At 34.9% G+C, this 144,179-nt stretch overlaps 6 protein-coding genes and 1 long non-coding RNA gene across 8 annotated transcripts in view; 2 read left to right on the top strand and 5 right to left on the bottom strand.

The window, feature by feature from the left end:
• The window catches only part of LOC128997798 (uncharacterized), a 5,429-nt gene extending 4,343 nt beyond the window's left edge, over positions 1 to 1,086 (bottom strand). For both annotated transcript variants that reach the window (XR_008491151.1, XR_008491150.1), the window contains exons 1-2: positions 1,036 to 1,086; positions 186 to 281 (exon numbers count right to left, since the gene is read on the bottom strand). This is a non-coding gene — a long non-coding RNA (uncharacterized LOC128997798). The remainder of the gene's footprint in view (positions 1 to 185; positions 282 to 1,035) is intronic.
• Positions 1,087 to 21,481: 20,395 nt separating this feature from the next.
• On the bottom strand, positions 21,482 to 22,732 carry LOC128998919 (uncharacterized). The gene has a single exon (XM_054425276.1). It carries the CDS (start codon positions 22,730 to 22,732, stop codon positions 21,482 to 21,484), a length of 1,251 nt encoding a protein of 416 aa, XP_054281251.1.
• A 9,323-nt stretch (positions 22,733 to 32,055) lies between these two features.
• Positions 32,056 to 36,295, bottom strand: LOC128998918 (uncharacterized). Its single transcript, XM_054425275.1, has 2 exons — positions 36,242 to 36,295; positions 32,056 to 35,826 (listed from the first exon to the last, which is right to left on the bottom strand). Exon 2 carries the CDS (start codon positions 35,824 to 35,826, stop codon positions 32,056 to 32,058), a length of 3,771 nt encoding a protein of 1,256 aa, XP_054281250.1. The 5' UTR covers positions 36,242 to 36,295.
• A 14,621-nt stretch (positions 36,296 to 50,916) lies between these two features.
• Positions 50,917 to 91,946, top strand: LOC128998365 (putative mediator of RNA polymerase II transcription subunit 26). The gene is made up of 2 exons (XM_054424470.1): positions 50,917 to 50,948; positions 89,349 to 91,946. The coding sequence occupies exons 1-2, from the start codon at positions 50,934 to 50,936 to the stop codon at positions 91,392 to 91,394; spliced, it is 2,061 nt and encodes a 686-aa protein (XP_054280445.1). The 5' UTR covers positions 50,917 to 50,933; the 3' UTR covers positions 91,395 to 91,946.
• Positions 91,947 to 112,422: 20,476 nt separating this feature from the next.
• On the bottom strand, positions 112,423 to 116,370 carry LOC128998917 (uncharacterized protein K02A2.6-like). Its single transcript, XM_054425274.1, has 2 exons — positions 114,316 to 116,370; positions 112,423 to 113,811 (listed from the first exon to the last, which is right to left on the bottom strand). Exons 1-2 carry the CDS (start codon positions 116,368 to 116,370, stop codon positions 112,423 to 112,425), a joined length of 3,444 nt encoding a protein of 1,147 aa, XP_054281249.1.
• An 18,081-nt stretch (positions 116,371 to 134,451) lies between these two features.
• LOC128998916 (uncharacterized) lies at positions 134,452 to 136,323 on the top strand. Its single transcript, XM_054425272.1, has one exon. It carries the CDS (start codon positions 134,452 to 134,454, stop codon positions 136,321 to 136,323), a length of 1,872 nt encoding a protein of 623 aa, XP_054281247.1.
• Positions 136,324 to 136,933: 610 nt separating this feature from the next.
• On the bottom strand, positions 136,934 to 138,581 carry LOC128998915 (uncharacterized protein K02A2.6-like). Its single transcript, XM_054425271.1, has 2 exons — positions 137,897 to 138,581; positions 136,934 to 137,028 (listed from the first exon to the last, which is right to left on the bottom strand). The coding sequence occupies exons 1-2, from the start codon at positions 138,579 to 138,581 to the stop codon at positions 136,934 to 136,936; spliced, it is 780 nt and encodes a 259-aa protein (XP_054281246.1).
• Between the last annotated feature and the right edge of the window lie 5,598 nt (positions 138,582 to 144,179).

Raw genomic sequence — 144,179 nt, 5'->3', positions numbered from 1 at the left:
TATAACACAATATATGAGTTAAATAAAAAAAAATATGTGTTAAAATCCAATACCCATATAATTTTAATGACATTATAGATTTGATATTAAAACAATATAAGTGTTAAAATGTGTGTGATAAAAAACAGAAACATAATGGAATAGAAGTTTACGTAAAAGTAATTACTTAATCATTACAAACTTACTTAAAGTTTTACGGTATAGAGCGTATGGACGTAGTGAGCTAGAGCTGAGCAACAAGATGGTGTAGGATATGTACTGGGCTGGAGCTAAGCAGCAAACTGGAATCAACCAATATTATTAGACCACCATTTACTTTACATTTAAAAATATCAGTTTATTACTAACTAAGAAAATAAAGAAGCTAATCATGTTTCACAGATTTAAACTCTGTGTATACTAAGTTACAAAAATAATGAAACAAATGTTATTCCATAGAAAATCATCAATTAGCATTTTAGAAATATTAATTTGATAATTTAAAAGAATTTACTGTACAACTAGCCTACACTAAAACGTTTAGTAAACAACTTAGCTAACCTAACAAGTCAATATTGTACTCTTTTAATATCTAATATTTAAACTCTGTGTTTACTAAGTTACAAAAATAATCAAACAAATGTTATTTCATAGTAAAAACATCTATTAGCATTTTAGAAATATTCATTTAATAATTTAAAAGAATTTACTGTACAACTAGCCTACACTAAACCTTTAATACACCACTTAGCTAACCTAACAAGTCAATATTGCACTCTTGCAAAGTTAGTTTAACAAATATTCTTCAATAAGCAATCAAACAAGTATAATATTAATATCAAGTATGGTGTTTATATTGTACAGCTAGCATACGCTTAGAAATTTGTGTTATTCTTACACAATAAATATAAAACAATTAATTGAAAAATATAAGTTTTTAACTAATTTTCCATCTGTTATTTTGAGTTTAAGTTTTAAAATGGTTAAACAACCATTGGAATTTTAAGTCAAAATATTTCAAGTATTTTAATTTAACAATAAGTCTTATAAACTTACATGCTTGAAGCTTAGAGATGTAGTGAGAGATGATGAACTGGAGCAATTGAGTGTTCAAGCTGAATGTTCCATCTTTTTAGCCACTATTTATACTAACACTCGTGCGTCACTAGATGATTGCTTTTGTGATCAGAGTGCAAATTACATCAGCAAAAGGCTGATGTGAGCAGAGTACAAGTTGCATCAGAGAAGCTGATGTGAGCAGAGTACAAGTTCACTGAAGTAAAATTATTAAATAAACAGAAAATAAGCAAAAATATGTTGGAAAAGTGAGAAACGCTTGAAACAAAAATCCACAAAAATTAAGTAATTTTCCAAAAAAAATATTAAACAAAATATTTAGAAAATTCTGAAACAGTTATTACTAAACAAAATATTCAGACAATTCTGAAACAGTAATTACTAAACAAAATATTCAGAAAATTTCTGAAACAGTTATCCGGCTGGCAGAATGTAGTAGGAATATAGTTACAACAATATCGAACTGTATAAATCGATTTTCGAAATTAATATCGATATATCGAATCGAACTAAATGCCGATATATCGAAGTTAACAGATGTTTTTACTGTTTTGGGTATCAGGGCAACAGAATGTTGTAGCAATCTTTAGCTATCAGCGGCGCGCTGACCCTCGGGTCACCATGTTTGATTACCAATCACTCATTAGCGCATTTGCCAACTTCTGTACTTCTGTGGAAAATTTTGTTGCACAGTGGACTGTTAACACCACGTGCGTCCTTTACAACATGCTCGTGATTATCACTCATTTGCGTCAGCCAAAATTATGATAGATTGGGTATATTACTTGATGTCTCTGTTCAATCAAGTTGTGGTTTTGTGCTAGCTTCAGTGAGCATCTCCTTCCACTAACTTGGTGAGTAAAACACAATTTAAGAATTAGAATCATTTTGAAACTTAAATATTTTTTAAACCTTAACTTTTTGAAATTTATACTTAAAATTAATTTTGTTTCTCCCAATAAATTCTTTAATCGCTTGTATCTTGGAAACGGTAAGAGATAGAGCAAAAATAAGAAAATTTTTAAGAAATTCCACAAAGAAGGTTTATATATATGGGCTATATAATGATATAACTTTTATTCCTCTGGGACGTGTTTGGGCTGGACTTAACTATTGACCTTTGCCCGATGTTAAATATTTCCGTTATTATTTAAGCTATCAAGTTGAAACTTGGTATGTAGGACGGGGGTAGTCTCTAGTTTGTGGTAATGCAAACAAAATTCAGAATGATTGATAAACTTGCACACTGCACACGGTCATGTGAATTTTTAAAAGTTGCCTGGCGTTTGCTTATTTACTAACCAATTTATATGAAATTTTGTACATACGTTATGGACATAAAACACAGTTGATCCACATGTAGGGATTTTTAAAATAATTATAAGTGTAAGGTTTTGGGCTTAACTATTCACTTCCACCCAATAATTAATATCTTCATTATTATTTAAACTATCAAGTTGAAATTCGATATATAGGACGCATTTTAAGGTTTAGAATCATTTTTAAAACTTGAATATTTTTAAAACATAAATTTTAGAACTTATACTTAAAATTAATTTTGTTTCTCCCAATAAATTCTTTAATCGCTTGTATCTTGGAAATGGTAAGAGATAGAGCAAAAATAAGAAAATTTTTAAGAAATTCCATAAATAAGGTTTATATATATGGGCTATATAATGATATAACTTTTATTCCTCTGGGACGTGTTTGGGCTGGACTTAACTATTGACCTTTGCCCGATGTTAAATATTTCCGTTATTATTTAAGCTATCAAGTTGAAACTTGGTATGTAGGACGGGGGTAGTCTCTAGTTTGTGGTAATGCAAACAAAATTCAGAATGATTGATAAACTTGCACACTGCACACGATCATGTGAATTTTTAAAAGTCGCCTGGCGTTTGGTTATTTACCAACCGATTCATATCCAATTTTGTACATATGTTTAGGACATAAAATACAGTTTACTCGCATGCCAAAATTTAAAAAAAATCATAAATGTACAACTTGGGCTTAACTATTTACCTTCACTGGATACCTAATAACTCAATAACTGTTTGAGCTATAGAGTTGAAATTTGGTATGTAGGATGGAAACAGTCTCTAGTTTGTGTTAATATGAAAAATTAGGACCAACTGCAATGCAACACTGCTTAAACCTCACCAGAGAGGCTGAACGTTGGTTCCATGATAGTCAGTGTTTTTGCTTAGAATTTCGTGTTCCAGAACACGAAATTTTAAACACTAATGCATAATATGTTCAATTATTATTTTTGCTATTGAGTTGCAATTTGGTATGTAGGTTGATGGCAGTCTCTATTTCATTTTAATGTAAAAACAATCTGATTCATGGATAGACCTGCGTGTGTTGCATGCAATTGTATAATTTTTTTAAATTTGCTTCACATGTTGCTATTTACCGACGGATTCATATATTATAGGTTAGGAATAAAATGCAGTAGATCCAAGTGTAAATATATTTAAAAGATCATTCGCCCAATTCTTAATAATTCAGTTATTATTTGAACTATCAAGTTGAAATATTTGGTATGTAAGACAGCATCAGTCTCTAGTTCATGTTGATGAAAAAATAGATTGTTTCATATACCTGCGATCGATGGTTTAAATTTTGAAAGTGGTCTCTCATTTGATTTTTCACTTATGAAATTGGGAAAATATAATTGGATTTACTCCATTATTTATCGAAATAGAAATGAAGAGGCTACTAGACACCAGCTGACCGCGACGCTACACTACTCAAGCCTTGTTAGCGGAAATGCACTCGCCTTTTGAAACAAAAAGCTCGGTTCCAGAAGAGACAGTGTTTTTCCAAAAAGTAAGTTCCAGAACAGACATTTACTCTCTACTCATTCATAATCCGAAAACGAAATGTAACACAGTTCAGGCCATTTGAGTAATTAGGTTTGCTACTACAGGGAAGGTAATAAAGTGTGTTTTTAGTAAAATGTCAATAGATTAGTATGTAATGAAACATTGCCAAAATTTATCAAATATATCCATTTACAAGCAAAATACAACAGTTGACTTATTTTCCTTAAGAATAACATGGAAATTTTAAATTTAAGTTTTATGAACTTTTCTCCGTAACAATTTAGTGTACAACACATCTTTCACACATTAATATATTTGTTTTTAAGCTTTACAAAGTATTTTGGAACGAAATTGCATAGTTTTATGTTTTGAGGATTGAAAATGAGAACCCCCTATTTACACCCCATAAAACCACGTTCCTATAGTCTGATCATGCTGGTTCACGAACTCGTTCAAACAATCGTAGGTTTACACTTTTTCACCAAATCGAAATCGGACCATTATCACTCGAGCTATCGTGCTAACTGACACATATTATATAAATGCGTTATATATACAGATTTTGGTAGCCAGTATCAACAATTTTAAAGCATTAATATGCACGCAAATTGAAATAAAAACTCGCAGTTCGGACAGTAATGGCTCACTCCTCCTTTTAAAAACAGCAAAATTTCTGGCCATTGTCTATTAAAATATAATTTTTCATATTTTAGCCAACACAATGATATTTTCAATGGCTCTTTTAGAATCTGCATAAAATATTCTAGCATAAAAAGTATAGTTAGTTACAGTAGAAACCTTGTAAATAAAACCTTGTAAATTCGACTTGAATAAACAAATTATAAAATCAATAAAAAAACGCCACGATTTTCTTAAGAAATGTTTTTATATGTCCTGTCAAATAGTATAAAAAACGTTCCCACATTTTAAGCTCTCAAATGATATACAGCATGTGACATTTATGTCCGCCTAAGGGGAGGAATATTACCGCGTAAGAGGCAGTTTATATAAACATATATCGAGTTTATATCTAGTTCCATTTAGTGTGTCTGTATGTGTTTTTTACATAAACTTTCATAACTCATTGACGCTTTGAACTACCTACAGCGTACAGATTCTGCATAAATAATGTCCACCTCAGGCTACTATCTTTGTGAGAAATATCAATAAAAACTCATTTACCTTTTAAAAATGCTGGCTTCTTCTTTTAATATTCTATGCCAAATTCCGCGGGAAATGTAAATTTTAGCCTACTAATAAATTTAAACGTGTAAAATTTAGTAAATTTTACGCACATATCAATGATATTCTGCTTACCTTAGCTTAGACAAAGAATAACGGAGATTTTCTTTCAATTGCTACTCCTAAAGTTTTATCCATTAAAACAATATTAAAACTTAGTTTTAAATGAAGAAAACTGTAGGTATAGCAGGAAAGGAATTGATTAGAAAACTATTATTTAACAAGCTAAGTGGGATATCGTTAAAATTTGCATACAATTATAATTTTAATAATTTCAGTTAATTAATTAGCAATTATTTTCAACAAGTTAAAACAAGTTTCAACAAGTTAGAGGTTAACTGTAAGAAAGGACCATGAGGTCCTAAGTTCGCCTCAATAAAGAAGGATTTTCATTTCATTTCATTTCATTTCAGGTAAATTTTAGGTAAAATCAATGGTTTCACGGAATTTGGCCCCACCAATTTAAAATAGTCACCATTTTGAAAAGGTTTGAGGGGTTTTATTTATATTTAGCACAGCGGCCTATAAGGTGAACATTTTTATAGAATTTAAACGTTGTAGCTAAAAGGGGTAAGTAGTTATGAATCTTTTTTGTAAAACACACAGACAGGTGCTAAACGGAACGAGATGTATAATAGATAGATAATATGTTTGTATACCACTTTTTGCTTAATTTCGATCAAAATTTTGATTTTAATACGCAATTTATGTCTCAAAATGTTTTGAACGTTACATTGGCCTACGGGTCCATTTGGAATTTCCAACTCTACACAATCTTTAGAATGACAATACAGCTTAATAGATATGTGTCTGCCTATAATTATTCTTGGGTTCGCCCTGTATATACAAAGTTGGACAAATAAATGTACAACCTCTATTAACTTGTTAATGGGCTGCAGCAGGAAACAAAACTCAGCCAACACACCTCTATATGGCATAAAAGTACACATTTTCTTTGGTATCCCAATTTTGCCTGAGGGAGGACAGCTCTAACATTTGAAATGTAAAGCCCCATCAAGTGAAATCTTATTTTAAAGGCCATACGTTAAAAATAATACAGGGTGAATAAAAGTCAAGACCCCCCCCCCCTTAATATTTTTCCCATTAAATATATAGAGATATCCTTTTGGTGGTCGTGCAATCTTAGAGGCCCGTCCAAACCGAAGCGGGAAAGCGGCGGGAGCGGTGCGGTAGCGGGAAGGGGGTGAGTGACCGGCGGGACCCAGCGGCAGCGTACGTGGCGGGAAAGAGGTAGCCCACACCGAAGCTGCAAGCAGCGGGAACGGGACGACTCCTCCCTCAGTTCATTTTCATCTTAGCTACAGAGTGGTTGTGTTAAGTGAATGTTTGTGGTTTATGCGTTCATTTCATGAATCGTAATTTAAAAGAAGAAGCTTTGCTCTTGCTAGCAACAGCTGAGGATGAAGATGAAGCTGCAATACGGCGATCTGTTTGGGTTCATGAAATTAATTTAAATAGACATTTATTTGGCGAAATACCACCATACCCTTATGCCGAATCTAAGGAAAGACAAAAGGTGGGTTCAAAGGGGGTTATCTACTACCCAAAAACTACTTAAAATTTCAATAATTTTATGGTGAGGTGGCTAAAAAATAACAACTCTTTAACATCATGAGCCATGTACCCATGTGTTCCCGCGGCGGTACGAGCGGGAAAATCCAACATGTTTCAAACCGGCGGGACGATCGAACAACGCTGCGGGACGGCGGGAGCGGTACCGCTCTAGTGTGGGTGCTCACATCTAACACCATGTGCTTTAAAATCCCGCGCCTTCCCCCGCGGGAATTCGTCCCGCCACCTTCCCGCTCCCGCCGCTTTCCCGCTTCGGTTTGGACGAGCCTTTTTAGCAGGAAGTTTCATTTTATGATATTGAAACTTTTGAGTGTCCCCCAAATGGGGGGATTAGGGGGTAACTCAAATATTTTAAATGTAAACCCCCTTCAAGTGACACCTCATTTTGAAGTGTTTACAAAAACTTAAGGAATGGTGAAAACTAGAGGTCGCTATCTCTTCTCTATCCAAAATGGTAGCCCGTCAAATGTTGTAGAAAATCAATGGTAAAATTGGTTCGTAATGGTAATATTGGCTACCATTTTGCTTAGAGAAGATATAGCGACCTCTAGTTTTCACCATTCTTTAAGTTTTTGTAAACACTTCAAAATGAGGTGTCACTTGATGGGGGTTTACATTGAAAAATCTTTAGTTGCCCCCCAAATCCCCCCTTTTGAGGGGACACTCAAAAATTTTAAAAGCAAACCCCCATTTTTTGATACTTTGTTTTGAAGTGTTTACAAAAACTTAAAGAATGGTGAAAACTAGAGGTCGCTATATCTTCTCTAACCAAAATGGTAGCCAATATTACCATTACGAACCAATTTTACCATCGATTTTCTACAACATTTGACGGGCTACCATTTTAGATAGAGAAGAGATAGCGACCTCTAGTTTTCACCATTCTTTAAGTTTTTGTAAACACTTCAAAATGAGGTGTCACTTGAAGGGGGTTTACTTTTAAAATATTTGAGTTACCCCCCAAATCCCCCCTTTTGGGGGGACACTCAAAAATTTTAAAATCATAAAATGAAACTTCCTGCTAAGATTGCACGACTACCAAAAGGATATTTCTGTATATTTACTTGGAAAAATATTAGAGGGTATTGACTTTTTATTCACCCTGTATAATCGTTAACTAGAGGTCTCTATCTCAATCCAGTACAAAATAGCGGAATATCTTGGTTTTCACCGAACTTAGAAACCCCATTTAAAATTATACATTCGCCTATTAACATTTATCTGGTTGAACCAAGAAATCTAATTCCCAATCATCTTCATAAGAAAATACTTTAATCAAGCCAGCGAACCCAAAATGGGCATTTTGGGGCAGCTAAATTTTTTTAAATGTAATACCTGTAATGGGTTGAGATACAGACCTCCAGTTTTCACCGATATTGTTTTTAACTGATGACCTTTAAAATGAGGTGTCTCTTGAAGGGATTTTATATCCAAGCATTTTAAGCTGGCCCTTAATACTCCATTTTGGGGTTTCGGGCAAAAGTGTCATACTGACCAAAAATATACGTTTTATTTTCTCGTCAAGGTAATATTGAGTTTCGTTTTCCCTGGTACAACTCATTAAACTGTTAATTGGGGATATTGTTGCCTTTATTTAATGTGGTCTCTCAGGCTGATGAAAAAAAAATTGCCGTCGTTCTGTATTGAATAAAGATAGAGACAAATTATTCCTAACCTAAACTTATTTACGACGTAGGATTGTAAAAACTAAGGGTTTAGGTTAGGTTAGTTTATAATCATTAGGTGCGGTCGGTATATTACTTAAGTACAATTATTTTTACATTTAACTGACGCCCTAAAACAAATGTCCCTTAATGGGCTTTACGTAAAAAGTGTTGAGCTGGCCCCGAAATACCCTGTTTCAGGGTCCCGGACAAAATTGGTATGTCAACAAAAAAGTATACTTCCATGCCATATAGAGGTGCGCAGAGTTTGGTTTTCCTGGTGTAATGATAAAACCCCATTAAAATGTTTATAGGGGGTGTTCATACTTTTGCCCAACCCTGTCACTTATGAATTTGAACGGATGGTATTTTGGCCTCTGTGGACCTCAAAACGAAAAAGTAATTGGCCCAGGCCCAGGTCTTACCATGAGACCTATGTGTGAGGAAATAGCTTATTCCCTGTATGGGAAATTCACTAAATCATGATTTCAGTCTACTGAAGCATTACAGTGCACTTGACGGTTACGGAGAAAATACAAAAAAACCTTTAAACTTCAAAGTAAACTATCATTCTTTGGGAGTAAACTGTTTTAGTTTGCTTGTTTATGGATATATTTTGGTCAAATTTATATATTTCATACTAAGTTATTAGCATTTTACAAAAAAAAAAAAAAACATACTTTATTACCTTCCCTGTAGCAGCAAACCTACGTACTACTCGTTGATCCTAATGTTATCTAAATAGGTAATAAAACTGACAATTTTAAGGATAACTTTTAGCGATTGCCCAATTAGGAAAACTAAAATTTGCATAGTTTGCAGGTTTGCTGCACTGTAGGTATTTTGATATAACATCAGAATATTATTATCATTAAATAATCAACCAAACTGTAAAATGGGTTATTTGTCAGCCTAATAGATATTATTTTTGACATTTTTATTTAAGTCAAATCAAACAATCGATTCATGAAACTTATAAATTGTTGTCACGAAATTTTGTGGCTATTGGATGTTTACGATGGAACTCTACTGAAGTCTTCAATCTCTGCTATTATGACCCAGAATTGCATGGTGAAACTTAAATATACTATGACTCTTTTGTATTAACAAAAAATATTTAGCCAAAAGCTAACTACATTTAAAACTCATCAATGACTACTCTTTTTTCGATAATTATATCACAGAAAGCCAGTAAATTGTTATTACCTGTAAACAGTGTAAAGGTAGGTATTTCTAACTTTTTAAATTTTACCTATACTTATTAATGCGTTTACCGTAACATGTAGGGCTACCAGTTTATTTATAGTTCTCCTTAGTGACTGGCCAAAAAGTAAATACCGATAGTAACAATAGTCCATAACTTGTCATATAATGTAGGTTATTTTGTTAAATGCGATATAAGGAAAGTAAAATAACAAGTTTAAGAAAGCTCTTCTATAATATGTACTAAATCATCTAGAAGTCCCTAGTAAATAAATTAAACTAAAATTAGTAAAATACATCCGTATATTCTACATGCTCAGAAGCGTATGTTATATACAGCTTCTTAGATCAATTTATTTCGCATTCATAAATTCAAAAATTGAATATGGCATAGAAATCTGCGGTGGGACATATTTTACCACATTAAAACCAATAATCACACTACAAAAAGCCTTCGTCAGAATAATACTAAACGAAACAAAAACCAAACCTTCTCTACCTCTTTTCCAAAGTTTAAACATTTTGCCCTTTAGAAACTTATTCGTTTTTAAGGTTTTAAGAATTTTTTTTAATAGATGTGATACAAACAGAATGAACCAGGGCAATATCACATTAAGGAACGTGGGTAAAATGTATGTTCCGCGACCCAATTTATCCCATTTCAAAAAATATTTTTTGTACTTAGCACCAAAGTTTTATAATCTACTTCCAAACAACGATGTAAATAACTACTGAGTTGTTTATATCGTTGCTTCCAAACTATATTAAAGAGTGTAAACACAAGAACCAATTCAATAAAATTATACGCAACTACTTACTTAACCATAATGACATTAATCAATTTTTTACTACTCTAATATAAAGACATAGTGTTTTCCTTTGATAGTTATAGTCTTAGTTATAGTTTGTTAAGCAATGCCTAATACTTTAATAAGACGTAAGAATTAAAGAAGTTAATATTGTTTCATGTGAAGAAGCCACGTTTATGTTATTTTAAATATTGTGTAGTATAACTGTGGTACTGATCCGGCCAGGCACTCTCTACCCTACTATACTGAGTTTGTGTAAGATTCATATATAGATCCCGCACAGGTTTATAACCTCTTGGCTTTATTGCTCTATGATTCTCTTTATTATATCCCATGTTTATAAACAGTTAAGGTTTAAAAAAAATTTGTGTAAGTTCATAGGCATATTTGTATAAATACTATAACCAGAATTGTGTTCAATACTATTGTGATTGTTTACAATAACTGTATATTATGTACATTGAGCAATAAAGAGTTTTTATATTCTATTCTATTCTAAAAAAAATTGATGTTTTATTACCTTTTCAAATCACAGTATTTCCTCCACAATCACTAGACATATCTGCGGATTTTGGTAACACCCAATTTTGGTACCGTAACTAAACTTTGATAACAATTACTGTATTTTATGTGGATTATGAGTCACTTTAACTGAAACAAGCTGTAACTATTGCAAACATGACCACGAAAGGTAGCAAGAAACTTATAACTCACTCACACTTCTAGAGACGACTGAGTTTCTTATCACGCCCCTCGGCTCATTCTGCGAGCGTTAACAAAACGGAAACTAGTACCAACCCCACAGTTGTACAAATTCAATTTCCAAAGGCTTGCGAATATGTTTATACAACTTCATGTATGTAACATTTTCTCTCATAATACTTGCTTCAGCGAATGGTTAAATTTTATTTTGTCTGTTTTATAAATCATTGGATGTGGCGTTGGTTATACAGTGAGATGTATAATTGTAGAGGCTATTTATATAAGCTATATGAACAAACTTATCTGACACACTGAACGAGTTTCTGCAATATAGTTTAATTTAATTTAATTTAATTTTAATTTATGATGCTTGGTGGTTTAGTGTGAAAAATTTTGAAGATGACAATATTGTGTTCAAAAATTGGTGAATCAGAGAAAAATTTTTAGTTAATCATAAAACTGTAACAGTACTTGAAACGAACATCGACCTGTATCTTTGTATATGGATTGTACAAGTTGACTTCACATCCTATTGCAAAATATTAAGCCTATAATTAATTGTACTTGTTTCATGTTGGTAACGTTTAGAGCACGCCTCTGTTGACCAAATAACTTATCTCTTATTTTAAGGTTAATTTTACGATTTGTCCTTTACTTTTTGGTTTTAATACCAGAAGAATGTAATTGTCTTCTAAGACTAATAATGAGTAATTGTCAAATGGCCAAGAAACAAGTAGTAAACAATAAAACAACCTAACGTAAAATGGACGGATCTAACATTAATATTCTCTTCAGTGAGTATATTTGTATATGTTCAACTCGCCTTTGGCTTGCTGGGGCTCCGCCCCCAGGCCCCCTTTTTTTGAGGCACCAAGGGAAAGTGCCTCGGGGGAAGGATGTTTACCGGGAATGTTTTCTGCGTTAAAAACTAATGATAGCTGCAGAGTATTACATATAGGATTATTTATTTTTTGGGGCATCAAACAGGTCTTGACAGACTCCCGATGTGAATGTGATGCTCTAATACTTAAATTCTCTAAGACATGTAAAATAGTTTTTAGTTCGACTAATATAGCAATAATGATACAATCTCAGGGGTTAGGGGGATAACAATATTTATTTTATAGTCTAAGGCCCCCTTCGTGGTTTGGGGGGGGGGGGGGGTAAATATCGTTGGTACGAAGAAGAATGGGCCTCCTTTAGGGACTGAACTCCCTGCAACAACATTTTTTAATATCTTGAACGTCTATGAACATTTTAACATAAATTTTCTAAAGTGGAAGGGGGGGGGGTGAAGAGGGGGAATTAGGATAGGATTGGTTACTATATATTTATTTGTTGTATTGATTTATACCCATGACGACTCACTTTATTACCTCCTCTGTAACAGCTGATCCAAGTACAGTACTTATAAAATTAAATAATATTTAAATTGGGAATAAATCTTGCAATATTTCGGACAAGAACAATTTAAAAAAAATAGAACGTCTAGAAACACTTAAACACATTTTTTTTTAAATGGGAGGGGTCTAAGGTTAAGATGACGTCTAACTTTTTTCTGTTGATTAACGGCCATAACCAATCCTTTCTCATAAAATTGTATCAAGTCTCTAGTCTGCTTGTCACTGTATGCTTATTCTCCATAAGAAATAAGTTTAAAAACCACCAAAAAGCGTTAAAACTACCTTTTTGTTTGGAAATTCTCAATTAAAACTTTTTTGTGGGTTACACTTTTAAAATGTCACTTTTCTCTTAAATTTTGGAGCATTAAAAGTATAAATATATGTCCGAAAAGACGTTTTTAAAATTAAAACACGTAAGAAATCCAAGAAAGTTAACAATTTTGGAAAGTAATGCATTTTTGGAAGGTGAAGGAGTGCGATTTTCTAAAAACGCTCAAGAATGTCTTGTAGAATATTTAATTCCTGACTAACGATATTCTTTCAGATAATTTCTAGCTCTTACCGTTTTTGAGCTACAGCCGTTTTACCAAATTTATGTAAAAAACGGAAATCTAAGGGATTTGTTTAGGGGAGTTTAAATTTGAAAATGTAACTTCTTTGAATTTTCTGGGTAGTTTGGGACCAATTAAATATTCTACGGACCTCCACAAAAATTTTCAGATCCCTACCTATTCTAGAAGTGGGTAAATATTTGCATATCTGATCAGTGACCGAATTAGATACGTGTCTGCTTGAATCCAATAAAATATATTAGCTCAACTTACATGACATTGGAATAATACTTTCAGATTAGAAGTGCTATTGATCTTTTTCCAACAATCAAGGGGGCAATCTTGGATGTAAAACCAATGAGTAAGGGTAACTGTACAGTAGTGAATTGTCATTTTTATCAAAGATTTTGTTAGACATCTACTGGTTGTGTTTAAAGCTCGGGTATCCAGGTTTCGGATTTTGTGCACTGCAGAGCCAACTCAACGAAATGTGAGGGCTGCCCATAAACTCAAGTCTTCATTGAACTTTAAGCAAGCTAATTTAAATCTGTGACCAACGTCGTGCTCCTTACTTTAAACATTACTATTCTAGTTGTTTCCTATCCCTGTGGATCGAGCTATGGGCATAGCCTCACACAGTAATCCAGTTACTAGGAGTTCACGAATTGTGGATATTTATAGGCATGCACGGACGGATAAACGACGGCCTCCTGCAGGCAAATAACCGTTTGCCGTGTTCTTGAGTTGAAATACTTGATATTGCAGGCTCTGATTATTTAAATAGACCTTGTGAACCAAGCTTTGGCCCCAAAACCATTTAAAAGGTAGGTGACCTAAGAAAATGGATAAGAGTTTCGTCCTATGGTAGACCCGATCTGCCCAAGTTGGCCACACGACACAATCCCCTTCAAAAAAGCCCCTTCAGCCAAACGGGAAGCTGTTTAACTTCCATCGGCACATATTCCTGTTGAAAGCAGCTCTAAATATGCCACTGCAGTACCATCAAATGTTGATTACTAGGAGAAGAAGCTCACCAGTAGAGAAAAGAGGAAGGAGGCTGCCTCAAACAAAGCTTCAGCAGCAAAAGCCCGAAAGGTAGCTTTCCCTACATCGGTCGATCGGATAGGAATATTTGTGGGGAAGTCCTTTCGAGACAACGAAACCCAGCCGAGAAAGACCAGGACTAAGTATCCTAATCATACCCTTAGGAGAGCGATCATTTACTAAGGTCTTGGGTGAGCTCAAGACTACGGCCAAACTGTAGGAGACGAAGACTATCGTCAAGTGGATCAGACCTACCTATAACAGAGAAATATTCCATGAACTTGGAAAATTTGACGCAGCGAAAGTCAAAGTGGTTCTAGGGGGCAAGTGCACCATTCCGGGACTCGAGCTTAGGATTTCAGTGGTGATCCGGGACTTTGACGGATTCCCGATTGAGGCTGAAAATTTGGGAGCTGACACCTTGAAAGTACGGCTCACAAGCCAAACGGGCAATGACTGATGGTCACTGATGCAAGACCAAGATGCCAGCAAGTTGTTGAATCTCAAACATCTCAAATTTGGATGGGTCAGTTGCTCACACAGCCGTAGGGTGGTCGTCCCGTCATGCTTCCGCTGCATCGGGCTCGGTCGCTCCTACCGAAACTGCAAGGGACCCGACCAATCCAAGAGTTGATTTTAGTGAGGCTGTTTTTACCGCAATTGGTTGAATGCGCATCAGCAGTGTGCTGCTTCCTTTGCGCAGAGTTAGGAAAAAATAAAGACTCATTAGATTCAGTTCCTTTGACTGGGGCATGCGGTACTTTCAAGGCTGCACTCGACCTTTAAATGGCCAGGTTTTGGGAGTGAGGATGATCCAGGGTAACCTTGATACGTCCAGGACTGCTGACTCCCTTTTAGATAGTTGACCCAGGAAATTGGCGAAATCATGCTTTTAATCAGAGAGCGTCATACCGATCATGGCTATTGGACGAGTAGACCCTTCCTTATCCGTAGCCATTTTAGGATTTCAGAGTTTCCAAAATATCTTGGCTATTTCACCGTTCCCCCCAAAACTGACTTCCTAATTAAAAATATTTGATATTCCATAAAAACAAGCAAGCAGAAAGAGGTATTTTTGGGCAAAACTGGCTCATTCCAAAAACAATAAAAACACCACCAACTAAACCAACAAGTAACAACCCAATAAAAAAACCAAGGTGCCCTTTTACCCTTAAACGTTTCATAAAGCACAAAATAAAATATACAAATTCATATTTCTAAAAGTATTTACGGGACATGAGTTTGCAAAAATACAACTTGTTGAAAAAAATATTCCCCACAAGGCTATCACTCGTCTCTATGTGGGGAAGAGGTTGTTAAGAACCTCTGTTACTGTTCATTACTGTACTACTTTCAATTTATAGTACAATAATAGAATAGACCTAGCCTAAAGGAAACATGTGTCTTCAGCTAAAAATCACACAACAACAAAATACCAAACACAAAACCAATATTAGATTGGATAAAACATAAATAAAATGAAATCCATAGTATTTTACTTTACAAGAACTAGCATTTCCGAAGAAATTCATCAGTATTGTAGGTTTACTTATTAATTATTGATACTTATTATTTGAATATACTCGTGAATGGGTCTTGTCACATTTTAAAACAAAAAAATAAATAAAAAAATAAAGCCATAGGTAACATTGGGTATGATTAATTCATTTAGGGAACGCGACAAACTACATAAGATGGTAAAAAAACTACCTTATAACTTACGTCTACGTAATCGATATTTTATTTACAGTGTTACCGTTTATCTCTTATAAGACGCGTCAAATACGAATATTACAGAGACCAAATTGAACAGGCTTTCGGTGATGCAACACACTATTGGAGAATAGTGAATGAGGCAGCTTGTCGCTAAATAAAAACCAGCCCTTCCCTGTGCAAGAGATAGCCAATACAGAATACGCTGTCACTTCCAAAAATGTCAAATTAATTTCTTGCGTCAGTTTGGCCGGAGTTTTCTCCAGCTTTGCAACCAAACGGTCTTCCTCCAGTGTTAGTGGAGGCCGACCCCAGCCAGGAGTCTGTCCTCCGATTCCAGCCGTTATTGACCCACTTCTTTTTATCATCAATCGTAGTTTAAGAACGAGTGAGTTTCTAAATCCCTTCAAAATAGCTAAAGTAATGCTTTTGTATAAATCTGGGCCCAAGTGCAACAAATATAACTATAGACCCATATCCCTTTTTACAGTTTTTGCAAAATATTTGAGTAGGCTAATGTGTAAAAATCCAGTTGTAAAACAATCTGAGTAAAAAAAAAATAGTTTACAGCCCATAGTATGGTTTACGCAAGGACACTTTCGATGCTCTTTTCGATCTGAAAAAAATTTTCTTTGAAACATTATAAGAAAAAAAAAACACTTTTAGTTATATCTCACCAAATCATTTGATTTTATTGGTAGAAATAATCCAATATATAAATTAAATATATCCTTAAATATATACAAAATCTTGATATTAAAGGACACACCCACAGTGTTTTGTCAATTATTTCCAATCCCGTAAACAAATCGTTTCGATGAATGGAATAGTAAGTGGCGTTACAATTGTAGAATGTGGTGTGGTTTATGGCAGTAGTATTGGGACTTGATTATTTTATATCTACAAAAACAACATATCTCATGTAAAACGAAAGAGATGAGTGATATTGTCCACTGATAACACGGTGGTTTTAGCCACCGGCTGTACGTGGGATGAGGTGTACGATTATGCGTCATCAGATCTCGACAAATTAAAATCTTGGTTTGATTTAACACCCCAACAGTAAACTTTAAAAACACTAAATGTCTACCAATTTTTTACAAAAATAACATTGGACCGGGAGCGAGGTCTTTGAAGTTGCACTGCTGCGGCGATGCACTCCCGACTGCCTGCACATATGAAGTAATTGAACGTGTAGAGCAGTATAAGTATTCAGTGGCTGTAATTTAATGTAAATCGACTTGGGCTCCCGTGTTTAATACGTTAAAAAGAGCTTCGCATTCACGCATCTTCGGGAGATGCTGTCGAAGGATCAGTCAACGACCGTGTGCTTAAGCTACGTGTGTCGGTGTTGCAGTAGAGAAATCCTGGAAACGATCCGTCACTAAGACTATTTCAAACTAAAATAAAAAATTCTCTTCGAGCCAACTTTGTTATCGATTTCCAGTATTGAATATTCGCCTATGGTATTTCTTTTCCTAGACTCTCATCTTCAGTCCTACAAACTGTGCCCTTTTACCTTTGTCATACAATATAGTATAGGAATTAACCTCTTAATATACGGCTTGCTGAGAATGGCAATGTTGTAGTGTACAAGTGTATGGTCAACAACTTACTTTTAAACCTTGGGCAGGAGCAATCATAATAACTACTCCAATCCTCGTACACATAGCTTCGTTATTTCATTATTTCTTTTATTTTGTATATATCCTTTGAACTATTACGGTGCCAATCCTCACTCCACACAATTGGTTTTGTTAAGATTCATACAAATTATTAGATGTTTTGATGTGATTATTGTAAAACTCATTTATTATTGATGTGTTATATTGATACATTCTATTTACATCTCTAACAATTTAATTTTACTGCTCTAGAATAAGTCAGTGTTTGTGTGATCCTGCAATAGTGTACATAGCCTGATTGTTACGGCACATTCTCAAAACACAGACGTGGAATCTTTTTGAAACTATTTTCCACTGTAAGATTTCGTGCACCTTTTGTAACTATGTGTCTTTCAGAAATAAAGTGATTTTGATTTTATTTTGGTGGTAAACAAACTGATGGTTTTGAAATAGTAGCTTACGCAAAAGGCTCGTACTATAAATTTTATACTCGTGTAGTTAACACTATCTACGCAAGTTGCGTACTACTTTACCTACGACCGTTTTTTAATTACTAACAATCACTACTCATAACTAAGAGAGGTTATGTTTTCGTTTATAACCTCTCATTGTCACTCACAGTGATGCAACGACTCATTGTACCAACCACTAATTGCACACCTCATTAAAAATTAAATTGGTCTAAACAGCTGATTAGTTGAAATTCGAATCATTATAATTTTACTTCTTTTCTCTCAATCCTTGAACCTCAGTGGTCCGTTACTCGTGTTGTTAATTAAAACAATGCTGTTAAGTAAGTAAACAATGGTGTTAAGTGAATCTTTTCTATTCCAAGAACTGAACTGAAAAACTAGTTAAAAAAAAAGGTCGTAAGTAAATAAAATAACATGTTAATTATGCTTACACTTTATCAAAATAATTACGTAGGTTATGAAATTTTCGTTTATTGGAAAGAACATTACGTACACTATAACTCCCCCACATCTACACGCGTTTAATTCTTTTTTTAATTCCCCATTTCTCGCGTTCCTTGGATATTGATAATTTTATTTGCAGTTCTTAAAATAAACGTATGTGAATAAAAAACTTGCATCCTTCCACCAGCTCCATAGCAGTAATAGTTGCAAGTACTGTAGTAAGATCTGGAGACCGTGCGGTATGACCAAAACACGTACTGAACAGTGAACAGTCTTTATAACAGATACATCTACCGTTAGCACCATCAAGCCCATTGACACATTTTTATACCAAGGAAGTTGATGGTTATAGGATTCTATCTTGAAAATGTTTAGTGCCAAGACGTATATAACTCAAAATGAGCTGTATCAGACATTAGATTTTGCTAAAACATAATCAATGTGGTGAAGTAATCTTTAAATAAAAATAAGATGTTATTTAGGATCGTAAGCTCATACGAGGATTGAGCTTTTGCTAATTTTATAGGGATTAAAATTTGAATGTAAAATTTTTCGCAGACTTGTCTTTATAACCTAAATCAGCAAACTGCTTACAAGTCGACCGATTTCGGCTTGCAGAACAGTCTTATGTACAATCTAAACATTGTCTGGTCTACATACAGATCACTTTTAGATGAAACACTATTTATGGCACTGTTAATCCATTTCATACAAGGACATCACCATGGTGAGGAACATTGAAATTGTTACGAAACATATTTGGCATAGCACTGACTCACTATGTTTCACTGACCCTAAAGTGTTACTAACAAAAGCACGATAATAAAATTTTCATTGCTACATCATTACGAATATCGCATCAGCTGGGTTTCAAGTTTTGTAACAAGTCTAAACATAATGAAAGCAGTCTAACTGCAGTATAAACAGTGACAGGTCTTTGGACCACCATATAAAACAAAATTAAAACTAAAACCAAACGATATTTTAGGTCATACCAAAATGTTTAATCGAATTCCCCATGTAAGGAAGCTATTACTGAAGGTATCATGGTAAGATTTCGGTCCAAGCTGATTTAATTTTTTCGAAAAAAAAACCATCTGTTTTTATATATAACTCGAGTAAAAATAATCCAATTTTGATGACACTTGGTAAAAATATGTGAACTTACGATTATTCAAACGAGTTTGCGAACTATCATAATCGGACTTTGGAAATTGGGCTATATGGCTACATGGGGTAAAAATTACTCTCAAAAAATAAAATTTGGAAATTTATTTCTGGTAAAAAAAGAATATTAAAGCGTTGTTGTGCACCTTATAATGGTAGAGAAGAAAAAAAAACTATAAAATAAAAATTCCTTCGTCAATCTTATGGGGAATAAGTTAACTGTTGTAGGTAGTTTGCATGAAATGGCAAATTTATTTATTCAATCTTAAGCTATTAATATTTCACTAAACACGCATTATAACACTAGTAGATAGGGTTGCCTGATTTTTTCTCCGGCGAATAAAAGTGACTGCGATGTTGGGAATGAGTATACGAGTGTGGGCAGGGGACGATTTGTCCTCGAGCGAGCGACGACGACTTGTGCAGGTTAAAACTGTATGTTAGTTCCAGCAGAGTGCTTGCTGGTAAAGACTTATGGTGTATGAAAGCTAGGATATGAAATTATGAGTCTTTGTTAAATTAAGTAGTAAGTTTATTTAATTTTATAAAACAATTGGAGTGATCACTAAACTGGCATGTGTTAATGTGTAATACTTTGGATAAAAGTGAGTCTTGCAAAATTGTTCCAACCTGAAGAATTTTTAGTTTAAACCGTTCTTTGTCGATGGAGCCGGTACAGCGCCTGTCTTCATTATCAGCAAAGTAAAAAGTTGTCTTCATGGGATTAGAAAAGGTAACTACCTTTTCACATTTGTAAAACTGAGACATGAGCAACTTGTTATGACTTAAGTCAATAAGAGTAGCTGTGTATCTGGATGATAATGAAAGATGGTAAGTTTATATATAGGTTAAGCTTAGTAAAAAACAACATTGGTAAATAATAAAGATTTGTTTATTCAAAATATGAAGTTGAATACATTTCAAGCCTTACACATATTTAGAAGATCATCATGAGTGACTTCCAGAGACAATGTATATCTCCCAGTGACATCCTGGCCCAATGTATCTGATCCGTCCTCGCAGTAGACTATATTCTTGGTGCTGGCCTTGTCTGTTGTCTGTTCCTTGAAACGAAGATAGGAGCAAAACGGTGAGTTGTAGCGATGATCTTCTATTGCGTCATCACCTTCTTCCCACTTGAAAAGATTAACTCCACAATAAACGCATTTAGTGGTGTCCTTCATAGCAGCCATTTTGACAAAGCCTTCATCGGCAAGCTGCTTAGCAGAAGGAGTTTTAAGTTTCCATTCGTCAAAGGTCTTTACTCTCACTTCTGGGTTGTTCATGTCTAGCATAGCTGGGTTTTTCAAACACCAATCAGCCAGTTTGTGTACATTGGTTTGTGAACAATAAAATCCTGGAGCATGTAAATGATGAAACAAACACTGATTCTTTTGTTTGGATAGTTCTTCAACGGGAGGAAGTAGTAGAAAATCGCTCGATAGAGGGGGGCCTCCAAGTAGCTCAAGACTGAACACAACTCTTCTGTTCTCTAGCAACTTTTCCAAAACCTTTGCCTTTTCAGTTGAAGCAGCATACAATAGGTTTACATTGCAGCAAATGTCTCTCAGAGATGACGTGAGAGAGCTATATTCAACGTTTCCTGTTCCGAATCCGAGGCCGTGATAGTGTTTACTCAACCACCTGTTATGATTGTCAAACTGTGAACTGTGCCACCCTCCGCAATCATGTTGTGTGCTTGGAAAAGTAGATCTGGATCCATCCTTAGGTGGTGAGAAAATCCAATGTTGTACACATCTTGAATCCAAGTCCAATATGCTCAATTCCTTGATAACCACTGTCTTATCCTCTCCGATAAAAGCACTAAAATCTATGATGGCCTGTTTAATCATGACTGAAAGTTCTAACTCCAACGAAATTCAAGTTGAGACTGAGAAACCAAACCGACAAGAGCGGGCTTTATAGCCTATCCCCACCCCAAATTCCAACACTTTCTGCATGAATCACATTATCCGATGAACCAGGTTAGTGGCTGGCTCATAGCTGAATGACTTGTCGTGAATTATCAAACAATAAGCAGCAGTCCCTGGAGGGAAAGCTTCGCTGGCCTCAAATTCTAAACGAATATCAACAGGGGCTGACCTAAGGGATTCGTTTTGCTTAGAACAGTCAATTATGATTAGTGGTGCATAAGAAATGAAATTTTTAACGTCCAAAAGTGGTTGTGATGGAACATTGTAATACGACTCCTGAAAACGGCTATACATGTCGTAGAGTATAGCGTAGTGGTTCTTTGCAATGTCTAGTTTTAAATCATCATAAGGATAGTTAATAGAGTTTAAATGAAGTTTTATGTTTGATATCTTGCAGTGATCAAAGCATGCGGCAGACTTTTTCATGTTGTTTTTGCGATTCTCCTGGAAAGCCACTATGACGTATCTTGGCTTCTCTAGCTGTGATGCCGTCTTTACTGACCAAGATTGCTTGTTTGATTGTGGCAAAGAGGGATACTCATAGAGTTCCCAGCTTCGATACTCTACAGGAACACTCGTTCCCCTTTCTAAATGTCTAAGCAATGCAATTCTTTGTCTATCACTCAAAGAAACGTAGGGAACCCTCCAGCATAGTTTCTCTAGTTTAACTTTAATATCTTCAGGAGTTGTGTCAGTAGCACCACTTGAGGTCCACAAAACTGCATTTTTGTCCCCGGCCGACCTCAGTAGAACAAGCTCATGACGGCAGTTGACAATAACCTTTCTATAATCTTCTGCGAACCCCAGAAGCCTACTTAGCGGTATGCAAAAACTAAAATTTCCATCAGTGTCAGTCACATGACTTTCCAAAGTGGAAGACAACTTATTCACCTCGGTTGGCCAGCCAGAGTTCCCTAAACTTCTTAAAGAGTTCTCTCCAATAGAAGCAAATCCTTTCATTGTAGAAGTTATACCTGGGTTCCTAATGCGATCTATTTCAACTCCATTAATTTCATACCGTATCTCGTCAAACAAAAATGCAAATGCGTTTGGAGTGAACTTTGTTTTTGTAGTTGCTGTATTGTCTGACTTCAATAGCTTTCCCTCAACATACAAATAACTCATAGAAGGCACAATGCATATATCTTGTTGTTGAATTGGTATTCTTATCTCGTCATTGTTGTCTAGTGTGGTAGAAGAGTAAGGGAAATGAGTGTGAAATTCCATGTGAGAAATAGTGTCATCAAATGGGACACTACTAAAAATATCCAGTACATCCATTATTGAAGTATTTTATAGCCCAAGGAGCGTAAAAACCTTCGGTTTGTGTGTGTTAGTCGCTTGGGTGACAAACAAACACTGCTTGGTACTGTTGAGTGTGCACCCAATAAATAGTCGTCGGAGTTATGGGTTTTCTTGACTCTGTCTATATGACCCTTTGATATTCTTGGTCTTGATAAACAGTTTGAAAAATATAAGTAACCCATCTCCTACTAACTGTTCAACTAGGGACCTTCCTCAAGTGTAAACACACTGTAATACGTTCTCCTCTAAAATTCACCAACCTATCGTCCTGGTCTACAATCCGTAGTGTTATGTTACTTATTGCCCTCGTGGTGATTGGAAGGTAAATGATTGTACTGGGTATTTCAACAAGCTTATATCCTGGTGGTACTGCTGGGAAAAACTGATGGATTGTATGACTTTGCTTATTATTAACGAAAGACCCGCCCGCTATGCTGCATTCAACTCTAATCGTGTTTGTCTTAAAAATATCCACAACATTCTTCGAGTAGTGCTCATTTCCAGGTCCTATGACCTCAGAATCGAAACCCAGGAGGCTGCCAATAGAGTTGGGTTGAGAGAAATCCACCTGAGCGTTACATTTCAGAGTAGTTTGCAATGTATTGTTGTTTGTTCCCAAGCGAAAAAAGTACTTCTTTTCCTGTGTAGCCAACATCTTTAGCTTATCCTGTATGAAACGTTCAATATCCATTACTTCATATGTACCAGTAGGTATTTTAATAATCTTTCCATTATCAAAATGAAACTGGTTGTTTGTTTCGTCGACATTTGGTATGGAGTTATAAGACTCGAAGCTAAGCAAACCAACTTCATAATCATAACCACCGTCAAGTTCGATGGGAGGAAAGTAGTCTACTGAAAGAGTAGAAGTTCTACCTGAAAGCATGAACGTCTGAGACATGACTAAAGGGTGGAAATGATAACAACAAATATATATATGTGTACACTGTAATATCATTTAAATTGAGGTTAAAAAATACAAACAAAGATGCCCACAGATCTCAGAGTAAGTGTTGACATCCTGATAAGCGGTTCGGTTGTAAGATACGTATTTCCCATTTAAATACTTCTGAAGTTCCAGTGGAGGTATCAAATCCCCGTAGCTGTCAAAGTACCTCACGTAGTCTCCACTCTTCTTGTAGCATACCCAATGAGTACCACTACCATTGGTATTGTCCAAGTTGACTATTGCAGACTCGTTCCTCCATGGACTTTTAGGAAGGTTGTCACGCATAAACACTCCTCTAAAATGGGGGATTTTAAGCTTCCTGGCCCAACGTGTTAACTCAAAATCATACATTGCCCTTCTGGGTAAAATATCTATAAGTTTTTTGGCTGCTTCTGATAAGGTGCCATGTAAATACCAAGTCCTTTCTTATATGGTCTAAAGTACAGGCCCTTGCCATGTCGCAAAGCTACTGCCTCCATAGTTTCGTTATGTCTTTGCATCTCGCTCAGCCGTTTTTTGGCATCTCTAGCTTCAAGCACTGCTTTGGCCACACCAGCAGCCCCACCTGTCAGACTTCCCAATGCACTAAGCCCTGCAAAGATTGGCAGCAATGGTAGCACACCTCCTGACTTGGGAAGTGATAGAATCCGTGATCTACGTCGTAAATGACTGAACGCACTACGCCTCCCTCTCTTCATAGATCTGATGGCGTTCAACGCTGATGATGCTGCCTTTGTTATGTGTTTTCTACTCCCTCTGTTTAATATTCCACCTCTGCCAACAAGATGCATTCCTGATCCCCGCACAGCCGTCCTTGCTTGTCGTAATACATCGGAAAAAGTAAAAGGTTTAAGTCTTCTGCTGCACTTTCTAGTGGTGCCTTTTCTTTTTCGTTTTAGCGCACTTCCACCTCTTGCTGTGCCCCCTTTGGCTAACGATCCCCTACCTAACCTCCCTCGATTTCTTCGCCTAGTCTGCCGTCTCCTCCTCCTCCTGCCTTCGGTTGTTCCGGCACCAAGCTTCAATTTCGCGTTCATTGCGCTTGCAACAGCCCAGGAAGCGAGCCTCTCACCAATAGGAACACCTTTTGTTTTGAACCTTGCCCACGCCTCGTTTGCTAATACTCTGTCAGCAGTGTGTCGAGATGAAAGATCTTTGCTCTTACTGTAGGCAATATCGTGTTGTTTACAAGCTTGATCCAATAGGTTGATTCCTTGATCCTTCCTTTCCAACCTTTCCTTCAATCTTGTACCAGGTCCACAAAATTGGTATCCTCCAGGCAGGTGAAGTTCTAGCGGAAGAGAGTTTATAGCACGATTAAGCAGACCACATCCTCTAGTGATCCTACGCATACTGAGCAGGTCTTACAAATATGAACACCTTATATACGATTCTTCATTTCACTTTTGTCCCCCAGTGTGTGAAGATGAAATTTAAAAAGCACCGTGACACTTTTGTTGTGGACAATGCTGTGGAAAAACTCATTCAATCCACTTCGGATGGAATTAAATCCAAAGAAGTGAAAAAACATAGTGAACTCCTTCCTCAATCCATTCGAGGCATCATTTGTGGTCCATCTAACTGTGGAAAAACAAATTTGATGTTTAGCCTTTTGACTGAACCAAAGGGATTAAAGTATGCTAATGTATATGTGTTTAGTAAATCATTGCTGCAACCTAAATACAAGATGCTTGAACAAATAATGCAAAACCTGTCATGTATTGGTTATTTTTCATTTACTAACAGTGAAGATGTTCCCAATCCTGATGAAGCTAAAAAGGACTCAATAATGATATTTGATGACGTGGCCTGTGATAAACAAGACAATATGAAAGCATACTTCAGCATGGGAAGACATAGAGATGTAGATACGTTCTACTTGATCCAGACGTACACGCGGCTCCCTAAACATCTCCTTAGAGATAACGCCAATTTAATAATTCTTTTCAAGCAGGATGACTTAAATCTAAGACATGTATACAATGATCATGTTAATAGCGATATGACTTTTGATCAATTTAAGTGTTTGTGTCACACCTGTTGGAACAAACACAAGTATGGATTTGTAACCATAGATAAAGATTCTGAAATCAACAAAGGTCGTTACCGTTTAGGTCTTGATACCTATATAGTCGATATATAAAGGGCTCCTTTCAGCATCAATACACTAAACGTTAATCAGAGTGACAGTGAGAGGATGGAAAAGTATGGCAGTGCTCCGATGGCTCTTAGAGCTCCCAAGAAAAGAAAGCTAAGAGCAAAACGAGTAATCCGACGTATAGTGAAGAAATATCCAATACCAAACTTGAAGGAGCGGAACCAAGACAGTGCTAACAAGCACGAACATATAGTAAAAAATGAACTACTTAGACTAACAAATGCTGTGCGTAAAAAGTTTCAACAATTGAAGCATAATGCTGATTATGTTGAGAGGTTGTTAGAAGTGCAAGCTAAACCCATAGTCAAACCCCTGCAAGAGACAGTAGAGAGACGTTTGAAGGAACAGCAGTACTATTATAAACCTGTTAAAAAAGAAGAACTAGACTTTGTGGTTAAAAAAGATGATCAGAGTACAACAATGGATAGAACTTTTGTACAAGACGAAGAAAAGGAGGATGACTTCAATAAGTCCTTAGATGTGTCTACTCAAACCATTAAACCCAATCAGCTGGATATGTATTTAAAAAAGCTTTCTAATCCTCTAACGAAAGATAAAATGGACACGACTTATGGTGTTCGACTTGATGGAAGGGGTAATATGACAATTGGTGATTCTAGAATAAAAATTACAAATTCAAAGATACAGGTAAGGAATCACAGCTTTGAAACAACTCCAGGACTCCTTGAATTACTATTCATGCAGGTTCCCGATAAGGATATAGTAGAAAGGCAGGATTTGAAAGTGTATAAAAAGATCCTTCAAGACACCAATGCACACCGACAGATGTATTCTGCTGAAAAACCGGTAAATGCAAATAGGGGCAAAAAGTACTTAAGCGTAATATCGGTACTTTTTCCACCAAAGCAAGGCATGACCGTTACAACACCGGAACACGCTAGTGGAAGTGGTATAACTGTTGAAAACGTGGACAGGTACACATCTGATGTGAATTTACTGGTGAAGCGACTTAAAACCTTGGTTTTGTCACAAGAAGCCGGTCACAACGCTCATAGCGAAGAAATAGACTATATTATAGAGTTGCTTCAACTAAACGGAATTATCGCTTAAGTGTTCATAGGTAATAAAGGCATTATGAATAAAAGAAAGAAGACAATGTCAAGTCAAGCAGATGCTGCCAAGAGAGGTATTGTTAATGAGTTACACAAACCAGCTAGGAAAAACTTTGTCAGAAGAAAGGTTTTTGTTCGAGGTATTGACGATTTGTGGCAAGTCGACTTGATAGAAATGATACCTTACTCAAAAGCGAATAAAGGGAAAAAGTATATCCTAATGATAATTGATGTTCTTTCAAAGTATGCATGGGCGGTTCCTTTAGACAACAAAAAAGGGAAGACAGTGGCCTCAGCTATGGAAAATGTTTTGAAAAATAGCGGAAGAATACCACAAAACATTCAAAGTGATCTTGGTACAGATTTTTATAATAAAGAATTTAAATCCTTAATGCAACGTTTTGCGATAAATCATTTCAGTACATTCACCCATTTGAAGGCCTCTGTGGTAGAAAGGCTGAATAAAACGATTAAAAATTGGATGTATAAGGAATTTGCTGTACAGGGAGATTATAGGTGGCTAGACATGCTTCCTCGTTTAATTTCCATGTACAATTCAAGGCTACATCGGACAACAGGCATGAGACCACGAGATGTTACATCGTTTCACGAGAGGGCATTGGTGAGGAAATTAAATCAAAACAAGGTACAAGGGATTCCAAAGCTAAGAGTCAATGATAAAGTCAGGGTTTCTAAGTATAAAACTTTGTTTGAAAAAGGTTACACCCCAAACTGGAGTACTGAATTATTTAAAATCATACGAGTGCGAAAATCTGTCCCACCAGTGTACTACCTGCAAGATGAAGAAGGGGACATTATCAAAGGGGCATTTTACGAACCAGAATTACAAAAGACAAATTACCCAGATACGTATTTGGTTGGAAAGGTTATAAAGCGCAAAGGAAACAAGATTTATGTCAAATGGCTTGGGTTTCCCTCACGCTACAACTCGTGGGCTTAAATAGTATATTAACCTGTTTCTCCCATCATTCTGGATTAGATCTTGTTATTGTAAACATATATTGTACAAGCTATGATTAGAAGACACATTATAGATAAGTTTGGACATGCTTTGTATCAAGAACAGAAGCATCACTTATCTGATGACGAAGATGATGCATATGTGATAAGTGAAGATGGATCAAAGAGGTTTAGAGCTGCAGTGGAACCTGACGTATCACGACAAAAGGTGTCTAAAGGCTATTTAAATCGTTTCTATGTGAACAAAGACGATTTGAATGAGGTGGAAGGAAAGTTAAAGACCTTTGTTGTTAGCCTCAAAGAGGCCCAGCAAGCAGTTAAGGATGTAAAACAATCAATAGTCTCCATAGAGGGTTCTATCAAGACCGAGCTAAAAGACATAAAGGAGAATCAGTTATCCTATCACGATAGACTAAACAACTTAGAAGAATCAGATGGGAAATCATCACAATTAATTGCTTCCTTGGATAACAAACTAATAATGCTGTTTGAATCAGACGAGAAAACGTCTGCATCTTTATTATCTTTGGATGATAAGCTCAAGAAGCTGAAAGACTCGGATGAGAAAACGTCTACACATTTGTTATCTTTGGATAGAAATGTCAAAAAGCTGTTTGAATCAGATGAGAAAACGTCTGCATCTTTAGTATCTTTGGGTGATAAGCTCAATAAGCTACAAGACTCGGATGAGAAAGTTTCTACATCTTTGATGTCTTTGGATAAAAGATTCAAGAAGCTACATGATTCAGACGGGAAACAATCTAAATCGCTAGTATCCTTAGATGAAGAGGTAAAGAAGCTGCAGGAATCAGATGAGAAAACATCAAAATTATTAAGGACCATTGATGAAAGGCTAAACACGTTGGATAAATCAGATGCCGAAACTTTAAAATTTTTTGCAACTATTGATAGAAAGCTCACTGCATTACTTACGACAACAGGATTATCTATCTCTTAAAATTTCTAGCATGTATAAATAAATGGAAACCTGTCTAGACTTGTTGTCAAAGCCTTCTTTATACAACAACGTTATGTAATCGCAAAAAAGAAAGAGATCCAAGAGGTTCAATGGATTTGTCCTTGGCGCTCAGCATCCGCCTCGTAAGGTCAATGATCGTACTAAGACCTGTCCAGACCTGCAAATACACTGCATATAAAACCTAGAACTGGTTTGCTGGTTCAGTCAGTATGAACGCGTCAGTGAAGCGGTCGGCACCAGTTCCACGTAAAGATCTATCGCGAGTGAAACGCAAACGTACTAAAGCTCCCCCTATACCCCCAGTGCATAACGTAATATACTCCGATGTAAATACTATGGACATTGACCAGCTTCTTGCATCTCTAACTGGTGAGACTCTACAAGACGTATCTGATTCTGTACACACAACAGCAGGTGCGGTCCAAGCGAATTACTATACCCGCGAGTGTTCAACAGTTTGCAGTGAAAATGGTAATGCAGTGGAAGAGGATGAGGATTACGATTCAAAGGAAGTGGAAGAGTATCGACCGGAACAGCCGTCAATCGTACAACAGAAAATACCAGCCCACTCCAATTCGGCAAAATCTGGCACACGCGCCAGGTCGAGCCAGGTTTTTCGTCAGAAAGGTCATCAAGAAAAACTTCATGCCTCGATTTTGCCATCACTGTCATCACAACTGCCACCACCGCCGCCACCACCACCACCACCACCTCAACGTTCGCAACAACTATTATCAAATACATCAGCACCTAAGCTATCTACGTCGCCGACCACACTATCGACTTCACCTCCAGTGCCATACGTGTGTTCTTCTTCGACGTCTACTTCAACACCTGTCATGACAACATCTGTGGTGAGTCACTCTCATAGTTCACACAAAGCAGCTGTGCGTTCTAACCAGCAGTCTAACTCATGGGAACCACGTCTTTTACTCAGACAGATTTACAAAGTTGCAAGCCAGGCTCATGCGGTTGTTGGTCTTGATTCTATTAAAGACTTTTCTCCTTCTATTTGTTTAGTGAATAATGAAACCTCAATTGAATTGACATTTGAAGATCTTTTAAGTCTGCAAAGCTCTACAGTTCACCACTCTGTCAACAACTTTTACTCCAATGAAACTCCATTCAATCCATTCTATCTACATACAGTCATATTGGAACCCAGACCAAATGGATTAGTATCATTTTGTAACTATCGTCTGAGAAATAAGCCAGTTAATCACAATTTGAATTCTGTTACGCTTTCGAGAGCTTCTAGTGAATCTGATATTATTCGACAGACTCCCAGAGTGGTTCTACAAAATGATGGATGGATTTCTTTTAAACGCTTGTTCCCATCCCTTGAAAGCTACTTTAATATCCTACTTGAAATAAACCCAACTGTGCAGTTTCTGATCTCTCGTTACACACGATATTTTACCAAACACTATAAGGTAATGGCCTTGCTTTCTTCAAACACTACAAATGACTTGACTTCAATGACTTTGGATAAACAACTCGTTCGACACATTACAAGTGATTTGCCACGTTTACTTTCTGACTTGAATGAAAGGAGGTTGCCTGCAGAGACTCAAGATTTTTGGTATGAACGAACTGCACTCAGGACATCAATGATGCCGTGGATAGACAGTGAGGTACGCCGCTTTTGTGCAGCAAACATTACCGAAGCTGTGATGGAGAACTTAAAATACTTGTCAAAATGGTAAAGAGAAAATTGCTGTATTCAATGTATCTTATGGTAATATATTTGTATTACAAACTTTGATTTTCTTTATTTGTTTACCCTTTCCTTCAGCTAAGCTAGCAACAACACAGTAGAGGATTGACTTTACTTTTCTTAGCATCCATAGCAATAATACTATTTAAAGTAATTTTTCAGAGGGTGTTTGGAAAACTTTTAAATAATGGGTTTAGCAACAAACAAAGTAGTCAAGTTTAACATAAGTTTATTTGAAAGATAAATGCTATATAGATAACACCAACATAACAGGTAACCATAAACATTTTAGATGTGTTTATTATATACAACTCTAGCGTTACATAAATGTGTTAAGATTAGTAAACATGTAATAGTAAAACAAATACAGATCGAAAAAGGTTGTTAGTACATTACAAAATATTCATGAAATGTGCACAATAATATACATGTGTTAAATATCATAATGCTAAGCATTATCTTACTTTGTTATATCATGTTATTAAGTTATATTTTAGCTATATACTACTAGAATTCAGTTCTCAAGTAGATAAACAACTCTTATAGAGTATAGACAACAAAAAGGCATGAGTTCATCAAATTATTTTACAATAGCTAGGGTTTACAATAAAACATAATATATAAACAGAAACGCAAAAAACAAACACAGTAAACGTGAAATTGTATGGTTAAAAAAAAAACAAAACTTGACCAACAGCCTCATTGTTCAAATATGCTGGACTAGCGTATGTCACTCTCTATACGGATCATAAAGTTCTGTACGGTTAAACATTGTCACTGGAGATGCGGGGCTGTCTTCATCACTATCATGTAACATGTTGTTATTGTCTCTACAGTCAAAGTAGTTTAGAAATGTAAACAATGGTCGAAATACACAGTAGTCACACCAGTTATTTTCTTGTTTAACCACTGCATCAATTAGCCTGTTAGAGTTAACTTCAAAATGCTGTACAACATGTACAAATGCCAACCCCTTTTCGTGCCAATAACTTTGATAGTCAATATCATTATCGTCTTTTAGTGTAAAAAGGTTAAAAAAGCAGCCTCGACAATACTTCATAGGACGTTCTGTTTGTATTGTTTCATAGTAGTCCACATTTATATGACAATTATTACCATAGTAATTTCGACTCCAAAACTCTGGTTCCTCCAGAGGATGGTTCATGAGCATGACAAACTGATAACTATCAATTTGCATAAAGTCGATATCTCTAAACTCATAACTTTTTATTAAATCTCTGTTGACTGTTGTAGTTTTTATCCAAGTCCGTTTAATAGAGCTTCTCAACTCTGTGTGCATGAGGGAAGGGAGTATCGAAAACATTTCGATATCCTCGATTCTTTCGTATTCTTTTTCATATGGAATAGTACGGGCAACGGCATCCATACTCAATGAATACAACATTCTGACTACTCCTAAAGAGTGCTGATCAACCATCGAGCTAAGACTGACTACAATCATATTCTGACGATCCTCCATCGTCATTTTGACGAGCTCGATAATGCCCATACGCCAAAGTTCTAATTTTGTCCTGCAACACTATGCGTTTGTTATCATTGGCTGACAGAGAGAGTTTATCAACTGTTCTAGAGGTGAGTTGAAATGTCTTGCTTCTTATCTGGTTAAATGTCGCTCTGTACTGTTTATCTTCAAACAGTGCCTTCTTGTAGTGATCAAATGAAATTTTGTTTTCGACATAGCGTTTGCTTATTCCCTTACACTTTTTCTTTGCCGTTGTCTGTTGGCTGGAGTTGAACCTGTAGCAGTACATTTTACAACGCAATCCTACGTACTCAAATAGCTGTCTTCCTTTGCATTCATCCTTAAATGTGCCTATTTGAGGAATCGCTCCTTCCAGCCACAGCTCATGCTCCTTTGGATAGCATGACCTATCCAGTACATCTCCCAATCTTTCCTTCAATTCATTATTTAGGTTTAACTTGGTAATTATGGTATATAATAGAGAATCAGTATCAGAATAGTTAACATACACTTCAAAGTCTGGCGGAGCTAGTTTTTTCTTCATAACCATATAATGAAACCAGTTCATATGAACTTTTGCTTTGTCGAGAACTACTGAACCAACATAGACTGGCTTGTTTAATACTACCTTTTGTCTTCTTAAATGTACCGCGATCACACCATCAGCGATAATGCTTCTGTCAACAAATCTTGCTTGACGTGACAGCTTCTGGAACGCTTCATCAGAAGTTACTATTCTAATATCTACACGATTGCGCACGTTTTCTAACGTCTTTCCAAACACACTATTATTCATAAACTTGTAGAAATTTTTGGAAAACTCATTCGTAGATTCAGCTCTTAATGTGGTGTTTTTGTCGATGAACTTTTCCATCCACGGCGACTGGGAGAATCGCAACGCTCTGTGAACTTTTGTAATTTTCAAGCCTAATTTGACTGCCTGCTGGAACACTGTATAGTGAGCGATATAGTGTTTTTTATCTTCAAGCGTAGCAAGTAGTTTTCCCTGATTATCCACATCTTTTTGTTCTGGTAGAATGGGGAAGTCGTTCATTAGATCGTGCAAGTGCTCTGGCACTGTGACATCACATTCTAGTAAAAGTCCATACGGCGAATCTTCAGGTAAGTTTGACCAATTAAGATCATCAACATCATTTACAAACTCAAAATTTCCAGTTGGAAGGTGTTTTTTCATTTGGCTTCCATACAAGTTTATGCAGTCCAAATACAACATATATTTGGTTTCTTTGTTTGGATCATAGTCTTCGCTGTTCTCTAAAAGTGGGTTGTTGGCTTTTTCATAGCGGTGGCAGCATTGTACCAAACCGCCTCTAATCGCACTTTCAAACATTAAGAAATGGTCATAGTTCGTCAACAATTCCAAAGTTACACCAGTCATACGTAGCATACTCTGCCATGCTAGACCTGGCGCTGTAAATGAATGACAACAGTCAATGTTATATGTGGCTACACAGTTTTTGCGAAAGCATTGAATTATGTCCATTAAAAGACAAACATCCAATAACAGATAAAAATCATGGTATTGTCCAAAATTTTTCATTTTCATTGTATTCCAAGTGTGTTGGGCATGTTGATATTCTGCATCCGTAACTTCCGAGTCATTGAGGGCATTGTAAAAGCTTTCACGTGGTGGCAGTGCTTCCTCACTGAATACAGCAAAGTCTTTTACATAATCATAGGGATAAATCCCTTTTCTTTGAATCAACTCCACATGCTGTTCTGGCACAAGTTTGGACGACTCTACGAGTTCCGTCGGTGTGAGATACGAAGCGAGATTCGCAAGGCTGTCCGCCATTAGGCGAAATGAATCCAAAAACCTAAGCCACATCCTCCCAATCTTTATCGATATACTGATGAATCTTTCTGAATTACTAGGGATCACTTTTATTTCGCTGTTGGGTAATACTGCCAAGTTCTTAATAATGAATGCTTCGTCGTATGAAGAAAGGTTGTGAAAGTATATTGCTATGAAGTTTGGAAGTTGACAGCGGGTGTTACACAACGAGCACAAGGTATAACGAAACTGACCTGTTATATGGTCGTGGTCCCGGCATTTCCTTGACTGAACCAATGTCTCATCAAATGCTATTTCACACAGCTCGCAGTTTGTCGCTTCATCATGCTGTTTCTGTTGTTCATCATTTAATGCAATCATGCTCACATTTTTAGTGTACAGCTTTTCCACTTTTACAGCTAGCTCCTGCATTTGTAAAAGGAATTCTTTTGCAGCCGATTCCGATCTGTGTATGTAGGGTGAGGTGTTTATCTCAGCTTCCTCTAACAGCTCTTTGGGAAGGTTACTTGCTACGATATAAGCAAACGAGTTCGCCTCGTGCCGTTGATAGGCATTGTCTGTCGAGGGAACTGGATATAGTGTTGATTCGAAGTCAGCTGTGACTACAATTGGTACTTCAATTTGCATCTCGTAGCTAACAAATCTAAGTTTGCTTTTATGCTGCTCCGGCAAAATCACTTCACTTGGTTTTGATTTTCCACAGAGCATTAAATGTTCACTCAACCAGTGCTGAGGTGTCGAAACACAGCGCCTGTTTTCTTTAAAGGTGCTACACCTTTTACAGATTGTAATTTTGTTGCTGCCTTTTGTAATTTGTGGCTGCATAAGCTTTGTGAAATTCAATATTAACGTAAAATGAGCCTCTCCTTCATCATTTCTAACGAGAAGGAGATCAAAATGGTCTTGCTGCTCATCAACTATCCTGAGTGGTGTAATATGGGCATTTTCGTCCAGTTCGAAGATGTTTACGCTAGTGTTGATGTTTTGTTTTTCAAATTTTTTCATTTGTGAAATGGGCGTTGGAAATGAAATACCATCAAAGTTGTAATGTGTTTCACACTCCCTAAAGCTATGCTCAGTAAGCACTGAGTCATAACGTATATTAGGTAGACTTTTGGCTAATATACAATACATGAAACAACAATCATTGCTGTTTTTTACATTTAAAATGCATTTCCTTTTAGCAATTTTTGGGGGCAGTGGCAGATAGCCACTTCCAGCAGGCAATGCATATGAAAATTTGCTTAGTCTAAGTGTGAGGCTCTTTACCTCATGCAAAGTCCATCCACTGCCTTTCGCCTGCGCTTCAGACTCCTCACGAAGCAGTTTGCTGGCGTCCTTCTTCAGCAGCTCTTGTAGCTCATCACAGGCGCTGTGTATAAGCCTCGACGTGGTCTTGAAGTTCATAAGTTCGCAATGTCCTTCAGGATGGCAGTAGACGGCCTCCAGTACGACGTTGTACTTGAGGGATTTGGTGACACGCAGCTCATCTTGTAGTATATCGAGCACCACTTCGTTAGCAGCTTCAATAAATGGCGGTAGGTCCTTGTAGAGGTTTTCATTATTTTCTATAACATAGTCTTTGGCTGATTGAAGACCTTTTTTTAAATACCACGTCAGCCTTGTTGTTGAACTTGTATGTGATGATGGACTTGACAATACACTAGTCACAGGACGCTTAGTCACCTTTGGAGGTGGTAGTTTTCTTTTCAAGCCACTGCCACTGGGTACTGCTTTAATTTGCTGTGGAGGTGTCTGAATTGCTGCCTCGTGTGTCTCTCGTCTGTTGTCATTGTTGCTCGCTACTGCTGATGTGAAGTAGTCGTTCAACGCCAAACACATTTGCTGGTGACGGCTCCTTGCGGATGCACTAAGGAAGTAGGCTTCTCGACAGATGGCACATTGTAGATACATCTAAAACATTAATTTCAAACATTAAGTACATTGCTCATGGTCTGCTATAGTTCTATTATATTTGGTTTGAGATTGTTTACGTTAAGTTTTAGAAAAAATACATTAATTTTTAGCACTTGCCTATTTTATTATTTTAATTTAAGTTTTATTGCCTATGTTATCATGTTCAGCATGAGATTTTACAATTCAGATTCTTTAAGCTCATATTACACGCATTTTGTCTTTAGTTGTGTGGATTTCTTGCAACAATGAATGTTGCTTATATAGCTGCATGGTTTAGTGTAGTTTTTGCTAGGACAATATGAGGTATTAAGGGGCTCTTTACATTCGACTATATTAAGTTGTAAGCTCTCAAATAATAGTTTACTAAACGTAGTACCAAGAAGATATAAAACTGATAGGGCTTTCTACTTACATTGTTGTAGAAGTTTTCACAGCTAGACTGCTCATTGAAGGTTTAACATCTAAGCGGAATATTGCAAGACGGCACGTGGGGAATGACTGCTCACTTCTAGCGCTGTGAATGTAAAAATAAAGTGTCAGTTGTCATATATAGTAGTTTCGTCAATACCAAAAATAAAGCATACTCCTTCCTAAATAGATTTTTCATCATTATATAACAACTGAAGCTAGTTTTTTGTTAGTTCTATCCACTGCATAGATCGTCAAATCAAAATCAAAATATCTTTATTCACCATCCATACTTGATTAGTGTCAATATGTTATATTTGAAACATTTGTGATATAGGCTTAAAATATAATCACACAAAATTTATATTAACAATATCGAAATACCAAACAAAACTTAAGTTACAAAGTTTAGTTTTAAGCATTCGTGTTTTTCTTTACAATTTTTTTTCTTGCCAATTTAATAATTTTAAACTTTGTTAATGCGAATAAAGTGATTTTTTCATAGCCAATAATGCATTCACTAGTTATCTAGCCTAACAATAATGCGGAAATCATAGAATTACACATGGTAGAGAGATGGTTGTGTCTGCACTAGCAAACACAGACAGCACTCAAGAGTTAGACACAAAGAACGAGCTTTAAAGTTGCTTAATCTATGCATATACTAAGCTACAGCTCTAAAGACGAAATCTACACTCATTTCTAAGCATGATTTATTTATTTATTTTTCTTATTTTGCTAGCTTAACTTATGACAAAAAATGCGTATATGCAAGTTTTTCTAAAATAATCCTACATGCTTGCTAAGTTCATAATACCTAATGATTTTTCTTTCTGATAGATATTAATTCGTTTTTTAGTACGTTTTCTTTCAAAACATTGTAGTATAGAAGTGTTCATAATTTTTTCTATAGGGTATATAGGTTAAAAATCATTTATTAAGTAATAAAGACTAAACAGTGAACATATATATTTTAATAGATATTTAGTTAAAAAAAAAATATTTATTGACTTTTATTTATGTACCTACATCCCTAGTCACTAGGGTACTTTATATTTCATAGCTAGTTATTTAAACAAGGAAGAACCCTTAACCCTTGGCTAGCGTCATGATTTGTCCAGTAAGAACAATATTAAATGCGAACACACACTAGCGGATTATTTATTTCTTTTTACACAAACTAGTTCTTGGTGACATTTGAAATAGAATGCTTGTATTGATTTGAGAGAGGAATATTTCAAATTGTATATAGTATTGATTAAGTGTATATTCAACATATAATCATGCGATAGCCAGAGATTGTATAATTAATCTATATTAATCGTATTATTAGAAGTTTATTTAGTCATATTTATTTATTGAATATATAATTGGTTTTTAAAGATCAACGTATTTCTAATCAAACAGATTTTTAGACATCTTTTAATATTCTAGCTACATACTTCACTTCAGATTTCTAATTTAACGAGCATTACCACGTTTTACAACACTCAGATTTGACATTAAATAATTGTAAATAATTTTGTAAGTTTTGAGTCTAGCTATTTAACGTTGCTCTTATGGTAAGGAGAGCAAGGAGTTATAGGAAAAGCTTAAATCTAATGGTCTTTTTAAAATCCTAGCAACTATATTGCAAACTACGATATGTTTGTACTTACAACTATGGAGAAGATGTTCTGGCATCACACAAGCGTAGACGACTTCGACTGATGCACGTACTGCCCCAGACGCACAAACTGACCGAGGTGCACGAGTTACTCACAATGCAAGCTGGAGTCGAATACAACTTTGCAGTGCCAATGAGCTGCTTTTATACAGTTTGTGTAAGGTCAGTGATTGTGGGGAGCCAGGATTGCTTATAAGCGGCATAAGCGTACATGGCTGCACAGTTCTCTGCACGCAACCGAACAGGTATGTCTCGTGTGCTTATGCATTAACTGTGAGAATAATCTTACTTGTATGATCTTTTAGTTTGTATATGCTTATTTAGCTTACACTTTTCTACTACTACTATAGCTCCATAATTGTATTTTCTAAGAGTGCTAGTTGTATATTCTTATTTGTTGCTGTGCTGATATTTGTTTTGCGTTAATGCATAATGATGCATTACTCTCATACCCTCCACTTACTCAAGGTTTCCCCCCTTTGTCTGTCCCAATATGTGTTTTTCTCTACACTGCTGCATTTGCTATACTGTCTTGGTACTGCCTACATGTTATACTGACTAATATTTCTACTACTTGTTATATGAAACGGTATTCCTGACACATGATACAAGATAACATTGATTACAATATATCCATATGTTGTAGTGTAACAGTTTTGCTACACATTTAGCTATTTAGAGCTATTTGTAATATGTATATAGTTGCGCTACGATGGACTGCTATGTGTATGGTATTACACTCTACTAATCGATATATGCAGCGATATACTTGTTACAATCTGCAAACCTTACTTGTTATATTTGTATATTCTAAGTGCAACGGTTTTTCTATACATTTAGCTGTTATTACTAAGCTGTTAAACGTTTTATATGTATCTAGTTGCCCTCCGTTGCGCTAATATTTCTATGATATTACACCTTGCGTTATATGCTGTGACATACTTGTTTCACGCAGCAATCTTCAATTGTACTATTTATGCTGTAGTGCTCCAGTTGTTTATGCATTGTCTATTAATGCTAAGCTAGTTAACTCGATAAATTTTCATTATATCAGTACTCGGCCTATAATATGGCATACTATTAGTACGACTTTTAAAACAGGATATTTTTTTATAGATCATAATCATGGCCCTAGCAGCAAAACTCAACACCCTGGAGAAAGGACCATACCTCCCTAGGATCGACGTTTCGGCGCTTACTAACAAAGAGGGCTACTCCATTGTGGCAGGGAGGGCAGTAAACACCAAATACGGAGCGTCCATCGTCCTAGACATCCATGTGCCAGAAAAGAGTGCCGACTTCTGTATATTCTTACCGAAGCGGTTCAGCGAGGCGTTGAGTTCAGATGAACTGAAGGAAATCGCTGAGAGCAAGGCATATCGGGTTCAATACTTGGGGATGAGCGGGAACTCTCCGAATATAAAAATTTGGAAACAATAAATGTTTGATATTTGCTCACTGAATACGTATTTAGTTTATTCAGTCCTTTTTTAGTCTTAAGTACTATATGTAGATGTAGACATGTGTATTTTACGCAAGCGTTACTTAACTTAGTGTCAGCTCTCTAGGTCAGACAGGTTGCGCTGAGTTGCATTCATGACCTAGTGCGCCGAATTGAAAGTGAATTCACTTTCTACTGCAATCACTTGTACAGCCAGCCATGACATTCACCTCGCACTTATACTCGCAACAGCGGGCTGGTAATTACAGCTCTGCTGTAACCTCTACTTGTCTGCTAACCAATACTTACATTCTTCTTATATATACAGTGCTTAGTGCCTACAGTCTACACAAACTAACATACAGTTTTAACCTGCACAAGTCGTCGTCGCTCGCTCGAGGACAAATCGCCCCCCTGCCCACACTCGTATACTCATTCCCAACATCGCAGTCACTTTTATTCGCCGGAGAAAAAATCAGGCAACCCTATCTACTAACACTCCATGTAGCATCAAACCTAAGTACTCATTAAACCTAATGTTACTTAACTGGCGAATAAATCTGTAATTTATTTAACTTAAGAAAATATTTAGAATTAAAATCCTACCAGTCAAATAAAAGTGTGCGTAGTCTTCAGGTTTGCTGCGGAGAGGGTATTTTGTATTGAGTATGTGGTTTAAGGTGTTATGGCATTGTGAGGTAAATGAATCAACGCCTCTGCTGTCAATAAAAACAATGTCTGTAACTGAATATTCTTAAATTAACATCTACAACTTAGGAAAGGCTATTTTTCGAAAACATAGCTTCGAAAACATCTAAGATCCTCAGTCCGGATGTGGCTAACAATGATGTCATTGTCACAGCCAATGTGTACGTGTGACAGCTGATGGTAACAGCACCTCACCACAACGAGCCATCGCAGATCTTCGCGCGTCTAGGAACTCTGAGTCAGCACCAGCCAGGACTGTTCAGCTGATAAGAGGAAGACAACACTGCAACAGTGTACTCCATCCCACGCTCATTACGTAGTATTTCAGACTTCAGTATCTGTGATACTAGCTGTCCTAAACACATCAATACCCATGAAACCATTGGCCTTTCTCTTGATGGCTTGTATTTTGGTTAATCTTTTAATTAATTGTTAAAGAGGTCAGCGGCCTTTTGTAAACTTGCATTTGCCTGTCCAAGTGGGCTTCAGACCAGTGCGAGAAACGTTTCAAGAAAAGCAATGGGTGAACATTTACAGTATTAGAAATAACTGTACAAATTGAAACTGATACCACCGCCGTGTGAATCCAATACACTACTGTCTTGGTTCGCAATCCACAAACCAATACATGTAATGCCAGTAACGATTGGTAATTCATCTTAAAATTATTAATAGGTATGTTTTTTCATACAAGAAGAATTAGAGAGCAACTTAACAAATCAGGTCTTTTACAATAGAACTCCGGTTGACAAGACAAGTTAAATAGACTACGTTCAACCTTCACTCATCACAAGCTGAGTATAATGGCCTTAAATGCATCTCGTGCACTAGTTCCCTAGTGGTGAGTTCACCAGTGGAAGACCACTACCCGTTGAATGGCCGTTTCGTGTAAAAACCGTCATAACAAGCTTTTTGTTTTGCCTAGTCATAAAAAATGGTCTTAAAAGTAACTGTGGGGCATAAATGGAATCTAAGCTGTCATTGGTTCAAAAAGAAAGGCACCCTTTTGTATCACAAACAAAATCAAATGTTACAACCAGTTCATCTTCAAGCTTCCCACTATAAGTGTCTCACAAAAACATAGTTGGCTGTAATTTTTCATAGTTCTTAGATAATTGAAGAAAACTGCAATATATTACATTTAATTCTTAGTTAACGTCTAAAGGTACAATTCTGTAATCATTTTGAGATCAAAAGCCAAAGCAAACCTAATTTAAACAGCTGACCATTTACTGGATCACAACTTTGGGTATAACCAGTGAATGACCGCTTCGAAAGATTTAAAATTTTTGAGACGTTATTTTCTTATATTTATATAAGTCCTAGGGAACACAAAGTCTCATCCCAATTTGGAAAAAAACCAGAATTTTACCATTGGTTAAAGGTTATGGTAATTTACTACATTAAAAGTGGTAATTTACTAGAATCTATGTATCTTGAAATTATCCTGAAATAGTTCTGTTTTCATGTACAGAATGTACAAATTGACGTGAAAATACTGAACGGGTAATTTAATTTGGTAAAAGGTTTAATACAATCTGAAAATGTTATATAATATGCGGGAATTGACAGTTGCAATAAATCCTGTGCAATAAATTGTATTTTTCAACACTGTTTGAACATAAACATAACGTTTTGCATTAGGAAGTACAGTAGAATATGGACAAGACGTATCGTTTACACTGTCGCTGAATAGCATATTTTTTCATTTTCGATACAAGTGGAAACCCAAGCTTAAACGGTCACTGCTGGTGTCAGCTGCTGCGGTTCACTGCTGCTCCTACCCGACTCAAAGAGCTGAAGACCAACAATCGTTAGACAAATCTGGAACCTTGCCCCATCTGACTAACTATGGATTTGTACGTTATAGATTTACAGATTGAATACGAAAATTTCGTAGGTCAGTTAGAGATGGTAATTTGTGCCTGATATTATATTTAGATATTTTCTTGCTCTTTTCAGAATAACCAGTATGGTGCAAAAGAAAACTTTACTGCTATATAATAATTCATATGGTTATACTCACTTGCGTTCACCTACGTTCCCTAGGGTTTGTGATAGTCGCTCCCTGTTTCTACCAGGCCGGGGGAGTAATCAGCCCTCTCGAGGTACCTAGGGATATCTCTGGTCTATCTAAATGTATTTTAAATTTGAAATGTAACAATATTGAATGGCTGTGTAGATAAAAAAAAATTTCACAAGCTCAAACCTAGATCAGTTTGACAAAATTGGAACAAACACGTTATTTAGTTTTGAGAATATTTTGATAATTGAAGTTGTTGCAGTTGCTCTTACCTGAATTCTAAAGACTGATGTTGAATTTTAAGTATATTTTATCTTTGAGGTAAATTTTACAATAGTGCGAATTTGTCTCTTCAATATTATGACTGAATTCAATATATAGTGTAAATGCTTAATGTTTATTTGTATGGCTGATTAAGAGGGTTCAAAACAATCAATCATTGTGTAGATTTATGGGCCTGTGTTATAATCTTAGGTTCTTAGACCCTCCAAGCAATATTCAAATAACTTATACTAACATATAAAATATTAGCTAGCTCGCAGTTGCCCGTCTTCTTTATTTCAATACGATGGTAGAATTAATTGTCCTAATGGTAAGTTTGAATTACAGTCACTGCCACTAATTTAATATCAATAGATTTAACAGTACAATAATCACAGTCGAGACTCGACACACGACTGACGCGCGTCTACATGTCCGTAATAGCTCAAATAAAAGCAGGCCTACCGTGTATTTTTATGTTTTAATCGTGATGTATCTAAGTGTAAAGTTCGTGTACGTGTTTCAAAACTTCAAGACGCACCCAATGGGGAAGATCAAGGACTTATATTAGGACTGATGATGGCAATTTATACTGCCGAAATGCATCTCCTGTAATAGGACACAGCTTTATTAGGATCGACCGGCGGACACAGGTAATTTAACCTTTTATTGAATGTCATACCGATCCGGAACGACAGCAAACAACATAAAATGAAGTAAAATAATGGTTAATACAGTTACTGTCCTGGTAGGAATTCCCGGAAACCATCTCGAGTGGAAGCAAATGTAACTGGTGGAGATATACAGGACACCGAATTCACCTTTGTATTGAACATCCAATTATAAGACCAAGCTTACATTTATATACAAAGTACATTGTTTTCACTTGAATAATAGACTATAGAGATTTTTATTTGATATACAGATTTTGTGTGGATTGTTTCTTTGTAAGGAGGTAAAGTTAGTTAAGATTCGTGGTCTGGAAACATGCGTGGATGATAAGTTGTGAATTTATCAAGGTAATTCAGTATTCTCTTTGTAAAATAAGGTCACCTAAGTTGACCAGCAATAGGTAACAATACCTAGGTTGAATCATGACCGATTTCATTTTTCAAATAACAATATCCTAGAAGGGATTCTGCAATTTCAAACCACAACATGCCTCTATTTGGCTAAAGAAAATTTAATTTAGACTCCAATTTTTTCTAACTAAACATTTACTTTACGACCACACTAGAGTAGCTTTACAAGAAAAGGTTAACACTCTCGAAACCTTTAATACCCTCAGTACTAACCTGTTCTATAGTCTAAAAGCTTTCATTTCCGGAAGGCCTCAATACCTATGTGACAAATTCCGTTTGGTAGAATCTCTTTAATGAGTATTGGACAAATAAAGTTATACATTTTTCCTAGGGTTCATCGTAAGGTTGGGAGAAGGGTCTTCTAGAAGTTTGGTCCGTCGTTGTACAATGTATTCCCAAACATTTTTAAAGATGTCTTCTTGAATCAATTTTGATTGTGAATTTAGAAGCCATCTAATTTTGTTGAACCAATTGGTTATAATATTATTGAAAGTGAATTTTTCCAATCATTTTTAAATATACAGGGTGTCTCGAAACCCTCTCTCGAAACTCAGTGGGCATTTTCTTTTAGTCAAAAACAAACAAAAATGTTTATATAAACATATGTCATATCTCGCTTCTTTTTCCGTCTTTCAGTGTGTATGTACTTTTTGCATAACTTGCCATAACTTTGGGTGCAACCATAACAACTTGAGGTGCCAACTTCAATCTTGGTACGTGTATGATGAGTAATAGAAACTTTGCAAAGCATAAAGTTTCTACTTGGTATAAAATCAAAATGGTGGCCATTAAAAATTTTCAAAGCTTAATAATTAAAAAAGCATGGGATCTATACAAAAGTTACAAATGAGAAAAAGGATTAAAACATAATTCCCTTTACATAAATGCACAATATAAATTTCATTTATATAAAGGTAATATCTAATTTATTGAATTTGCCCAAATTGTTTGTTTTAGCTTCAGAAAATTTCTTTTCTGCCTTATTTGTCTCATGGTCCTATAAAAATGTTACATTTCCGTAAAGTGAATTCAACTTCCATCCTTTTCATCATTTATAACTTATTTATAAATCCTATGGGTTTTGAGTCATTAAGCTTTGACAAATAAAAATGGCCACCATTTTTAAGTTATACAAAGTAGAAACTTCATGCTTTGCAAAAGAGTAGTTCTAGTTTCTCATCATACACGTACCCAGTTTGAAGTTGGTTCCTCAAGTGGTTCCAAAGTTATGGGAATATGTAAAAAATACATAAACACTAACAGACGTAAAACGAAGTGATATAGGGCATGTGTTAAAATAATATTCTTTGTTTGTTTTTAACCTAAGGAACATGACCACGGATTTTTATGGGAGAGTTTAGAAACACCCTGTATGTTATGTCATTCAACAAGAGGTATTTGGAATAAAGCTGTTTTAAACTGAGAATAACTTTACATGTTAATTTATTTGCTACTTGATTTTGTTTACTATTATAAGTCTTTTGGTAAAAAAATTACACATATTTTAGTCTGATACAACTCATAAATAATTATTGCAATTTCTTCAACGGTTTCTCTTGAGTCTTGACAGAGTAGATTTTATGGTAAATAAAATTTAGATAATGTTATACTAATTGGTAATAGTTGATCTGAAATCTGTTGCAATACAGGAACGAGAATTTTAGGATTTAAATGAGTCTTGTTCTGAATTTTATTTACAACTTTTGTTTACAATATGTACGGAAAATGTTATTTAGAATGCAATCGCCAGAACTGTAACGGCAAGATGTAAAATAAAAGTAAGCCTACATAAGGTTATTAGCACTTTCATAATGTAAAATGGAAACCCGAGCGATTTTGGTCTGACTGCTTACAAACTCTCTTTAAAAACAACACCAGTTGCATGGATTATACTTTTACTGTTTGCAATAACTTCTTATAAAATTCCTTACGGCATCCATACTTCTAAAGCTTTGTCTATATTTAGTGTAATATATACTTGGTTTTTAGAGGTAAACAGCTAAGTTATGGTATAAAATGAGGTTACTAGCCTGTAGTCAATTAATCCTTTATTTGTCGTGATGACTATAGTTTCGGGGTTAAAACCCCATTTTCAAATCTTTCTCTTCAGTCGTAAATTGTCAAACATAGTATCTTCTTGCACTTGCCGTTGCCAATAATACATCACACATAAACATACACGGAAACACTGATTTACAAAAATGTATGTACATGAGTGCGAGTCTGGTTTTGTCCTTGGCCGGCCTCACGCACATGTACACAAGTTTTTGTAAATCTAAATGTTTCCGTGTATGTTCATGTATTATTGAAATTTCAAAGCATACATGTTATCATAGACCACAGATATTTTCTAACATGATAACTAAAATATTTACATAATATGTCTGAAACTTTCCAATATTTACTTAGTAGCCATGTTAGTCTCTAATCAACCTGTATCGCATCTGAAGTCATTGATGATTTAGTAACATCAAATACACATATACACATAATTGTGGACTTTTGGCACATGTTTATAGCATAAATTGTGTTTGTCTGGATTTAAGGATCAAATCTACAAACCCGAACCAGGCAGTTCCGGCACACCCTATGCAATGGGTTGACTAACCGTTTATTCTACTTAAAGCAGTATAAACGTTTTTACATAATAAACAATACAAAATACATCCAGTATTAAGATGAAGACCACTACAGTTGGAAAACCTCTGCATGTATTGGGTTACTTGTATGGAGTCGTCGACTGTAGTGAAAATAACATGATGGTTCCAGTTTTTACTATTTTTGAAGTACTAATAATTGTACCCTAAAAATAAATATAATAAAGATGTACCCATAGATGCACCCTGTATCTGAACTTGTGGTCTGAAGTCTGACGTTCTCATCATAAATATAGTAAAAGAAGAGAGCGGAGCATTTTGGTCTTTAAATGGCCGGTAGGAAATAAATGCATAATATGGCAATACGTAAGACTTTTATGGTTGTCTGGCCCACCTCTTTCTAGTCGTCTTGTGATTTGGTACTCCAACCTTTAGATTGGCCGCTCCCTACAAAAGAGAATACTGAGTTTCCATAAACTTTCAACCGATAAATTATCCAATTATGCAACAAATATCATTTGTGCGATGATATAAGCCCATATACATGATAAATATAACTGAAATTAGAGTTTTGTTTGGAAAATGCTTGGATTTATGTAATATTAGTTTTTTTTTCACTTGTTATACTGCAGGGAAGTTACAGTGCCGTTTTAATGGCACAGTTGTTGATGAAACATTCATCAATATTCTCTACACGTTTGAAAATATTTTTGCCACTTAAAACTGTATTTTGTTCAATAGGATTACAACTAAGGACTTCCAACAAAATGATTACCTAACTACTACTAATGAATAGTATACATTCATGTGAGGTTTTTGGATACGTTAATATTCAAAATCCACCTTAGAGCTCTACCTTTATGAGTTCAAAATTATCCATGTTGTTCTTACAGGAGAAAAATCCATAAAAAATACAAATATCTAGTAACTACAGTAATAATAAACGTCTGTATGTGGAAAATTTTTCTTTTTTTAATATTTGTATCATAAGTACTAATAGTGTTAAAATTGTTTTTATAACTACTGGAAATTACTAGGTGGGTACCTAGTATGGATATGGAATTAATAGTGGGTACTGTGTTAAGTGTGGATAAACCTTTCAATGCTACAAAATTTCTCTCATTGTACGAATTTCGGTTTATTATATGTTCCACAGGATTTTATAGAATTTAAGTCTAACTATTCCAGGGACGAAAGTGGCACATTTTAACCATTACTGCTGATGGGTAGGAGCAAAAATTCATTAAAGTTGAACGTTAATAATAAACTACACAGAACAAATGATATACAAATTGATTGACACTATGGACACATTTCACAATCAGTACTTCGTTTTGGGCTGTGGCATGGTATTGTGTTTAGAGCTTCTAATTTCAAAGGACCGGGTTCAAATCTCACTAATCAGTAATGTGAGATTTTGTACCTTGAGGGAACACAGCTCTCCTTGACAGAAAAAACATTCAAAGAAAAAAAAAGATAAATTTTTCTGTGAAGGAAAACATTCTTCTTATTGAAGTAATCCTCACCTTCCCAATTTGATTGTTTCTATTCCTGTCTTGTTCGTATACTCTTTCTTTTCTCCTTTGGTTTTCCTATTTTGGAATTTTAGTTTTTACTATGCTAAATAATAAGAATAAAATTGCATAACGGTATAAAAAGACTGGCGAACGAATATGTCAATTATTAATTAACAAAAAATTGACAGGTTTTTGCATTTCTACAAATGTTAGAAAATTTTTTTTTATATCTTTCTGAAATTAAATTATTTCCAATGTTTTATTAGTAAAAAACTGCAATGGAGAAAAAATTTCTCAATGTAACCTATAGTTAAAGTGGATGATATCACTGTTTTAAATGTATCTATTCATCCAATGCTTAGTAATTATTGCGTTTATTATATGCCTTGTCTCTGATTGGAGATACACATTAACACTTCAACAGATTCAGGTACGGGTTACGAGAATAAAACATATGTTTACATTCATAATTAACCAAGCCATATAAAATAAACTAGAATAAAAGTTCTATTGCGCGATAACAGTAAATACTACATCAATTTAATAAGTAAAGTACGTTATAGTGAGCTGAGATAAATAAAACAAAATCAGTTTTAGTCACTACTAATAAGAATAAAAATATTAAAACGTAAACAAATAATTTATTTGTTAGGGTGGGTTACTTCTAGTATGTTGATAGGTTACCTGCCAAGGTTCATTATCTTGATTTAAACTATTAAAAACTGACGATATAAATTTGATTAGTAGATAATTATTGTTACAATTCACATGGAGGTTAAGCCAACTATGTACTTAACATAGTTAAAAATATGTAAATTGTATTTTTCATATTTATGTTGTTTTCAACAATGGCTAAATATCACATGCTTGAATTTAACTCCCCTTAACAATAACACCGTTACATATTTATATAATTAATTTTTGTGCAATGGTTAATGCTTGTTATTTCCTAAGAGTTAGAATACAAGCTAAAGATGAACTAGGTCCATGCAGACGTAAACGAGTTCAGGTTAAAATTTTATTTGGAGCATGTAAACAAAAAATAAAAATACATATGCTAAATCCAAGCACTCGTAAAACACATACATATTCGAATTAATAACCTTTTTAGTAGAAAAATGCGCTTCCGTACAAGCGTCGTTTATTGTTTTCTACATAAACTTTAGCTCTGTACAAACTTAAGAACCATAGGTAAACTACTACAGCACCATGATCAAATAAAAAACATAAAATTATTTATTTTATTTATTATATTTATTATATATTTTATTATTTAGATTTGGTCCAAACAGTTCTGAACAAACTTCTTGTTCTCTTAAAATATTTAATTTTCACTTTAGGTATGATGAAATAAGGTTTCTTTAAGCTATAACCATGTAAATTTAGTTTTAAACTTATTTAAAAAATATCAACAATAGTACAGTAGTATAAAGCTTTAGTTGTGTGTGCAGTATTTCCCCAACCTCTTTAATCATATTTTACTTTCATTCACATATACATTAGATTGTAGTAATAATAGGTTAAATACCTTTTTACGTTTTCAATCCTAGTCCTAGTCCTTGAATACCTTTTTGAAGACGTAAAAAGTTATGCAACCTATTATTAGTACTCTTTATCAACCATGGAGGCAAAACATGGATATACACATTGATTCACATATTGATGAATATACTAATTACATGTTGTGAAATAGTAAAAGCTGCTGAAAATAGTCAAAATTTGCTGCACATTTTTTTTACAAGTTCCTTCATACACATAACATTTAAAATTGTGATCAATGGTAGTCCTTAAATAGTTAAAATTACAGACAACTTTTAGTGGCTAGCAAATTCATTTTTATCAATTTATGTTTCTAAATGTAAACAGTTACAAGAATGAACTTTTAATAGGATTTCTACAATTAAAATAGGGTGAGTGTACGTGCATTATTTATATTATAGAGCTATTCTCATTAATCGTCATTAATTATCATGACACCATTTTGTTTTCTGTAAGAAATCCCCTATAATTTACTCTCTGCAGGTTCTATATTACTCTCTAATACCACCAGCACTGTGTCGTCTACAAACATATAAATTCTACTCATTTTTATTACAATTGACATATTATTCAAACAAATATAATAATTGGCCCAAGATACCACCTTGAGGCACACCATATATTAACACTTTCGTTATACGATAAGTAGGCCTATCATCTACTTTTAAAGTTATCTTTCCATTTTTTTCACCATTTATAAACCGATATTCCTTTTTCCTCCTAGCTCTCTCTAGGGTATTTACATTTTTTATGACTTCAGAGTATGAAATGCTTTAGAGAAATCAATAAATATTACAATTACTTGTTTTCCTAAGCCAAACTAATTATTTACAAACTCTGATGAATCTCCTAATAGACCATTTGGGCCTTTACTTGTTTGATATACATACTGTCAATCCATAAGGAATATACGCCTTGCTGACAATCGTTAATAATTTTGTTTTCATTCAAACAATTGTTTCAATTGTTTTAATTTGCCCTCCATTATTTTATTCTATATAATTATAACTGACGATAATTTCAGTGATAATAATGATTTCCAGATTTATATACTGGTCTTACTATTTTTTTCAGCTCTTCGAGTAATTTCCCCTTTTTCTATAAATTATTTATCATTTTTACCCAGGGTACCCACTAACGCCTATACTTTTTTCTCGAAATCAATTTTATGCTATCTATTTCTGGACCTTTTTTCTTTATTACATCTAGAAGTATTTTTAATTGGTCAAAATCTAACATACAAATGTAAAATATGCATTTACTTCATTATTTTCCCTGTTTGATTTGTAATTATATTACGTGATTACAGTCATGGACTACTTCATCTCCCCTTGAGTGAAATGTTAAACTAAAAGGATTGCATATTTTTTGAGATTTATTTCATTTACCTAAATATTTTCTCACGATAATATTCCTGTCTTATTTTACTAAGAACATTATTTACTTAGGCCCATTTTTCTCACATGTTTGTACTGCTCTAATCAAATAATCATGAAAATGATCCCTTCCCGCTTATAAATATCTTTTTCAATCTCTTCCTCAAATATGCGTATTACACCCTGTTACATATTTAACACCCTGTTATCTTTGGCTGATTTCCCTGAGACGTGAAGCGCCTAGAGTAACAGGTGATTTCAAAGGTGACAAGAAAGTCAACAACATACACCCTTGGAAAGTGGAGAGAAAACCGATAAGGCACGTGACAAAACCAGTTGAACATTTTCGATTTTAGATGCATTCTTCGAAGGAGACACCCAAACTTCGAAGGACTCGGGATCTGGAGGGGAGAAGGAGAAGAAAGTGAAGATCCTGCGCCTGTGGGATCAGGACATTCTGTGAATGGTCTTCTGCCAGGAAACATCATGATCTTGTATACGGTGAGTAGCCTGAGAAATCTGTGGACGAATAAACATTAGTGGTAGATTTAAATGTGTTTATAGTGCAGTAAATAGTAAATGCTCTATGTATAATATAAACGTGTGATGTGAAGCTAACTATATTTTTCGAAATAATATAAAAACTAAAAGTTTGTTTGTACTTTGCTAATGAAAGAGAATTTAACATAGTCTATAATGCTTAGTTTAGTTTAGTTAAGTTGGAATAAATTCATAGAGTTTGAATTCATCCCGACAAAAATTGTACTTGTAAGTTGAAATATACATTAGGAGTAAATTAACATTTTTGATATAAATAGGTAGTTATTGTGAATCAGTGGCTATTTAACTTCAGTTTAAAGTTTTGATAGATTTTTTATAACTATAATACACACAAAAAAGTTTATATAAATGTGTTAAACTATTATTATTTAAATAAATTATGAAACAATAATATTTTGTAAATTGAGGATCGTAGGTATAATAATTCTATCTTAGAACTTTACTTTTGAAAATTCACCAAATAAATTATCTTAAGGTGGAATTCTCTGAAATTAAGTATTCAAACAACATATACACAGAGAATGTTACATAATTTACATAGCTACATATGAAAAAATAGTTGGATTACTCCTGTATATAGTATGAAATGAAACAATGGTTACGTTATTTTTTGTTTTGGAACCCTAAAACGAGTTGGTAAAACTCTAAGCTCTTAACGAAAACTTCTTTCGAGAGTGTAATATAAACTTTCCCTGAAAACTTAAGGATCGAAATTGATCAATTCATACTTAGTGTTCTAAATGGCAATAACTGAATATATTACTTAGATTACAGTGATTTCGGAAATATTAATAACAATTCACTGCCCTAAACTTGCCGTAACGTTCCTAGATCAGATTGTTATACGTACTAATAGTGCAAACAGGTAGATTTTAGGATAAATATACTCATAATGCATTGCTAATGGTATTATATATGATCTGCATAAACTATTTGACAAAATAAGTTTTGCTACAGTATAAAAGTAGGTATAAAATGAAACCAGATTCAGTTTACAAATGCAACCTCTATAACAGTTTGGAAATGGAAAATGTCTCCTAACACCTCGAAGGTACATCTTTACATATACAAAACTGTTACCGGTACATAGCCTAATAAAATATTAGTCTTTTTATTTGTTTTGTAATTTATATTTTTACAGCAAAAGCATATTATTACGTAAATCTATTTCCAAGGGTCACGGTTACACCCATATTTATTATTATTAAAGCTTAACTATTATGAGAGTCGCATTGAAAGCTTTCTATTATTTTAACCGTAATTCTATTAGATTGTGACAACTTAACAAAAAATAACTTACTGTATCATATTTAGTCAGTGATTTGCAATTTTACACTTAAATGGTGTTATGATGGCGATTTCGCTTCTACTGTATAAGATTTAATGAAAGAAACTTGAAATATAAAATTACTCCTTCACAGAACAACTGTTCAAGTGTATAGCAGCCGGGTCAAAATACCACATGATGTAATCTGTATAACAACAATAACAAACCAACCTACAAATTCGTTAACCATTATTTACTCATTGTCAATTTGTTTTTGAAATAAATTTTAGTAATATTTTGCTGTCGATAAATTTACAGTTTTAGTTACCTGTTGATAATTTAAAATTAATTTGAAACACATATTATATAGGCCTACAACATATATTTATTGTGCATTCATTCACACATAAAAAAAATAATTTCCAGCAGTTTCTTCGTATTGTTTCCAATACTGCCGCTATTTATCAATATTTTTGTTACTTTAATAATACCGATTAGTCATTGCTGATTTATTTATTATATCCTATAAACTATGTAAATTTATACAGAATTGTTTATTTTTTGGAAATAACCACACTTTTAATGATTTACGCTGGTTTTCCTGTGAAGTATGTGTAACGGTAGAACGTTTATACAAGTATCGTAACGTATTATTATTGACGTTAAAAAGTTGTTTCGAAAATATTCTGCATTTGTCCCATTAGAAGATTGAATGATTCGTGCTACGGGTTTATTCACAAGCCAGTAAGTCTCTTAGGCCGATATTGAAAAACGTTATTGCGTTACGAAAAGGTTCCGTATTCGTTGAGGGCGTTTTCACACGCAACAATTTTAATTGTTTATCTTCTACATTTTCTTACAGGGTATATTCTGATTAGAGAATTCAATACGAATCTTTCAGTTAGCAACGTTTTAATATGTAGTGTTTCACATCTAGTTAAAATCATTCAAATTAATTTAAAACGAATTTTCATTAGCAAATTATTACTTTGCTTGAAATGGAGATATTATTAAATTTTCTATGGATTTTCATCATATCGAGCAGTATAGGTGTGAGTTTCGTATGGACTTATTTCTCCTCTATATTTGCAGTTAGTACTTTAAAAAACATTCTGATTAATGAAGCCAATAAAAATGTTACACAATATTTAAGTAAACCAATGACATAAATACATGAGTTCCCTCGTCATTCAATAATCCGTGTGACAAGTTTAGGTTCAAAATACGTTTTTTTTTATTTTAAGTTATTATTTCGTTTGCGTCCAATTCCTAATTAAGTTGTAGTTTTGATCCCAAGATCCCAACCAATCACAGCTCTAAGGGTTTGGGTGCATCACAGAACACAGAAGATGCATAGAATTTACACAGGAAAATAAACATAACATAACTCAGTCATAATAAAAGTTCTTAGCTAGGAAACTATTTAATATATCCTAAACATTTACATATTATATTTCTAAAAAAGCTAACCTTAGAAAAACTATAAAAAGGATCAACTAAAGGCATCGTTCTTTATCGCAGCTTAAATTTCTAAAACACTAAGTTCTGAAACTGACCACTTAATTCTATTGTTTTAATCGATTCTATTGTTGTTAGTTGTAAAGTGAGTTGCAAAACTATAGTTGGCGAAGCATGTCTTTTCATTACTTAGCATATTTTTATAGTTCCCCATTTGATAAAGTTGATGTAGACCGTAGATTCCGGGCAGCATAAAATGAATTGCAATAGTAATTTATGAACATTAATGAGCCTTCCTCAACTCTTTGCTGCACGGAACCATCCCTAGTTCTGTGACCCCATGTTGCAGGGAACTATGACAAATGCAAAAATGCTTGTTTTTAATTGTTTTGACCTATCACCTAGCAACGTATAACTTAAATAAATTATGGGAAAACAACTTTATATTGTATAACGAAACTATAAGTTCATTTTCCATTTAGAATAAGTATAATCAGTAATAAACTTACCTCAATAATCATGAAAGTATCAATGATAACAGTAAACACCAACACGATCACATGTGAACGTCTCTGAACACAATAAATAAATAGGTTTCCCTCAAATACCCACATACCCTATCTAGTGGTGATGTGTTGAACTACAGGGGAACAGTTCCGAAATAATAGCGCTGTGTGTCTGGTTGGAAAAAAATAAAACATGTGGTGTTACACAAAGTGTAACACTGTGAAACAATGGACAAACATTTGGTGTTACATTTACTGTAACACTATGCTGCAAATGAATGGTTGTAAAGCATTTTGCTACTCATGCTTGGGGTTAAAGCCCTGCTTGCTCTTTCAAAAAGATATTTGAAATGTACAATTAATGAGAGACTTTTTGTATAACTAGGTTGTACTTGGAATTACTGTGTTGCTTTACTATCAGCAACGTGTTTTAAATGCGTCATATAAGTAATCCATACTACTAATAAATAAAGGTTATAATTACCAAAACCAAACTAAATCCACTTTAATTGTAATTGTATCAACAGTAAATTGATGCTAAAAATATACGATTATAGTTACCATATGGTACTTAATTACTTAACCATGAAGTGTAGTAACTACAATATAAAGACATTGCTTTGTTTTATTGTAACATAGTAACATTAATCCACCAGTAGTAAAAATGAAATTTATGAGATATGTTTAATCGGTTTGAGAAAAATATTATGTTAATATAATAATTACTATTATTTTAAGCGTTTCCCCAAGAACACACTTAGTAGGTTTGCTTCTAGTGTTTTTATTCAAAAATTCAAATAAATCCGTATCAAAACAAAGTTTATGAATGATTCAACTATTTATAAACCAGATTCATCATCACCAATTGAACCGCAGTATGAAACTGTTAATGCTCTAAGAAGGACTTTCAAGGACATTGGCTATTGTTATCATTTTAATGAAACCTGGGAACCTTATTGTGAACTTCTTAATTGAATAGCCTAGTAATGTAGAGTTTATATTAAATAGCCATAGTAGTAAGCTACAAATTAACCTAAACCATCAATATACAGAGCTATAAATAAATACCCCTAAATTTGTATCCATTCCAATATACAAATAAACGGTTCATAGGACATATTGTTGTACAAATATTATAAACCAACGTTTGCAATGTTCCATAATATACTCAAAATCTAATCTTACAGAGGTTAAAATATTTTTCTAAACAGATAATAAGAAATAAACATTCAAGGAAAGTGTTATGGTTCAGGTAGTAGTTTGGTTAAGCTACCATAGCCATTTAAATACAACATAGAGCAACAGTTTGACTTTTAATATCAAGATTTTATCCATGGACCTTTACGGGATTTGTCCTACACTAAAATTTACGAGAATGTTTAAGTACTGTAAAAAAAAGAAACTCTCAACAGCATATACCGTATTTAAAGTTTTTGCATTTTAACAAATATAAATATATATTTAACTACTGTAGCTAAAACTAAATTACAGGGTTCTCATAAAAACTCTTACTTAATTTTACTGTCTTTTAATTGTTATCGGTAAAAAGCTCTAGGAATAACTAGCTTTGTTTAAAGACAGTAGATTTTTTAGAATAGCGTGGCACTTTTTTTATATTAGTCAGGACTTAAGTTTAGCCTAATTTAATTTCATAATAAGGTATATTTAATTATTTAAATTTTAAGAGCATTTTAATTTATATTCGAAACAGTTTTAGTTTGATACATTCACCGGATTTAACTCATAATATAAATTTTTTAATAATAACATACATTAAGACAACATGGAAAGTGTTAGTCCTATTGTTTACAATTGACTGGAAATATGAATAGAATTTTCTCATTCAATCTCAACCATATTTTTTTTTATATCGTGAGCCCAGTATAGTGTTTGCGAAGGTGAAAGGAGCCATATCTATCTAACCTAAGATTCCTGTATTCGAAAAAAAATCGAGGATAAAAGCACCTTTGGCTATTTTATATTACATTAATATTGAAAATAGTGTAATAATATTATAATATTATACTAATATTGTGATATTAGAAATATTATAATATTATTATAGATATAAAATCCATGCTGCACTACATTTCAACTCAAAGCTTTTACGCCCTACGTAATCCACTCTTACCAACAGTTTCACTCACAGAATACATTTACATCCATTAAGAGTTAGAGGTTGGTAATGTTGTTTGGCTTAAACTTTTTAACTTTAAAGTTATGGTTGAACGCACAATAAACTATATTTATATGATCTAAATCCAACTTGTAAATCTTTTTAAGGACCAGGAGAGGTTTCATAGACCTGGACCTTTAATGAGTGATGATGAAAATAAAATTATTTTTTGTTAAAAATCCACTTGTAACATGGTTTTTCTAAAATAGCCTGACTTTTTTCCTAGCACGAATATATACTGAACGTAGTCTCAACTGTTTGGTTGAGTAATATTTGCTAAACTAACTGAGTTTGAGTTACTAAATAACCGTTAACAAAACGATAATGTATTTATCTTTGTTCTATTTGAACATTAAATACAGTTTTAGTTGAAGAACATCATGTATTTGGTTTTACTAATCGGTATAATACGAATTAACGAATTTTAATGATTGGAATAAAATTCCAATGGAAGATTAGCCCTGTAAATGCATTAACAGATATTATAATTGATTTATCGGTTATAATGTTTGATAAATAAAAATGAAAGTTTTCCTACGTTCTTGAACTTACATAAATTTTTCAGTTCAAATGCAGTTCTTGTTTATAAACTTACCTTTTAAATGCAGTTCCAAATGGCCTTATTTATCAAATGTCCTAAATCTTACGTTATTTATGATTGTGCCATATTTTACGTATCATATTACTCATTTTAGCTTTTCCGGTTAATACATCGTGGTTTTACAGCGGATGTTCATGATAAGTACTGCAAAGAAAGAATGCCATTGGTACAAACATATAGCACACGAACTACAAATTGTGATATTCTTAATAGTGGAAATGATTCGAATTGAGAAATATTTTGCTTTTGCGATTTAGTTGTGATTAATCTCAGCACAATGTTTAAGTATTATTCGTAGCAGGAAATATAAGTCCAAAACTCGATGAAATACTTTTATTTCAATTTAACTAAAAATATTACTGCGGTAGGAGTACAAAGCCCTTTACCGTTAACTAGTTTTTGTAACAAATTAAAGTCTATGGGAAGTTTGCTTTGTGAGAAGGATTGATGCAGTGGGGGTATTTTTTCATAAAATGACAAACATTCTCTCAATATACATTTAATGTTTAGAAAAATTTGAAACTTCAGTTTGGTTAGTGTGCAATTTTGATGTGACGGGAGTGAGCTTCAATTTAAGAACAAGAGAATACTTATATCAACGTCAAAAGTTGATGTTAATTAAAATGAAAACCTACAAGTGCTTAATGTGTAGGTTCGATGGGGTGGAGGTATTTCCCGGGGACTTAATAAGAAATTACTATTTTCTCAATCTCCAAAGTCAATGTTTAGTTGAGCATGTTCGATCCAACTCACGATGCTACAACAATCTTAGCTTTGCAGAACAATAGTTACAATCCTCTCTGGATATGAGATTCTGTGGAAAGCATGAGAATGGGACTGATTACAATGGGGGAGTCGTTCGCACGCACTTCGGCGCGCACTTCCTACCGAGAAGAGTTGAGAACTTGGTCATACTGTAAAGGTATCATGGTTTTTGTTCTGTATTGTAGTAAACAGTGTGGCTAGTAGGCGTTTTTAGTAGTCTTTCAGTGATGAAGCGGGGAGGTTAAAAGGTCGATAGTAGAGAGGAGGGGCGTAAAAAGTCGTTAGTAGACTAATAATTGTAGTGATGAAGAATGGTAAGAAGTGGGACAAAAAGTTAATTATAGTGTTATAGGGAGAGAGGGAGTAAAATGTTAGCAGTCCTATAGCTAGGAGAGAAGTTGGATGCAAATTTGATAGCAGTCCTAGAAGACAGTGACGGGGCAAAAGGCTGGTAGTAGAAAAAATGCCCTTTAAAAAATTCATAATTACTTGTTTGCAGCTATATATTGAGGTAAAGTTGATTGTAATCCTAAGTGTGAAAGAAGTGTTGGATTCTAATAGAAGAGAGTTAAATGCTGATGGTAGTCCGTTGGTTGGGTATAACTTTGACTGTGGCCCTGTTTTAGATACAAACTAGTACTGTTGTAGTCCTATAGTCGAAGAATTTAGTCGCTTTTAGTCCTTTTGTGAAGTCATTGTCATAGTCACATGGCATGTATCTTTGGCTTGATTAAATTTCTCGTAGTAAGAGAATTACTTATTGGTAATAAACAATAGTTGAGAGAACACACTTTTGTGTGGTCAATAATTGTACTACAGTATTACCAAAAAGACTAAATTAAACACAATACATTTTTCAGGGGCTAAAACTACAAAATTAAAAAGTATTGGGAAAAAATCAAATACTTGTTGTGCTATAAAGTACTTTATGATTGGGGTACTGGGAAATGGATTGGACCTTACCCGTGTAATAAGAATCGTATATTTTACACACACCGTTTATGTTGTGTTTTGGAGCTTTCATATTCATATTACCTTTCTAAACATTGTTGGGTGAAGGGGGGGGGGGCAAAACCGAGTGTTTATGGTTTATACACCTAAGTCACGAAGGTTCATTGAATGCAAATCAGTGTTTATCTGGTAATAAGAAGACACTAGCTGTCAAATTAGCGGGTTAACCAACAATGTTGGGGGAAAGCCTGGCTCAGACGTGAGACTATTATTAATTGGTCCTGTAGGTTGTGTGTGATGAGCATCTGACGAAGAGGGAGGTATCTGTCTCTCTCTCCTTCTATCTCACTCTTATAGCTGTTCTAGAACTGAAGTAGATTTATTTGAGATAACCCTATTTAGTTTATGTACAGCTCGAAGGGCGGGCATTAATTGGGTCACTGATTTGAGTCAGGTAGTCGGATATTCCTGAATTGCGCCAACTACTCCAGGGATCCACCCGATACAGTCCTTAACTGCTCCAAGTGGCGGCCCTCTTTGAATTGAGTAGGTTAGGTTAGGTTAGTTTAGGTTAGCACGTAAACATTCATTCTGCCAGTAACTCACCCCTACCTGGCTTGGCGCAACTAAGGAACGTTTTTTGGGACCCATTGAGGGTTTTGTGCAATTATGAAACGCTTTGGCACAATTAATGCACGACCAGTTCAGAGTAAGTACTATTATTTGGGACACTATTGGTCTGGTGATAGATCCAGTACATCCTTTCTGGTAATCACAAATGGCTTTTAACAATGCGATAACACCACAACTCGGTGGCTTGAGAACTTATCTGTTTTAGGTCGTGCTGGGCTTCGGTCCCCGAGGTTTCGGGGTCTAATCCCGCCAATAACCAATGGATTTTTAACGAAGTGATAATGACGCGACCCTCTGAAGTTGTTGGAAGTCCACCTAAAAATAGATTCACTTATAAAGTGAATAATATATCCCATAGACGCAGCAAACTACCGCTGTGCATCAATTTGAACTTGAAATAAATTCAACATTTATCCTATTAGTATGTGAAGTAATTGTGTGCATTTAAAACTCGGTACTGTAAAGGTCATTTTCAATTTTAACATTTGCATACAGTCTAACACCGGAAAATCGGTGGAAACAAATTCACGATAGCCCCGTCGAATGACTGAAATCGGATTAAAATCGCAAAGGATTCCCAATCATATAACACTCTTAGCGTATTAGGTGAACAATCCATGAACGATACCATCCCAAAATGAGTAAGGTTTGTTTGATTTTTATTAACTAGATTTTTAAGGATTCCAACGATTTCCAGTGCATTTATATATAACATTTTCGTCAGATTATGGCATCCAGTGATGTCTCAGTGTTTTGCCAAAAATGATTTAGAACAGTTATCAATTACCTACTCAGATTAGATTAGATTACTTACAAACAAATTTAATCCGTTGTCCCAAACAATCCAGCAACTGTCAAAACAATTTTTATAGGGGGATGAAAAACATGTTGTTTCTGTTTTATTTAGAACACATATTTTAAATAAATTCATTTGGATGATTCCTGTATTTTACTCACGCTATAAATATGTTTATAAATTTTCAAAGAACTAAACGTTTTACAAAGGCCTGAATAGGCGTTGAATGCTCTGTCTCTTTAAACTCCGTTCAAAAAAGGTGATGCACAAGTTTTTAATTGAAAAAGTTGAAAATCAAGCAGTTTTCAATGACGGTGTGTCCAAACCAGGTTGGGATTTAGATTTTTTATTTACAACCTATTTTATCAAACGATGTGTAATTTGTTTCATATCAATACGTGAAATAATTAAGTCTATTGAATCAAGTGCTGTTCATATCAGGTTTCATTTATAAACATCTATATTTATTATTGTTATGGTCAAAACTACAGAATTGTATGGTTTATGTAGCTATAAGTTGCATTGTTTTTCCAAAAACTGCAACGCGATACAAGTTATGTTGTGAACAAAATTTAAGGCTAGAAAAGACCGTAAACTTTTCAGCGTGAAATTAATATCCACACAAATATTAAAATCTTAAATATTTAAGTTTAAAAATATATAGGAAAATATTGATTAATCCAATACTAAACCATCTTTTCCATTCGAATTTTGGGACCCCCTAAGGGTATTTCCGTTGACTCGATGATGAAGATGGTCACAGTCGGTATTTTCTCTCTAGGCGAAGAAGAGAGAGAAAGTCAATTTATTGAAGGTAGAATGACGGTTGCACAACGGTTTAATAACCCCGAGTTGAGCAGCTTTTGACATTTAAACGATCTCCCTCCCAAGGTCTTAGGGATTTAGGTGTGATCTTCCGGTAAAAAAACTTATAGTTAAAGGGTAAATTAGAAGTCCCGTAGTCAGTTGTAAGAATGAACTCTCACAATTTCTACGGCTCAAATCAAAGCAAGATAGTTCAATGGAGGTTTTAAAAACTAATATATATGGTATGGTGTCAGGGATATAGATAAAATTGCTTATGTACAATAGCAAGGAAAAGGTTACAAGAAGAAAATCAGGTTAACCCCACAGGTTTAATACCTGATTCGTAAATGTTGAATGTTATTGAACCTATTGGAAAAACTGCTCAATATGGAGATATTAAAGAAATTTTTCAAAGTAAAAAAAAAAACATTTAATGCATGTTTTTAAAGAAATGTTATTATATAGGACAAACTAATTTATAAATCATTAAGTGAACTTTGATTTCACCGGAACTAGAGATTTTTTCCCAACTTCGACAACTAGTCGTTCTAATATAATTCTGTACATTCTTTGATAGGGTTTGAAGACGACAAATGCGATTGGTCCAAATATATAGCTATTGCAACATATTTCACATAGAAACTTTCTCGTAAAAGTTTGTAAACGTGTAAATATAGAAATAGCTTCTTGATCAGCATTGTACGTGTTATATAAATTTACTGAAAGTACATACAAATACGACTAAAATAATAACCAGTGGTGTACTGATGAGAGGGGGGGGGGGGCGTGGGAACAACGTTCCTACTCTGCTTTTTCCAATAATCCTATAATTTAATAGGGGACCTGTGTTTTTTTCTAAGAAGATAGTGAGCGTTACTACAGTGGCAAATTTAAGACTACAACACTGCTAATAAGAATTGTAACACTAATATTTACACATATATTTTCGATTCACATGATGGTAAATGCACACAAAAGATGATAAGTGGTCATCACCCTGTATATTTGATAAGAGCTATTAGACGAATTTATAGTACTTTCAATTTAAATATATCGAATAGAGTTGGGACAAGTATTTACTTTTCATCCCATATCCGTACTAAAATGTTTGTTATGCTTAACAATCATTCTACTTGAATATATAATATAAAACACATATTTTGTAAATGGTGTATCCGTTGATATGAATAAATAAATAAATAAATAAATATAATACCACTAGAATTAAAAACTGTTTGACAACCGAACACTACCCTGAATGTAAATTGAATTGTTTGATTGTTAAGTTTAGATAGTAAACAGTTCTCTACACATGGGCAAATACTGACCAAATGTATCGTATGCAACCAACTGTTTGTTTTACAAACAAACCCATTCAGTAGCATCAGTTGAACTGTAATCCATAGTTATTGTTAGGCAAACGATTTAGTTTTTCCTTAGTTAACTTAGATTAATTCACGTAATTTATTCAATTTCTGGATGAAACGAAACAGTTATTAAATATTTACAATTCGAGAGCATATGAAATAAAATAAAAAAGTTGTCCTCGGTTCAGTACTGTTTGTAAACGAAATAAGCAAATGTAAATAGAGACATATTAAAAAAAGTTAGGTAGATTTACGAGACAAAAAAGTTGTTCTAAGACAAAAAAACACTAGTTTTAGCAAAATTATCCCATAGGGAAGAACGTATTTTTGTGTTATACGCTGATTGTCTTTAAATTAATATGATTCACTTTAAGTTCCTTGCCACTTTTAAATATATTTTAAATACATCGGTGGTTTCAACAGTTTTATCGTTACTCTATTTCTAACGTATTTTATTGGCTTGGTACTACGAACGAAAACGTATAAGCCAATGAAAAAAATCAATCACATTAAGGATTGTTTCATTTTCAGTTGCATTCGTCTAGTACCTTATAAGTCTAGCTAGAAAACAAAGTTTACTATCACAGAAATCATAAGTTCGGCTAGTTAACTACATACAATTTTTTAACGTTAGTTTTAAAATCAGAATCACTGTAAACAATACCAAAAACAAACATTTATGGAGGAAATTGGGATGCCATTTCCTCATGTTTGTGTTGAATATTCCGAGCTAGGAACTACATATTCAACGCGTTTGCTTTGATGTACTCTGTCCATGTACTAGTGGCATGAAAATGTACCAGTGTCATAAAATGTACCAGTGGCATAAAATGTACCAGTGGCATAAAATGTACCAGTGGCATAAAGTGTACCAGTGGCATAAAGTGTACCAGTGGCATAAAGTGTACCAGTGGCATAAAATGTACCAGTGGCATAAAGTGTAGGCTACCAGTGGCATAAAATGTACCAGTGGCATAAAGTGTACCAGTGGCATAAAATGTACCAGTGGCATAAAAATGTACCAATTAAATACGCTACATATTATATTCATGATCATATTTAGTGAGAAACATACTTTTGCAATTTAATATAAATAATTTGTGAACATAGTTATGAGAGCTATCTTTATAAAGATAATATTCGATTCAAAAATCAAACGTTACAAGTTGTTTGACGTACTTACCAAATACTTTAATTTTTGTCCATAAAAATGTAAGAATAACTTCCCTAAGACATGGACTTACTTTGGATCATATTTCAGGCTAATTAGGAATTCAAGTTGAGCGTGTAGTATGAAGTGCATATGTGTAGTTTTGTTATTTATATTATTTAGCCATCATTAATTAAAAGCCCAAGGATCAAGGACATATGGGTCCATTTTCGTTCTAACAAAAGCTCCTGACTCTTTTCAGAGTCAAATCGGTAACCTGATTGTTCAACAATCACTTCCATGTATAATAAAATTGGAGATTGCATTCAAATCCGCAGAATCGGCTGTCTATTTACACAGTGGCTAGATGAGAACACAAAAACTTGAGTCAGTTTGCATTGTTTTCTTTTTCTGCTTTACGGATTATTTAAATAACTTCCGTTGGACTTACTTGCAAAATAAACTTCTCACTTAGCAGTTTTGACTTTCGTATTTGAGTTTCAAATCTCGTCAATGTGCGCAATCATCCTTCTTTTTCAGACCTCGGATCTCAGAACTAAATCTTGATTGCCATTGTTGACACAGTTGGCACTGTCAAATGTTTCCATAATAAATGACACGAAATTGCAGTTTATTTATGCATTAGTGTTACAAATCGTTATACAATTTGTAAACAAAAACTGCTTTTTTATTTCAATATCATCATATCAGCTCATCTCCAGCTCAGAAACACATAATAAAATTGGTTTCTTAAAAGTCAATAAGTTATTCGTCGAAGGGTTCCTACATCCACTATTCCCACATTACACGAGAGAACTTGTTAAATAATTGTTTGCACATAATGGAATAATAATGGAATAACATAATGGAATAATGGATAATGGAATGATCGTAGAGTGGCGTTGTGTTTGTTATAAAGAATAAATAAACGATTGAAAATATAATATTCAGATGTTTGGAAAATGTTCTAACACAGAAATATCCTAATTGTAACAAAAATCCTTCAATTCTGTACACTTATAATTATTACGTTTGCATACGCTTATATAGAAACAAAATAGGCATTAAATATACTCAATTTTGAAAAATTCCTCTGTCCAAAACGAAACTCTCAGTCCCAAAATAGTTTTTGATTAATAAATGGTCCCTCAAGCAGACCAATGATCAATCCTAATCCCATTTCAGGTGAAAATGCGAAAGACTCTGGAGAACAGGTTTGCAGTATTACCTCTTGAGTTTCATTCATTCGTTTCCGGGCAATCAGACAAACGAGACCGAAATTACATTTTTGTTGATTCAGGATGTGGGTAAATACGCACACCATTGGAAGAAATGATACAGGATCAGCGAAATTGGACACACCCTAAATTCCAGACAGAATTCAAAATTTACTCGTAATATTTTGTCCAATGTATCCGTCGGCTCTGTCTCAAAGTGGGAAAGTCCTGTATGTTTTGTGATGTTGAAATTCATAGAATTCTTGGTAAAAATCACCTTAAGTAATTTCCGACAACTTTGGGGAGGAGAAAAGATACTTAACAATCTTTTTAAAACTTTATTGGCCCTAATCTTAAAAAAATATCAAAAAATATTTGTTCTTTATTCAAATAAGCTTACACATATATTAAAACCAAGTTGGTAACTATTAAATATAGTTTTACCCCCACGATTATCGTTTTCAAGACAATAAAGAACTAAAGATTGTCCTCCTCTTATATTATAATTTGGGTGAAAATTGCTAAAAGTATGTATGGATTATTGATATATCTTCAAAAATGCTTTTATCGTGCTGCTATTTATATTTAGCGTCACTTTAAGTGAAAATCGTCTTTAAAATGAGCTTGTTAAGATAAACAGTCATATTGCAATGAGCTGTAACGGAGGTATACATGTCAGTAAAGAATCAATAAGTTAAACTGCCATAACATATTTTACGGTGTAATTAAAAATATATAAAACCTAAAAACAATACTAATAATTTGATTACATAGTTTTTCATCAAATTAATTACAAGATTAGTTAGATAACTTGAAGTTTTGGTTCCTTCAGCACCTGTTATATTTAATGTGGTGCCAATCAAGGGCACGACAACGATCTATTTCTATTTCATGTAGTTTATCTAGTTCCATTTTTAGTTCATCTAGCGTATCTATTTCATGTAATTAGTAAACAACCCCATTCAACTATCTGAAGGTTTAATTCACGCCAGGCGATTTCGAAGTCGACGCAAAACCTCTTTCACGTTCGAGTTCTTTGGGGGGTTAACCTAAAACCATCACAACGATTTTCCCACCATAAAATGCCATAAGTTTCTCCGCTTAACCGCATCAACCCTATTACAGCTACACAAAACAAATCTCCATATACAATTTTCGAATCGTCACCCATTTTTATTTGTCGGCAAGTTGCCTCAATGTCGCCCGTGGCAATGACAGTGAATCAGCTGTTAGCAGGATTACCAATCACGCATAAGACACAGGACAGGTGTGGAGAAACTATTGGCTCTTCTGCTTTCACTACTTTCACAGTATGAATGGTGAGGAGCGCCAGGTGACCTTCGTACCCCAGCGCTTATGTAAAGGCCAATTCGTTATGGTATCCCATTACTGTGCGTGGGATGGGGCGCGGCGTCTTCAGACGTTTTGAGGGATTTCACTTGTTCGACTTTTGATAGCTGTAGGTGTAATCGTTGTTGGATCTTGGTGAATTCACGTTGAGAATTACTGTGTGATTAGTAGATTCCCTGACTGACGGTTGGAATTAATAATTTCAGTTAAGTATTAGATTATGCTTGGTGTATTTAAACGGAGATTAAATGATGAGTTGAATGAGGTGATAGCTTTTTATTGACTTATAAAACATTTCTTAGTAGTCTGGCCTTACTAAGGTTGAGGTAAGCTACCTCACCGTGGATTAGAATAGGGCAATGCCTGGGTCTGCGAGCAAATCTCATTTATCATTTTAAAATAAAAACAAATTTGTTGTCTGATAAACAAAGCAAGCACATACTATAATTTCAGATTCATGAAGAAGATAACAATCAAGTGTTTAAACTAAATACAAATTCTTCAAAAAATGCTTAATACAGACTTTAATTTTGATGTCAATAAAAAGGTTCTGTTACAGTTGAACTGTATTTATGCTGGAAGAGACCTATATGGATTGATTTGCAATTTATTGTATGACAGAGCTTTTTTTCATTAAAAGCTCTATGACCAAGACCATCTCGGTCTTATTGCAAACCTGAAAATCGAACCGCTAACCTGATAACTTGGCAAAAACTATATCCACAAAGGGGTTTTCTACAAAAATATTTCAAAATAGATCTTTGAACTCTAATCAAATTTCAGACACAGGTAACTACGATTACGTAGTGAAATACATACATAAAAAATAATATGGCACTGCAAGTGACCTTTCTCAAAAAAGTACTTTTGTGTGATATTATCACGAACTTTTAAGTTTTGAATCGCCTTGTATAGAATTTAATAAGTTTTGGCAGACAAAAAATGTAACACATATCATATATCCTATCAAGACTATCATTTTCAGACCAAGCCTGCTTGATGTATCATATTTCAAGCTACAAAGGTGGATGATTTAAGACTCTAAGCAAGGCTTTGCTGTTATCAGACTCATGTTAAAACATCTCTCTTTCAGGTCGACGTTTTCATAACATTTTCAATGCTGATTATAGCTATTTAACATGCTGTGTTTTTATTTTAAATTTTAAGCTTGGATACACGTAAATATAGGTTTTAAAGACTGAGTCTTCAAAATAATTTAGTACGAGTATAGTAAAACAATACTTTTAAAATCAATCGATATATTTACACTCATACTGAAAACCTTTATGGGAAATTCATGATATAAAAGATTCAATAATTACGATCAATTCAAGCAACTAACACCGGGCATCATTAGATCTAATTTTATTATACAAAAAAAATGGGCTTATCCAAACTAAGCGATGGTCAGAAATCTGTCAAAACTGACTGTCAAACTCCGCGTGAAGTTTATATGTTCCAAAATCGTAGTTAATACATAAGTAATACATTATCATTAACCTAACCGAAACTAACTTAACCTAACCATAGATAACCTAACTAACCTAACCTAACCTGTCACATGAATAAAGTAGCTAGAACAAATAAAAGTGTAACATTACTTTTGGGAGTAACATACACTAATAGTGACCACCGGGCGGAGTTGGACTGGACCCTTTGGGGGGTCATAAAACTATTCCTCATCCAAAGTCTGACCATCGCGCGGAGTTGGGCTATCCCCCGAAAAATATTACCAATGGTATTCAAGTACTTTTCCAAACAAAGTAAAAAAAAAAACATTATGCTTCATTCTAGATTTTCCATGGTATCGCCATGATAAAACACTCTAGCTCAGTGTATGCGTCATGCACTGATAAGACGACTTATGCTGACTCCAGACGATGCTCCAGACCTCCTGGTTGCATATCTTATCATTGCTTAGTCACTATTGCAACCAAGCAAATTGTTCCAACACTATATCACTATAGACCACCAACAAACTAATAAGTCTGCTGAGTTTATGACAAGTTTCAGACAGTTGAAGTTAAATACCAAATTTCTTCTGAACATATTTAAACCGATTTTAACAAATTTAAAATGCACAGCCTTTGAGGGTGATTAACATAAAAATGATTTTACTTCATATAGCAATACATTGTTTTAATTACATTCTGGTCTTCATGGTTCTTAAGGGTGTGGGTTGGCATTCTTTTGTAATAACCCGGGATTAAAATAATCGAAAAGAAAAACCAACAGGGGTTCCACATGTGTACAATTGGGAAAACAAGTGGTCTCAGTAATTTGAGGTTAACCATAAGTTCAGTATGTGCCGTAAACCTATCTAAGATAACATGATTGATGTCTTAGGACGCGGAAACTATCTCTATTTGAGACTTCATTACAATAAAAACAATAAGGAAAACCAGAAGAGGCTTAGAAAGCTCGCCACATCGTAGGCTGTACTAGCTGACCTAGACCGTGGGAGAGTTATTGATGTTCAAGTTCAATTATTCATAATAGAGCGTTTAATTTCTCTGGTCTACATTTTCTACTTCAATAATTATAGACAGCATTAACCGTAGTACCTACACAGTCTCTTTCGGTAAAAATACAAGATATTGATAATATCGTTTAGCCGGGTACACAGTGACAGCGATAAGGCCCTAGCCCAAGGAGAGTGAAATAAAATTAATAATAAGTAATAACTTGGAGAGTTTTTGAAAATGATCAATTTTTGTTATCAGTAAAAGTTCTTGCTAAAAATCACGTTAATCTTATATATAAAAAAAAACTTGGGTTTTCTTTTCCGACTACGTTTGGCTCTTCTACCCAACCGATTTTCATGATTGAGGTCTTAAATTAAAGGTATGCACCCACAGATTAGCCATCAAGCATCTGCATATATTTATCTATATTCCCACTTGGCATATACATAGACGAAATTCGCTCCCTATGTTTTTCTTATGGTAGTTAAATTTGGTTTCTCTTTGCCGAGTTCGTTTTGTTCTTCTACCCGACCGATTTTCATGATTGAGGTCTCAAATTGAAGGTATGCACGCACAAATTAGCCATCAAGCATCTGCATATATTTATCTAAAATCCCACTTGGCATATACGTAAACGAAATTTGCTACCCATGTATTTCTTATGGGAGTTAAATTTGGGTTCTCTTTGCCGAGTTCGTTTTGCTCTACTACCCGACCGATTTTCATGATTGAGGTCTCAAATTGAAGGCATGCACGTACAGATTTGCCATCAAGCATGGGCATATATTTTTATGTATAATCCCACTCGGTGTATACGTAAACGAAATTCGCTTCCCATGTATTTCTTATGTGGGTTTAATTTGTTTTTTTTTTTCGAGTTCGTTTGGCTCTTCTACCCGACCGATTTTCTATGATTGAGGTCTCAAATTGAAGGTATGCACGCCAAGTTTTCTCATAAAGCATCGGCAAATATTTACCTACTGTATTACTCGACCAAAACACATAATTTCATTTATTTTCTAATTCTTACTTCAACTTAAGATGTACCTTCACCAGTTATAATTTTATAGTCCTATATATTTTAGTCTAAGAACCTTCAGTGAAATACTGGCTTTCATCTAAGCTATTATTTATTCAAATCATACGAGTTTCAAGCAAACGCAAGGTTAAAAACCAACATAAAAATTATTTTACATAAGGTTTTTATATGATTAAAAATTAATAGCTCCAGTATTGGTAATGTTTTTCTATATGTTTTTCTCTCAAAAATTTGATTATTTCTCGGATATTATATTTGTTTTAACGCTGAAGAGCAGCACGGGTCCTATAGACTAAAAATAATCAGTAAACGATAAGCTTTAATTTGAGCTATCGATCGTTTGGATCAGTTAAGCTCAAGATACTGAATTACTCAATCAAAAATCATAAATTTAATTATTTCTCGGATATTATATTTATTTTAAAGCTGCAGAGCAGCATGGGTCCTTTAATCATTTTTTAATATTCCTTATGGACTAACGGTCTCGATTTTTCATCTTTTTCGTTTTGAGGTCCTCGGAGGCCAAAAACACCATCCGTTCAAATTCATATATTAATTATAAATATGTGTGTATGTTAGCACGTTATCTTGAGAGCAAAAATTATCCAATTTTGATGAAATTTGTTAAAAACGTGTATTTAATGTTGTTAAAAAACATACATTGATTAGTTTTTTATGTATATTCGCGAATCAGCATGATGAGATCATAGGAACGGGGGTTTATGGAGGCTTTTATGGGGTATAAAAATAGGGTTTTCTCAATTTTTTACCCTAAAAACATTTCGCAACAAAACAAATATTTTTGTATATTGAAGCGCTGTTGTAGTTTGCATGCTTATACATATATTTTGAAGAAATCTTGATTTTTTAAATTTCATACTGAGCCATCAACATTTCAGTAAAAACACGTCTCACTTTATTCCTTGTAGCAACGAACCTAATAGGACATAAATATGACAATTTCAAGTGGATATTTTTGTGGAAATCTAGCCAGGAGGAAAATTGCTTAGTCTACAGGTATTTTTGTGACAGGAGAATTTTAATGTTTATTTTAAATACAATTGATAAACTAATTATTGAGACACATATTCGGCGTGCAAGTGAAACCGGACACCCAGAGACCGAGAGTAGATAAAGATTGTTTTTGCGAAGACGCAATAAACAAAGCTGAATTTCAACGTATTTGTTCGCAAATCAAATTTACCAAAATTAATTAGTGTATAATTTTCATTTATATAAAAATAGCTTATACAGGGCTCCTTAAACATTTTCGCAGGAACCCTCTTGTCGTTAGCTACCGATGTTGATATGGCAATAATCAACAAGTACGCAACAATGGAACACACCTGTAGTACACCTCATCAACTAATGACAATATAGTTTGACGGAACACCCAGATGTTCTACACGGGTGATAATCTGCGCTAGTTGTTGATGGAACACATGTTCTCACTACGATGGTGTTCATTAGACCACGTAAAGACTCAACGCGCGATTAGTCCGCTTCTGGCAGCGCAGTTAGAGGATCCGGCGGAAAGGGAAACTGTTGCAGCGCGTGTAGCGGGAAATTATAGAACCAACTTTTTTGCTTCCCGTCGCTCCACTGCCTTTCCCATCACATAGCGCTTGATAATGTGGAGGAATAGTTAAAATGCGTATTCTTAGTTTATAACTAGCTGAAACCAAAGACGGTAAAACGTTCCTATACACTTTGATATTACAATTTAAAATATTAGAAAAAGAAAAATTGTAAATATAACCTTGATTCTAATGTTCGGATCGGACTGGTGCGTGAACTTTACTGTAATTTGATAGCGCGATATGTTACTAATAAATATGTTATATTCTTAACGCACACTACACTGTTACCACGAACTTCCCACGCAAGGATTTAATCCAGAAAACAGTTGTTTGCCGCCAGCTTTATCAAATGGGGTTTCATTACGTACTACCTTTGACTATTAATACAACAACTAGACATTCCATACCCATGTTAAAGTTGTAGCCAGGTTTTTAATAAAATTTTTCTTAGTTGGTTTGAGCCACCTAAAGATTGCGCTGATCTAAATTACTGATTTCTGCCGATTAAATGATGGTTTTTACCAAGTCAAACTAATGGAATGACTTATTATGAGCTATAGCAACTGTTGTGACCCAGCAACTATGTCAGTAACGAAAAATAAGGTACAAAATAGAGTTTTAGACACTAGCGCAATCTGTGACTGGCTCACAGAACCACATTCTTTTTTAGTAAAAAATTGGCGACAGCTGATCCATATAGATGGGATGTATTCTTCTGTAACCAATAGTCAATGGTACTACTGTACTGTAATGATTTTTTACCTGACACCAGTTGATTTTATTTGGCAATGAGTGGTTATAAACAAAACCATTAACTCTATTATAGGTTATGAGTGACGATTGTTAGTCTTTTATTTAGGTGGGAATTTGTACAGGTTGTTCATTGTTTAAGTTTGGTTAGAGTAGTATGGCGTAAAATATCGTACGTCACTCGTCCAAAATGTGTTTACGCCCCACCACATTATTTTGACGAAATTCCCACGCAAGGATTTAGTCCAGAAAACAGCTGTTTGCTGCCAGCGTATTCAAATGGGGTTTCATTGCGTACTACTGTACTGCAATGAGTTTTACCGGACACCAATCAGCTGATTATTTATACTGTATTTATGTGGCAGTGAGTGGTTATAAACAAAAACATAACCTCTCTTAGAGGTTATGACTAGTGATTTTTAGTCCTTTAGTTGGTGGAAATATATAAGGATTTGTACGGATTTAGTAGTATGGCGTAAACTATCGTACGTCACTCGTCCAAAATGTGTTTACCGGACTCATATGGTAAACCCGCACTCGACTTCGGCTCGCATGGGAACAACCACACTCGTCCGGTCAACACATATTTTCAGGTCTAATAAAGTAATATATTATTATTTGCAATGTAGGCAACGTAAGAAAGACAAACATTACGCATAGAAAATTAGTCAACGATTTACAGTAAAATACCTCCCCACACCGCCTAATTCACTGGTGGAATTGGGCTCTCGCCAATTGCACATTCGATGCTTTTTAGTTACTCCATTGTTCCTACCCTTAAAAAATAAACTTTTGATATTCCAATTACACGTTCAGCCACGAGGATATTAAATTTACACCGAGTCTATAAGTTAAACATCTGTTTGGTTGATTGTATTTCCACGGAATCTACCACGAGTGAAAATATGTATTTCAAAACTATTTTACCTCTAAACTCCTCCTGAAAATTAAATTAAATACTAATTTCAGTAACTATATGATTGTATATTTAATTTTTAAACATTGAATTACACAAAACTTACAGTAGTTTATGGTTATAGCGAGGGCAAAAGTATATAGCAATCACGATTCCAAGTTTCGTAAGTAAGACTTTCTTAACTAATAATAATATGAACCAATTTATCTCGACTACCTAAAATTTAGTTGGGCAACTGCAACTCATTTACGAAATGTATCTTTATGAGTTTAAGTCCATCCTCTAGCACAATGGGTACTGAACGAAGATTAACACTAGTAAATGTGAGAGGAGAAGTTTGGTCTTCCTTACTGTCCTACTGTTATCTTGCCTTAAGTCTTTCTACCTTTGACGGTACGATCGCTTACCCATAGTCCCAGTTGCGCAAGATCGTCCCATTAATGTTAACGCTGAGCTGTGCGTGCCATCCCAGCGTCTTATTATATAAAATCCCAAACGTAGAATTAAATAATTCCAGAGTCCAACGCTCTCCTTTTACAATGCCCGGTTAGCTTGTTGCATCACTGTCTTTTGTTTCCTACTGTTTGATTCCGTCCATTCTGTAATGTGGGCAAACCCATAAGGGTTTTCAACTAGAGACTTATTGACCTACTTGGTTTATTTTTAAGGTTAATATTTATAGCTTTATGCCAAGAAATTGTCAACTATCAACATCCCATCCACGACAGGGAAACACTTTTATGTCCTATATCCGTAAAGTGAGCTTTCAAAATTGTGAAAACGGTTCCTATGATTTAAACTATACACACTTCGTTGAAATACTCTTAAGATGTAACACTTACGTAAACTTTATTTTGAAAAGCTACATTAGGCTGTTTTGTCGTAATGGGCAGCCATTAATCATCCATTCTTGGTCGTTGGACGGGTCGTGTCTATGTAAATGCAGCGAGGCTCGTCTACAGGAAAGAAAGTTGCGTTTCCTAAAGTTATAAAATCTCCAAGCTCCATATACGTAACAGCTCAGGAATCAAGTTCTGTCACTTTGCCATACTAAATATGTGTTGTCGTCGTGATATTGTCAATGTGGTAGTTCCACTGTGTTCATCTTTATAGCCAAAGATTTATATCGCAGTTTTCCGAAAACGGCATCGTAGCGGGAAATATTTTGTGTGATTATCAAATCTGTAGGTAGCCGATCATGTTTTCAATGTTCCTCGTGTAAATCTGTTACCTTCTGGTTTTCTTCATTAAAGTGGTCTGTGGCCTCTTAACTTTTCTTGGATTTTCCTGTCATAGGCCTTGGACCTGGGCATGACAAGTACGAGGCATTACAAATTACAAATGACAGCGTTGAATCGAATTTTAGGGGCTGCACCGGTACTCGAACTTAAAACATCGCTAACAGAAGATTATGTTTCTAACACATTGGTGCAAGTAGTGAAATGTGGTCTTATTATTTGAACTTTGACCCGGGATCCAAAGAGTGGGAACATATGCTAACTAACCTTTGATCTCTTTGCATCAAGAGTTTTTGTCGTGGAAGAGTTTTTGCAAATCTGGAATAACAATGGCTAAGCTGTAGAAAGTCAGGATAGTAAGGACGGAGAATTGAATCGATAAAATATTTGTAACCACGACCCAGGGCTCGAGCGTGCTTTCCCTTGTCACGCAGAAGGAACTATTCCCCTGATGGCTCAGAAACATCTAAGGAGCTATCTAGGAACATTGGGAACTCCACAACAACTCTTGGACATTATCGCCCTTGCTGAAGAATCTTGAATGAATCCTGATCCAAACATTCTAACGTTATAAATCAGATAGAATTTTTAGTTCTGATTCAGGTTAATGAATGGAATAAGTTGAGTTTTCGTGTATGCTACCGTCAGAGTGTGTAAGTGTAAACAGTTTGAGGTTTGCGATACATTTAGGCACCATTAAAAAAGACACATATTAATAAATATCTATTGGAAAAAGTCATCTCGCATAACCATTGTCTCCACAAGTCTAATACGTTAAAATGTCAAATCTGTAAGTTAGTAGTATATGTCTTGGATTAGATTGTATTTTAACTACCCCAACACTGTAAGGTGCGTTAAAGCATCATTATGGATGAAGGATAAATGTTGAATTAATAAGTTGCTGGATTTGTTACTGACGTATATCAGCTGGCTCCTTCTCTAGGACAATTTAATTAGAAGCCCCATGAACAAGGACAGCTAATACGTTTACTAACCACTAAAATATACACGTCTTCTGCCTTGCTCGCTTGTTCTAGGGATACGGTTTAATATGTGTGACCACAAAATTTAAGTATTTTTTGGCACACCATGACATTTTAGGGCTGCAAAATGGACACAGCCGAACAGGCAACCTTCCTATAATTAATTAGGTGATCACTAGATCCAATCATGTACTCATCTAAATGAGACTGGACATTTTACTGGTTAAGTCAAATTTCTAACTCGCATCCAAACCCTGAAAAAATGGCTTAGGTTCTTACAATCGCGGTTGTGTATAGTCAATGGCATAATGTTGTAAAATAAATCGGTCAATAATTGATCTGTTATTATTTCCTTGAAAACCAAGGAAACTAGGTAAGCAAAATCTATACATAAAATATGTGTTGATACTTTTAACGGTCAGATGTCATAGTCGACGTCAGATCTGTGCATGACTCAGTGATAGTGCAGTTTTTAGAATCTTCGGTCATATAACTTTAGAGTTAGCATTAAACCTACTCCTTTAATCTACGGCACAATATATACAAGAGCATTAGTTGAAAGAACATTTAGGATGGTCCAACTCCGTATTAAATAAATGTGACCTTTTTCAGGAATGTCAATGCTTAAAATGTCAAAATACGTGGGACAGTTTAGCTGTGAGCTTTGTGAACCATGCATATTCTAGTTGCCATGAGAAAACCAGATAGCCTAGGCAAGCTGTTAAATAACGAATGAGCGCATCTCCGAAAGACAGACTAATTACCGATTAAAAGCGTGGGGTCGTTTTCCCTCCAAAACCAGTTGCACATGCAGTTCCGGAAGCGACGGTTTAAACTTTGACCTCTTCCCCACACCAAGGGTCACCTGTCTTGGCACTCACGTATCTTTTTTGGCAGATCTTTTTACTTGTTGGTTTCCCTATGATTAAATTCAATTCGAAGCATAACTCTCTCTTGAAATATGTATTTTTATTTCTTCCACATATCTTGATTCGTTATATCTATTTCATGTAACCGGTTATTTGTATTGAAGAGCTTCCTCGTGCACAACTGAGTGTTAAGGGTCCACTTTCTAAACAGAAGACCTCTGGTTCGATTTTGAGGAATGTAGCTTTTGATGGTTGCCGTTTTCACTAACAAAACACAACCTCACTCATACTCTCATATTTTATTCATATTTAGTTCAAGACAATACTTAAGGTCATCATTTCATAAAACCCCAGTGGTAGTGATACAGATTAATTGTATTAAATAAGCTGGTAATATTCCAAAAGTACAACTATTCCATAAGCTGGCTGCACTTAAATATATGATTCTTTACTTCACCCATTCTGAGTCGTATTTCTTTTCAACACTTTGGTAGTGCATTAATTGCGCTAAGCCCTCAAAAGGTCCCAAAAAATGTTCCTTAGTTGTGCCAAGCCTAAGCCAGGTAGGGGTGAGTTGCCGGCATAAGGAACGTTCTTGTTAACACCTAACCTAACCTTTAACCAAACCTAAACCTATTCAATTATACAGATAGAGTCAACGAGGGCCGCCACTTGGTGCAGTTAATGAACGTATCGTGTGGCTCCCTGGCTAGTTGGCGCAATTCAGGAATACCCGACTACCTGACTCAGGCCAGTTGGCGCAATTAATGCCCGCCCAACAATTTAAAGGAGGACCTCACAAATCAAAAGACAACCAAACAGTCTAACGATTGTATGTGTAACACTTCACTACAGAAGATTATGTGTTGCGTTTCGTATTGGATAGTGTTTCACTCTTCGGTGTAAGAGTGCCGGGTTCAATGCTCGGCATAACCAGCAAATTTTACAAATTTGGCTGCTTTCACTTTAATGCGTTTTTCACCCTTTTATACACAGATGCTACTATTAGAAAGTAAAAAAATATACTTAGGGCAAGGATTACGCAAACTCTACCGAAGGAATGTCCCTCAGCCTCTCTAAACTATATAATTGCTGGCAAGGATGTTTTAAACTGTTCATCCACTGCTCTCAAAGGATCCGACATGTCCGCAATGAAAACAATGTCAAAATGGAATCTCGATAAGTTCCTGTTCCGCAAAACGAACAAGTGGTGTTATCAAACTGTTATGAGATCTGAGATAGATCTTTACCTCTGGGCAATGAAGAAGAGTGTTATGTTATTGGTTACCGGTTGGGTTGGGTCAGGTTACGCTACTGGAGAAAGTGAAGACACCGGTCGAACTGGCAAGTGGCCTTGACATTCTGATGACCAATGCTGCCCACTGGTTCGGCTTGTTTATTTATTGAGGAACTTCATTACTTGCATCGAACTGCACCGGCTGTGATTTAGGATGTGGGTACAGATTTTGTGTTCAAAGTAGGAGTGAAAGTGGACAGGGCCGAATTGAAGTTACGATTTGGAAGATGTAAGAATATATTAGTCACGTAGTTTATCCAGAAAATCTCGATTTCATCTAAAATTTGTTTTCCGACTTCAATATTCTAATGGTCAGCAGGTGTAGATCGTGTCAATTACTACAGCTTGTGGGAGAGATGTGGAAAAGGCTCACAACAATAAGAGGTACCCCACTAGACGCAAGTGGTATACAAATAATAAAATGACATTTAGTTGTTGATAATTGAGATATACAAAATAATAATAACCGATGGTGGTGGGGGAAGGGTTCTTGAGTGGTGCATCCCTCCCGCACTCAATTTGTGCTATCATAGTTTAAATGAGTGGTGCTATACATTTTATGGGCAGGTGGCGTCGCCTAATAATTAAAACACTCACTATGCAAATTTAGGTCACAAATAAATAAATTCTCATTAACTTATGGGCGTTAAGGCCTTTTGCTACATAAAGAGGGATGAATCCAAATGGAAAGTCATACAGTTAGGAAAATTTTTGAATACATTACTTACGTAACCATTCCAGAGTGGCTCAATTACTAGATTTTGAAAGAAATTTCGCAAAATAGTACACGCTTACATTACACGAGAATTCAATAATCTCCAATTTCCTGAAACTATAAAATAGCCTGATTTGAGTATAAATTTCCAACCTTAAATTCCTGATAGAACAACTTCATAAACAATAAACTTGAAACGTGATCTCAAAAATAATTTAAATAGGTATATAGAAAGCTACACTGGCACCTGTAAGACCTGAGATTCAAATTAGTGACCTTGATGGTAGATAACAATGTGAAGATTTGAAATATGATAGTAGTAGAAAACTTTCTCGTCCAATTATACCACTCTGTAGTCCAAAATAACACCCAGGAGTTATGAGAATTATTGACTACAAGTGCTGAAGTGAATATACTGGTTGTCCAAAATAATGATGATACTTTGGTTGTTCCTATTTGGATTGTCAATAATATGGATATACCTTGAACTAACAACACTTGTACCTGGTGTCCAGTAAGTAAACAGCCAAACTCCGTAAATGGTTTGTAGGGTCAAAATAAAGAAAACATAAAGAGGAATGTTTTCCAAAAATACTTATTTTGTCAAATACAAAATGAAACTTATATCTTTGAACATTTTCAACTGATCTTTATAAAGATTTGAATGTGTGTTGTTAAGGCAAAAGAGTCCCAAAATCAAATTTCATTATAAATAGCGACTCAATCAAGGTTTTACAGAGTAGGCCAAAACATTTTTAGAACTAGTAAAATAATAAAAGTCCAAGAACTTTTTATTTAGAAATTTGGTTGGTTAATAAACTACCAAAAACACAAACAATACTGATACTTTTTGTTTTTTAATCATTTTTTCATCGCCTATTTGTGATGCACCCAAAACTCTGTCATGATGCACACAGGAAGAAAAAACTGAGATAACTGAAAAAAAAAACTCAGAGTGGACCGAAGTAGCACAAATCGGTGCAAATAAATTACCAGTTGTTTTGCTCAGAATTTTACAAAAATACACTGAACTATTTACCGAACTATCTATTTGCTGCGACTGATGGTGGACTATCGCACGCAGGATGAACGGGGTATTTTACCTTGTTTGATTTGATTGTCGAACTCACTGCTTCGAGCATGATTGATCTCGGTTTGCAAGTTCCCTCTGATATAATATTTCGCCTCGCGGCTCACCCAATATCAGCTGATCGTGAGGTGGCTCATTACAAAGGTCGGCTCTCTCTCGGGTCACGCAGTTGCGACTTGAGACGTTGGGGCGACCACAAGGGGGCGTGATGGTGCCACTTTCTTTGTTTTCATTTCCGAATGATTAAAATCTTAATTTTAAATCTTATTGATCTGCAGGCTGGCTTGCAATTTCACTTGTTTGTCGAACTGTGTGAATGTTTGTTTGGATTTGTTTTGCCATATTAACTGCTTAGTGGTAGAGCTAGCTCCTTGTAAGCTTGACGTTGCTGGATCAAGACAGGCCTTATGCGTTATCTTATCATTGCATTCATCGTTAACTTGCCTATGTCATCTATACTGTGTCGAAATTCTTTTCTTTAGATCTCTGCAAAGCTAACTACTCTATGCTGCTCAGAGGGGTGCAAGAACGAAATGGTACAAAATAATAATTTTAATTATAGTTTCTTAACTTAATACAATTTTAAATAAAACATATCTTATGAATAACTGCAGGATTTCGCGGAACAGCAAACTAATGCATATTATATACATTTTACGCAAAACATTTTTCAGAATTTGTTTTTAAAGTGATTAACCTTTTTACCTCAAAACGATTACTATTAATTAGAAATGTGTATTAGTACCATCAATACAACAAAATAATGGAATTAAGTACCATAACTGCGATAAACAACCAACTTATAACATTTGGTCCAAGGAAAATAACGGAACAACTCACAGAAATACGACTAAACAATTATTTGAATGAAATAACCATTCACATTATCAGTTTAATTATTCTTACTCAAAATGAAACTTTTTGAAAACTCCAAACAAACAAAATACTCCATTGAAGTCTGAGGAATCATAAATAATTAATCTGCCAATACATAATGATAACCTCAGTTACAACCGGCTTCGTCAAATCACAAGTATCCACCTATTTAATGTCTCACCAACCACTTATTTAGTTTATTAAAGATTGTGATAACGCGAGTGGTATATTAACGTAAGAGAAGAGAAGAACGACTTTAACCTTTGACTGGAAAGTGGCTCGGAACCCTACAACCGCAGCGCGACTAACCTTCAGAGGGAATGAAGGAGAGTATTGAAGGAGGAGGGGAGAAGGAGAAGAAGGCACATCTACATATCCAAGCTCCGCATGGAGTGAAAATCAACTAATTATCTTGTACTTCCCGTTGTTCGCTTTCTCAAATTATTCTCTTGAATATTAAGTCAACAGAAAAATACCTAATGTTTTGGTAATATGTATATAATCATATAGTTTAATATAAATTTTGTGTGATCATCTCATGAGTGACATTTTGGTCTTCATAAACATACTAATCTTCATATTAAGATGTACAGAAAACCAACAGGCTGTTCTTCTGTTGGTAAAAAAATACAGTACTGCTACGATTTCTTAAATATATGATGGATTTTTTTACCAAACTGGTGTTAATTTTGAAGTGCACGATTAATATTATGTTATTACGAATAAATATTATGCTTGAAACACGTACAAAAAGTACGTCATTAAATGTACCGTTCTTCGTGACGTTCCAATCCAGAGAGCTGAAACCCTACTGCACTGAGGCTTTGTCCTCTTCAGCCAGGGAAAGGATAGCAGCAGTAGCAGAGTGAGTGATTGTATAAATGTGTTTAAACATACCAATTGGTTAAACAATTAAGCTTAATTTAATAAAGTTATTTCAGATTGAATAGTGTATAAGGAAATAATTCAACAGTATGAACAACAGCAAAAAATGCAAGTTCTAAAGCATTGATGCCAACAGAATAAAAACTAAAATCGCAGTTTCATTTATTATCCAACGAATCGTAATACAAACACCTAATACGTAAAAATAACATAAATATCAAAACTACTATCAATTAATGGGCTTATAACACTTACTTTAGGCAGAATGAATTTTTTTCGGTCTCAAATGGTAAAATAAATACTCACTACATTGTCTGTGACTGTGCTATTGATAGATTAAATGAACTTGAAATTATAAATTAGCCTCCTTGATATTAGAAGAATTACGCTAGTTACATTACCTGCAAAAAATCTGAATTGGCTCCTGCACCCTGTACCACGCATCCGAAGTGTTTCTAGAATATATAGGATGATTAAATTCATTGCAGGTCTACATTTTCTGATAGATCCTGGGCCCAAGTTCCTCCTGCACCGTGTACCATGGGTCTTAAGTGTTGCTAGAATATACAGGTCGATTAAATTCAATTGATACTATTTATACCTTGGACACTATGGAATTCAGAGAGACCTTTATCCTTTTATAAGTATTTCATTAATTATATTTTTTACAAAATTATCTAAAACTTCAATTTTTACTACCAAAACCCATATGTCCCATGGTACATTAAGATTTTACGTGCTTTTTTAAGTCATATTTGTTCTTGGTTAATTCTTTCTAAGACCAACCATTTCAGATATTAGCTGTGGATTCGATGACGAAATAAACAATAAGAGCTATACGACGGCTTGGCCCTACTAAGACCACAAACCACATTTTAAGAACACGGAATCCCAAAAAACTCATAGGTCAATACGTCCTAGAATCCACACGTTGGACTTAAATCACACAACCAGTATTTAAGCTGAGCCAACACAAAACTAGAAGCAAATACAACAAATAGCCTACGTACCACAGCAGCGAATCCAAAAAACAGTGTAAGCAGTCTCACGTTAACCTTAAGTTGGGAAATTTAAAACTCTTTAAATCAATCACAAAAATTGGTCTGGAATTTGAATATTTGAATGACCAAAAAGTGTTTTGAATTTTTGTTTGTATAAATGTTTCAAACGTGAACGGTATGTGTACAAGTGTTCGACGGAGAAGAAGTATGATTTCACAGTGAAAAACATGATTGACGACTGTAACGGTTAACATTACTTATTTTGAAAAATAAACTGTGCATTTGTCACTAAACTGGAACAGTACCTAACTGACAAACCCTACCATAAACCAAAAGAATTCATTACCGACCACTCAAGAGCTCACTTCAAGAATACTGAAGACAACCGCGACGACTTCCCAAACCTAGGATTATTGCTAAAACTTCTCAAGTAAATGAAAAAGAAAAACTTTGTTCATAAGAAATACTCGAGAAATTTGAGTGAGTATATGTCGATTATACTTCTGTAAAATGATAAGAAGAAATAGTTCTACGCCTGATGGCACTTACTAGTTAGCCATCTGAAGGGGGTTTCTCGACCATTACTCCTTGAGCGTTCGAGTGCTGCAATTCACAGGTCATATATCTTCCAGCCGATAAGCAAGTGACATTTCAATAAGCTCTTCCGACCTTTCCGTTCTGTCCAATCATCTCCCATTGTTCACGTACAGCACATAACTCAGATGTACGGAGAAGACGCTTTGACAAAAGGTCTGCTAAAGTAATTGGTATTTATCAGTTGACGTGCTAAATTTGTTTGAGGATTTCTTCATTAGGAATGTCCATGAGTTAATATACTGTGGTTATTGAGTACTTAATGTATACCCCTAATGTTAGTGATAAATGTGAAATTTATCTTGTTCAGTATTTTTGTTTGTCTTATTCCCCATACAACCAATCAAACATCTTCCCCCGTATTCATCATGTTGTTTTTCAAAACTTCTTTCCACTTACTACCTGTCCCTTGGTTGTTTGATTGATTTTCTGTTTTCTGAGTCTTCTCCCTATGGCCGGGGCCACACGACGCAGATCATCCGCGCGGACGGACCACGCGGATGATCCGCGTGGTGCGACAACACATTGAATCAAATGAGAGTGGCCACACGGAGCGATCCTAAGCCGCCTGGCCGGATTGTCCGCGCGATCATAAGCCGCGTTGGAGGGGATGACACACGTAGTCTTATGAGAGTGGCCACACGATACGAATTGTCCGCACGGTTGGAGCTAATTTTCAAGCATTTGTAGTTGGTTTTTTTTAGTTTGTGCTTGTGCATTTCGGTTTATAGGTGTAAAATGTTCGATACAGACAAATCAATAGAACTTGTTAAAGATAATGTGGGATTTCTCATGTTGTACATTTCTCATGAGTATATCTTCCTTAGTTATATGCGGTCAAAGCAATTGAAGTAGCTCGTCAAACGATGCTATCTACATGCAATAGTAACAAAAAAGACTCCGAACTATGGTTTCGCATGTGCTCGTAAAAGGTTTGGAACACAAATGGTTTATCGGTTATGAAATGATGGACCCAATGATTTTGGTTTGCCTTAAGGCTCTAGCTCACCACACGCTTCTAATGCACAAACTAACATACGTGTTTCTTCCATGACTACAACGAGAACGAGTGAATTAAACTATGTTAGAATCTCAGTACGTAGGCTGGGAAACCTCAACCGGAAGCGGTTCATCCGCTCCGTGTGGCCGGGACATCGTCGCGCGGCTTATGATCGTACGATCATAAGCCGCGCGGACGATCCGCCACGTGTGGCCCCGGCCATCTCTCTGTTTTCACGTTTTCCTCTGAGACATGTCTGTATGAGATCACCGACGGCTCTTAATGCGAGTTCGTTATTAGTTCACTGATCTATAAAACCCTTCTTGGCCAGTCTTCTAGCGTTCATCCTGTGAATGTATCCCAATATGAAAATACTCGATGTAATGTATATATTGAATTAACATATAATAAATAAGAAGTAAACGTAAAAGTAGTGAAATAACTTATACGAATCGTATAAACTTTTATATAATAATATAAAACAAAATAATCACAACTAATCTTAGACGATGTTCATTGGTTTTTAGTAATTTAGCCAAAACAGTATATCAAAAAGGGGAATGGTTATACTTTCATATAAGCAATAATCAACGGTCATATTAATTATATTCACATTATTAGTAATCGCAATTTGAGTATTTGGCACCATAAAAGTAGCTTATTGCTTGTAAAAATTACACAATTTATTACAAATTACAGTGTAATATTCGTAAACAATTTTGGCAGTCCAAGCATTGGAGATTTGCCACATCTGTTGGTGGTCTATGTTGAAGCAAATCCCGCTGACATATAGCTTTGACCTCATTTTACAGCAAGAGTTTAAAAATAACTTTGCGGTGGGTGGTTTTGCTTGTTATATTTTCGTTTGACATTTTTTAACATGAGATAACTTTTGAACGAAAAGTAATAATTTTATTAGTAAATAAATTACCAAGCGGGTCTTAAGTTATAAATATTATATTTTATAATTTTAGAGTTTCTCAGTTGGAATTAAACATTAATCAATCATTCTAGTACACATAGCTGGGTGCTGAGTGGATACTGTGCTTGCTTTAAAATCAAAAGGCTGCCAGTTCAATTCTGAGAAAAGTCAGTAGCTTTATGTTTATTTGAAACTGAACCCAGATGTCCTTGTTTACTAGGCTATTAATACATTGACCTGATTAAAAAATCAGCTAATCTTAAGAGCCCTTGGAGGCTAGCGGCCATCTTGGATAATTCCAAACAGCTGCTGAAGAGCTATTTACCATCTCACAATATTTTTCAGACACCAGAGTGGCTGTAATTGGAATATCTAGTAAACTGTGAGATTATAAGTTTTCTTTGTAGTTTTTAATTGTTTTACGAGTTGTTAATTGTTTAATTGTTTTACGTCTAATTTCCAAGGACTCTTAAACTAGTAACCAAGCTCAAAAAATACTTACCTAGTTGTGTCTGCATTGCATAAATAATCTGTACATATAGTACCTATAAAAATCTGTTCTATTGAGATTTGGTAACAGTTTAAAAGTACAGGGTGTTTATAAACGATTCATCAGGTTTTAAACCATTGTATTGACCTTAATACTGAACAAATATGGATGAAAACTACACCAATAGAAATAAAATGTCTTAAATCTTTCTTAGATATATAAGTGTTCGATATTCCGTCCATAAACCATGGAACAAGTTTCTAATTGATGTTGTGAATTAGCCAATATACTGGCTAGCATCAAAAGGCTGTATGAATCTATGGTGATGCGAACTCGTTCACGTAGCTCTAAAGAGTTGGGACATTGGTGGTGTATAAAATGTGTCCTTATTATAGCCCCAGAAAGAAAAAAAACACCTGCGTATGCTGCACCCGTATCAAAGATGAACTTGAGTCATAAATTAACAAGAATGGGCTTTCTCTTTAATTGTAATCATTTTTAATAAGGTTTGAGAAAACCTAAAATAGCAACAATGAGTATTAAACAGCTGATAAAAAAAATTAAAAAAACATGCTCTTTCATCAAATGTTAAAACCATTAACTTTGTACAAGGAATAAGTGAGATATATGAGATTAAAATATGATGAATCATTTATAAATACCCTGTACATTTAACGTACTAATATATGAGATAGAAAGTGCACACTAAGGAGTTTAATTGACAGAATTACTATGTCTAAAACTATAAGGAATATTAGTAACAACAAAGGCATTCCTCTCCATAAAAATGGGACCAAAAATCAACAACTTTCTATTCTGTGCTCTCTGACAACTTCAAACACTCTACTGTTCCTCAATTAATAATTCAGGATCTGTAAATGTTGTAAATACCTGCTAATAGCAATATTTAACGGTAAACCATTAGCAGTGAACGATTGGCATAATTAGGTTTATACGCTTTTTAAATTTTTTGTCGATAAGCTGATGGTAATAATACAATCATGTAGTTTAAGGAGTCGTCCCTCCGTCCCACTGCTAGGCATTCTTGACGCGCGCTGTATAGCTGTCAGCCTCTTGACGTCTGTCCCAGATGCAACGACCGACGGACACACAGACAGACATGTCTAGTGCATGACTGGATGCACCTCCCAAGACTTAATTATGTACTTTCCCTTCCTCTTCGCCCGCTTGTTATCTTCTTGTTCTCTAAACGCGTCAATTTGTCATACAACTTATCAGAAGACGTTTTAATGAATATTTGCGACAGCTTATTGCTTGAAGGATACGCTGCTAAACATAGTCCAGAGTTAAATAATTACTTACACAAAATTTAGGAGATATCACGTTAAGTAAGCTTGAAACTGATATATACCCTATACCTTGACTAGTGTCACATAAACCTGAAAAAAAAAACATTACTATGTGAGAGTGAGAGCCTTAGTGATTAAGTTACAGTCGTTTGTTTAGTATACACATTAAAATTATTTTACTTATTATTCATTGAAGTTTGTTTTAGCCGTCACATGTTGCTAAATTGAACCCAAATAACGCGAAAGAATCGTAATCTCGAATCATTTTCAACCCTTCTGACATAATTATTCGTTGGTCCATACATTCATAGCAAACAAATTTTCAAAAGTTTCAGATTTCATCCTATGAAAGTTTTGGAACTTTTCAGTGAGTTGGAACAATTGTCTTGTTGAAGTCAATTGACTTAATAACACATTATCTTTCCAATAAGGTTGGGTCCAGAATTCTCTTCGAGCATGTATTCTTCGCCGTCGTCTTCTTCTCCTTACTAACAGCAGTAACACAGCATCCTCCTCTGACGATGACATTGTTGAAACTGATTCCATCTCTTTCTTTTCCCCAGCACGTGCCTCTTCCATGTTTGTATTAGTAACTGTCACTGAAATTATGCTAGTGTCACTAGAAGTGTCAGTGACACCGGTGTGTAACCCGCCTTACATTCTAACACACATCCTATCATCCGCTAGGTCTGATCGGGTATCCCATCAAAGCAGTTACGTGGCACCCAAGGCGAAGGATGTTGTTCTCACCAAAGGTTACGACCCGGTGTCACGAAGTGGCCCCTCTTTTTGGAATACGGATCAGTTTGCCCTCTAGTAAGAAAACAAGAATTAACTTAGTTGCGTAAACTACAGTTCCCTCAGTGGTTTGTTGACAATCCTCTTGCGAATGTATGAATTTTGATAATGTGTGTGCTCTATGTTGTGCTCTATTAGTGGTATAAAAAAGTGGGATTGATGGTGGAACCGGTGATACCAAGTTGTTGTCTTGCTAAATATTCTTAGTGAGTCTCAATTGTTTTTAAATAACGTTTTGATGGGTGTTGATATTGTCGGTAGTATAACACAAATACAACAAAATACTTCTTCCAACACTTTTAAGTTATCAAAATTATACAGGTAATACTTACATAACGAAAGATAGGCTATGTTAAAGTTGTTATAAAGCTGATAGATGGTTGTGAACAGGGCCAATCAGAAAATGAGGGAATAAAAACTAAATGCAATTATAATTACTTGAATAGAATATGGCAATCTCTTAACGCTTGAAAATAGAAAGATCGCATTCTAATATGGACCGAATGATGAAATATGTGGATAAAATCGATGAACATTTACTTTTTATTGCTCATCTTTATTGTCTTATGCGCACAGCGTAAGTGTAAACATAGTTAAAAGTGTTATTAAACTTTTTACTTAAAAGAACTGATTAAAGTTTTCTGTTACAATTTATTAAAATTTATAGTCAATTCATGACACAGATGACAATTTGTCATTAGGCTGTCAATTAATCATGCTATTTAACAAAAGGTCGGTGTTAGATAGTGACGAGACCAGGGTTTGGATAGTTCCATTACAAAACACAAACATAACAATTCAAACTATGTCCAAACCAATAACACAAACATATAATAACATTAAAATAAAATGGAAATTTTGAGGGAAACATACTGTTTTAGACGAGTCTTTTCCAAAAATCACCTACGAATTAGTGATTTTATAAACGAACACTTGTTTAAAAAGAAATTCTTAAACGTTGTTCACTTTGACAACAAGTTTCGTAGACTTGTCAATGCTGCTGTTACATTATCAATAAATATATTCAATTTAAATACCAAACACTCATAAATTCACTCAAATACCATGGTGATGGGTGTGTAAGCACTGAAATGCACCGCGTTCCCAACATAGTAGATTCACATCACACCAAAGCTGTTTCGGAGTCTTGAATTTTAACGATCGTTATTGCACGGTGGTAAAATTAAAACAGTAATTTGCCCCTTCTCACCATCTTTGGACACAGTGAAACCATCTGCTCCAGCGTTCACGAGTTTTTGTCATTAGGTTCACATCATCTTGATGACCTTTCTACCCGAGTCCCACGCCAGGTTTGCCTCCCCCCTGGCTCTGCCCGCGCCATGAGTGCATTATGTCGCTAAAACAAAGAAAGTGCCAAAGAATTTCTCCAGTGAAATGTTCGCGTCATACTTCGTGTGAGGTAGCCAACTGAAGTCGCGAGTGTGCCAACAATACTTACGGGTGAAACCGTTGTTTGCTAGTGAGGACCCCCACGCCGACACGAGGTAGTAGGCGTGCTAAAACACGACACGAGAGTCTGTAATACTAATACAGTGTTAAGTAGTACTGTAAGGTGAACTTTGAACTTTGTTATGACAAAGCTTAACACATGTTGAAATTCCCAACGTGCTCTTCAACCCAAGCTAGAAATTAGTCAAATTGCATGCAATGAACTGGTTGTAGTCTGTAAAAGGCCATCCTTTAGATTGTTACAGTAAAACGTGAATTAAATTATATTATTTTAAAACTTAGAATAAACAATACCGACAATTCAGGGCGTGTATTATAAGGTGAAGTGAATGAAGGAGTGTTGAATAAATTATATGATAGTTTTGATACTTGCTGTTGCATTGGCCAGGTCAATATCTGAAAATATCAATGATCAAAGACGCCTGAGTTCAGTTTCAAACCACCAAAGACGCTTCTGACTTTTCTCAGGGTTAAATTAGAGACCCTCTTATCATAATGTGGGCAATGTATCCACTAAGCTACCCAGCTATAGGTAGGGAACCATACAAGAATAGACATTACCATACATGTATCACGAAACATATACATATATACTAGACGAATTAGAATTCGTCCCGAGACTAAAATATGCTGATCTTCATTTGAGTCTGCCAGACCTTCTTCCATGAAACGGAGGAGTGACAGACGTGAAAGGAAGCGCAGACGACGCCGACATCACGTAGCTAATCAGCTGCGAGTGTCACGTTCAAGTAGATATGTCCCACGTACACGGACACCGTGCTGTTGTAAACGTCCCGACCAATAACTTATAAATGATTATGTCATTACACTGATCTCTCCCTCATGATAGCCAAAATTGAGGTTGAGAGGAAGCGCTCAAAATTAAGTTCTGTATTGGTCACTAAGGATGGATTTAGGAGCAGCACTACCAATGGGAAACCTTATGTTTACTTTGTAAATGTCTTTCTGTTTTATGTGTTTCTGTACTAATAGTAATTATTTTTGCAGGTCATAATTACGACACTGTGTCTGAGGTTGACCTTGACTGCAGAGACACCACTTTCCACATCAGAGGACATCTCACAGATAAACAACCTGAAGAGTGATGAAGTTCCAAGGGTAAACATCGACCCTCGGCTTAGAAGAGCGCTACTCAGGGTGTTGACAAAGCTAGAAGAAGAGGACAAACGTAATGGCCGCCATGACTCTGCTAGACAAATGGCTGAAGTGATGCAGAACATAATATCTGAGGCAGATTTCGTTAAATACTTTCAAGAACAGGGTCTTGAAAAAGAGCTTTTGGAGAGTTTTGAATCCAATGAATCTAACAAGGAAGACCAGAAAGATGTAAATTTCGAAGAGATTCTCTCATACAGTTCCGAAGACACGAATAAGCCAAGAGAAACTCCTTTTACGTTCGCTTCCTATCCAGAGGACGGAAAAGAGGATACAACACAAAAGAGTTATCTAGATTTTCAAAAGACGGATAAATACCCCTCAACTAATCCAACTCCTTCATTGGGAGATGCTATATTTTTCCAAATTCCTGAACCTCTTCATATCCACGACTCGTTAGTTGAAGATAACGAAAATGAGGAGGGAAAGTCATCTGTAAACGTCCAAGAAACGCGTAGTATTCAAGGACCAACGTTTACTTCGCCGACAGAAAACAACAGTTATCAAGAAAATAGAGAAGAGAAGGTTACGTTTATAGAAAGTGACGATGCAAGTAAAGACATTAAAACTGATACTATCACAGTAAGCCAGCCAGAGAAAAGTGTATTGCAAGAGGAAGAAGAAGATGAAGCCTCTAAGATCAAGATTGATTTTCAAGCTAGCAACGGGACTGAGGTTGAAGATACGGAGGATACTGGAAACTCTTCAATGAAAGTTAAGCTAGAGAAACACGAGGTTGAATTCCTACATTCTTCACTTCTTGCTGCATTTACAGTGCAACAGGATCAACAAGGTCTTCCTCGTAGGGTTATCCCATTAAACTATCAAGCCTCAGGAGATCCTATACCTTTGCCAAACAACAAACAGCAGCAACAACAACGCTCTAATGTCCAAGCTAGTTATGAGGAGAAGCAAAACCAGCTCCAGCAACAAGTAAAATTCTTACAGGAACAGCAACTACAAGAACAGCAATACCGTCGTCTTCAGGAGTTCGTGAAAGAAAGACAGAGGTTGCTGGAGCAAGAAGCTCAGAGACAACTTCTTTTGGAAAATCAGAAAAGACAGTTTGAGAACGAGCAAAGATTAGCCTTAGCCAGGCAAAGGCAACAACAGATATTGTTTCAGAACCAACAAGATAACAGTTTGGATAATCTCAAGGAATTGGAGAGGCAAAGGTATTACAACCAACAACAGTTTAACTTCAATCAAATCAACCAAAACCAGCCACAGAACGTACATTTCCAGAAAAGTGTAGATTATCAGTTTCAAACCAAAGTTCAACCGCAAACATTCAACCAATTGCCTCTGTCAGGCTTTCAATCGTCATTCGGATCTTTCAACACGCCTTTTCAGCCTTCAGTGGAATTGAACAGAGTAAATCGTCAAGAAGCATCTAACTCAGTTGGGAACTTCGGATTATCCACTCCTCGACCGAGTTTGAACTTTCGCTCAGCAGGATTTTCATCTACCGTAGCACCTTTTAGCCAGCCAACCCAGAACTATATCAAATCCTCCGTTTTGATCCAACCATCTCAGTCGACTTTCATTCATCCTTCAGACTTTATCCAGAACAACCAAATCATCCAATCACAGTACGTCCAACCCTCCAACTTCTTCCAGCAGACCTACAACCAACACAGGTTCGCTCCAGTAACCAGATCTCCACTAACTGTTGACAGTCAGATCCAGAGCTTACTCTCGATAACCGGCATCGGTCAAGGGAAGCCGAGCGCTCAAGAGGATCTCAACATCGTAACCAAGGTGCTCGCCCTAGGCCACGGGGAACCTCAGTTTCACAGACAGCAATTCCAAGCATCGACAAGACACGAACAAGTCGTCAAGGCGCCATCAAGAGTCATACAACCTCCGGAAGTGTGAGTTACAAAGTGTACATAACTGTTGCCATCGCCATTGAAGAGCCGTGATTAACTCCTCGTGTGTTCAGTTGTATACAGAACTTGTGTTGTTAACGATATTGCTCAAAAACTCTCTTTAGGATATCTGACGTAACATTTTGCCTTCCCGTGCTGAGGTGTTGGATATGAAAAGATTCATAGTTTATTTTAAAACTAATGTTTTTTCGATTTGCCTAGAGGCTTAGTCATGTTGGTTTTAAAACTTAAATCTCAAAATGTTTCTTTCATCCCGTTGTAATTTTAATTTTTTTTCAGTTTTAATAGTACAAACTATCAAACAGATCAAAAATATATGTTAAGCTAGAAATACGTAAGATGGATTACTTATGTGAACAAATGATCCGTAAGGATTTTGGAACCAGGATAGAAAGATTTGTGCAAGTCTTTAATTTGCTGTAACATGAAGTAACACGCCTCAGTTAATGTAATATAACAATCAAACTTTTAGTAGCAAAATTTAGTAAGTTATGTCTAATTTCTATGTATAGTTTTGTAAATAAATATTTTACTGTTACTATTCGTCCAACGTTGATACCCTGTGTACAGAAATATTTCTTTGGAACAATCAGTACAGTCTAAATGACATATTATATCTGGATTAGTAATACATTCATAGAATAACTGTAGTAATTCGATATGTTAAAAGTAAAGTATAAAATGCAGGCATTCTTTACATTGCCAGAAGCTTTAAGGCAAAGAATGAAATGGAGTAATTACAATAGGACAAAACACTTTGCCTAGGCACTGTGTATAATGTATAAGGTTGGGATATTTTAGATTAGTTTGGACAATGCCAAAAAAAGAATCAAAACTCTAAAAAATCCTTTAGATATACTACATATAGTCTTGAGGTATAAAACTATTATCCTCTTGTTCATACAGTACCTCTGAGTAGATACGACTTGTTAGTATTATAACCAACTAAAACACAATTGTATTTAACATTCCCATAGAAGCAGAAATAAATATTGCGTGTAATTATGATATCAAACAAAATCGACCATCGTTACTATTGTTTAGTTAGTAATGTTCAGTTAGGGTTTAGCCTAATTCAATTTAAAGTGGCAGATATTTTAATAAATTTGACTAAACCGAACTATATACAGAGTTTTTCCGATTTGTCTTGACATATTTTGTGGGATTGTTCCTTGGGCTAAGACAAACATAACGTGCCATATTAAGTTGGGTCTAAAATGCCTGGATTTCTGTTTGTGATTCTTAAGAATCATTTCATATCTTGGGAATTTTCAAGATAGAAGGTTTAATATTTGTATACATGTGTAGTTTAGAAGGTAAAAAGGGCTTTTAAAAAATCGCTCCAATATCTCTAGCCATTTCAAGACGGCGGTCATTTCAAATCTTTAATGGCAAATTTCATTAAAACTGTAAATATTAAGAACATTATTTTCGGGATTAAAAAGATAAAATATTTAATTCCCAATCACATGAGACCATGTTTGTTGAAATCGGATGACAAATAACCGATTTATCAGTATTTTTCTACATTCGGTTATGCAATTTAATAGGGCTACCATGCTGCACTGTAAAATAGCAATAATGAACCTAACTCGATGTAGTATAACTCATTGATGTTGCCTCTCATTGATGTAGCCTCTCATTGATGTAGCATATCACATCGATGTAGCATATCACATCGATGTAGCCTCTCATTGATGTTGCATCTCATTGATGTAGCCTCTCATTGATGTAGCATATCACATCGATGTAGCCTCTCATTGATGTTGCATCTCTCAGGAGACTAGTATCTCTTAGGTCTCGTTATTCTAATAGCACGAAAAAAGTTGAACTGTAACAGTACTACACGATGTGAGAGGTCCATTCAACTATCTTCTACTTTTACTGAGAAAACCAGTAAAAAGGACAGTAAACAGTAAGAAATACAGGACATCTGGTATTTAAGATGAAATGTCTACTACAGTACGGTATCCATTGCCGTTGGCAGATATAATAAAACAATACTAAGTTGTTTAAATGTATACAGGGTGAGTTTTAATTGTCCCCCCCCCCAACTTTTTTCTACATTTTTTCAAATATCAATCCCAGACCACTTCCAAACATTGTTGGGTAGTAAGTACTTCATTTTGACAAGGTGGTCATTTCCGGCCGCCATCTTGGATCCGCCATATTGGATGCAAAATTTTTTTTTCAAATGTAAAGGTGGGGTTGTGACCCATTATTTCGAACTACATTTTTACCTTGATTACAATGCCGCAAACCTTTTTTAAAAATCTTGATTCATTCTAAAGTTACGATGGCTTTTTAAAACTTTATTTTTAGCCCATTTTAACATTGTGCATTTACAAACTAAGACCATAATCCCAAAATAGTGCTAGATAATGATAAGTATACACTACCAGTAATTGTCCACCTATTTTCACTTGGTTATGACTGATGTATTTTTTTCGGCCGCCATCTTGGATCCGCCATTTTGAAATGTGATAAATTATTTTAACTATGAATGGGGTGTTGTGACCCATCATTTCGAACTACTTTTTTAAGCTGAACTTAATTCCATAATCCGTTTTTCATTTTCATTTTTTGATTTTGAAATATTGACATTTTTAACAAAAAAAATTTCAATATTGCATAAATAAAACTTGATAAAAAAAAATGGATTGCGGCATTGAGTTTAGCTTAAAAAATTAGTTCAAAATGATGGGTCACAACACCCCCTTCATATTTAAAATAATTTATCACATTTCAAAATGGCGGATCCAAGATGGCGGCCGAAAAAAATACATCAGTCATAACCAAGTGAAAATAGGTGGACAATTACTAGTAGTGTATACTTATCATTATCTAGCACTATTTTGGGATTATGGTCTTAGTTTGTAAATACACAATGTTAAAATGGGCTAAAAATAAAGTTTTAAAAAGCCCTTGTAACTTTAGATTGAACCAAGATTTTTAAAAAAGGTTTGCGGCATTGTAATCAGGGTAAAAATGTAGTTCGAAATAATGGGTCACAACCCCATATTTACATTTGAAAAAAAAATGTTGCATCCAATATGGCGGATCCAAGATGGCGACCGGAAATGACCACCTTGTCAAAATGAAGTACTTACTACCCAACAATGTTTGGAAGTGGTCTGGGATTGATATTTGAAAAAATGTAGAAAAAATTGGGGGGGGGACAATTAAAACTCACCCTGTATAAAGGGTGTTTATAAAATAACTTTACAACCATAAAATTCAAACAACCATTATCTTTACACTTAAAGCTATGAAATAACAATCAGGGTAGGAAATCGTTTTATGTTTTGGTACATAATAATAAGTTTACCTAACTTCATTGTGCTTACCGTTATTTGCACGCAAACAATTAAATGTAAATTCCAGTTCGAAAGACCTGGACGAGGTAAAAACGACCTGTGTTGGAAACCTCGGATCAATACAAAAGTTTCCATTGATTTGTCGGAGAATTTCGCAATTTCGTAACCAGAAGGATTACAAAAAAATGTAATTTTTCTACAGAACGGTGTTCCTCAGCTCTGGAGAGACTTACAGACTTTGTTTGAGATTGTCTGGATAGGCTATTCCCAAACCGTTGGATTGGCCGCCATGGGCCAACATCTTGTCCAACAGCTGGGTCCTGAGACATTACCATTTGGCACATTTTTGTGTAGAGCTTCGTGTCTATGCCAGTAAAGTGATCACCGAAAAACAACTCAGAGAACGAATCAGAAGAGCGTTTACTGAAATAATTTGTCTTATTTAAGGTCATGTGTAGTCCAAACTGGAATTTAGACTTTATTATTTGCGTGCAAAGAACGGAAAGCACATCAAAGCTAGGTAAACTTCTTATTATGTACCAAAACATGAAATGATTTACTAGGCTTTGATTGTTATTTGATAGATTTAAATGAAAAAAAATACTATCATGGATTGAAATTTTACAAAGTACAAATGTTACTTTTAACTTTACTCAAATGCAATATAGTTGCCCTGAGGGTTCAAGAATAGCTGTTTATTTTTTTCTTATCATTCAATTTACCGCTCAGCCAATTCCACTAGATGTTTCAATTCCTTATGATGACAATAATATTCTCTTATTTTGGAACACTTTAATTATGTTCATCGAAAGAAACACAGCTATTTATCTCTTTGAACCATAAAGGCCAGGCCATCGACAGTAACATGACCATACATTAACTTTATAACAACTATAAAGTTCAGAGTCTATCTATGCAAATATAACTAAAGAAATCGGATGAAAATGTGACTGAGATGTGCTACAGCCATGGAGACATTGTTTAGAATTCAATTTAATTCCTTGAGACATCGACGCATACTTGGGTGAGTATTGTAAACTAAATGTGAATGAAGGATGGTTGTAGAATAAACTGAGATGCCTTACTTAGCTTTGTTGCTGACTATGAACAGCTGATTCTTAGCCAGGACTTTTTTGACACAATTCATTTTTCGCCCAATGATCAAGGACATACGGGTCCAGTTTCGAACCATATCAAAGGTAGGCTACTGATTTTTATCAGGATCTAATAAGCGACCCTTTTGCTAGGCGAGCACTATGACCACGCTGCCCAGCTTTCTACAGCTAATGTGATAGGAATACGGCAAAACATTACTTTGGGGTTTTCATTTATTTTTTAAATGAGGGTAGCTTATTTTTTAACCATGTGCCCATCCACATCAGCCTCTGGCCCGTGCGTGTAGCGTAGCAAAGCAAGCAATGGATAAAAGCCGGTACAGTAAAGATTTGACTATTAATACAACTTCAGTATCCAATAGTCAATGGTACAAGCATAGAATATACTATGGTACAAGATAGAACTGTACTGATAGTGGCTGTATCAGACGCAAACGTATGGCATTGGTGCCTTGGATAAGTAGTCCATTTATCAGTACAGTATTGTTATAGAACAGTAGGTAGTTACATAGTGACATGAAACACATGCATAAATAAATCAATTCATACAATGAAATTTTATACTTATTAACTGAGGCTCAAGGGGTATGTGATATCTTCTTTATTTTATGATAACCCGCTTTGAAAATGGCTGTGCCTTAAACTACCAATTAAGATAAAAAGATATTTTTTTATACGAATTCAAAATGGTCTAACAGTCTGGCTATGATGATGTCAACATTATAGGAGTTATTAAAACAACCAAGAATATATTCGCCGTGTAGTATAGGCCCTCATCTCGTAGAAAGTTTATGTTTAATCTATGGCTTAAGTCAAAACGAGATTGGTTATATTAAATAACTGAAAATATCTACAAGATGCAGGGTAAATGACTTATAAACTGGTTTGATTACCAAGGATAAGCAAGCCAATTTGTGATGTCGATATGTGATGATAGACATGATCCAGTCATTGCTTTGTAGGTAAAACTTCGAAAGCCGCTGCTCCGGAACACCCTCTATAGGACCAGTGCTTGGAGTCACATGCGTTGCCAAGAAGTGCTAATCTAAGCTGAAAATTAAAAATTCGAATTTAAAATATGGCTAAAAGAGAATTTGTAAAAATTACATAAAACATACATTATTATGCATGATTTTTAACTGATATATGTTTCCATTACGGACATTAATATCATAAAATACTGTCTTAAATATGTAATGAAAAAAATGAAGAGCTGGTACTATACAGCAATTTTACATGTTAAGAAATAACACAATTTAAAGGGTCCTGGGTCTAGGTCGTAGTGGTCTTACCATGAGACCTACGGTAATAGTTTATTCTTTGTAAGGAAAATTCGCTAAAAAACATTAACTATGACAGCTGTCTTACAGATTTTTTGTTCTAATCAGTCAATCATTTGACGCTGGTAAACCCCATATAATACAACGGTGTACAGTTGATTGCCTTGTGGACTCGTCAATATAGAATGAGATTGGTTTGCTGCGGTCAATCAGAGTTAAACATTCAGAGTTTATTATTTAAAAACACTGCTCCTTAGTTGACTATTTATAAGGACCTTTTGCTCGAATGATGTTAAACTTGATCTGTATTATTGCTAAATTTTGTAATTGAAATATTCCGTAAATGGGGTTTGAAGTAACAACGTATCAGCTTTAACAATTGTTTAATCATTACTTAAACCATTTCTCCTGAATGAAATTGCACAGAGAAACAAATAAATAATATTCTTAAGCGTGAATTCAAACTTTTACATCGGTAAAAACTGTAAAAGGGATAAAAAGTAATAAGCCACGTTTGGATGAACTAATTTAGGTAAATATAAAACATACCGTAAAGAGTTTCTATTACTTTAATTTTATTCCTAATGGCTTGCGAAGTAGAATTAAAACCTTTTGCATTCAGACTTTTTCCTCAGATATTACATCTGGTTGTATTGGTTTTACAAGTTCTACAAGTGTTATATTTGAATACCTCAGTTTTAAACTATGAATGAATTAAATAAAAAAAATTAATGAATTAAACAATGTCACCATGAGTAGATTTAATCCCAGCGTAGAAACCGAAATACAAAGCCGTGTGAATTTATTAATTGCCGTGCACAGTATTCGATTAAACATAATGTAACAATGTATCAAAATACGTAGACCAAACCAAAATCATAATATTACAGTCACATAAACAAACACCTCAGAAAGCCATTACAGGCCAATATATCAACTTACTTCGAGAACAGGGTCGAACTTAAACAGCTCTTTGAATACGAGCATGGTGCAATAACTCTACATCCTACTCAAGAAGACTATAGTGTATTTTTTATTAGGTAATTAAACCCCAATGTACTGTATCTCTATTTGTAAAGACACTCTCGTGTACTGTATCTCTATTTGTAATAAAAACCCGATGTACTGTATCTCTATTCGTAATAAAACCCCAATGTACTGTATCTATATTCGTAATAAAACTCCAATTTACTGTATCTCTATTCGTAATAAGACCCCAATGAACTGTATCTCTATTCGTAATAAAACCCCAATGTACTGTATCTCTATTCGTAATAAGACCCCAATGTACTGTATTCTATTCGTAATAAAACCCCAATTTACTGTATCTCTATTCGTAATAAGACCCCAATGTACTGTATTCTATTCGTAATAAAACCCCAATGAACTGTATCTCTGTTCGTAATAAGACCCTCATGTACTGTATCTTCGTTGATAAGTAAACTCCCATGTACTGTTATTCCAAAGGTAAAACACCCCACGAAACCTTTTACAAGGTAAGACAACTACTATTCATTGTTTCTTTGTTGGCACTAAAAACACCATTTACTGTTTCTTTAGTAGGTATTTAATTTTCAGGGCCTTCGTCTTCATAGATATGATAACAACCATGTACTGTTTTCTGTATGTAATAAAACTTCCATGTACTTATTCTCTGTAGGTAAGAAAGTCCCTGAGTACTGTATGTACGTAGGTAATATTGGCATGCACTGTTTCTCTGTATGTAACAAAACTCCCATGTACTGCTTCTTTGTAGGTAAAAAACTAACTGAAAACTGTATCTACGTAGGTAAGTCTACCATTTATTGTTTTCTGTAGGTACTAAAACTCCCTCGTAATCTTTCTCTGAATGTAAAAAAACCTACTGAGTACTTTTACAAGGGTAAGACTACCACATATTGTTTCTGCAAAGGTCAAACTCTCATTTATTATATTTCCGTAGTCTGGGAAAGACTTCCTACGTAAGTAAGAAACCTGCATCTCAAATAAATGATTACAAACCAATCATATCGAAACGAGAACGAGGTACTCAAATATTCCTCATTGCTGAAATACTGAAGGAAGTTTAAACATAATCGAAAGATAAAAACTCGTTTAGTGTACGCAGGATGTGTTGATTAATTCCTCCAAGACGGCGCGGCGCGGCGGTCGCCGGCGGCGCTGAAAGTGAGGATGCGGGAATCAGAATGTACCTCTGTCTTCTGTAGATTGTTCCTCAGCTTGAAGTTTCACCTGGGAATGACCTTTGACGATGTATGACATAATCAAACTGGTGCTTCTGATAGATCCGTGTGTATCTTCAGAAACTCGGAGAAAACCATAGCTTACTTTGAATAGGCGTTTAGTGTTTAAGTCAGCTACTCTTCTATTGTGTATTTAGGATGTTTAGATAGATACTTAGTGTTATATTAAGGCTTTATGGAGTGTAAAGAAAAAGATTAATAACACAAAACATATTTCCTACAGTCACCTGACAAACTGGGCTTCCTTGCATTGATCATAGTACAGAAAGCTGCTAATTGCTGAATTTATTTACTTTTGCCGAACACTTTATTCCAACCAAACAACACAAAAAGCGTGCTTTCAATATGCACGTAACCCATGTACACTTGGAAATAGGTTGGCAACACTAAAATATACTACGACTACGATCAACTGTTGCATTGTTTCCCATTTTGTTACTTGGATTAAACCTAACCTAAAACGTGTTGTTTAGTGTTTGAAATACTAATTATTTATATGCTTTATAATACCTGTAGGTAAAATATATTGTGTAACACGAGTGCAAATTGCCTTTGTTGCACTCTATAAACTTTCCACACTCGCTTGCAGCGCGAGCGTAAACATTTCTCATGTGCAGCAAAGTGCCACTTTGCACACTCGTTACAGAAAGAACTATTTTTACTTATAATGTTCCTTACAAAAACTTAAATCTATATACTTGTCTGTAACATTCCCTTTTCAGTCATCCTCCTGAGCCAATTTTAACGATTGAGGTGTCATGACCCATCAAATGGACGGATAGTAACTAAGATTTATAGCTAGGCAAATATTACTTTATGCTGTGGATTTAAAAGCAATAAATTATATTTACTGTAAATAAGTAGTTTTATTCTCCTAATAGCTCTCTCAAACAAACATAATATTTGAAAATTAAAAGGTGTTTACCTTATTTGTTATGCCTCGGATTCAAGCTTCGAACCATATTAAAATACGTTATTTTCGCACAGGTCCCCTAGTTTGTTCATAAAATGGTAAGAGGTTGATTTCGATTAGACACTCCTATTCGGCTTTTGGGTCTGATGATGATTTACTAAAGAAATAATTAAAGGTGGTAATCAGTAGGCCTAACCAGTTATACTTACACATGGATTTACGTTAGCAACTATACAAAAATAAATGAACGATTTTATAAATTGTAAAGTTCTGTCAACTATTGAAAGTTGCTGTTTAGTTTTCGTTTCTTATCATTGATGAGTGAGCGAATATTTAGACTAGTAATACATGGACTGTGTCTACATCAGCAACACTGTTGCCAACCTCACAAAACAGTCAATTGACCGTGTTGTGTAATAATTTTAAATTCTCTCCCATGTATAAAACGTGCATTCAATACAACCCTTGTTAGATTGATAGACATTAATCCATCTATTCACTTGAGTGTTAATGCCAAACCCCCTTTAAGTATACACATCCTTGCCAAAACATTGAGACAATATCTTTCTTTCAACTATTAAATGCCTTCTACCAAAGTCCCCATCCACAAATATTAAAGATAGCTTTAAGTAAATTGCGACCTTAATAGATCATGGGTTACACTTGTAGTTATCTGATACTAAATCATTCGATTATTCGCATTATTTGTCGTTTATAAATATTATAGGCCTACGGTTTAGCCCCTGATTACTGTTAACATTATTTATGCAACCTTAAGGTTTGTTTGGGGTTTTGCCTATAAATTCCATCAAACCTATAGTCCAATAAAGGAAACCCTTTAAATACAGTATAAAATATGTTTAGTTATTGTTTTATATTTTTAACAAACAGTCTAATAGGTATTAAATGTCTATACCAGTTTTAAAGTCTATAGAGTATTTATTTAAATCCATGTTGTTGTTCTTTAAATAAGGCTAGTAAAAAGAATGAAACGTTTTTAAATATTTCTTATACCAAGGAAATTATGCTATTTCAATATTGTTGTTTATTTCCACTCTATATCTGAAATTAACTGTAGCCCATAGCTACAAGAGAAAAATACTACTTTAAGCAATGTCGAGCAATTTGGTTTTAAATTTCAATTCACTTGAATAGCTCTCATAACAACTAGAGTAGTGTTTTACTCTTCCATTGTTTTATTTTTGATGACTGCGTTTTCCCACATCCTTATAACATGATTTGTAGTTTTATGCTCTATATGGTTAGGCTATATCAAAAGAAGTAAAGCTCAATATTTATAAGAAATTCAAATCAGGGGGTTTAATCATAGACAATTCTTTATATCAAGAACTTTTATGCATTTGTATTTGCATGTATGATGTAGTGTAGTTCACATGAAGCATGTGAAAGCTAATAAGATTCAGAGATATGTCCTTGAAACATGTATAAACTGACAAAGAAATTGTTAGTGAGGGTAGTCATAATACATTTGACACTTTACAAAGGAGTGTTTACTTCAGCTCGTGTAATAAAAAACTTGTAAAGTGTAATTTCCATATAATTTTTTGTTCGGTGCCCATTTACCTAATTTTATAAGTAAGAAAATGTAGTATAGATAAGCTTATACAATTAGCAAGTGCAAAAAACCGTCCTTATGGCAAGAAAGTATACCATTTATAAAAAAAATAGAGCCCCATTCTTTTATAGGGTACAACAATCTATGCTATAAAAATTTAAAAGGATAGATTATATATGGTATCTTTATATTAAATAGTGGATTAGTATCCATGTAGTCATAAAGGCACAATGTGTCTGTTATTTACTTTTTAGTAATGTTTCCTTTCCATGTATACATAAACATTTCCAAATACGGATTTGGTCGGGGTAAATTTGTACCTATAATATACAAAATTAGGGATAATATTGGTGAAATGAAAACGGAAACAGATTTTATGTATTAATGTTCCCTCAACATTGTCATCTTTTTGTTTTTACCATTAAGTTAACCATTACAATACGTAGACTCAAGTATTTAGTAAATAGTAAAGTCAAATTTAAAATATCTTATTAGTATATAAATGACGTAAAGAATAAAAATAGTTCATAATCCTAACAGTAAAAACTATTTTACCGGGAAGACATTTTTACCATTAGATAATTTGCTACTCCTTCAGTTAAATGAATGCCGCTGATAGTTGTGCGAAGTGTTTCATAGCGTCAAAGAAAATGTAGGCGCTTTCAACAGCTTTTAAGGCAAACAAGTACAGGACAAACTATCACAATTTTGAATTAAATGTTATAAATAGTTAAGCGTTGTTGAACAACAAACCATGGCATTTGAAATTAAATATTTATAATCATCTCAAATATTTCTTATCACAGGCCACTCATAAGTTGTGGGATTTCAAAGATGACACTTTTATAATTCAGAATTCTTACCTTGCGCCTCGTTTATACCTATCAGATTAAATAGGCGGTTTTACTGTAGAAAAATAAATGTATGGTTATAGCACTGTACAATTTATCACATTCTTTGGTAGGCCTAATGTGTAAAAATCTACTTGATTAACAACACTCATTATTCTCAGATTCATCATCTGAATTGTTTGGTAAACATGACATGTTTAAGATTCTCAGGGTTCTAATCGGTACTATCAATAACTGTAACATATAGCAATGTTGTTTTTGTTTGTTCCTTTCTGGTATATAGGGTGAGTGCACCAGTGAATGACCGGTTAAGGGCAAACTCTCATGTTAATTTAAAATTGCTCCATTAAGAGCTATTTACAATTATGCATTATACTATACAAACTTTGTTTGTAATGTAAGGATTAAGAAGTATTAATATCAATTGTGAATAAAAAAGAACACTATTTGTAATATTATTATTAAAACAACTATGTCAAGACTCCAGTGAATGACTGGGACTGCACCAGTGAATGACCCGTCAATGTACCAGTGAATGACCGGTCCCTTATGACTGATTTGTTTAGGTTGAAACCAAACCCCACAGAAAATACAAACAGTAGTTTTATTAAATAATTTATTTTGAAGTATTCACAGTAAGTTGGTAAAGCAAAATTCACTATTTTTATATACTAAATTAAAAGAATGAATATTAATTTAATTTATAAATTATCAGGCTATTATGTTTAAGTGCTTTATCGATTGGCCTAAATAATAAAGCCTCTTAAGCTTTCTTAAATCCTGACAACTTGGTTTTTATTTCAATGTTTTTTCTTTCAATGAACTCGTTTAATTTTTCTCTGTTTTCTTTTTTCTTCCTCTTTTCATGTTCCATAATCTCCTTCTTTTGTTCTCTGTCTGCTTTTCGTTTGCGAACTGTCTCTTCTTTTTCGGTTTTTACTTTGTCTTTACCGTCATTATACTCTTTCCACTTCGCAGACGTAATAGCAAATGGCATCTGTTCTTTCTTTATTTTTGCTACTTTTGCTGTTGGAACTTATGGCCAATGTAAATGTTTATCCCAAAGCATATTGGCATTTTTACTTGTCCCGGGTTCAGAGAGGAGAAGCTCTGAACCTACTATTTCAACGTTACAACATATGTCTATGTTAGGGGAAATATCAGGAAGGTTATTATTGTTGGTCTTGTTTATTCCTATATCGTCAAATGATACCAAAACATCGGACAAGTTAAATATTTCATCAGTTTGCTCTTCATGATTTGTTATTTTTTCATCTGTCCTTTTCTCTTTTGTGTGTACATTTATTAGTTTGTGTTTGGATCCTTTAGTAATTTCTTCTTGTCATCCAAGGTGTTCTTTTATTTCTACTTCTTTTTCTCCTCCCTCCACTACATCATTTACTTCAGCTAATTCTTTGTGTCTTCTCGTGTTTTCCGTTTGCATAGCTGTTGGTGAAACGGTGTTATTTAAAGTGTGCTCTTTAATGGCTTTCCAGATAGTATACACACCTTTTTGTTCTGGATCAGCGGGTTCTCCATTTTTGTCATGAATATTATTGAAAAACTGAATAACATCTTGGGGAATTTTGCTTTCTACTATTTGGAGTGTGGTCTTGTACTCAGTCTGAGAGATCTTATTTCCATCACTTTGAGTGGGTTCTCTAAGTTGCTCACGTCTAGTGGAAATGCATTTAGTGTAGTCCACCGCATTTGGATCAAAAGGGTACAAACCACAGGTTTCGAATCCATTCTTTACTGAATTTTCAGTTATACCCTTAAAGGCTGCTTGGAAAAGGGGGGCAAAGTTAACCTTTGTTACAGGTTTAGTGGTCTGTTGCTTGTACTTTATTATTTAATCACTAGTTATGCACTCACCCTAGTTAGAGTTACTGTAAACCAAACACAGTTCATTGTCGTCATCGTCTTAAGATGATTAATCCAAGATTAATGATTATTGTTAATTACGAGTCTAATATAGCCATATTAGATGTATGAGAGGTTAAAATGTATAGTAAGTTAATACACAATATCTGAATGTTTGCTGGTTTTAGCAAACAAAAATGTGATAGATTGTGTTCCCATCACTTGAGCTAAGTATTCTGAAATTTCCTAACTCATTTTATATTTAATTTTTTTCAATATAACATTAATTGTAACTTAGATAGGCTTTGATTATTCAAATTTACATATCATAATTAGGGGAGGAAATCATTATGTTTCCTTCATAAAAAAGCGTTTATTGGTGTATAGAATTTTTAACTCTTCTATATGAATTTGTTAAAATTTTCTATTAAATGTGAAATAAACTTAAATTTTGAAAAAGTAAATTATGAAGATTGTTTTCATGAATGCCGAAATGTATTTACTATTATTTGTTAGTTGTCCATCAATGGGGTAGTATTCATTCGGTGGTTGATAGGAGCACTTTTTCGTCAGTTGAGACATAAAATGAATGGAGATCACAATATACGAAATTATAGGTCATACGCATATTGTCTTTATTAAAAGTATTTTTATATAGTAGTTTACGACCATGTAAAGATAACGACACGAGTAGAAATTTACGAGTTGCGTACACTACTTTTACCATAGATAAAAGACTCCTTTTATCTATGCTTTTACCTACGACAGGTTTTTAATTAGTACCAATCATTAACTTCTAAGCGGACATTTAAATGGGGAGGCGGCTTTGAAGGTAAGTCGGTTGCCACGGCCTTCTCTATCGTTTGCTTATACCTCTAACATAACAAATTTTTACAAATTTAAAATATAAAACATGTTTTGGTATGTTGACTGTCCTGTGTTAAGTAAAATTTTACTGGGTGCTTTTTTCTTTGGTATGCAGTAATGCCAAGTTTCTATTACTAAAGGATCAACTATATTATAAAAAGAATACATTTATTTGGTTCAAATTGTTTCATAGCTGATTAAATAATAGAACATTATAATAAGTTTTGTATATTTGACGCCTCCTAAATGTAAGAAACTGGAAATGACTTTAAAATTGACTTTGGTTGGTCTATAAGGATGACAATAGTATAAGAGTATATTTAAAGCTTGGCTTAACCCAGTACCGAAATAGCTTGACGACACTAAGAACTTCAGTGCACAGCCATAGTTCTGTGGAATTTATTATGATTACTTGAGCAGAGGGAAAAGAATCTACTTGATAGTTTATATTTCTTATTACACGTGGGAAATCACTTTTGCAATTTATTGTTTCGCTCTTTCTTGGAAAGTAGGTTCATGAAAATACACATGCAGTCTTGAGAAAGTAAACACACACGGATATGTAGTTTCATGAGGAATGGTGAAAATCTGAGCTTACATCAACTTATGTAACTCTAAATTATTAAATAAAACTTGGGGAAATATGAATAACGACCTTTCGAAACGTAGGTACGAGTAGTATATCAGTTTCTGAGAATATAGCCAATGGCTACAAAACAGCCTTTGAACAAAATTGTAATCCGTTATTTAAGGAAAATCAAGTAGGTTGAGATTTTATTCCGATGATTTTTTCCTAAATTAAATCCTTCAGCTTATTTCTTTAATCGCATATGGTATTTCAAAGTACATATTGAACCGTTGTTAGTCTCAGAATCAATTGTAGTAAATATAAATACCTTTTCAATGCCGGAGTGATTCTTGTAGTCTTTCTATGCTTTTGGTTTCAACTATCAAATGTCTTCATCAGGCCACAAGGTGTAAATTTTCGTTCATTAACAATAAAAAACGAAAATACACAAATAAACATACTTTTATGACAAGCCTAAGGTCGCCTCGCGCCGTGCAATCTCATTCTAGTCTCGTTCGGTTTATTGTTGTACTTGTTTCCATTTTCTTTAAACAGTTTTAATAGAATAAAGAAAATGCAAACGATACCTTGTTAAACAATTTTTATTAAAAGGAACACAAATCTCTTGTAACGATTTATTCATGTTTAGTGTGATACCGAAGTTGTTGGATTTATCACCATTAGCCTAGACTAACATATACCAAATAAGAACAGTATTCCCATAAATTACCCTTTACCTTGGTAAACTACCTCTTTTCCCCCATAGTTGCCCACCTTATAAATCTCCCCCATCTAAAACCTCTATCCCCACTGTTTACCCAAATTAGTTGGAGGGGGTTTTTTTATGAAGTTAGTACAGTAATAAAATAGTCTCTCCGTAGAAATATTCATTTAGTAAAGTATTAGACCACATAGAATAGTTGCGCCATGGGACTCAGGCACTAACTAATAATTAATTAATTTAATATTTACAATTTAATTTGAGTTTAAAATGCCTCTTAGTTATTATCCTTCACTGTAAACAGCCTACAGTTCCCTAATATATTTTTATATTTTGAAAAAGCTTTCTGGCTACAACAAGTATTATAAAAGATCTCCAAACAACTTTAGCATGATAAGCGATCTTCACACGTTTTTAACTTACACATACAAAACAACGGATGATTTTTTCTTAACATTTTACCAAACTTCCAATGGCTATTCACCCGTCAGAATTAAAATACCTCCTTATCAATTTGATGTCACGTCTATCTACACACTTAGAACCTATTTTAGTGGCATCAACTTCTACTTCATTTTCTAGAACCGATCCTTAAAGTAGAGAAACACTCTATCTTCACTTACGAACCACATAACCATTGATAAGTGCCGGTATTCGCTTATTCTTTCTCAAATAGCACAATTTATGGCAATCTTCCCTTCTTCAGTAGGCCTACAACATTGTATCACAACCTTTTGGTCTTCCATCCCACTTCAGTTTATTTGTCATTACAGGAAGGTCTGGTATGTCTTGTTGTCTTGAAAATCTTAGTCTTCAAACAAAATACCTGCATCACTACAGTTCGTAATTTGTCTTCTGAGTTCCATTACTAAATTCGTGTACTGATTAATGGACTTTTCGTACCCAACCTAAAATATAAATTTTAATTTCTTTCTATAATGATGAGTGGAAATGATTCAATGATAACATATTAGCAATTAACGCAGCAACTGCATACGCCAATGGCCCACAGGCAAAAGCTAATGCATGTATTTTGAAAATGTGCTTCAGTAACTGTAACTAAAATGAGTAATTTGATTTGATTTAACTCTTTAAACTTTGAAAAGGGATAAAAATGGATACTTTAGTCAACTTAAAATTAACGTTCGTTGAGTAATTAATGAAAGCTGATAAAGAGATAAAGTGTTTATAGAAAATCTCGGCTGCTTTACTGCTGATAACATAATAATTATTTTTTAATTGAAACTTACACACAACTTCTTACCTGTAACGATAATTATGTTAGATTTCTTAAGTTAATTGATGAGTCTATATTTTATAGAATATCTAATGGAAGTTTTAGAATTGAAATTCACAAAACTTTACTTGTGTGTTTATATGTATTGTGAAATACACGGTTAAGAATATTACTATCGTGAGTTTGTTGCTAGCTTAGTAGCTAATATCTCAAACTTTAGTGTCGATGAACAACTAAACAAAAAAATTAAAAGAGTGTTAGGGCTGAAAATCCAAGTATAAAGTATCTGTGTGTAGAAATAGTCACAAAATATCAAACGTCTTTAAGAAGGAATATTACACACATGGCGTTGTACTTTCGTTATATGGCCTGGACAAGGCATGTTTTGTCTAGTAAAGTACCAGATAGAGATAGCATCTGGTACTTTATTAGACTGTTTCTATGTATGCTCTTGGGGAGCATAAATACAACTGGGGTTTTAGAATAAGTTGCGAAGAATGTAACAAAAATATCGGTTAAACTGGTCGTGCTTTCGAAACACGTCATCATAAAGAACATTGGCATGTTTCAACAATTGTTAAACTAAAATCAGATTTCACCCAAATACTTTTGTGACAAGAATCACTCTATGAGTGATGTCAATCGTGGTATGGTAATATTATACTATTGTAGGAAAGGAAGCAAACTGGACACGCTTTAACAGTATGAAATTTACAAAATAGTTAAAGAACAAACACATAATATCCTCAATACAAAACTTCATTTAAATCTCACTCTCAACTCAACACTTTTATCTCCTGAAGAACAACTGACTGTCTTACTGATAGTGAAAATAACAGAGGGGGAGGATGGTTACTCTTAGTCCAGTCTACTGCCGTCATCAGGTCCGATCACTTACCATTATTATAGTGCTATTGTTCGTTCATCGTTATGTCCTTGTAGTGGTTCGTGTTCTATTTATATATTTATTTTGATGTGTTGCCTAGTTGCTCGCTTTGACAATGTTGTGCTTGCAATGAAACCAGACAGCACCATAGATGTTGATAACATTTTGGACAACGGACTTTTAGACGGAGATCATCTTTAGAGCGTGATACTTAAACAAATATCTTAACATAACCCGTAAAGAAAACGGCCTCCACACCCTAGCTTCCACGAAATCAATAATGAGGATTATAAAGAAGTAAGGTTCTAACAAAGTGCCCTGGGGGTTGCCTGATATTTGGATAAATTAATCAGAGGGCAGTTTTATGTTCACGCGCCAACTTGTAAGATAGCCTTCCATCCACTTGAGAAATGAACCAAGGATCCCCAAGTTTTGTATTAAAATGTAGCCACCTATTTCCAAGATTAAATAAAACTTTGAGTGAAATAGCAAAATTTATTTAAGTTATGTTAGTGAGGCAGACTAATCAGTGGTTTATTGCATCATCTCTCTGGCCAGAAGCCATCACCGTAGATTGAGGTTTGAATCTGGTTGAATCAGGTGGATTGAGGTGGATTGAGGTTGTGGTCTCTGGGAGTTGTGGTATTAAACTCATAAGGATTTTAGCTGCCAGTCGGTGTGCTTGGTGGCAGAGGCCCACTTGAAATACACGGCAGACAACTTTGATGAAGGGTATAGGAAGAGTGGATTCTTTGTGAATTGTATCACAAAACATTTAGCAGTTGTTGCCTACTATCACCGTATGTGTCTACTGAAAACCTATTTTACAAGATTTTAGGATTTCGTGTCCATAAGTTGATGGGAAATCTCGTGGCCATATATATAAAATGCCCAGCCAAATTTGAGCTACTTTTTGCCTATCCTTACTGCATTTGTGTCTGCTAAATATTATTTACGAGATATTGAGGTTTTGTCCATAATATGAAATAAACCCATAAATATGCATAATTAAATCACCAAATAATCTTTAAAGTTCAAAGGGTTAACTTAAAATTAACGTTCGTGGAGTAATTAACGAAAGCCGATAAAGAGATTAAAGCGTTTATAGGAAGCCTTGGCTGCTTTACTGTTGATAACATAATTACACTTTGCTGAAACTCACACACAACTTCTTATCTCTAACGATAATTATGTTAGAATCCTTCAGATTCTTGATTAGTTTCTTGTTTCTTGATTTGTGATTTTGTTTTAAATTATTGATATAAGTAGCACGTCAATCCTGTGGGTATTGAAAAATTTTTGTCTATATTCTTTTGTGTCCAAGCATTAACTTGATTTAAAAACAATACATAATGATGATTCATGACATAATAGTTTCATTTCTTTCAATTTATATACCAAAAAGCTTGTCCTTTATTCCCCGAAATATCCTTATTGCTAAGAAGCTCATATTTCCCACGGTTACGAGACTAGAAAAAATATAGGAGCACTATATTCATCTGTACTCAACCCCATGAAAATAAACTAAAATATTTTGCAGTTGTATGGTATACCCGTTTGTATGTTAATATATTTAGAAGACAGATAAATGTAAACTGATAAAAAGCTAGTTATTTTGTTGACATTGTAGTAAATACGTTTATCTAAAGTCTCAAATGCTTATGAACTTAATATGTCACAGGTATTTATGAACTTAATATGGGGTTTGACCTGGTTTTTGTATTGCTACTTTTGTTACATGCTAATTAAAAGAAGGTGCCGCGGTACTCTTTTTACCATTGGAAGGGACACAGTCATGTTTGTCAAACTTAATATTTATTTCTTAGTGGAGAAAAAACTGTGCTTGGTGTAATGTCAAGTTTTTATAGCCCCTAAAAGGAAAATACAATTGGAAACCACATTAAGCGACTCCTTATTTTTAAAAGTTGTTATTGATACAAATAAGATCAAGAAAACTATTGGTCTGTATGTTTACCCAGTACTACGAGGCTGTGAATTCAGATTTAGAAAAAGTCGTTCTCTTAAAGAGATTTGAATTGATATTTTCCTGATTGTGGGTTTTTTTTACACATTCGAGCTTCCCCTAAAATACCACGTTTTGGGACAGTGACAAAAACTATTTGTTCACCCAAAAAGGTAGTTTTAGTACCCGGAAAGCAAAAATGGGTTTCCAAACACCTTACCAATTCCATATTAGAAAATTGAAGTAAAAGTTTGAGGGAAAACAAATAACTCCAAAATGTAGGACTGCAGCTGTGGGGTAAAATATACCTATTTTACTAATAACAACCAAAGTTTGTATATTATTGTGTAACCAACCCTGAATCGTATTTTATAACAATCAATATATATTTCAACAATTCTTTGGTTAAATGTAAAGAGCTTTGTCAGTCCGATTTGAAACTGTCACAAACCAAATACCCGAGGGACCAATCAGCCAACGTTGAATGATGGTTAGCAAACTATCCAGTTTCTGATCCATGCTGAAATTCTAAGCACAAGGAACACATATTCCTCATGTTGGATATTTTTTAGAGTAGATAATTTAAAACCTAAAATGTTTGACGTGTACCAAAGCTCAGTTAGATATTCCATCAAATTGAACATACTGTAACCACACACCATAAAATTATTGATTGTTTATTGAGAATTCTCGCAATCTTTTCAGAAGCATAAAAATATGGAAAATGTTCAAGAAATAAATAAGAAGTAACTTTAAAATAATCTGTGATTGAAAATACAGAATTTTATTTAAATAAATAAAACAACTAATTTATTTATTTCAACTTCATTTCTAACTTTTAAAATAAGCATATTTGAAACTAATTGTACTCATAGATGTTTTAATGAATTAAAAGGGGGTGGAATTTACTCCTTGGTAAGAATCAACACGATACTAAAATGTGCATATCTCATTAGTTTTGACCTCGAAAAAAAAAAACTACTCTCCTTCTGTAGCTAGGCAAGAAACGTGTCAATGGAACAAAAGGATGACTAAAAGTCTAATGAAAATTCTAACAACTGGGTCTAGAATCCACTTCCACACTAGCGGAAAGTGTTCAAATCCCACCAATAACACATGGCAATATAATTTCTTTTTAAAGCAGTCTTTTAAATTTCTACATGGGCCTCAAGCGCCAAAATCTCTAACAAAGCAATCGTAGAAGAATGTACAGCATCGACAATTTTTATTGGTGGCGATATCGCTACCTTGGATTCGTAATTTGACTCACTACTTCGATCATGAGGACTGAATTTATGACACATTAAATGCAATTTATGCTCTTTTAGTGAATTCCTATTAGGTGAAAGATAGCTTTCCAATTTCAAACCACAAAAAACATAAGATTTTGGTGTTTGTTTCTGTTCTATTTCTTATACAAGAATATTATTCACACATCTTGCTTGAACAAACTCTATTTTCAAACTAAACTAATGTTTACAAAAACATCTGACAACAAACATATTTAAACACATGATAAAAGAACAGACTTAATACAACATCCCGCTTCAAGATGTCCACATCTTTATGAACCTCAGTACCGCCTCGGTTTCTTAATGGACCTTCCGTAACGGGTTACTGTGCCAGCTCCTGGACGATCACGTGAGTTGCATGGACGATTAAGGACCATGGATGAACGTTTGAAAGAATTCCATCTCCTCCGTAGTACGGTACAGGAACTAAGAACTTCCTGTTTCGGCGAATAGTTCTCTTGTCAGTTTCCACAAGGTAGGAACGTGGTTCGTTCAATTTCCTGACTACCTTACCGTGTCGACGTAGATCTGTGATCCATACCATGCTTCCAACTTCTAATTCACTTAAACCACTCGCTCCATGTCGTTTATCAAATTGTATCTTGTACTTATTCTGGTACGTATTCTCCCTCTCAAGAAAATTCTTATTTTCCACAGGATTTCCAACCAAAGTAGATGGAAGATTGTCTCTTAATTTCCTTCCAAACATAAGTTCAGATGGGGAAAAGCCGGTTTCAAGAGGTGAGGTCCGGTAAGAAAGTAGGGCAAGTTCAAATTTATCCTTGTTTTTCTTCATTAGCCCTTTTGCTACTTTCACAGCTGCTTCAGCTGCCCCATTTCCCTGATGGTGGTGGGGACTACTTCTGAATGTGGAGAACCCCCACTCCTTTGCAAACAATTTATATTCACTTGAGTCAATATGGTGAAATTGTGTCCCACTATCTGAATAAACACGTTGAGGAATTCCAAAACGTGAAAATGTGGTTTTGCAAACCCGAATCACATCTGAAGCCCTCATTCGATGCATTTCCTCGACTTCAAAGTATCTTGAGTAGTGATCCACGATAACCATATACCACTTGTCTTCGTGTTTGAACAAGTCAACAGACACATTTTGCCACGGGTAATCCGGGACAGTTCTCGGAATCAATGGTTCACTGTGATTAGTTGAGTTCTGAATACACACTGGACACGATTTGATTTTCCTTTCTATTTCTTGAGAAATTCCAGGCCACCACATGGTTCCCAAAGCACGTTTCCTCGTTTTTGTGATTCCCAAGTGTCCACTGTGAAGCCTCTCGAGCATTTCCGCTCGTAGTTCTTGAGGTATTATCATCCGAGTTCCTCGAAGCAATAGCCCATCAATACAACTTAACTCGTCTTTCACATTAAAGTACTCTTGAATCTCATTACGTAAACTTGATTTTACAGGCCATTCGTCTAAAATTTGTAACTTAAGTTGTGCACAGATTGGATCTCTCATTTGTGAGTGAAGTACCTTTGTCACATTTTCATCTGTAGTGTTTATACTAATCAGACTGATTTCGTGGACGAAGGCTTCCACTTCTTCGGTCAATTCGCCATCTTCGTCAGCCGGAATAGGACTTCTTGATAGTAGATCTGCTATGGCAAGGTCTTTTCCTGGGGTCCAGGTCATGCGATAATCGTATCTCATCATACGCATTCGGAACCGCTGTAGCCTCGGTGAGAGCTCGTCCAAATTTTGTGTTTTGAAAATTGAGACAAGCGGTTTGTGGTCGGTCTCAATTGTGTACATTTTACCCATCAGGAAACATTTCAAACGGTCACTTGCCCATGTGCACGCAAGCGCTTCTCTCTCAATGTTACTATAGTTTTCTTCAGCAGGCGTTAGAGTCCGAGATATATATGCCACAGGTTTCTTGTTTTCTCCTTCAACTTGAAGTAAAACCGCTCCAAGACCTTTTTTTGAAGCATCGCAAGAAAGAATCGAGGGTTTTTGCGGATCGTTAACAGTCAAACATGGCTCTGATGATAAAATCTGTTTTACTGTGACAAAAGCGTTTTCTTGAGTTGGTCCCCAAAGGAAATCGTTTTTAGTCTTTAACAAGCTCGTAATTGGCTCCAAAATCTCACTGCGGTTCGGAATAAATTTTGCCAGAAAAGTGATCATGCCCATGAATCTTTGTACTTCATTAACGTTTCTTGGAGCTGGTAAGTCCACAATCGCTTGTACCTTGCTTGGATCAGGCTTGATTCCGTCCTTAGACAGCACAAACCCCAGAAATGTCACAGTCTTCTTGCAGAACTCCGACTTCTGCTTATTCAAGGTGATTCCATTAGCTTGCACTCTCTCTAGAACGGCCCTAAGACACTCGTCGTGTTCTTCTTTCGTTCTTCCCCATATCAGACAGTCGTCAATGTGCACTAAACAGTTCTTTGCCCCTTCTAAAGCTTTTGACATGCGGCGCTGAAACTCTTCAGGAGCGGACGTAATTCCAAAAGGTAACTTACGGAATTTATACCTCCCAAAAGGGGTGATAAATGTTGTGTAATCTTGTGACTCCTCTGCAAGGTTCAGTTGCCAGAACCCGGAATTCGCATCGATCTTGCTGAAGTACTTGGCTCCCGCGATCTCGGCCAATGAAAGTTCGATCTTTGGGATAGGATAAAACCGACGTTTCACACTGTTGTTGAGTTTGGATAGGTCTACGCAGATCCTAACCCCACCTCCCTTTTTTGCGCAAACTACCATTGGTGCGCACCAATCAGTCACATTGACACATTGATAACGTTCAACTGGAACAATCACTCCTTTCTCAAGCATATCGTCTAACTGCTCTTTCACCTTGGTTTTTAAAGGTATTGGTACAACCCTGGGGGTGGATATAGCGTAAGGAACTGCATTCTCCTTCATTTCAATCTTGTACTCTCCCTTCATATTTCCCAGCCCTTGAAATAAATTAGGATACTTAGTAGCCCAGTCAATATCATGTGAATCTACAGAAAAAATTCTCCTCACCAGGTTCAGCTCTTCACAGGAACGTCTGCTAAGAAGTGGAACAGTGATCTCCTCAGAAATATACGCAAGATCATAAACTGATACACCCTTATGTTCAAGCTTTAGCCTTAAAGTTCCCAAAATATTGATTCGTTCTTTCTTCTTTGCGCTAAACACAGGGGATTTGCACTTTCCTAGAGGCAGAGTCTTAATAAAATCACCAAGAACTCCTACTGGAATCATGGTTACATCAGCTGCTGTGTCAAGTTTAAATTTTATAAGACCTAAATCTTGGTTTCCACAGCTTGCTTTTACCTCCTGGACCCAGGCTTTGTCACTGCTGTCTATATTCCCTATGAAAATCTCAGGAACCTGTTGATAACCACTGTCTGAATCTTGCTGTTCGATTTCCTTAACAACGTTTTTGTTTTTTCTCATCCACTTTTCGCAGGAGGGACAACATCGAAAAAAATGTCCAATCTCGGAACATTTGTCACATTTGGCTTTCCTAGCAGGGCATTCGGCCAGTGATCCGTGCCAGTTATAACCACATTTCCTGCACTTTTTTCTCATAGCATCCTCGGTGAATTTCTGTTCACCAGCTCTTTCAGACAGATTTGTTTTACCGACTTGTATTGACGTTTGATTCACCATAAAAACATTAGTATTGGCGAGCTCACGTTTTTGGCGTTCTAGCTCCTCGTGTTGGCGCAAGGTATTAATCGCCTTCTCCAGAGTCAATTGAGAGTCCAGCTGGAGTCTATCACTTAGAGCCTCATCTTTCATACCAATAATGAGGACCAGAAGCACCATCTCATCGTTCAGTTCACCCCATGCACACGTTTTTGCAAGACCATGCAAATCTGTTATGAATTTTTCAGATGGATCACTCCCTTGCTTGTGTCTCAGAAATTTTGTTCTCTCATAAATGATATTTCGTCTTGGCACAAAGTATGCATCAAAGGCCCGAAGAGCCTCGTCATAAGTATTCGGTTTTGGTGAAAACGAATCGAAAATATCTTCACTCCTACTACCCATTGTAAACAAAAGTACATCGATTTGCCGAGCGTCGGAAGTGCTATCTAGACCGCACCCCCGTCTGTACCTTTGAAAGCGATTCCTCCAGGAATGCCACTCATTCGGAGTAAAAGAGAAGGTATCTGGAGTTGGTAACGTCAGATTTATCATAGGAGTAGGAGTACACATTACTGCATTATTTTCTCGGTTTGTCTGTCCCAATGCAAAACCTAGTGACTCACCTTCAGTCTTTCTAGAATCCCTTTCTGACATGTAGTTGAATTCACTTTGAGCATCCTCCTCATTGTCCTCATACCTTTGCCTACGAGTATTTCGTTTTTTCTGCCCTTACTTGACATCATGCGTGGTTTTAGACTTTGTTCGATAAAAAATCCACTAAGCTGCCACCATGTTCTATTTCTTATACAAGAATATTATTCACACATCTTGCTTGAACAAACTCTATTTTCAAACTAAACTAATGTTTACAAAAACATCTGACAACAAACATATTTAAACACATGATAAAAGAACAGACTTAATACAACAGTTTCTTCAAACTATATTAGAGAGCTTGAAAAATGAATAAATTAGTACATGAAAGCGTTCGTACTCCTGATGACTAAGTAAATAAAAAAAGTTAAATTAAAATTCTCATGTTATACTCATATTTCGATCATGTTTGGAAAATCTAAATTATTTCATACTAATTGACGTTTAGGTGGAAACAAACTTTATAACCTTACTGTAGCAAGCAGGTAAAATAAGTACTTATTAAAATTAATTTGATTTATATATGAAATAAAATCTAACAATGTTTATGGAATATTTTAGTGAAAGTCAAACCAGTTTTAAATGGAAGTTTGCTAGCCTGCAGGTTTGCAGCGGGGGAGAGTTGTTTAATTTCCATTTGCCTATGTAATGATAGGGATTGTCCGGATTTTGGGGTCCATCTTAAGCTATAAGTAAAAATAAAATAACAATACAGATCTTTCAGGTGAGGAAAGCTCCCTCCACTTAAAAATATTATCCATTATAACTATTATTTTATGGTTAAAAAAAACATCTACAAAGTATACATTGTATATCTACAGATATATATACAGATACAAAGTATATCTAGACTTGAAACCAGTTTAAAACATTAGTTAGCACTAATTTAACACTCAAAGAAACAGACACATGGGGAATCAAATTAAACTGACTTATGAGTTAGAGTTATACTATTCAGGATGAAGTCCATAATCAGTCTTTTGACTGTGGGCTGTTGAAAGATCTATAAGAGAGGCGATTTAAAGTTCATTAATAATAACAACAGACAGGTAAAAGCTTTCTTGAAGACAGGCTTCTGTTTGAATTCATAACATCGCATAAATAACGTCAAAGGGTAAAGTGCTTGTCTAAGCGCCGCGCCTCGCCCTTGTAATCAGATTGGGGACTTCTTTGGAAACCGTTTACCAACATTTATCATAGGAATAACTTTACGGATTTTCAAAATTTTAAATAATTTAATAATGTGCTATTTTAGTTTGGAGTTGAAGATTGTTTCCTATTATTAGACATTATAGGTAAGAAGTTGTTCGTCACGATAGTCTCTCGGATGTACACTATGTACAGTAACCTTGATATCACATATAATAACTAACTTCTTCAATAGAACTATAATATTGATTATGCAATAGCAATAATATTAATGTCCCTGTTATATTTATTACTGAATGGTATAATAAATCTCTTGAATCTCTTGAAATGTCAGAATTCAATGTAACATTAATGTCAGTATTTGTGATTACACAGAAATATTAATTTAGTGTTGCGACTCGGTCCCAGCTTTGCCTTGCAAGGACCTAATTTTAGAATATTTGTTGTAAACAATCCATGTAACGTTTCTATTTCTAATAAATTGTTTATTTGAGTTAAATTAACATATATTACACTTCAAAGTATGCCAATAATGCATTAATTTTACATTTTGTTTTAGAATTAAGATTATGTTTGCTAATATGAACTCCTAACTATATCAATATAATTATGGTAGCATATATTTTATAAGAAAGTCAATTAATAAATGGTTGAAACCATGGCGATTTTATGTTATAAATGAATATATAAAATTTTCTGATTTCCAAATAATATCTAAACGTATACTTTACAAATAAAATTAATATAAAACAACGAATGTAATTTTCAATAATCTACTCAATAATAGTTTAAACAGTATTCCTGTCATTTGTTTAGTGAGGCAAATGTAAATTTTTCAGAAGTTTATTGTTTACAGACCTTATTGTCATTATACACTAATGTATAGTGTTTACACATTTGAAGTCAAATACATGTTTCATAATTTCATTTCTTTACATGCTTATGATTAGTTGCAGTTATTGTTTGAAAGTAGTTTTATTTTGTATTTTGTCAAATTTTTTTAGCTGTTTAATAATTTAATAAACAACAATTGAATATAACATTTTTATATATGAACAGTGCTAGAATAAAAAGATATATTGAATATTTTAAATATTCTTTTTGCGAGTCGGTAAAATTGAAATATGTAATTTTACGGACTGATTACGATATTAATAAAGAATTCCATAGGAAGTTTTCCTTTGCCCTGAATACAAAAACAAATTAAACAAATCATTAGAGAAAATTATTCAGACGTACCTTTTTGCTGTACTTCTCAAATTTAGCAATTATAAGACTTCAATAATTTTTTTTGTAGACCTACCTCATCAAAGATTTCAGAAAAATAGACGAGTGCGAAATCAGGATTCCGATGATAAATGAGAAATTATATTTCTATCACGAGAAAATGTTTTTTTTTGTTTTTTTTGTGTTGTGTGATTTTTTTGTTTACTCGAATTATTGTGATAGTTTTAAATAATTAATTTTAGCTACATTTAATCTTTTTTAGTTTTACTTGAAACCAAATACAAGACTTAGGTAAATGTACTAAGTCCCACTTTGATGAAATTGCATTTCAGCTTGCGTTTGGTGTCGCACTTGACAAAGTAATTGACCCTCTTGGCTCATGTCTTCTCAGCATTTAAGTGCCAAGTGGGCAGATTTAGACATCAGAGAAGATTTAAAATCTTAACTGTGCGAAACAAATGTTTTCAATATCCTAGTAAAGCGTTGTTTGGATATAAACCATCGTTAAGAGATATAAAAATCGTAGAGAAACTAAAGAGTTAAAGATTATTATAGAAGTTTGATCAATGAAAGTTGATCTCTGTGAAGATGCAAATTGATTAATGATTTAGCAACGACATTCGTGATTTGATGTCATTAGCAATTTAAGTTTTTTTTCTGAGGAAAATCTGATACTCGTTTATGAGTGTAAATATTAACTCCATAATTACAAAACGTTGTACAACAATAGATAACAGACTCTGCATAATTTGAAATTGGAGAGTCCAGCAAATAAATTTGAACTATGGAGAGTTTAGAATTATCAAGAGGTTAGATTTATTGGGAGAAATAGAAACAATTTTGATTTATAAAGTGTTATTTTTTTGTATAAATGATTCATTTTTTGCCTTTGTAAGATTTCTTATTCAAGCGGCTGCAACTCTAACGTCGTCTTTGGTGGAAAGAAATCGAAATTTCATGTTGAAAAATGAGAAGCGTTTGGGTTAAGCAGTTGTCTAAGAACAAGATAAAATAACAATTTTGTCGTTTTATATCCGTATAATATTAGCCACTTATTGAAAAAATCATTAGTCATGCAAACCTTTTTTGTTTTACCAATAAGTAACAGGTAATGAGTTGATGACTTAAAAAAACACCTCTGATTTGCGGCTTTCCCAGTGAGCAAAAACTGTTAACCAGATTATTAAATTACTGCTCCAACTAAGCACCAAAGCTACTGTTACTGACAGGATGCATAGTGGCATGTTATGGAATAAATCTATAAATTCACCACCAATTTATAAGGTTTGAATAATAGAAACGTCCGTCGATGAAACTTCGAATTACTACGCGGTCCAAATTGGTCTGCCATCTATATAATATACTAAGTGTATCTGTGCAAGGAAAAACTTTAAATTAACAAGAGATTCTCCACAGCCCAAGCTTTTATTTTTTAGTGTTATAAGACGTTATAACACTTGTATCTATCTAAAGTTTTGATTTATCAAATGTTTGGATTACAAAAACTATACTGTATTATAATACATATTCTCTTTCTTGTATGTCAGTCTCGTATGTCACCATATCTATGATGTCTGTATCGACTGCTGAGTTGCAAACAAGATACCTCTTTACCACGACCACTGTGCCTGTCCCGAGTAGACGAATACCTATTCTCCGGTCCAGAGACATGGCAATCTCATGTCTGATGTTGTCATTAACCAATAAACATTGGTTGCCTCATATCTTAGGTTCTGGACATGCGGTGTTGAAACTAGTTTAATGAGCCTGCTTACTTGAATCTGTATATAGGTCTTGCTAGAAATGGCATTTTTGGTCAATTAATTGTTTTCTTCATTGTTTGGATGGATTTCTTAAAATTTATACTCAACTGTGAGCTAAGGAAATTTATTATTTATTCCTGATATACAGGGTGAATCACGTAAGGTCTACACTATTGATAACAGACAAAATGGAAATTAATTATTCCGTGTAAGATGCTGATTGAGAAACTAAAATAATTGTAAACTTAATTATTTTGCATCATGTAATGTAATCTAACCATGTAGCCATTGCTTTTCTAAATAGATTAATGTATGTTTGATAAAAAGTAAACACGTAATTTATTGGTTTACAACAAAACTGTTTAAGCCTATTACTGGGTGAGAATGACTTTGAATAAACTATTTCACAAGGAGTATTCCATTCTAAACCGCTTTCAGAGATTGTCAACCAAGTTAATAAGATTAACCTTCTACCACTAAGTAATTTGTCACGGCTTTCCTACCTTTGAACCATTGCATTATTTAAGCCTACTTAACTTTACTAAACATATTACTTTCGTATAATTCATTTATAATATTGAAAAGGAAGCATAAGAATGTAAAAGTAAACCCCAAATTAAATAAAGGCAATATTTAAATGTTTGAGTTTCAACAAAATATACTCACTATACACAATATTCGCGTACGAAAAATTATAAAATAATTACGCCAACATGATTTATATCAAAAGTGCCTTGCTTTTAATGGTTAAAAATATAATTTATAACGTTATAACAGGTTCACCGAGGAGTTAAAAAAGAAACATAATCGGTGTTGCAAAGCTGGTGGCTTCTGTTGGTCGAAACTAGGGCAGAACCTTTCTAAATACCATTAACATCAACATCCAGGACTGAATAATTTAGAGGATAAAAAACTTCATACACAGTATTTCCAAGCAAATATTGCAGGGTGTTTAATGATAAAAATCTTGATTTCTTATTTTGTTAAGCTTCCAATCGGCGTTTAATAAATATTAAATAAACACTTTTAGACGTTTTAATAATATATACTGTATTTTCATAAGGGATTAGCTTATTTACAAATACAGTGAATAAGGTAATTAAATTACATAAAATTGTAATAATTTTTTTGTGTCATCGTCGCTGTCTTATTTCCCAGACAGGCAGTATGATTATTTAAAATATGTTATTTACCAACCAATCTTTTTTTTCAGACAGCTGAGTGCTTCATAATATAATTTCAATTCAATTTCAAGCAGCTCAGATACAGTGTAAAAAGAGATTTTAGTCAGCTAGCAAGTGAACTTAGCCTTAAATTTATTATTGATCAGCTGAATATAGCCTCTGCTATTGATTAGATGTTACCATAACAATTAATTCACATTTGGAACCCTCCAAAAAAAAACTCAGTTAAATGTGAAATTCCAATCTATAATCCTAGTATATCTATATTTATTAAGGTGAATATACTGTAGATGGGTATCACATAAAGTTCGTAAATTGTAAAATTATTGTAAACAGTTTTTTTTACAAATTAAATCTTCTGTGAGCCATGCTCGTTTAATATTACACAGTGCAAAAACTCAATTTAGTGTTTGTGTATGATTACAGACATAAATAATCATGCCATCAAAACTAGCTTTACTGTATATTTACCATTTCAGAGACAGTGCAACGATTACTAGCAATATTAGAACTTGTACTTAGAAATAGATGCTCATTGATCTGATTACTGTCTTTGATGCAGGAATTTCGTTTCATTATGAATGAAACTTGCCTATAAAGCATATAAATCTCAAAGTAGTAAAGGGAAAATAACTTATATTACGCAGTGCTATTTCATTGTACAAAACATTCGTTAATTTATAAGTGAGAACGATTAATATCCTGATGATTTCAAGATAAATACGGCACTGGACAGTTAAACATAGCTGTTTGGAAAGCTGGAATTGCTTCAAATAGTTGTAACTAGGAGAGAGTTGGTCGGAATACTACAATTTATATTCAACACTGCATAATTTGGAGTAAAACAAACATTCTTTCTATGCAAGTGGTGTAGAATTCTTGCAATATTCATCCGTTACAGTTATTGAGCTAAGATTTATTGTGGTATGTCGTATGTCATTCAAAATGTAAATTAAAGGAATTCATTTGGTCATTGTAATTTATTTCATAAGATAATGGATTGTTGATGTTGAAAGCTTAAATATTTAGTATCCCATGTTTTATATTGCCTTGTGTCTGATACCTTTAGTAGAATATGAATGGGATATTACTATGAGGATGACTATATCTGCTTGGCTTAGCCCTGTTCAATTAAATTTTTGATCATTTTATTTATTTGTAATTTTTGCGTGATAAACGGCATTTACAGCCATTGTAAAAGAATGGATGGTCATTACACCATAGTTGAATTTGTAATTTTGAATTCTGGATGGTTAAGAACATAAGGACTTTGAAACAATAAACCCGCGAGATGTGTACGGGAATTATTGTACAAAATAAAAAAAAAAAAAATACAAATTATAAACTAATACAGATGAATCATACATTAATACAAAGAATCATCACTGTATTTTGATTATTTGAACAACTTAAGATATCCTTCTATATTTAGCTCACCCCTTTAATTCTAAATTCCAAATTTTAATTCTTTGATCTACTTTTGTTGAGGTATGATTGTATTTAGGATTAATTTATATGGTGACTCCTAAATATTAATTTTTTCCCCCGGAACAAATAATTCAAAAAAGTTTTTTGCTTTTATAATGTTAACACCTTTAACCTGTAAACATGCAAGGGGCAAAAACATTAAATTCAATGAACTCAACATCCAAAACTGGCAATAATTTCACATTTAATAAAACTGTAAAAAGATTATTGTACATCTACAGCAGGTTGCGACGATGTTTCCCAGTCCCGATTCACAGAATAAAATATCCCAAAGCTCTTCAAGTTTGTCCCTATTATTTTAATGAATCATTGAATTATCTCTGGTTTCACAAATTCTCGGCCTACTCAGAATTATTGATTGACAATTTCTCGGTCTGCTTTACTTGTATACTATATGCTGTATGTTTAAATGATCAACTCCACTAAAAACTAGTTTTACAATCTTACATCCAATGTTAAAATTTATAATTACAAAATGTTTCGGTCCAAATGGCTACTCTGTAACTTTTGGCGAAGTAGCAAATGTTTTGTGGAGGAAGAGGACACAAAACTGAGAGCCACTCACCCTCAGTGATTTGATCCGGCCTTTTGTTGTGGATGAAATTACTTCTGGAATGAACAGACCGAGAGTTTGCCAAATTTCTTTGACACGCTAATTTACATTTGTTATCTTGAAGTAGAACATTTATTTGTTATTTGATATTATATCAGGATTTGGTATCAAGATTCAATACGTAAATAATGACTTGGTAATTCTTTAATGCGCTTATGACATACTACTGTAAACTTTATTTTAGTTTCCAATTTGTATTTATTAAGTTATTATATATTTATGTCATATATTTTTTACCCATAATACTCAATGTATTTTTATGATTGAATCAATTATTTGAGAAAAAACTGAGCTATTGATTGTCACACAGAGAACGTTAACAATAAGACCAATTGTAACAACACTGTTTGGGTCCGAATTCAAGAGTAGGAAAAATTAACTAAACATATTATATAGTTGATCAATTATTTTTAACTTTCAGTGAATAATATTATCTCTATAGTTACAAAAGACACTGTATCTATATCACTATATCTAAAAACTTGTATGAACTAGAATCATCAAATTTGGCTTAGGGGGTCCCTGTATGGTGTTGTTGTGCAAGAAGATGGGGTGTATGAAATTATAAATTTTAGGGGGTCTTAGGGGGGTGGGAAGATATTTCCGACGAAATTCGACTATTTAAGCCTTTATATTTTGGTCTGTAAAAGCTTACCCTATGCTTGGAGCTTAATTCTGAGGGATAAGCGTTAGCGAGGAATTAAAGTATCTACAACTTATCAAATGGTTTTTGAGTAAAATCAGTTTTAAGTCAAAACTGTGAAACTAGACCTTTTCCTCATGTTTGGATAAAAAAAAAACAAGGCAGTAACCATTGAACGACGATTACTAAACTTTCTTTTTAATTAAAAAGCAGAGTATTTTACTCAATAAAAATACAAAAATCAATACAAAGTAATTAACAATACATTGTACACGTGCTTTAATTACACACTTTATTACATTTGAGGAGTAATTGCTCATGGCTATTACTTCCTTGTACCAACTAAAACCCGTAACCTAAAAAAATTATTTCATTACTAGCTTTAACATTATCAAACATTTTGATAGTTTTCTTTAAAAAGTTATTTTATATACAGGTATAAATTATAGGTAACCTGCGTACTCAGCCAATTCCTAACAGATCTTGACTAAGATAAGATCATGACAGCTGATCAGATGTTTTGTCTACATTTAAGCTGACGACAAAGCCAACTATTCAATTTATTTATTTTTTCAAAACTAGATCGGGCGATGCCAAAGGGTTACACTATTTTTATATTGTATGATATATCAAAAAATATGCACATAGAAGTAAATATTTCAAATGTATTGAATTAATGTAATTTTAGTTGAACAGTAAAAACAATACTAACCGATTGAACATGATAATAGAATTAAAGAGTCTAAGGACTTTATTTTTTGAAGACGTGATTTTTTAAAGATTTTGATTATTTACTCAGCGTATATAACTTTTAAAGAATTGAAAAACTGTATAAAATCGGACTAAAATGAAAGTATATGTAAGTAGCTATTAATATAAATTTCTTTCAAATTCGTCAAAGGTCATATTAATTGTAAAATATTTCATTTAATTATCAAAAGAGCGTCTAAATTAGTGAAGTATTCCGGTGATACCTGTTTTAGTGCCTTAATTAAATGGAAAGTGATTATTTTGAACTCAGCATTTTTGTTTTGAGACAAGAAATTTCATAATAAGCTTCTTTAATAACGGATTCTCAAAATAACTACACAACGCTTTACTAAAATAACTCAAAGTGTAATTCTTAAGATCGTTTATATTTAAAAAGTAATATATTTATATAATTTTTATTCAATTGTTTTTAATCTATCATTCTAACTTGTCGGTGCTAAGGTAACCCTTATCATATAAAAAATGCTGGAATGTATATTAGGTAAATTTTTTTATTTCAACCACTTGATTACAATCCAATCAATTTCCATGAAATTATAAAAAAGTACAATTTCTTTCTGTTTATTTACATACTATGTCAATTAAAACAAAATCTAGTCCAGCTTCTAAATAATGTTCAGAAGTATTTAATTACGCTGACCCACGTTATTTTACGTCACTATAAAAAAACTTAATTAAGGATACAAAATGTTTCCACAAACTTTAATGTTTCAGATTTAACTGGTAGTATCGTATAAAAAGTATCATAATCTATAAACGTGTTGTTAAAAAGATTTATTCTAAAGAACTTTATTGATTAGTTAGGTTCGAAAAGGAAAATTAACAATTAAATTTATCCTGCAATTTAAAAACAACAAAACCGTTTCGTTTCATATTTATAATGAGAGTAGAAATAATCTTATATAACACACGTAAATAAGTCTCTGACTATAAGTTTTACGTGGTACGTTAAATATTTTTTTTTATATGTAAAACATGTTTCGCTATTTAAAAATATCACCTTATTAAAATTGAGAATATTATTGGAAAATTAAATACAAACTAAGAAAACGTAGTATAACTAGATAATTAAAGTTATGTCTAAATTAAATCCAAATTCGGTAAAATTTAATCTATTCTATTCTAAGGTACAGCAGTTTTATACAACAACTAGAACGTACAATTATTGTAAAACATGCTTCTGTATTTGCATAAAAGGTCTGTTGGAAGTTTTATGTCTTCCAAATTATGCAGAATTGAATGTAAAATACTGTGTTGAGCGATCTCCACTTTTAGATGAGCATAAGAAATTCCAGCTTCCCAAAAAGCTTTGTTCAGTACAGTATTATTCTTACAACTAAATTCGTCGTTATCGCAATGTTAATTAACATTTAATAAACAGCGAAATATTTCTTTACAATCATTTTCTCTCTATATCTCTACTGAATTTCTTTGCATAAACTACCCTGGCTTTTAATTTGAATTCCAATGAAATGTTGATGTAGATTCCAACACGATAATTAAATTTTGGACTTATTTGAAATTTGTCGTGATGTATTTAGGACATGGTATATTATTAATGGTTGATACCTAAAGAAAAGGTAATGTTATTACCAGCGAGCTATTTAACTATTTTATATGCAGTCTTATTATTAACAAATAACCATTTAAAGACACATATCAATAAACACCATTTTATATCCATTGTTTTAGGTTTGGTCAAATAATTAGTTTAGTGTCTTTATTTTTGTTTTAATATTTTAATTTTACGTAAAGTCAAAGTTTATTTTTAATGTAACTATTTGTGCGTATCTAGTGTTTCTGGGTTTAGTGAATTTATAAACAGAGAACCTTTAAAGTAGGGGATACATTGTTTAATTAAATGTTAAAAACATGAAATTACTACCCTGTCAAAGGTGTTAGAGAGCTTAAATTGCATCACTTAACTGTTAGTTCAGGGTAAAACCACGCCACAGGATTGGATAAAGAGAAAACGTGACCAGATTAAAAGCAGTTTTAGTTCATATAAAAATCTATCATGGGGCCCGCCATTAATGGTTATTGATCTTTTTTCATCAACATGATATGTGGTGTGTGTTGTTAAACATTACAATTACCTATTGCCAAATTATTTATTGGGTTCCAATACTTTATTAATTTATAGTCGTATTGTTTGTTTTACGTGTATTAGTTTGATCTTTTTGTTACTATCGTTTTACATAGAAAGATATACACCTCGATCGATTGTATTGGCACAATTATGTTGCGAAGATATACATCTATCACACCCAAGTAACTGGATAATACAAAGCTTATACTTGCTTCGATCTCTAGAATCAACTAATCACAAATTAGTCACTCTACAAACGATTTGATTTACACCTTGTGTAGTTACATTGACCTGAATTTGTGACAAAATCAAGCCAAACTCGAATATTGCAAATTTGTTGTTTTGAAAATATATATTTTTCTTAAATGGATTAATTAAATTCATATTTAATAACACTTGACCTTTAGGTGATTGAACTATTTTTCCTAGAACTAACTTAAATCAATCAGCATTCGCTTCTGTCGAAAAAGATCTATCAATAAAACAAACAACTAACAACAAACATAACATGACAACAAAAAAACTACGCTGCTTTCTTGCAGCGTATTTTATATTTCTATCCATTATTTATTATATATTTCCATATGGTTCATTTATAAGTTGGAGCTATACATCAAGATCATCGTCGACTTAGCGTGTGATTGAAAAAAACCTGTGGCCTTGGCAGTGTCAATATCCCAAGTGTACTGAAAAGCCTCTTTCATTCTAGTCACTCTAAAGGCCAAGTCACACCGAGCTCGCTCCCGCGGCGGGAGCGAATTTTGAAAAATCGCTCACCATGTTATCAAATGTGCCAAGTCACACCGCACGGTAGTGTCCGACACGTCCGCCTGCTGAGCGATTTATTGAGACTACCACGGCGGGAGTTTTGTCTAGCGCATGCGCAAATGGGCATTTCGAATGCCCAAGCTATTTAACTCTTTCAATGCGGCCGTCATGTTTAATCTTGAAAATTGCACTTATCTCAATGATAAGGAACCGGTCGCCGGCGACCGACCCGCACGCAATGTGTTAAAGTTTAAAAGTAATACAGTTTTAAATTAAATTTAACATGTTTCTTTTGTTTGATGATGTAGTCTATGTTGTTTTGTATTATATTCGTAATTATGTTTATCAACAGAAAAAGATAATTTTTTTTACCATGCATAATTAATGTTTACGGTGAAAATTTAATGTTTCCCATAAACATTTTTATATTGCTGACGTAAACAAATTTTTTATTGGTTCATCAACTTTTTTGATTTGCAACAACCAAAACTTTACAATCAATGTAAACTTGAACTTTCAATAGAAGCAAAAAATGTCATTAGTTTTAAAATGTTCATATGTTTTTATTTAAAAAGTAAATGGTCTTTGTAGTGTAGCGAAAAAAACGTTCAAAAACTGAAAGTTGATAATTTATCTACAACCATATTTAAAACGCTTCGAACACAAGGTCTAAATTAAATAATAAAAAAAAAAATTGTTATTCACTTTTTAAAGTAGCCCTACACTAACACATTAATAAACATTCAATTGCTTCTTAAACACTTTACTTAAAACCTGCAAATTTACATGGCATACTAAACAGGTAAGATGAGTTTCTTAGGTAAAACGAATTGTAATGAACTCATCTCAAAACTCCCGCCGCGGACGCGAACTTTTGGTGTGACATGGCTCGAGGAAAAACATCTGCGCGCGGTACTCCCGCGGCGGGAGCGGCGGATGTCGGTGTGACATGGCCTGAAGTTTCTTCTCGTTCACTTTCTGTGTATGTTATCCTGTTAGCATTAAGTCATTTTTATGACGTATTTTTGTATTAATCTTTAAAAACACATGAGGCAGATCAACCTCCACAAAGTACTATACTACTCTCCACCAATATGCCGTACTCCCCCTAACAAATATGCAGTCTTAAATTTCTTTCAGAGTTAAATTTGATATTAAAGAAATTGTTTCTACAGTTTAAGTGTATTTATTTACACATTCATCATGGTTAATCTGATTATCTAATCACATAATAATTCATACTTTTATTATGTAATGATTCTGTTTGATTTATGATAACTGACTCTCTTTGTACATAATACAGTAAAAATTGTGTAGGTGTAGATGCTTCTCTTTTTTTTCTAGAACTTCCATTATAAGTACAAATTATAGCATTGGGTTTGTGAATGAGGATTATAGGTTCTGTAGAAATATCTTTATGTTAAGCTGCATAATCCTTTTCATACTCACAAGTTACATACTTCAGTAAAAAAATGTTGAAGTTGACGAGAACTGTGCTAGCTGTGAAAAATTTGTTGAAAAGCGGGATAAAGCGTTGTTGTGTGAAGAATTTTGTAAAAAGTGGTTTCACGCAAAATGTATTGACCTTGAAGACAAGAAATATCGTATGATATATGAGTTTAAAGATTCAGTGATGTGGATGTGTGATGGATGCACAACCAGGTTAGCTAAGCTAAGAACACTTGACTTGAGCACAGAGGAACTGATTAATATCAATATTTTAATGAATAAGCTCATTATTACTATGGAAGAATTGACGAAGGATAATAAATCCCTTAATGTTAGGTTAAATGCTATTGAGAATGCTGAAGTTAGGTTAAGGAAAAATGTGACATGCAGACAGCCGGAAGTCTCGAAAAGGTTGGAAAAAAATGGGGAAGAAGAAGTTTCGAAAAATGGGGAAGAAGAAGTTTCGGGCCCTGAAGAAACACCGAATGGAAACCCACACACCGAATCAGACGGCAGTGGAAAATCGACTACCGATTCCGAAAATCGAAACGAAAACAGTGACGAGGGAGAGGAAGAGGAAGGCTCTGGAAATCAAAATGGCGAGCTATCTCAACCTAGTAGTAGTGGAAGTGAAAAAACGATCTCGTACTCTTTGGTTAGTGTTAGTGAAACTCAACATCTACGAGAAGCTGCTGTTAACCTAAATTGCAACAAGGGTGACGATCAAGAAGAGAACACTAATAAGTGGCAGAAAGTGCCTGCTCATAAACAAGGACGTGGAAACACCTCTGGCATTAAAAATAACCACGACATCCCTAGCCTGGGGTCAAAGAATACCCATCTGAAGCCGGACAAAGAACAAAATAAATCATACAGGGAAGCTGTGATTAAGGGGAGAAAATCTACTCCTTCTAGACAAACTAGGCCCATCATTGGCACTAGTGAGTCTAAGGAAAGTGCAATCTTGAGTGGCGAGAAAAGGGCCTGGTTTCACTTAAGTAAGGTTAAGGCTGGTACAACGGCTGAAGACGTAAGTAAATACATTCATAGTTCTTTTCCTAATGTGGATTGCATTGTTTGAAAAGCTAGAAACCAAGGGACTAAACTGTAGCTTTAAACTTGGAGTTGGTTTTGAACATCGAGACAAATTTCAGGATGGTTCAATGTGGCCTAAGTACACTACACTGAAACGTTTTTTGTTCAAGAGACCAACCATCAACCACAGACCACTGCAGTAGCGGAAGGTAATAAGCATTATTCATTATTCATTATTCATTGGCCTTCGTCGTTGACCCTCTGGTGAGGGAATAGACTGCGTCGTTGTTTAATACGGAAAAAATACAGAAAAACAAAGACTACACGCACATATAAAATAAAACTGTATATTAAACATGGCGGGCAGGCAGTAGGCGGTACAAAAAATTAATTGTCCCGCTCCAAATTGTCTTTAAAGAAATCCTCTACTTTGTAGTATGGTCTATTGATCATCAAGTCTTTCACAGCACTCTTGAACTTCCGGTCGTCCAGACATCGAATGCTGGAAGGGAGTCTGTTGAAGAACATGATGGCTGACTTAGGGAAGGAATTGAGCGTCCTGCTCAATCTCGCACGGGGAACATCAAGATTCTGCCTAGCTCTGGTACTATGGGCGTGGATGTGGCTTCTGGTGTTGAGAAGAGGAACACTGCATTTGATTTCTTCCAGGCAGGCGTAGATGTAGTGGCTGCAGACGGTTAGAATTCCAAGTCTCTTGAATATCGGTTTGCAGTGTTCTCTAAAAGGGCTCCTTGAGATTATACGGACTGCCGCTTTTTGAAGCTTTAAGACTTCCTCCACTTCCGACGCTTGACCCCAAAGGTGTAGTCCATACGCAATGTGCGAATGAAACAGGGCATGGTATACCATGAGCAGGTACTGCTCCGTGACACGTTTCCGGAGGCGCCTGAGGAGACAGGTGACTCTCGCAAGCCGTGTGGCAACATGGGCAGCATGGTCATTCCAGTCGAGTCGGCTGTCCAGCTGGAAACCGAGAGGTTTTACTGCAGCCATGTCGTCCGAGGAGTCTCTTGAGAGGGTACAAAGGAGTCTCTGGGTTTTGTCTCCATTCAGTTGCAGCTTATTCATCTGGAACCATGCTTTAGCTTCTTGGACCTGGATTATGGCTAAATCCCTAGTGTGGTGTAGGTTTGGCCCTTTAGTGAGAAGCGTGGTATCATCCGCAAATAGTATAGAGCTGCTGGTCTCGTCGATGTCATTGATGAGGACCAGGAATAGAAGAGGTCCCAGCACAGATCCTTGGGGAACCCCCTGGTTCACCTCCAGTTCTAGAGAGCTTGCGCCTTCGAGTATTACCCTCTGGGTTCTGTTGGCTAGGTAGTTCTTGAAGGTGGAGAGAACCACACTACCAACGCCATATCTGCTGAGTTTTTTGAGCAGGATATCATGGGATACACAGTCAAAGGCTCTGCTGAGGTCACAGAGTGTTAGCATTACCGACTCCCCAGCTTCAAAGGCCTCGCCAACTTCTCTTGCAATCCTGGCAATCGCAGACGAGGTAGATCTCCCTGCGCGGAAACCGTGCTGTGAGTCTGAAAACAGCTGATGTGTTTCAAAGTATGTATACAACTGATTCTTCATCACCGTCTCTATCACCTTACTAATCACAGGTAGTATCGAGATACTGGCATGATCACCTTTTTTGTATATTGGAATGGTCTTGGCTCTCTTTAGCTTGTCCAGAAAAACACCTCTCAACAAGCACCTGTTGATAACTGTAGTCAGGGGGGCAGAGATGTCATCAGCTACATCTTTCAGTAATTGGGATGACCAGCCAAAACAGTCACATGCTCTGGAACTTTCGAGTCCAGAGATTAGAGTCCGTATCTCCTTTTCTGAGATGGGATTCCATCTGTCAAGGGAACAGTGGAGCTCTTCCACACGCCTTCCGACATAAGCCAACGGGTCTTGGGGGCTATCTGGGATGTTGTAGATAATTTCTTCAACAGACGAGACAAAGAAGGTGTTGAAATCATCTGGACTCGCCATGGGCTTTTTAGGCTTTTGGGGTTTCACACTATTAACCACACTCCAGGCTGCTTTGCATCGGTTTTGCGAGCTTTCAATGAAACGGACATTGGCCAACCGTTTGGCTTCCTCAACTTTTTTATTATAAAATCTTTTCAGGGCCAGGTAATTATGAACATCCCCTCTGTCTCGAAGGGCCATCATCAGGGTTTTCAAGTCGGTTAGGTTAGGTGAGCACCAGTCTCTCACTTTTTGTCTTGCCTTAGATGAATTTTTATACTTGAGTTTACCTGTAGGTCTACCTTTTTTGCTTGTGGTAGGGAAGCATTCGTCAAAGAGGTCCTGTAAGGTATCAAAAAACACATCGAACCATGCATCGGGGTTTTGTAGGTCAAAAATGCAATCCCATCTTACTGCCCTGAGACGACCCTTAAAGCTAAGCAGAGCCTCAGGTTTTGAGAGATTTTGTCTATGCGAGAAAACATAATTTGCATGCCAGGGGAAAACAGTGGGTGTACTCACCGATGAAGTGTTGACATTTACTACCACGGCATCATGATCGGAGATGTGTGGGACAAGAACTTTCGAACTGTACCTCTCCTGCGGAAGCGATGTAAGGATGATGTCGAGGCATGAGTTCCCTCTGGTTGGGATTTCGTTGGTAATAAATAAGCCACACTGTCTTGTCAGAAGCTTGAAAGTTTTCTCCTCACTGGAGCTGGACAATATGTCAACATTAAAATCACCACAAACAACAAGATTACAAGACAAAGAAGACAAATAAATAATACATTTCTCAAAGATCTCGCAAAAACTATCAAATAGAGCATTGATAGGAGACCTATACACAGATGCGACCACAAGGTCGAAGTCCGCAACTCGGATGGCAGCTACTTCACAGACTTTTTCTTCACAGAAATCTTCTAAATTAATCGTAGTGAAAGTCAGTTCTTTATTTATGTAAAGTGCAACACCACCATTTTTTGCAGTACTCCTACAGAAACTTGTGGCCATAGTCATGTTACTAATACTATGGTAGTACATAACCTCATCATGTACCAGTCAATGCTCAGACACACAGAGAATATCCAAGTTTTCGTCATCAGCAAAGATTTCAACACTGTCAAATTTGGTTCTCAAACATTGGACATTCAAGTGACCAATAATTAGGGAGCTTGGATCATTTGGTATGACTACCCCACTGAGGCTAGTGGATGCTTCTGTTTCCCTAAAAAAATCCGGGACTCAATTTGTGTAGGCCTAGGCCTATTGTGTCTGCTAGGTCTGGCTGGTAAACACTTCCTTACAAATATGTTTGTTGGCCAAAACTCTTGAGGTTAGAACCCTGTCAAAATCGTTTTTACACACACCTACTTTAAAGGATTTGTATGAATTGTACTTACTCTTCAGTTCTGTACATTCAACATTTTGGATACCTTCACTTGTGAGGAAGTTGGAAACATCCGTAGTCGTTGTAGATGGTTGAAGTCTAGAGATAAATAGCCACTCCTGTTTTCCAACTGATTTTAGAGTTGTCTTGACGTTGGTACCAATCACACCAGGGATGTCACGACCCAATTTGGGCTTCTGAGGAGCAGTACTCTAGTCCACACGTTAGTTACCATAGTTATTCTGAAGATAAGCCTACACTTAAGATAGTTTTCATGAAAATCCAATGCATGAGAACAAAGTTCAACCTAATCTCCAACTTTGAAAGTGAGCACATGCCTGCTGTACTAGGAATAAGTGAACATTGGTTAGACTCTGTTGAAATAGACTATTATAAAACCATTGGTAATTTAGTGCATGTAAATGGTTATTTCAGAACTCAACACAAGAATGGTGGTGTATCTCTCTATTTGCATCATGAATTAGATTTTGAACCACTTAATTTGAATGCCTATTGCTCGGAAATGAACATTGAACTTTGCGGAGTTACACTCCATGATTTCGATATTTTAATTATCTCCGTGTATCGCCCTCCGACCGGAAATCTGGAATTTTTCTTTTACACCTTGGATAAATGCCTCTGTTACCTGACCAATATTAGACCAGCTAAAAACATTGTACTTGGTGGTGATTTTAACATTGCTCTCAACAGCCCTACAGCTCCCACCCAAAACCTTGAGGAGCTACTTCGGGGGCAAGGTCTTTATATAACGAACTACTTGCCGACGAGGGGAGACAGATGCCTGGATACAGTTGTGACAAATCTTGATACTCTAGACTACAACACCAATGTCCTTTCGTCCATCATTGCGGACCACGCACCTGTTCAAACAACCGTGTGGAAAAAGAGGGTAAGTGAGACTCCAACTATTCCATCTTGGCATATGAATTATTTATCCTATAGAAGACCTATTAATGAAGATGTTCCACCCTCCTTCAAAGAGGCCTTGAGTAACGTAAACTGGTCTGAGGTCCTAAATTTAAAGGAAGACGGAGACATTCTCCAACAATTTCACAATAAATTTGTAGAAGTGTTTGACACCTTTTTCCCTATGACAGTTAGGCCTAGAGTGATTGTTATACCAAAAAAGACCAAGAAACTATCAAATGATTGGTATACAGCTGAGCTTGGTAAATTTAGGTTGCTTGTCCAGCTGATATTTGACAAGTATAAAGCGGAAGCGTCAGTAGAGCGAAGAGATAGGTTATATGCATTATACTTGAAGGCAAAGCGTAACTATCAGGTTGAAGTAGATGCTGCCAAAAAGCTGCATACTGTACATAAAATTGAGCGCTCCAATAACAAGTGTAAGGCAGCTTGGAGTGTCATAAACGAATCTAGAAAATCAAGAGCAACCATTAGTAGTCAAATAAGCCCTGATGAATTTAATTCCTACTTTGTAAGTACTGTAGATGACATTGTTAATGACATGCAACCTGACAGTTCCGTTGCTGCTCTAGCGGTGCCTGTGGCACAACACAATTTCTTGAAATGGAGACCTACAACTTCAGCAAAAATTATTAGAATTACTAAGAACTTCTCAAACTCCTACAGTCCAGACATATATGGTCTTACACCACACATCTTGAAGCATATTATAGAAGCTGTTGCTCAACCCCTCTGTAAGGCTATAAATTGCTGTCTGTCAACGGGTGTTTTTCCTGATTGTCTAAAAATCTCAAGAACTGTTCCTATCTTCAAGAAAGGAGATGTAAACGCTGCATCGAGCTACAGACCGATATCCATCATTCCCTGTTTGGCAAAAATACTTGAAAAAATCATGCAAAACCAAATTGTAGACTATTTTGAGACTAACCATCTTTTCTCAAATTCACAACATGGTTTCCGTAAAGGAAAATCAACCGCTACAGCTCTCATCTCCCCAGTGAAAGGAATACAAAATGCCTTTGAGGACAAGCATTCCATGTCCATTGTCCTATGTGATCTGTCAAAGGCGTTTGACGTTGTCTCCCACAGTATTCTTCTTCAGCAGCTGGCTCGATATGGGTTAGGTGGGATTGTGCTCAAAACACTAGACTCCTATCTTTGTGAGAGGAGCCAGATGGTGGCCATACAGGGGGCTCTCTCTGCTCCAGCTAAGATGGACCATGGTGTCCCACAGGGATCGATTTTGGGGCCTTCATTGTTCTTGATCCTGATGAATGACCTTGGTAGTGATGATGAAACCCTCCTATACGCCGATGACACAACTCTCTGTGGCAGGGGACAACACCCTCTTGAAGCGGCAGCGAAATCAGATGAACTGTTCAACAATGCAAGAAGCTGGTTTGGGCACTATTGCATTTTAGAATCACACAAGAGAAGACACTATTAGCTTGCTTACTAACCTGCTGCATTACTTCAACTGTCGATCTCCTCGTTCAGTCCTATTGGTGACGTCATGGTTCTAGGCCTTCTAAATATAGTTACTTCGCAACATTTGGATGTAAGACGTATATAACAAAATCATAACTAACATAAATAACTTCTTGATCTATAACACTCCTCCCCACTAACTTTAAAATAATTTCCAAAAATTCTTCTTCAAACAATAACCAAAAATTCTTCTCCAAACAGTAACCAAAAATTCTTCTTCAAACAGTAACCAAAATAAATATCTCTATATACATGGGAGGAGCTCTTCTTCTCCTAATTACAAATCAAATTTTACTGGAGGACGCCGCTCACGTTGTGATCGACGCACCGTCTCAGTAGGTGAACGAGGGCCTATGCGCTTCCCTTTCTCAGGCTGAACTTCCTTCTGGATTTGATGGTTAATGACATCAGTCACTGGGGATTTCAATAGTGACTGTCTGTTCTGGGGAGATCTGTCATGGACTGGGCTAGATAGGACTTCTTGGTGGATTTGTGGTTGAGGCAGGGGTATAATAGTTAACAGGAGTATAACAGGAATGTATGAAACTTCTTTACTGCGAAAACAAGTGCTAAGGCTTCACGTTCAATCTGAGGGTACCTCTGTTCTTGTGGAGATAGAGTCCTGGAAGCGAAAGCAACTGGCCGTTCCGAATTGTCAGGCAACCTGTGCGAAATCAAAGCACCCACACCATATGGGCTTGCGTCAGCAGTCACGACTAGGTCCAACTTAGGGTTAAACGGAATCAAAATTCTGTCACTTAAAAGCAATTCCTTACCTTTGACAAAGGCGTTTTCACAATCTTTGGACCAATGCCATTTTGTGTCCTTGTTTAGCAATTGATATAATGGGTGAAGTAAAGTTGACAAATTTGGTAAAAAACGTGAGTAATAATTTATAAGACCAAGGAAGGCTCGAAGTTGGGTTAGGTTCTCAGGCCTAGGTGTTTTAACGATAGCGCTCGTTAATTCTTCACTTGGGCGAATCGCATCTGCTTCTAGCCTATGGCCTAGAAAAATCAGGCTATGTTTAAAAAACTCACTCTTCGTAGCGTTTACCTTAACACCATACTTTTGGAGGCGAGTCAACACAGATTTGAGCGTACTATACATTTCCTCATCGGTCCTTGCTACCACCAATATGTCATCAAGATAACAAAAAACCTTTGGAAGGTCGCCCAGGATTTTGTCCATTACTGATTGAAATATTGCTCCTGCACTGGTAATCCCAAACGGAAGCCTACTGTATCGGTACAGGCCCTTATGGGTGTTGATTGTCAAAAGTTCTTGAGAACGCTGGCTAACTTGCAGCTGATTGTAGGCTGCCGATAAGTCCAATTTAGAAAAGATTTTTGAGCCTGGTATACTAGCAAAAATATCCTCTGCTGTTGGCAATGGATAATAGTCGGTACGTAACCAACGGTTAAGGGTAACCTTAAAGTCTCCGCAGAGACGCACTTCATCATTTGATTTTGGGACCACCACCACAGGTGTACTTCAGTTGGTTTGTGTTACAGGATAAATAACATTATTACTTATCAATTTTTCAATTTCTTTTTCTAAAGCATCTCTAAGTGCATAAGGCACACTGCGAGCCTTACAGAAAACAGGCACCGCTTCATCTTTCAATACAAGTTCGACTTCAATGTCTTTAATAGTCCCAATCCCGGGTTCAAAAACATTTTGAAATTCTTTCTTCAGATCATTAATGATAGATAATACTGGAGACTTCTTACCGCTAACCAGTTGTACTGAGTCACTTTGTCTTCCGCTTGTTACGTTTTTCCAATCCAGTTGTAATTTACTCATCCAGTTACGACCCAGCAAAATAGGCTGGTTAGGAACTTCGCTGCGTGTCACCACCATAGGAAGTACATGATTTTCCCAGCGAGACGCAACCTTTGCCTGAAACTCGCCCACAACATGTATCTTTTGACCAGTATAAGTTTTCAGACGAACTTCACTCCTGGAAAGGTTAGGTTTGTTAGATTTACCTTCAAATAATTTATCAAAAACATCTTCGGGCATGACCGAAACCACTGCCCCGGTATCAATTGTCATGCTCACAGGCACTTCGTTTATTAGCAACTTCGTTTTATAGCTATTAACCTGATCTACATTGTCTGAATACGCTATGTTGTATAACGAATACTCCTTTTTACAATCTGGCTCATCATCCGGGGAGTCGTCATGACTATTATCCGACTCCTCATCACACATGTATACCCTACCGCTAGGCCTAGGCTTATACTTATTCGCTGACCTACTCCTACACATTCTTGAAAGGTGACCCGTCTTTTTACAAGTATGACAGCTATACTCTTTATACGGACAACTGTTAAACCCATGTCCTTGTCCACAACATGTACATTGGCGCGTAGAATTTACATATGCAGGTCGCTGGCCTGTTTCATTATATCTAGGTCTATACAAGTTTTTAGGCTTACCATTGTTACTGCCACTTAACATATTGACTTCACCAGAAGTCCAACCCCCTGTGTTTTGTGGATGGAGGCTTTTAGCATTCCTGTTTGCATCCTCCAACAATAAGGCAAGTTGAAGGGCTTTATCAAAGGTTAAAGAATCTCCCTCCGCCAGTAGTCTACTCTGTACATCACTAGACTTTATACCACACAAAAATTTATCCCTCAATGCATCATCCAAGAATGTTTTAAACTCACATGTGGACGCTAGGTTTTCAATTGTATAGCAAATTCAGAGATGGACTCACCCTCTTGTTGAGTCCGTTTATTAAACATGAACCTTTCGTAAGTCACATTTTTCTTAGGAATGAAATGATCCCTCAAAGTTTTTATGATTACCTCATACGTTTTATCAGCCGGTTTATCCGGTAGTAGCAAATTCTTTAACACTGAATATAGGTCAGGTCCCATAATAGACATAAATAAGGGGACTTTAGCATTATCTTTTATATCATTAGCTTTCATGAAAAATTCCAGCCTCTCAATATAATTTTCAAAAGGTTCCAAGTCCTTGTTAAATTCTTGAATTTTACAAATAACTTGTTTGGCAGCCATCTCTGACAGTAAGTCACTGAATAGAGATTATTATAATATATATGCAACTTACGGCTTCTAGATCCAGTATGTAGGCTACCCACGGTAGGCCTAGGCTAACATAGGCCTAGGATGACAAAGTACCTAACCTGCCAATCTAGGTATATCTTCAATATTTTACAGCTCAGATGTTTCCATAACATCTTCCATAATCATATTTCCAGGCTTTTCTTTAACTCAATTTCAAATTTCATATGAAAAATTTTAATATTTGCAAACTTTTTGCATGATTCGACAAACTTTCAGGAACAGACAAACTTTCATGAAAACGATGCCACGTTTTCATCAACTCCTAAATTGTGTAATATTCTCCACTCCACTAACAAAAAATATCAATATGCTGAAAACGAAAAAAAGTAACTTTTTTAAACTCCGCACCAACAAAATAATGAAACTTTTCAATGCACGCGTATCGAAATTCAGGTTCGGTTAACTTGGCCTCGTCGCCATTATTGCATTTTAGAATCACACAAGAGAAGACACTATTAGCTTGCTTACTAACCTGCTGCATTACTTCAACTGTCGATCTCCTCGTTCAGTCCCATTGGTGACGTCATGGTTCTAGGCCTTCTAAATATAGTTACTTCGCAACATTTGGATGTAAGACGTATATAACAAAATCATAACTAACATAAATAACTTCTTGATCTATAACAGGCACAATGGCCTTAAACTAAATGAAGCCAAAACTCAGAAGCTTATATTAACGCTCAGCAAAACGTCTCCATCTCAAGATGAGCCAGTAAAACTATTAGGGTTTGTCTTGGATCCCAAGTTACAATGGGACTCCCACGTCTATGCTGTGTGCCTTAGGCTAAGGCGTGTCATTTTTCTCCTCAGAAAACTCAAACATCAAACCACGCAGAAGTACCTTATGACAATATACTTTTCATTATTCCATAGTCATATAAATTATGGAATCTTACTCTGGGGCCACTCATCAGGGTGTATCCGTATACTAAAGCTACAAAAACAAGCAATAAGAATTGTAACTGGAAGTAAAAGATCGCAGCCATGTAAACCCATCTTTAAGCAACTTAACATATTGACAGTATACAACCAATATATATTCAGTTGCCTGCTTCATATAAAATCCAACTTGCATCTGCATGAAAACATAGGGGAAAAGCATGATCACAACATTAGGGGAGCCCACAAACTGAACACAACTAGATGTAGGCTGGCTATGACAAGAGATAGTTTGCTATCTCTTGGTTGCTGTTAAGATGTTTAATGCCCTGCCGAAATGTTTAGTAAACATGGAAGATAAGGTTTTCACCAAGAACTTAAAGGAACATCTCCTAGCAAACCCATTTTACTCAATTGAAGGATATTTTGAAATCTCAACAACACTGTCGCTAGCATAAGCATCCACCGCCGCTGCGCAGTCAGTATATTTTAAATATATGTTTATTTAATTGTAAAATTGTAAATAGTAGTTTTAAATTATTTTGACGCTATCTATCCGGCCCAGGCTGGTCAACGATGAAGAGGAGGTATTTCAGTATAAAACCGTTTCAATACAGTAAAAAATGATAACTTTATACAAGTTCCACTTAATATCTTCTTGATCAGCATTGTACGTGTTATTAAATTTACGGAAAGTAAATAAAAGAAACGTCTTATAACACTTAAAACATATATTTACGTTTATACTGCTACTCACCAGACGGTAAATATACAAAACAGATGGTAAGTGGTGATCGATTTCGATTGGACACTCTAATCATCATCAGACCCAATAGGCGAATGACAAGAATCTTGAATGGCGTCCCTACTTATACCCTATTGGCTACCGGAAGCACCGGCCAATACATTTTTATACGTACAACTGGAATCAAAATGTATTTGTTCATTAATCAACTTATTTCTATTTTTACATTTTTCCTTATAAATATACAATTCTTCCCAAGCATTCATTACATATCCTTTCTTACAATTCTTTAAAATATCTAGACTATCCTAAATTTTTCCTAGTGAGTGGCCATTTTGTAACAGGTGTTGTGCGACATTTGATCTTTCCAACCAAGCCATTAGGAAGAAAGAGCTGGACACCATTAAGAAGATCGCTCAAGTTAATGGATTTCGAACCAAGACGATAGAGGACATCGCAAGGAAGACGAGGAGGAAAATCGATAGGCAGAATACACTACACAGCAGAACAACATTAGAAGAGATAAAAGAGGAAAACACCAGATATATCACATTTAGCTACACGGGGACTACAACACAAAGGACTGCTAACAGATTCAAGAAATACGGAGTTTCAATAGCCTACAGGACTCAGAACACATGAGTAAAATACTGCATCCGAAAATAGAAGATTTCAACAGATTCGACGCTTCGGGTATCTATAAAATCAATTGTAACGATTGTGATAACTTCTACATTGGACAGACTGTGAACTTCATTAACCGCTTCAAAAACCACATATCTGCGTGGAGGAACAACAAACCGGAAAGATCAAATGTCGCACAACACCTGTTACAAAATGGCCACTCACTAGGAAAAATTGAGGATAGTCTTGATATTTTAAAGAATTGTAAGAAAGGATATTTATTTATTTATTTATTAACGGATGCACCATTTTTACATGTAAATACAATAATCTTACATCAGAAGCAGAAAAAAAATCACAGGTCAGTACAAACGCTCATACAAACAGACAACCTACCTGTTGTCATCCAGTTGTAATTTACTCATTCAGTTACGACCCAAAATCACAGGGTTTTATAAAACATTTATAGGTGTAAGAGTAGTGAAAAAAAAACTGGAAAACAAAACTTCAAAACAAGACATAAAAAGATAAATAACAACTATAAATAACAAACTATAAATAACTAACTTTGAATAACAAACTATAAGTTACAACTATAAATAACAAACTATCTGAGCAAGTTGACAAAACGAGATACAGTATTCGAAAAACAAAACCAGTATAGGAACAATACAATGATGCAAAGCAGTAGCCGAGTGAAACTTCAATATAATGATATGAATGATATGATGGATATGTAATGAATGCTTGGGAAGAATTGTATATTTATAAGGAAAAATGTAAAAATAGAAATAAGTTGATTAATGAACAAATACATTTTGATTCCAGTTGTACTTATAAAAATGTATTGGCCGGTGCTTCCGGTAGCCAATAGGGTATAAGTAGGGACGCCATTCAAGATTCTCGTCATTCGCCTATTGGGTCTGATGATGATTAGAGTGTCCAATCGAAATCGATCACCACTTACCATCTGTTTTGTATATTTACCGTCTGGTGAGTAGCAGTATAAGCGTAAATATATGTTTTAAGTGTTATAAGACGTTTCTTTTATTTACTTTCCGTAAGTTCCACTTAATAAAACTGGGATTTTAAATACATATTAGTAATATTTCATAATATCGTTATATTAAACTGCATACTAGCTACAAACCTCTACTAGTTAAATACTTACTTATATATAATTTTATCACTACAACAATAATCTTCAATTAATTCTAGTACCTCTTACTAAAACGGAAATCCGAACAAAATCCGACATGACACTATTACACACGTAATATCTGTTGACTGTAAAAACCGAAATAACATCTTGTTATATGTGACATCTAACGTTACTTACAGGGCGAGTTTTCTAAGCTGTCCTAAACAGATTACAGACAAACGGCTTGACATACAGAGATGAAACAAAACTTTTCCCAACTAATTCATACCCTAGGAACAACGTAAAAATATTTTTACCATTTTTAAAATACAGGGTGTTCGAGAAACTGGGGGTCATGGATTCGAATTTCAGAGTTTTCAAAAGTGAACATATGTAAAGCTATGCATCATTTAAAGCTCTAGACTACAATTGTAGACGAACAATTTAGTGAAGATAAAGGAGTTATGATTTCACTAAATTGTTAATCTAGTCTAGAGCTTTAAAATGATGCACAACATGACATATGTTTACATTTGAACACTGAGATTCGAACCCATGATCTCGAGTTTCTCGAACACCCTGTATTTAAAAAACGGCAAAAATATTTTTACGTCGTTCATTGGGTATAAGTTAGTGGGTAAAGGTTTTTTTTTCATCTCTGTATGTCCAGCCGTTCGTCTGTAATCTGTTTAGGACAGCTTAGAACACTCACCCTGTATTATCTAGTTCCTTAAATGTATAATAGAATGTAACGAGTTCTAAGGTGAAAAGTCCAAATTACTTGATGTAGGTTGACGGTTGTAGGTTAATCCTATTAACTTTGTTGGCAATCTCAGAAAAGCCGTTTAAAATTAACCTTCTCTTATGAGAGGTTACAGTTTTATTGAAAATAAACCAAGAAACTAGTTTACCAAAGCTATATTTTACCAATATATCTAGAGTATCATAACCGACGAATTGTTCCTTTTGTGGGTGATGAATTTGTCAAAGTGCTATAATTGACCATCATCTAATTTCATATTCCAGTTTCACTGAAAGTTTTAATTCATGAAATTACTTCAGTTAAAAATGTAATAGCCTCTCAGTAATAATAATAATAATAATGTAATAGCTTCAAGGACCATGAATATTGTGTAGTTTATATATCACAAATGTGGGCGTATAAATATCCAAGTAATATTTGAGGACAGTTGATTAACGTTATATACGTCATAGAAATTTAATTAATATCAATACATATTTTAGAAAAAATAAAAATACATCGTCAGAAACTAACTGAAAAAGGAGCAAATATTGTTTGTGTTTACAAACACGATATTAAT

The sequence above is a fragment of the Macrosteles quadrilineatus genome, unplaced genomic scaffold (genome assembly GCF_028750875.1).
Source record: "Macrosteles quadrilineatus isolate MER2022 unplaced genomic scaffold, UCM_ALF_1.0 Scaffold_7__1_contigs__length_78375512, whole genome shotgun sequence".
Classification (NCBI taxonomy): Eukaryota; Metazoa; Arthropoda; class Insecta; order Hemiptera; family Cicadellidae; genus Macrosteles; species Macrosteles quadrilineatus.
This window is presented reverse-complemented; position numbering and strand designations above follow the sequence as displayed.

What these genes read in the sequence shown, in the direction of transcription:
- LOC128998919 (XM_054425276.1), bottom strand. Translation starts at nt 22,732, where the DNA reads ATGGATGTACTGGATATTTTTAGTAGTGTCCCATTTGATGACACTATT.
- LOC128998917 (XM_054425274.1), bottom strand. Translation starts at nt 116,370, where the DNA reads ATGTCAGAAAGGGATTCTAGAAAGACTGAAGGTGAGTCACTAGGTTTT. An exon ending in TCAAGCCTGATCCAAGCAAG is followed by an intron (nt 113,812 to 114,315) that starts GTACAAGCGATT and finishes AATTTGGACGAG; the next exon opens with CTCTCACCGAGGCTACAGCG.
- LOC128998918 (XM_054425275.1), bottom strand. Translation starts at nt 35,826, where the DNA reads ATGTATCTACAATGTGCCATCTGTCGAGAAGCCTACTTCCTTAGTGCA.
- LOC128998916 (XM_054425272.1), top strand. Translation starts at nt 134,452, where the DNA reads ATGAACATTGAACTTTGCGGAGTTACACTCCATGATTTCGATATTTTA.
- LOC128998915 (XM_054425271.1), bottom strand. Translation starts at nt 138,581, where the DNA reads ATGTGTGATGAGGAGTCGGATAATAGTCATGACGACTCCCCGGATGAT. An exon ending in AGAAATTGAAAAATTGATAA is followed by an intron (nt 137,029 to 137,896) that starts GTAATAATGTTA and finishes GATTTCGCACAG; the next exon opens with GTTGCCTGACAATTCGGAAC.